General features: G+C 41.7%; 8 protein-coding genes and 1 long non-coding RNA gene across 39 annotated transcripts; 6 read left to right on the top strand and 3 right to left on the bottom strand.

The window, feature by feature from the left end:
• Positions 1-24,631: 24,631 nt before the first annotated feature.
• LOC125709441 (uncharacterized) lies at positions 24,632-38,580 on the top strand. The gene is made up of 3 exons (XR_007382696.1): positions 24,632-24,981; positions 36,460-36,688; positions 37,198-38,580. It is a non-coding gene; the product is annotated as an uncharacterized LOC125709441 (long non-coding RNA).
• On the bottom strand, positions 33,341-52,066 carry LOC125709402 (calpastatin-like). Of its 9 annotated transcripts, none has more exons than XM_048977831.1 (7): positions 51,737-52,049; positions 49,803-49,865; positions 47,976-48,056; positions 35,354-35,473; positions 34,591-34,680; positions 34,091-34,210; positions 33,341-33,834 (listed from the first exon to the last, which is right to left on the bottom strand). In XM_048977831.1, the coding sequence occupies exons 1-7, from the start codon at positions 51,764-51,766 to the stop codon at positions 33,781-33,783; spliced, it is 558 nt and encodes a 185-aa protein (XP_048833788.1). In that variant the 5' UTR covers positions 51,767-52,049; the 3' UTR covers positions 33,341-33,780. The 9 variants fall into 9 exon arrangements, with proteins under 9 accessions (XP_048833788.1, XP_048833733.1, XP_048833740.1 ...); XM_048977776.1 differs by lacking the exons at positions 47,976-48,056; positions 49,803-49,865; positions 51,737-52,049 and adding exons at positions 35,720-35,779; positions 36,710-37,081; positions 40,553-40,707; XM_048977783.1 differs by lacking the exons at positions 47,976-48,056; positions 49,803-49,865; positions 51,737-52,049 and adding exons at positions 35,720-35,779; positions 36,710-37,081; positions 38,847-38,937.
• A 5,689-nt stretch (positions 52,067-57,755) lies between these two features.
• Positions 57,756-59,784, bottom strand: LOC125709432 (Rieske domain-containing protein-like). Its single transcript, XM_048977880.1, has 4 exons — positions 59,472-59,784; positions 59,000-59,195; positions 58,731-58,765; positions 57,756-58,634 (listed from the first exon to the last, which is right to left on the bottom strand). Exons 2-4 carry the CDS (start codon positions 59,166-59,168, stop codon positions 58,359-58,361), a joined length of 480 nt encoding a protein of 159 aa, XP_048833837.1. The 5' UTR covers positions 59,169-59,195; positions 59,472-59,784; the 3' UTR covers positions 57,756-58,358.
• Positions 59,785-61,990: 2,206 nt separating this feature from the next.
• LOC125709423 (ubiquitin-conjugating enzyme E2 R2-like) lies at positions 61,991-78,788 on the bottom strand. The gene is made up of 5 exons (XM_048977868.1): positions 77,320-78,788; positions 67,328-67,414; positions 66,307-66,404; positions 66,084-66,218; positions 61,991-65,680 (listed from the first exon to the last, which is right to left on the bottom strand). The coding sequence occupies exons 1-5, from the start codon at positions 77,494-77,496 to the stop codon at positions 65,419-65,421; spliced, it is 759 nt and encodes a 252-aa protein (XP_048833825.1). The 5' UTR covers positions 77,497-78,788; the 3' UTR covers positions 61,991-65,418.
• A 3,642-nt stretch (positions 78,789-82,430) lies between these two features.
• On the top strand, positions 82,431-90,600 carry LOC125709394 (DDB1- and CUL4-associated factor 12-like). The gene is made up of 9 exons (XM_048977764.1): positions 82,431-82,836; positions 85,974-86,270; positions 86,374-86,616; positions 87,327-87,387; positions 87,516-87,706; positions 87,800-87,865; positions 88,198-88,360; positions 88,843-89,021; positions 89,198-90,600. Exons 1-9 carry the CDS (start codon positions 82,780-82,782, stop codon positions 89,354-89,356), a joined length of 1,416 nt encoding a protein of 471 aa, XP_048833721.1. The 5' UTR covers positions 82,431-82,779; the 3' UTR covers positions 89,357-90,600.
• A 1,707-nt stretch (positions 90,601-92,307) lies between these two features.
• Positions 92,308-105,064, top strand: LOC125709362 (ubiquitin-associated protein 2-like). Of its 5 annotated transcripts, none has more exons than XM_048977729.1 (27): positions 92,308-92,438; positions 93,705-93,830; positions 93,994-94,071; positions 94,212-94,322; positions 94,495-94,657; positions 94,885-94,962; positions 95,359-95,422; positions 95,570-95,673; positions 96,063-96,115; positions 96,306-96,376; positions 98,322-98,484; positions 98,817-99,066; positions 99,535-99,818; positions 100,531-100,733; positions 100,861-101,086; positions 101,261-101,300; positions 101,393-101,516; positions 101,696-101,750; positions 101,957-102,152; positions 102,304-102,395; positions 102,498-102,545; positions 102,638-102,719; positions 102,804-103,151; positions 103,497-103,604; positions 103,741-103,808; positions 103,926-104,117; positions 104,418-105,064. In XM_048977729.1, the coding sequence occupies exons 2-27, from the start codon at positions 93,747-93,749 to the stop codon at positions 104,511-104,513; spliced, it is 3,381 nt and encodes a 1,126-aa protein (XP_048833686.1). In that variant the 5' UTR covers positions 92,308-92,438; positions 93,705-93,746; the 3' UTR covers positions 104,514-105,064. The 5 variants fall into 5 exon arrangements, with proteins under 5 accessions (XP_048833686.1, XP_048833646.1, XP_048833653.1 ...); XM_048977689.1 differs by having other exon boundaries at positions 102,495-102,545; XM_048977696.1 differs by having other exon boundaries at positions 92,423-92,498; positions 102,495-102,545.
• Positions 105,065-105,213: 149 nt separating this feature from the next.
• si:ch211-214j8.12 (uncharacterized protein LOC100000539 homolog) lies at positions 105,214-111,623 on the top strand. 3 transcript variants are annotated; one of them, XM_048977759.1, is made up of 6 exons: positions 105,214-106,868; positions 107,220-107,460; positions 107,578-107,744; positions 109,015-109,039; positions 109,118-110,189; positions 110,478-111,623. In XM_048977759.1, exons 2-6 carry the CDS (start codon positions 107,232-107,234, stop codon positions 110,866-110,868), a joined length of 1,884 nt encoding a protein of 627 aa, XP_048833716.1. In that variant the 5' UTR covers positions 105,214-106,868; positions 107,220-107,231; the 3' UTR covers positions 110,869-111,623. The 3 variants fall into 3 exon arrangements, with proteins under 3 accessions (XP_048833716.1, XP_048833713.1, XP_048833702.1); XM_048977756.1 differs by having other exon boundaries at positions 105,214-106,812; positions 109,015-110,189; XM_048977745.1 differs by having other exon boundaries at positions 109,015-110,189.
• Positions 111,624-112,632: 1,009 nt separating this feature from the next.
• On the top strand, positions 112,633-130,766 carry LOC125723464 (uncharacterized). 17 transcript variants are annotated; one of them, XM_049000178.1, is made up of 19 exons: positions 112,633-113,243; positions 114,399-114,447; positions 114,881-114,981; positions 115,325-115,425; positions 115,639-115,770; positions 115,965-116,138; positions 116,815-116,957; positions 117,176-117,317; positions 117,740-117,783; positions 118,108-118,228; positions 118,325-119,029; positions 120,154-120,381; positions 124,062-124,165; positions 126,236-126,323; positions 126,610-126,706; positions 126,788-127,382; positions 127,701-127,841; positions 128,356-128,479; positions 128,995-130,766. In XM_049000178.1, exons 1-19 carry the CDS (start codon positions 113,236-113,238, stop codon positions 129,132-129,134), a joined length of 3,237 nt encoding a protein of 1,078 aa, XP_048856135.1. In that variant the 5' UTR covers positions 112,633-113,235; the 3' UTR covers positions 129,135-130,766. The 17 variants fall into 17 exon arrangements, with proteins under 17 accessions (XP_048856135.1, XP_048856145.1, XP_048856110.1 ...); XM_049000188.1 differs by lacking the exon at positions 120,154-120,381 and adding an exon at positions 123,185-123,412 and having other exon boundaries at positions 112,986-113,243; XM_049000153.1 differs by lacking the exon at positions 124,062-124,165 and adding an exon at positions 121,031-121,134 and having other exon boundaries at positions 112,987-113,243; positions 118,325-120,013; positions 120,154-120,243.
• A 2,694-nt stretch (positions 130,767-133,460) lies between these two features.
• On the top strand, positions 133,461-141,853 carry LOC125726506 (beta-1,3-galactosyl-O-glycosyl-glycoprotein beta-1,6-N-acetylglucosaminyltransferase 4-like). The gene is made up of 2 exons (XM_049002895.1): positions 133,461-133,605; positions 137,211-141,853. Exon 2 carries the CDS (start codon positions 137,212-137,214, stop codon positions 138,529-138,531), a length of 1,320 nt encoding a protein of 439 aa, XP_048858852.1. The 5' UTR covers positions 133,461-133,605; position 137,211; the 3' UTR covers positions 138,532-141,853.
• Positions 141,854-142,537: the final 684 nt, after the last annotated feature.

The following is a 142,537-nucleotide window of genomic DNA, read 5'->3' as shown; positions in this document are numbered from 1 at the left end:
AGAGTCACAAGACATACAATGTTAATCTTGTATCTTTGTGCTGATTTGTGCTCTGTTAGGCGACTTTTTGTGCCAGTTTGCTTGCTGGTGACATAATCGGTAGACTCCAGTGTTAAAATAAAGTTGGGTAATGCAAAGTCTCAAAGTTGGAATAGTCCATTACAGCCGGCAGGGGGCAACTTTGTCTATCCTAAAAACAGGTGCTACAAATGAAAATAACAGACATGTTGCTATAATGTTATATCCTTAAATGTAACCTCTGGAAATTATATCTTCATGGGCCCCTAGTTTTGCTTTATGGTTAGTCTGCCTCAGGTTACAGGATTCAAAATCAACATTATGCATTTTCGTGCTTGTTATAAATGGCAAGTACAACTTAATCTTGTGTAATCTCCTGACATAGTGTCCAAATACCATTAGATTTAGATTCAGAAGTAGGCTTATTAGCTAAATTAATTGTAATATACACATTCCCTTGCCTAATCTCAGTGGAAAGAGAGCAGGATTTTAACTACTGTGTGTTTAGTACCATGAATTATTAATGAAAGTGCCCTGCAAATTCATAATAGTTTTTGTTTTGGACTGAGGACCCCTACTGGACATATTCCAAACAATAGCTGGGTAATCAGTGGACCTGAGAATTAGACAAAAATAAATTAAAACACTACATGACTGCAAACTCTGGTCAGCATGGAAAGCAGATGTGTGACACGGGGAAGGGTGCACCCAAGCAGAACTTAATTGGGTCTTGGTGTTTAACAAACTGAGGAAGTGAAACTGAAAGAGGAATAAACAACAGCTGATTCGGGGCACCAGCCAGGGAGGCGAAAATTTGCATCTAATTTAAAAGTATGGTCAAAGGGTCGGATATGTCAGTACTAGAGGGGAAGAGAGGTCTGTTTTCTATTATTGTAAATGAAGGGACAGACTTCAGGTTCAGTGTGACTCTGTAGTGGTTAAGAAGCTATAGATGGATGGATGGATGGATGGATGGATGGATGGATGGATGGATGGATGGATGGATGGATGGATGGATGATGGATGGATGGATGGGCTTCTCACTTGATTTTGCCTACTCAGACCATTCAGTACCTATTAAATTGTTTGCTATTAGTATTGAATACAATATCATACTAATCTTGTCTATCATCTCGGTTGAAATGGTTCCAGGGATGGACCAGAGCTAAACCATTAGGGCTTCTTTCGGGATCTGCAGATGCCACGTTTCAGTTATATACCACGTCTCATATGCAGAGGAAATTCAAGATGCCTTAAAGAGAAAAATAAAATAAAATAATAGAGACAAATATAGTAATAAAAGGGAAAAGGCACAAGAAAGGTAATATGAAAATACATATATTTATATATAGTAAAAGGAAGTGCAAAGCAGTTTTCAGTCAGAGGGAACACAACAAAAGCTATCTAATGATTCCATTACAGCAATGCCTTGTCAACACACATATCCATACAATTTGCATCACACTAATTGCCTGGTAAGCATATCCATACTGGGTTCCCTCTTCAGAGGATGGAGTGAGGAGGATCCAGGAGATTAGACATCACGGTATCTCTGAGACACTATCTTCCATTAAACCCTGTCTGGTAAAAAGCATCATGGCAGAAAAAAATCCATTAAGATCTGATGTCTTGAGGCTGATGTTCGTATTGCTCTGGTGGCTGACATCCTGGTGCAATCACAGAACGTGATGCTTTCTCCTCTCCAGTGCCCAGACAGCCTCTTCTCGTTGCCTTACCTGCTCTGCTTCTGATGCATGCTGGCATGAAATATGCCTCTGCTTGCAAGGATCAACATATGCAGCAGTGACAAAAATGTAAAAAAAAAAAATCGAGGAACATTTCTACTAACATAAGCAGTGGCTATATCGGTAAACCCAGGTAAGCTAAAGGCTACACTGGTGACCACTTTGTCCATCTGCGGTTAAGACCACTTCTTCAATACCCTGTCTGTCTACTGGTGTTTGTTCACCTGGTAAATAATTCTTGCAGCCCACATTCCTACCTCCCACTTATCTCATCATCCCATGACTTTTCCTTGCACTCGACAGTATTGAAGCAAATTTCTGACACAAGGCCAACGTGTCTGTCGTGGCTTTCGACGGGGAAGCAGCAGTCAGAGCTGAGGAATCAGGTGGACTAGGGATTTATTTAGCAAACAACACGAAACAAGAGGCAAAGCAAAAGACGGACGTCAATGACCGGGCTGCGGAAACATACCTTAACGCGGACTTAAATACACTGGACTAATCAGCAACGAGAAGCAGCTGGTAAGACGGGGATTCCACACGAGGTAGATGAGGGGGCGTGGCACACGGGAGGATCAGACGAGTGGGGCATGACAGTGTCAAAGAAAAACGACAACCTCCAGGAAGATGCATTTCTTTCTGTATAGAGATGAAGTGACTGAGAAGCTAAATAAGTCACAGATACATCATGGCAACATCACGGCAATTTAACCCTCTGCTATGTACCCTCCTGACTTACACTCCTCTGACTTTAACATGTTCCAGAATACTGGCTTGTTAGGTGATGTCTCATAAGTCAGAGACATAATTACTATTAATTTCAAAGGGAAAATTTCAAAGCACTAGATCAATTTAGACAAGATCGCAAGTTGGCACAAGAGAATCACTGAGCGTACTCAAGCTTGAAACGAAGGTGGAGACAAGAATAGGTGACAGTTTCCCTCGCAAACTAGATGTAGTTGCCAACACAAACTCTGAAAATTCATCCACAGTCAGCTCTTAGTATTCACAAGTGAAAAGAAAATTCAGCCTTATATTTGGTCATGACTCATTAAAATAACTTCAGTTGCATTTGTAAAAACTTTCAAATCTCGAGGGGGTACCTTAAAAAATGCTTTTTTTTTTCTTTTCTTTTTACATTCGCTGTTAATCCCCTTTAACAGAATATCAGTTTGACAGAACTCTCCTGGGCTTTTCAGCTCTCTTCGAACTACATACATTTTGATATCAAGGGCAAAGTTGAGTTAACATAACGTCATGTTAAATAAGGTGGTTGGTAGCCTCAAAGGAACAGTGGTTGACAATCCCCAAACTCCCCCAGGTTTATCCGCAAAGTGACTTTTATGGCTGTCAGCTATTTATCAAGCCGAAGACAAGAACAGGGAGCCCAGTGCTCCGTGATATGCTGAGACGTAAGATGAGGCGAGAGCTCGAGGGTGTTAACAATGACTGAAATGTGGAACAGTGTGAATAGACCCTCAATGCACGAAGGATTAAATTTACCCAGCATGGGAGAGATGCTTTTTGTTTCAACCATCATCCAAAAATGCTAAAACATTAACGGGTGAGCAGCTATGACAACTAAGAGTATACAGTAGACTAAAGACAGCCAGTCCAAAGTAACAGAAAAGGAGAATTAGGATTGTCTAGGCTGCTAATACTTACCAATAAAAAAACACATCTTCTGTTAATGTCCCTGAATAATCTTAACACTGATTTAATGGCAATTCACGTAAATGTACTGAAGGGGGGACAAGTTTTTCAATTTTCCACTCTGACAGGACTTGTTAAATACAGACGCTCCTCTACTTACGAACTTTCAACTTACGAATTTTCAGACATATGAACGAAGAGGACTGTAAGTCCAAATTGTGCTCATTGGGATCCCGTTTCCTGTCCGCAACATCAATTTATTTTTCTGCGCGCCAATTCCAGATAGTACGACCTCTGGCCGCTACTCCCACCACGCAGCAGCGTACCATGCATACTCCCAGCATCCTAGTTCTTTGTACTTGCATATACCCTTAAAATGATGTTGAATAACGACTTACGAACATTTCAAGTTACGAACGGCTGTTCGGAACGTATCTCATTCGTAAGTAGAGGAGCATCTGTAATAGTTCTCTGTGCTTTCCTTGATGAAGTGCACTATGCTGGCGTATTTGTGCCTTGAGAACAATGGTCAGGGTCTTTTCTGCATGGTCTTAGTCATAAATGAACCTCAGAAATATGATTTTTATCAAGTTCGATCTACCGGCAGCATTGTCAAATCTTCCCAGCAGATTAACCTGAAGACATATTTGTATGTGCAGCAAACTGGTATTAGAAACTAGCATGTGAGAGCCAATCTCTGATGACAATAAACCTTCTCTTATGTATAATTTATGAAGCAAGTTCCGTGGCACAGAGCTGATCGACAAGATGATTCTCTCTGTTCAGCGTGCACCTAGTATATTCATATTTATATTACTCTGAGTAAATGTTTAACAGTTGATTGAGCTCAAGTTTGCCTCAAGCTTTTGTTCAGCCTTGACAAAGGCCTCAAAAGCCACCACCACAATGTTTAAAAATAAATCTACCTGCAATTAAACTTTTTAATATTTGGAAATTAAAATTTCCTCTGGCACAATGAATGTTAATTTGCAGTTTCCGTTGTGAGGGGAAGTAAACATACTTGGAGGTGGACCTGAGTCCACACTGGAGTTAAAGATGGTGTTACAGTAGATAAATGTTAGATTACTTTTGCAAATAAATATGATGTAACTTATTGGATTTGGTTGGTATGATGTCGACATGCATCAGTTCGATCAAGGCGTAAGATGGAGAGGGGCTGCAAGCGATACATTTAGAGTGAAAGTTTTTGACGGCACTTGAGTGTAATGCGTAGTGATCCTTCCATCTTGCTGGATGGATGAATAGGTTTCATTCATATCTCCTGCACATTCACTAGTGCAGAATCTATAGCATTTTAACCCATATACTGTACAGTTTAGTACTGACCTTGTGTGTCCTCTTGTTCTTCTGAGGTGAATATTCTGGGAGAACTCAGCCGCTCACCGGCACATATTTAGCTCCACACAACTGCCGAAGAAATCTCTTTCACGGACAAGTCTGGAAATGTTTCGCTAAATTACTCATTCATCAAATATTAATGGAAGTTAATGTAAAAGACCAGTTGTATGAAAACTTGACTGCTCTGCATGTCCTACATGTCTCATTGCCAAACAGCTACTCTCTCTGCTAATATCCATCCCCCTGTCTTTGATAACCACTTATCCAGTGGAAGCAGGAAACACCTTGGCTGGGATGCCAGTCCATTGCAGGGCAGCTCACTTACACACATCATTACACAGTACGGGAAATGTAGACAAACCCTTTCATCCAATTGCATGTTTTTTGACTACAGGTGGAAACAAGAGTTCTCATCCTTACTGGTTGAATTTGATTGATAGTAAAACATACAAATTAAAACAACTTAAACGTTATGACTTTAAGGCACTCGGAGCGCAGACAAAAATGCAGGATGCTAGAAGGCGAGGTAAGTGCAGCCTGACAATACAATGACCGGACTGGGGGAACAAACTGAAACGTGGACTAAATACATTGGATTAATGATGGTGACAGGAAACAGATGATGAACACGTGGAATCCACACGGGAATAACGAGGGGGCGTGGCTCACGGAAGGAGCGGACGATCGGGGCAGGACAATAAATTTCACGTGCTGTGTTGCCTTCTTTATTTGTTACCCCAGTGTCAATAATATTAATATTTTATTTATTCCACGTATTCAGAGAGCTCTACTTAGTCAGTATTACCAGGATGTAATCAATGAATGTCAGTGAAATGACAGGAAGAACAGCAGTCAAGGGCACAGGTGTATAACTGTGAAGGTTAGTTGCTCGCTTCTCAGATGGACCCTTACTACAGTATTCCCCTGCAAGGGACTTCTGATTATATTGTTGTTTCATATGAGTGAATGGGAGATATCCATCCATCCATCCATTTTCCAAACCGCTTATCCTACTGGGTCGCGGGGGGTCCGGAGCCTATCCCCGAAGCAATAAGCATGAGGCAGGGAACAACCCAGGATGGGGGGCCAGCCCATCGCAGGGCACACTCACACACCATTCACTCACACATGCACTCCTATGGGCAATTTAGTAACCCCAATTAGCCTCAGCATGTTTTTGGACTGTGGGGGGAAACCGGAGTACCCGGAGGAAACCCCACGAGGACATGGGGAGAACATGCAAACTCCACACACATGTAACCCAGGCGGAGACTGGAACCCGGGTCCCAGAGGTGTGAGGCAACAGTGCTAACCACTGCACCACCATGCTAACCACTGCACCACCATGCTAACCACTGCACCACCATGCTAACCACTGCACCACCATGGGAGATATCATGTTGAATAATTATGGCAGCTATGTGAAGACACCAGTCCCTGTAAACCAGAGGAACTTTGTGGGTGTTAAGAAGCCCATGTACTGTAAAGGCACAGAGAACATGCAAACCCATTCAAGTCACTGTGGGGAAAACTTGCAAAACACTGAGCGACCATTATCTCTGTTAGCTGCCTATGTGCAATAAATATGAGGACGACGCTTCTGGTATGATGATTAATCTGGTATGCCGGTTATATTTTTACATTTTTATTAAATTCTAATGCCTTTGATGGATTCCTTTAAAATATTCAATCTGAGTGGATACTTTTGACTTTAAAGCTGAACACATACAAAATCTAGTGAACTAAACACAAAGTAAAAGCAAGGAAGTCCCTATCAAACGTCTATGTCATATATATATGTATGTGTGTGTGTGCGCATGTGTGTGTGTGTGTGTGTGTGTGTGTGTGTGTGTGTGTGTCTGTGCACATTTACTTATTTATTTCGAAAACCTTACCATGAAATACTCCCTGATTATAGCAACGGAAGGCTGTCGGACATTAAGGTTGACAACTTTCACGTACTACCCAGGAAAGTCAAACTGGGGCAAAAATGCAAATAGGTTGGTGGTTACAGTTTCAAATGCAAGAAACGTTATTTCTCCTCAAATCCAATAGCTCAATTTCTATAGATTTAGCTAAGATATACAGCATGTCTAAAATCCATCAGAGAAAACAATCTTCTAGATGCAATTGATCAATGTTAATGAGACAGATGGTGAATGACACCTTTCTCTGATCACGATGGCAGGTCACTGTTCAGTCGGGGCCACCTGGGTTTCACGGCGATGGGCAGAGACATCAGGATCTCGACCACCGGCCCTGGCTTGCTGGCACTAGTCTCCCATCAGGCGGCTGCCACACGAGCAGATGCGTGCGATCATCTGACATCTCAGACTGCGGTCTCCTTTCACACCACCTTCTTTTTGTTCCCATGACGAGGAAGGAAGTTAATGGACCTGTGCACTTGTTCTCACAGTCTGATTAATTCCTGCTCAGGGACAGTTCAGTAAAGTGTTCTGTAACGGTTACAATTTCTGTCAGTATAAACTTACTTTCAGTGCAAGAGTTTTACTTGGAGCTGACACAATTCAACCTTTAAAGGGTATGGCTACGAGAGGCATACAGATACCTAAAAGCAGGCTGGGAAAAACAAGATAACCTATATTTGTTTTATTCTGGAAATAACCAAGTCTGTCCATAAATCATTCAAATTAGCGCAGTTCATCATTGTGAAGTTTATCAAAAAGTGCATTAAATGATTTTTTTTTTTTAAGAGACATGAATATGTCAGTAAAACTGACCAAAACAGAATTAATCAATAGATAAGTTACAGAGCAGTGAGTTAGGTGCAATACGGGGGATCCCTGGAATCCTTAAGGACAACAGAACAATAAAAAGATGGAGAGCAGAGGATAAATGCAACCATGGAGAGGACCAGAGACAAATAAACTCCAGAGCAGGTTGTATAATATCCAATCAGGGCAAGAGCAGGTAATGCTGGGATAAGAGCACTAATGTCTTACCTCACCGAAATCCTTGTGGTCAGGAGCCATTTTCTGTTCAGTAACTTTATAAAGAGGCTCTGATGTAGCGTTATACCCTGACCTTAAATACAAAGTGTGTGTTCCAGTCATGGGTGTAAGCAGATGGATTATATTGTTATTAGTCAATATGACACGGCTGTCTTCTGTATAACAAAATAAGCAGCGTAGGGGAGAAGGCTATGAAAACGTAAGACTAAGACAAACTGGTGAGAGTCTATTTAAAACCCGGATGGTATTTTACATTGTACTCTACATTTGCCAGGGAGTCCAAGCGATTTCAGGGCTAGTATGTACTTGTAGATCTTGCTGCTGCATCTTTCACAAGCCGATTACACTTTATGGATGAATTTGCAGAGCCACAAGTTAAAACAGGGTTTTTGAGCATTGACAGACACTTCTCTAAACTTAGCTATGTCTTACAGATTAAGGAAAGACCTTAATATAAGAGTGAGCTCTTTCTCATCAATTCTAATACCACAGTATTTCATGGAGGTTGCTGCTACTTTGACCCGAAAGCCACAGCGATCCGGTATAAAGTCTGAGAATGCAAGAAAGTAAGTAAAATTTATGTATAAAGCACAGACAAAGGTTACAAGGCACTGAACAATATGCAAAGTATGTTTGTAACTTAGCACCTGCCTACTGTGTGTTTGCGTTACGCTACAGTAAATCAATACGAAGAAGGCATCCAGTCCATGACAGTATTGTGTTATATAGTCCTTCAGACTTACAGTATAAGTTGAGATGTTTCACTTCAGTTTGACAGAAATGGGGACACGTGTATAATCTGTGTGTTGTCAGTAATTAACATCATTCTTACGTATGATAGCCTCGAGGTGCAGCATGCAATGGGCAAAGAGTAGTTAGCCCAAAGCAGAGTCCTGCGGATTCAGTATCTGTTTAATTAATGAGTACTTCAACAGCTCAGAGAAAAGACACAGACCAGAAAATCCCCATTTACTGACGCCAATGAAATTCTCCAGTCTGCACAAGAGAATATGATGATCTCTGGTGTGAAAGTGGCACTTAAATCCAGGCACAAGAGCAAAGGTATTAGAGTAGGGGAGTAGCATGACATTTATTATGTTGATGAGTCCTGTTTCAGTGCGCTTAGCGTGGCCCTTACTATCACCAATTATATTAGAAAAGGATGTTGACCTAGTGTCACGATCCGGAAATAATGGAGACGGCGATCGTGCGGGAAACAGGCAAGGGAAACCAGGTACGGGGAATAACGGGGTTTTATTATAGTAACGGGGACTAGGGAGCATCGGACAGGGACTAACAAACATCCACAATGACGGACAAGGGTAACAGGCAAGACCAGGACTTAAAACAGGACAAGACTAAGCAAAGTAATCAGACAAGGCTGGAGACAATCAGGGACGCACACGCGGGTAATCAGGGGGCGTGGCACACACGAGGAGCCGACGAGCCGGGTCATGACAGAACCCCCCCCCAAAGGCGCGCTTCACCGGGCGCGCCAGGGAGGAGGCGACGAACGGGACACAGGAACCGGGACCGAGAAAAGAACAAAACTAACGAGAGACCGGAAACAGGACAGAGGCACAAAACATAGCGAGAGACAGAACGTAAGACACGACTCGACACAGGACCGGGAAAGCGGAGAGACAGACCAGGAAGGGAGAGATAGGAGGGACAGGCGGGACACTAGGAGCGGGAGTGCAAGGAGGGAACATCGGGAAACGAGGAGCAGGAAAGGGCGGAACAGACGGGCGAGGAACAAAAGCAGACGGGGCAAAGACATGAGGTACGAAGGCAGAGGCATAGGGCGAGAAGGAGGGGGTACCAAGGGGAGCCCGAGGGAGCCCCAGCGGGCGACGGGAGGCAGCCGGAGGGGCCGCAGGCGGCCGGGAGGCCGGAGCCGGAGGGGACCCCGGAGGGGCCGAGGAGACAGGGCGAGGGACCCGCGGAGGGGCCAGGGAGGGAGCAGGAGGGAGCACCAGGGAAGGGGACGAGGGAGTAGGAAGGGGCCAGGGCGAAGGCCCGGAGGAGGGGGGAGCCGCAGCAGGCGGCGACGTCTGGGAAAGGGCCGGAGGTAAGGGCCCCGCAGGCGACCGAGGAGCCGCCGTCGGGGAACCCCCAGGCGACCGACCAGGACCCAGAGAGGGGAGCGAGGCAGGGCGACGAGGCACCGGAGAGGGACCTGCAGGCGACAGCCGACGCGGAGGGCCAGGACCCGCAGGCGCCAACCGAGCCCCAGCGCAGGCGAGGGAGGGCGAGCCAGGGGGCAGGGCGGGCGGGACCCCAGCCCTGCGTCTGTGTCCCCTTCCCCTGCGGGACACAGACAAGCCGACCCTGGTTCGGGGTCGATCTCGCCGGGGCGAGGGACTAGGGGTTACGAGTTCTGTCCCCGAGGGGTCCCATTCCAGCTCCTCCACCTCCGAAGAGGGAGGAGCCAAGATGGAGTTGTCCAGGACCACCTCGGGGACTAGGACAGGGACTGGAGCTGCTGCAGGCGGAGGGGGCGCCTCTGGAGCTGCTGCAGGCGGAGGGGGCGCCTCTGGAGCTGCTGCAGGCGGAGGGGGCGCCTCTGGAGCTGCTGCAGGCGGAGGGGGCGCCTCTGGAGCTGCTGCAGGCGGAGGGGGCGCCTCTGGAGCTGCTGCAGGCGGAGGGGGCGCCTCTGGAGCTGCTGCAGGCGGCTGCAGAGGGGGTGCCTCTGCAGGAACTGGAGCGCGGTCAGGAACTGGAGCGCGGTCAGGAACTGGAGCGCGGTCAGGAACTGGAGGTGGCTGCAGTGGGGGCGCCGGCCCGGGAGCTGCAGCAGGCGGCTGCAGAGGGGGCGCCTGCCCTGGAGCTGCAGGTGGCTGCAGTGGGGGCACCTGCCCTGGAGCTGCAGCAGGTGGCTGCAGTGGGGGCACCTGCCCTGGAGCTGCAGCAGGTGGCTGCAGTGGGGGCACCTGCCCTGGAGCTGCAGCAGGTGGCTGCAGTGGGGGCACCTGCCCTGGAGCTGCAGCAGGTGGCTGCAGTGGGGGCACCTGCCCTGGAGCTGCAGCAGGTGGCTGCAGTGGGGGCACCTGCCCTGGAGCTGCAGCAGGTGGCTGCAGTGGGGGCACCTGCCCTGGAGCTGCAGCAGGTGGCTGCAGTGGGGGCACCTGCCCTGGAGCTGCAGCAGGTGGCTGCAGTGGGGGCACCTGCCCTGGAGCTGCAGCAGGTGGCTGCAGTGGGGGCGCCTGCCCGGGAGCTGCAGCAGGCGGCTGCAGAGGGGGTGCCTCTGCAGGAACTGGAGCACGGTCAGGAACTGGAGGCAGTGGGGGCGCCTGCCCTGGAGCTGCAGGCTGCTGCAGTGGGGGCGCCTGCCCTGGAGCTGCAGGCGGAGGGGGCGCTTCCGGAGCTCTCCGGAGCTTGATCAGCCTCCGGAGGTCTTCAGCCATCCTCTCCAGATCTGAATACGGGGATTCTGGAGTGAAAGAGGCGAAATCCTGCCCTAGTTGCACTGCGAGCTTTTCCCCCTCCGGAGGGCCCTGTGGGGCCGGTTCTCCCATCACCCTCCAATACAGTCCTTGGAGGGTGAAGTACCTGTCAGCGAGGATCATGGGTGGCGGCGGCAGCGAAGACGGCTGCGCAGGCGGCGGCGGCCGCACGGGAACGGGGTCCGCCGGCAATGGCGGCCGCACGGAAGCGGTGTCCGCCGGCAATGGAGGCCGCACGGGAGCGGTGTCCGCCGGCAATGGCGGCCGCACGGGAGCGGTGTCCGCCGGCAATGGCGGCCGCACGGGAGCGGGGTCCGCCGGCAATGACGGAGGGAGGTCCTCCGTACGGGCGATCGCCGTTCTCCTCCGTCTCCCTCGCAGGCGCCTGGCGGTTGCGGGAGGCGGCGCGATGTCCGTAAAAACGGACGGTGGAAAAAAGGCTTCTGGCTCCGGGTAGTGGAAGGGCTCCTCGTCCTCGTCCTCACTTGAGAGCCAGTACTTCCACGCAGGATCGGGGACGCGTGTGGTCGGCCCCCGGGCTGGAGGTAGGGCAGGTACCTCCCTCTCGTCCTCCGCCGGAAGCCAAAGCCTGGAGAGCGAGCAGGCGCCGAGAGAGATCGGCTCTTGAGGGAGCCTCTTCCTTTCTCTCTGCTTCTTCTTTGGGTCCGTCATTCTGTCACGATCCGGAAATAATGGAGACGGCGATCGTGCGGGAAACAGGCAAGGGAAACCAGGTACGGGGAATAACGGGGTTTTATTATAGTAACGGGGACTAGGGAGCATCGGACAGGGACTAACAAACATCCACAATGACGGACAAGGGTAACAGGCAAGACCAGGACTTAAAACAGGACAAGACTAAGCAAAGTAATCAGACAAGGCTGGAGACAATCAGGGACGCACACGCGGGTAATCAGGGGGCGTGGCACACACGAGGAGCCGACGAGCCGGGTCATGACACCTAGCTGTAGTGATTACTTTTATAGTTTACTTGGCTGTCTTTCCCAAGAAAGATAAAATATCACTAATTTCACAGAGTGCAACTTGTGTTTTAATCACTGAAAAAGATACATAAATGTCTGACTACAGTTTGCATTCCATCTGCATTTTTTTTTATTCTTTTTTATGAGTAGCAGAATATTTATTGTAGAGGTCAGAGTGGAAGAAAATTTATCAGTAAGTTCCGCTGTTATACTCTTTAATTATATCAGCAAGGACAAGATTTAGGGTTTCATTATGATGATGAGTAGGTCCTGCATTACATTTTAAAAAATTAATTCCAAGATATTTGCCATTGATTTAAGATTAACACTTACATTTTTCATATAAATGTTGGAATCCACTATATTTAAATTGTAATTGTTTCAGTCAGATACAATTGATGCGACAATATCAATGCTTGCGAATTTAACTAACACTGGTCATTCTCTCCGCTTGGATGGAGTTGATTATGGTCTAATTATACTAATCTTGTGTTTTAAATATAACATATAATGAACTTTAAAGGCTCATTGACAGGTTTGTTGTTAAATAAATTGGTTTGAAATGTGGAGTGTAGAACTGGCTGGACACTGGCTGAGACTTACATTCAATAAATCACTTCACATTCATCTTATCATTTTACTGGGGCTACACTAGAGGAATGTATATTTGGTAGCTCAGCTCAGTAATACTCTAAGCATAATGTTAATGCTGCCTAATATTTGGTATACAGCCCAGATGAGTCCTTATAACAGAATTATCCTCTTGGCCAAAATAGAATAAAATAACACAGGCAAGGTAATGTCTTATGCACCACCTAGCAGTCACTTGAAGAATTGCAGGCAGCCTGGAGAATAGAGTACTGTAGTAGGCTCTGTGCAAAAGAGCACATTTCAGGATTAGAAACGGCATTCCGGAATCTACAGGTGGAAGGCAGGGAGCAACCCAGGATGGGGCTCCAGCCAATCGCAGGGCACAGACAATAATAATAATAATAACAACAATAACGGTAAAAATAATAATAATAATAATAATAATAATAATAATGGGGCGGCATGGTGGTGCAGTGGTTAGCACTGTTGCCTCACACCTCTGGGACCCGGGTTCGAGTCTCCGCCTGGGTCACATGTGTGTGGAGTTTGCATGTTTTCCCCATGTCGTCGTGGGGTTTCCTCCGGGTACTCCGGTTTCCCCCCACAGTCCAAAAACATGCTGAGGCTAATTGGAGTTGCTAAATTGCCCGTAGGTGTGCATGTGTGAGTGAATGGTGTGTCAGTGTGCCCTGCGATGGGCTGGCCCCCCATCCTGGGTTGTTCCCTGCCTTGTGCCCATTGCTTCCGGGACAGGCTCCGGAACCCCCGCGACCCAGTAGGATAAGCGGTATGGAAAATGGATGGATGGATAATAATAATAAAGGTAATAATGATAATACATTTATGTGTAACATGCATTTATCATGCCTTGTAGCTCCTGTATCTCCACAATTAGAGCTTTGTGCAACTCAAAGGTCTTGGGTTCAAGAGAAATAATTGAGTCGTGAGTTTTTCTTAAACACTTCGAGGCTGCGTGCAGTTTTTATATCATTGTATATCATTCATTCTTATATCAATGTCATTCCTTAATCTCTAAGACATAGCTACGTTTAGAGAAGTGTCTGTCAATGCTCAAAAACCCTGTTTTAACTTGTGGCTCCGCAAATTCATCCATAAAGTGTAAACGGCTTGTGAAAGATGCAGCAGCAAGATCTGCAAGTACATACTAGCCCTGAAATCGCTTGGACTCCCTGGCAAATGTGGAGTAGAATGTAAAATACCAACCGGGTTGTAAATAGACTCTCACCAGTTTGTCTTAGTCTTGCGTTTCTCATAGCCTGCTCCCCTACGCTGCTTATTTTGTTATACAGAAGACAGCCGTGTCATATTGACTAATAACAATGATATACTGGCAGGATGTCCCGCCAAATAGGAGCTCGACAGCAAAACGCATGGGCTCCCATGTGTTTCAGTTTGCCACATAGTTGTTGAAGCACATGATATTAACCAAATTAAAAGTCCCTATTATATTTGCATGTTATTTTTCTATATAGTTAAAAACAAACAATATTAAAAGTATACATTATATACTATATAAAGCTAATGGCTTTGAGAATCACATTCTGCATGAATGTTACCTTAGTTTGAACAACACAGAATGATTGATCTGTTGTCATGTAAACTAGTCCAGTGCTGCAAGAACTGCAGTTACTCAGAAATCGGGAAGATAATGAAGCTGTTCATTGTAAGACAATAAACCTTTGTTAAGTAACAAGTAGCAACTCACCCAGTGAGAGTGTTTATGTCTTTGAACTTTGTACCTTTGTCATTAATATACGCCAAAGCCATCAAGCTCATTGGTAAAGATTGTCTTCGTTAATATATCAGTAATAAGCACAAAACAGGGGTTCTATAATTAAACTAAAATCCCATTGTAAGGTATAGAGCACAATATTGCACGAACATGCAGACGATCCCTGAAAGATCCAAAGCTGCCTCATCCTGTGACTGGACCAGAGGGAAAACCCGGAAGCTTTAGTAAGCTAAGAAAATACCAAACACAGGTCTTTATGTTGCACGTGTTGCAGTTAGAGAGTATGATTATGCAGTACAGAGAGAGAATTCTGTGTTTGATGGTAGGTGAAACGTCAGAATGACGTTTTCATTTCTTGTCACTCCGTAACATTATTGGTTGCCCTGCTGTGTTTGATGAGCTCTTTGAAACAAAGTACGACGGACAGATTCTGTGTCAGCTGCATTTGTTTATTTATGCATTTATCTATCAGTGTCACAGTGCTTTTGGGGGTTTTGCTGGTTACATAATGTAAATTACTTTGTTTTATATGTCCAGTTGGGACTTTCTTTTTAATAAAAACACTGGGAAATGAATGGCAGGCCAGATGATTTCTTAAATGAAAAGCCTGCAGTGCGTTACAGCTCCCAGACTGTTTCCAGTCTTATGCCAGCCAGTGACATTATCTTCTGAACTGGATCTCTGAACCAGAGAGCTGATTTGCGGGGAGAATGAATTAGCGTACCAGATAGCTTACTGGCTGCTATTACTAAACCGACTACAGAATAACGTAGAAACTCAGTGCCAAATCTTACTAACCATTGTGATAATATGACACAATTTATTCCCTTGCAAAACTGATTTGTTTCAAATTTCTTTCATTCATTAATCTGAATGGTACCTGCGACTACAAAGCATATAGATAGAATCATAAAAATGTCTTTTTTTTTTCAGAATAATAAATTGATGCAAAATAAATAGTAGATATAATGTGGGATATTATTGATTGGCTAATTCCATCTAGAAAATATCTTTACTTTTCAAACAATTAAAGTCATACTAAGGTTATTCTGCATGAAAAAAAATTCAAAGCAAAATATATCAGCAGGTTTTCTGATGATATCTGTAAATATAAAGATGCTGCTATTTCAATTAAACCAAATGCAGCGACGTGTTATTTGACAAGAACACAAAAAACTGGTCAAGGTAATGGGATTCTGCAAATATCACCTGGAATTCCTAGATTCATAGAGTGGGGTGCTTGTGGGATAGTTTTCATTGACTGACCAGGTCATTAGTTTGTGTTTTCTTTTACCACCTGATGTGTTTTTCAGGTTATTATCATACCGAAGAATAAATTATTTCTAATTAGACATAATCCGATGGGACTGGCATGCATTTGAAGCAAATGAGAGCAGAGGTGGAAATTTCAGGTCCAGAAAGTAAAAATCCAGACCAACATTTTGTTCCAACCAGCCAGTTTAGTCCTCTGTGACTGTCACTCTTTATGCTCAGCTGGTTGGTTGAAACAAAATCTTGGTCTGGATTTTTACTTTCTAGACCTGAACTTTCCACTTATGTATGAGAACAACGATGGTTGAGACTGGCAGTCTCCTAAGACCATGACTTCCTTCATGCTTTATAGCGGGACCTACATATACAGAATTCTTTAAACATACAGCAAATGGAAACAAGTATTTCCAACTTTGACTCTTAAGTGCATGAGTCTATATAACTTCTACTCCTCTTAATAGACTTGTCCAAGAAGGACTGTTTCCCCATCTTCAGACCACTCTGGTCTTACAAGGAACTCAACTTTGAAGCTTGATTATCTGCTTTCCACACATCTTATATAACCCTCTTTGATCCCAGACTTGTAGGAAATGAATTCTCTTGGTCAACATGGAATAAAACCAGGTAATTTTCCAAAGATTCACATGGCTTCCTACAAGCATCTGAGAGTATGTTGCTTTTAAATGGTAATGAGAAAAATATGATATATTTTGTATTTTGATGTATGTATTAATGTGCAGATGCTCCCCGGGTTACGATGGGGGTTACGTTCCGATAAACCTATTGGAAAGCGAAAATATAGTAAAGACAAAATGCATTTTTATGCAGTACACCTAACCCAACAAACATCATAGCCTAGCCTAGCCTACCTTAGACATGCTTAGAACACTTACATTAGCCTACAGCTTGGCAAAATCAAGGTGTTGATCATCTTCTGTAATTTTTGAATAATGTACAGAAAGTGAAAAACAGAATGGAACTGGAATACCCATCATGAAGTCGAAATATAGACCACTGTAACCCGGGGAGTGTCTGTATACATGCTACATATATTTCAGACAAATCTATATCACTGAAAGTTCACTAATTTATTTCTTTCCAATGCTTCATTAGTCACACAAATTATACAAACTTCCAACCACACACACCCCTCCAGGGGTGCTGGACAAATGGATACACTCTGACCCTAATCTTTGATCTCACCTGTCTGTACATACAGGGATGTGTGTCTGTGCATGTCTAATAGGAGGGCGAGATAGGATATGTGATGGCTGAATTTCATTAAAGTATCTGGGTAGGGTTAGGACTCTGTGCCTGTAATCAGAAGGTCGCTGGTTCAAATTTTGTGGCTGTCAGAGTGAAGTCATAGTTGAGCCCTTAACCCTAATTGCACCAGAGACTCTGATTCTTAGTTGTATATTGCTTTGGACAAAAGTGGCTGCTGAATAAATGTGATGAGATCTAGAACACTTCTCTCAAGATGACAAAGTAACTTGTTCCAGCTCTGCCAATAAGGCCATTCAATGTCAGAAAACTGTGCACTTTAGTGGCAATAAATACATATAATGGAATGCAGAGACTAAATGGTTGAAGTGCTTGAAGAGGGCATGATGCAAGTTGCATTCATGCGGTTGCCCACAAGACACCAAATGCATGTATTTCACAGTGGCCCAGTAGTAGAGAGAGACACATTAGACATTTACGTACTAAGGGCAGTTGGCACAGTTATCATTTTTAGTGCATAATGCTTTATTTCTCGATGATAGCTTTGAAAAAGATTGTCCACGTCACAATGATCTCCCCACAGAGCCTTCCCTTCCAGTCGCAGCACTTAAATCATTTTCAGCAGGTTGGAAGAAGCAGGGAGGCCTTATTGATGCATGTGCTTGCATTAAATAGAATTTATTTACATTATTAATTTTAAGAAAGAGTAAGGTCTTGATTTAAAATTCCTTGCAAGTAGAGCCATGCATTTCCTGCAAACAGAATTAGTGAGGTGGAGCTTATGGACTGCAAAGGGGCCTTTTTCAACCCCTACTTTCTCCCAGATGTAAGACAAGCCACTTGCACAGAAGGGAAGGCAACACATTAAAGGATTTTGTCATTTGTGCTCTGGGTCACTGGCTCCAACCTGAATAGCCCAGATGGCTAAAGGGTTTGGGTCCGGGACTGAACTGAGAGCCAGTGCTGCCTTCGTACTTCAGAGCGGTAATTGGCACTTCAGCCCGGTCGTTCATGGCAGATATTCAGGGAGCAGTGTGAGGGGGCCACCTCTCAAAAATGAAAGGTCTCTGAGGAGGGAAAAGATCTCACTCTCCATCACAGTAGAAAATGGAGGAATTCTTCTGAAACATCCCCAACTGAAAGTCATCTACCAAGAGTGGCCTGATTATACACTAAAAGACTGGAGTTCAAACTAGGTGATTTCCAGTTCTGGGTCAGGATTCTAGAGGCTTAGGAACAGTAGACAGTATCTCCTGCAGCCAGTACTGAGTCCCTGTGGAAGGTCATGTTACTGTAGATGTTGCACATTTGTAATTGGAAGTGTCACAGGTTAATTTAACTTTATATTATTTGAATATATTTATCTTTAGCGAATGTTTTTGATTGAGACAGGAAGTTTCTTTCCTACTGCTGTGTGACTAAACTAACACTTCAAGGATGGGCTACGTCTTCATAGCACTGCTACGGACCTTCTGAACCAGGACTTCAGTCCCAAAATGGATTCCCTGCAACAACTTCTACTAGTGGACATGGCAGAACCAAGCGACCAAGACACTCACCCCCCACAAAATCTCCTCATGGTCGCTAGAAATCATGCAAGGCAGAGACCACTAGAGGGCACCAGTGAGCAGCCAAAAGCAGTAATTTTTGCAGCTCTGCACTCATCCCCATGAGCAGACCTGCTGATTATTACATCACGAGGTCGGTATTTGAGTCTGTTGGGCCTATTTAATGGTGCTGAGTCATCAAAGTCAATCTTTGGAGTGCTTGAAATTTACTCTTTTGTCAGTTTTTCTTTCTATTGGACCCTGGACCTCAGAGGTCCTGTTGAATTGTTTGTCTTTTAGAGAAGGAAACTCGTTTTAGTTGAAGACTCTTGGGGACAATTTGTTTGTACTCATCTTGCAGTTTTTTTTCTATTTCGTTTGGAATTATCGATATTACGAAGTGCGTGTGAGTTCATTTTGTTGTTTTGTGGTTTTCTGTGGATGCGCTTGATCAGCTTGACTGAAACTGAAGACATTTTGTGTAGCGCTGACTTACCAGGAAGCCAATTGATGTGATTAGCGGAGCCAACTTTGGCAATTTAATGAGTCAGTGGTTCAATTTACTGTGGCCCTTCAGGGCCAATAGGCCCGCATACCCACAGTATGGACCCCTGACCCTGTTCTTTATCCATCTTAATGGTCAGGATCAGGAAGGTCACTTCAGTACTTGAGTGAAACTCCCATGACATAAGTTTGAGCTGCAGCCAGATCATTTCCTGACTGAATGGTCAAAGGCAGCCTGCATCATCCCATACCCTGGAGTGGGCAGTTGCCATATTAGAGCAAGTGTCCAGTTTGCCTGGACAGAACTCAGTATGGTAGACTATTCAGGAACTCTTTGATCCTCCATCCAGGGCCTAGTTGGTGACCAGACACCTGATTCCCTTCCAGAGAGGGAAGACACTCAGCGGCCAAGTACACAATTGAGTGTAGAGGCATAGTGGCTGAAAGTATCTCAGCTTTAGAGCCAGCTTAGCTTCAACATAGATCACTCTAGTACTGAGATGCTGCTGAAGGGCCTGATTATATGTATCTTGCGTGTTAAGTAAGGGCTGCGCTTAAGCTGTGCAGAGTGGCAGGTCTCCAGGAGCAGGGTTGGGTAGCCCAGCTCCAGTGGAACTAGAGATATACTACACTCACAACTTTGTCTAGAAACTCAGGGGAACCTATGCAGTTATGCTCATCCCAGCTTAATCAAGAGGAGAGAGCATGATGAATGGGGCGTGAATGATGAATATGAGGAACGTTATTGTCCATTGTTTTGTATTGCGCCACATATTTGCAATGAAATGCCCTGACGTCTCTAACAAGGGCTGATCTTCCTGGTTAATTTATTGCACTTGGTTTTCGAAGTTCAGCACAGCTGAGCCGGTACTGAGTGAAGCACAGAATAAAGGAATGGACGTCCCTGGTGCAATTTTGACAGCACTCAGAAAGCCTGGAGAACTGCCTGTTTGCTTTTGGAGGAGAGCTGAAAAAGCACCCATGTGTGCAATTTGTGTGAGTCAATCAGCTGGGCGGTTTGTCATAAACGTCGATGAATAGGGCGATGTGAGGTTGCCTAATAGGCTGATGCAGTCATGGAGCTTAAAACTGCTTAACTCCTTCGGTGTGTTCAACGGACTTCCAACCATTCATCCTGGACAGTCATGAAGGGAATCTTAGTATCACAAGGTCGGCGTAACCCCTAAACAGGGTGCCAGTCCATCACAGCTCACACACTCACATGCACACAGTGTACGAATGTGACTTTAAGATATCAGATATAAAATTCACCACCAGCTAAAGCTGATTTTATTCAAGTTTACCTTTGTCTTTTTCTAATTGTATTCACTCTCATCTTTGTGTAAAATAACAGTTTCTAATGCTTGCATTTAGCCATGGTCGTACCTACAACTAATTATCTTTGGTAATTGACTCATATTATGAATAAGAAAAAAACTGGTTTTCTGACAGATATGCTCTGAAATCGGTTGGACACGTTCACACATTCTTAAATTACAGAGAAAATCGACACCAGTTGCGAAATCACTTTCTGACACGTACATGTTTGAGTTCTGCTTCGACTGAAGCCTCAAGTTTGTGATTTGGTGGGGATGGCTGGAGTGGTTAGAAGATAAATTTTCAATATTACCCGTTTCATTTCTGCATTTATTAGCCTCTTAGTGCTAGATGACATGGCATGAGCATTATGGAGGTGTTGACAGCAAACTGAAATGAGTGAGTCTTAACAGACCATATCTGTCGGACAGTACTGAACCAAAATGGATATGGGGCCTGTATGAGTACAACAAATCATGCTCCTGCATACAAATGTACAAGATTTCTCAAAATGACAAACGCACCTCATCGTGAAGCCCTTCGAGAGAGTCCTTCCACAGAAGTTTCCACTAAAGGCAATGTTTTATTTAAAGAGCTCCTCATGCTTCAATCCATTTTATGGAAAGGGGAGCAATGTCGATGAGTTCAGGTGATCTCCAGGATAACTGATGAGTCTGTGCCTGCAAACATTGGTTAATGAAACAGTGCTTTGACTGGCCAGTGTTGTGAATTTTGCTTGTTTTGGAATGTACTCTGGTCATGCTTCCTTGGTTTAACCTGGCTGTCCAGTTCCTATGTCCTGTCAATCTAATAGACCTCAAAACCTATTAAACCATGTTAACCATCTATACAACCAACCCATACAAACTTACAGGAAGGCTGCATGCAAATATGATGCCAAACATATTTTGTAAAAAGTTTAGGTTTCACAAGCCAGAGCAGAGAGATGGTGATGTTCTCAGATGATGAAGATCGATTTCCCACACCGATGCTCCGATCAATTTCTTCTCCTCGCCAGCATTAATAAGACAATTTGGCTACAATGTTTTTTCATTTCATTTTTATTGTGTTGATGTTTGACTATAAATGTCTGACCAAGAAGCCTGAAAACCAGCCCATGCATACTCTGGGTTCCAAAGTCCCTTTAACTCTGCAGTGATCATTCTCACATTACCCTTGAGTCATGTGGAATCTTTAAGTGCATTGACTTGATTATCACCAGTCCCACAAGATTTTAGGCTGAACGGGTGATTTATCAGCTGATTTAATGAAGAAATGTCACAACAGTATTCTGTGATTTGGTCTCTTTCGTAAGTGGTGTGCATTGAAAATAGTGAGCTTGACTTAATCACATTAAGGTAGATATAGTATACAAGTATACAAGTCTGTGGTAAGAAATGCAAAAATTTTGTGTGTGCGTGTGTGTGTGGGGTGGGGTTGCATAGATCATATTTGAGGACCCTCAAATGTCCCCTGAGTGTGGTAAAAACTAAAACTTCCTTACTTTTGGGGACATTTCTCAGGTTCCCATATGGATAACTTCAGTTTTATAAAAAATCTGGGGATGCTATAATAAATGAAAAATGCCAAAAGCCTTGTTTGGTTACTTTTGGACTTTTGGTTAAGGTTATGGCTGGTTGGGGGTTAAGGGTGTCATGGTATGTGTGCTTGCTTGCGTATGTGCGTGCATGCGTGCATGCGTATAGAGACCTGGGTTTGAGTTGCCAGCTGGTCTCTACATGTGTGGAGTTTGCATGTTCTCCCCATGTCATTCTGCTGCGTTCTCCACTTTCCCCACACAGCCCAAACACATGCATGCTAAGGAGAACTGGAGTTTCCACATTGTCCATAGATGTGAATGTGTGTGTATTCTGCAGTAGGTTAGTGCCGTATCCTGGGTTATTCTCTGCCTTGTACCTGTTGCTTCTGGGATAGGCTACAGACCCCTGTGACTCTGCATAGGACAAATTGCTAGGGGAAATAGATGATGATGATTATTATTATTGTCATTACTATTGGTACAGTTATTCTCTGAGAGTCATCTTGAATCAGTTTTTCTGAATTGCAGGTTTTGCATAGCCAGAACTGGAGTCGTAGCCCTGACACTTCTTCACTTGTTCATCCACAATTTCCTCCAAACAGGAGGTCAAGATCCCACAAACCTCATCATGTGATATCTTGTCAGTCTCTCAGCCCAAAGGAATGTGAAATGATGAATTAACATAACACTCCGACATCCTGTTTCTTGCCTCAACATCTCAAGGCTGTCGCCTCCTGCCCGCCACGTCCGCCTGATCCTCCTGCCTCCTCCCTCACGCAGCCTTCATGGGCCACACCTGATGCTTGTTGTCCCGTAGTAATCTATGTATGAAGGTACCTATTTGTCCTGTCTTGGTTAGTCCGGTCATTGACGTCATTCTTCCCCTTGCCTGTGCCCTACCTTTTGCTAGCCTCCTTCATTTGACCCCTTATGGTCCTGTGTTGTTAACCCCAATAGTCCCCCTTTGTTTACTTTACTCCTGCCCCTGAGTCGCTTCTTTCCCCAGTGTGACATACGCCTGTTATGAGTGGGGTTTTTTTTTACCCTCCACAAAAGCCTGAGTTCCTGTAGTCTGACATTTAGTTTTATTAAGTGGGGCAACAGGGAGTGATGAAGATGCTCTGAGTCTTGCTGTGCAAATTCTCATGGCAATTAAAAGAAGGGAGCCAACTTTCTTGTTGGCATTTTTTCCCCAGAATCCTGAATATTAAGGTAGCAGTCAAGCCCTCTACGGTATCGGCCATGGATCTGAAGTCGGTGTTACGTTAAATTACCCCAAGTAGATGACTCCTAGAATCACGATAAAACAGCGTGCTACATGGTTTTTGAGTATTTTTAAAGCATCTATGTACTTATTTATTTATTATTTTAAGCGTTTTTGAACTACCACACAAAAAAAAATATAGTTTTTAGATTGTAAATGTGCTAAAACGGCATACTTTATTTAATATGTTTTTTTATCACCGGGAAATTTACACTTCCGTAGTTCATACCGCAATGGCTTGACTTTTCCTACTGCTTGTAGCTCGTAACACTTACAGGGTGTGTTCTGTGGGTCCCTGAGCATGAAGGGTTACGTTTGATGCTTTTATCCAGTGGTGTAGGAGATAACTGAAATACAGCAATCTATTTTTGGGGGGGGGATGTATGAAGCCAAATTAAATATTTGGGGGACCCCTACATGCCCCCCCCCAAGTTACCATGACAAGTTATGGCTTGCTATTTTTACCCATGCTGAATAATCACACAGTCATTACTTACTAGTTAAATTGTAATGATTATTCCCTTGCCATTACCTTAGTACCCTGATTGCTTATGTTTGATTAAGCAGTATCTGCACCTACATACATTTTATCACCTTTGAATAATGGATCTGCTGCATTGTATTTATGGTTGCTGTCCACCACCTCATGTACTCAGTTTATCATACCTGGCTTGCAAGCTCATCACTTCTCATCAGGCTGTTTAAGACTCCAGCTACAAAGGATGAGGGAATTCCAGTGTTTGTAGTTTCACCCCAAATGTACTAAATCTGCGAACTCCCCAATAAAATCGGAGTAGAGTGCACTTGTCATACTGTGAACACTGTGAGCACTTTTTGCGAGTTTGATATGAGCGCTTCCAAACTGGGTAGCTGTGAAACACATTTCGGTTTGAGGTAATTTTATATAGCATCATTGCCAAGATGGTTTTCCTGATAAATGCATCACAGGCCGAGATTTAAAGCAGCTTTCCGGTCAGACATTATCAAATGTCTGAATGGGAAAAATGCCAGGAGAGAAAGGATTAAGAGAAGAGAGGGGAAAAAACTGGGGGTGAAAAAATTGGGCTATTTTTGGATAGAGCTGGGATTGAGATACGACGTTCTCTGGCTTGGATAGCACAGTAATTAGTATTGCTGCATTATGTCTCCAGCAGTGGATTAATAAAAATTGGTAAGGAGACACATGAAAGTCTTTGGAAGAAGATTGGATATTTTTTTGATCCATTAACCCAGGGCTGTCCAATCCTGCTCCTGGGGAGCTACCACCCTTCAGAGCTTAGGTACAGCCCTCATTTAACACACCTCATACAGATAATCAGTCATTTCAGTTATATCTAAGTATGAGAACCAGCTTAACGTCAACATAGCCGACTCTAATGCTGAGGTGATACTGAAGGACTTGATTATCTGTATCAGGTGAGTTAAATTAGGGCTGTACCTAAGCTCTGCAGGGTGGTATCTCTCCAGGAGCAGGACTGGGCAGCCCTGCATTAACCCAGATTCAGTACAATGTTTTACATGTTTCTTTAAAGAAAGTATAATGTTATCTCCAACCAGAATGGATGTTTACATAACTGATTTTCATATAATTATATATGAAAATGGCACGTTGCAAGGAATGAAGAACTCGAGGGCAGGCATTGTGCAAAACCAAAGGAGGTTGATTGAACTCAAAGAACAGACAATGGAAATAAACTGGATCTTGGGGGATCAAGAAATGGGTGGAGTGAAACCGGGAAGGGCACAGGCTTAACATCAATGACCGAACTGGGGAACAGAGGACTGGGAAGCAGGTAAATATGGGATTAATGAGGGATTACTGGAACCAGGTGCAGCTCATCAGGCCTCGTTAGGGAGGAGACTGAAGCGTCAGACATGCACGAAGTGACAAAAGCACTTTTGTGGGATTAATATAAAATATTTTAAAAGTCTTAGGAAAAGCCAGAATGTGTTTGGTTTAAGTTGTACAATGGCATTAATATAGTGCCATTGTATAAGTTAATGTTAACTCTTAATGTTTCATTTTCAGCTGATTCAGTATTTAATCTTAGAAGATTTTAATTTTGTTTGGAAGGTGTTATGTGGCTCCTGCTCCAGTGCTGCTTACACTTGCACCTTCATTAGAAGCTCAGCTTAGCTGCACTTCCTGACTTCCTGACCGCCACACGTTTGTAATGTGCTGTTTGTCTCACCCGTAAGTCTCCATGGACAAAGGCATCTGCTAACTAAAGTAAATGTTGGCGAAACTGAACTGAAGAAATGCTTCTCACTTAGATTGGTCGAAGTAAATGTTAGAGTGATGCACAAATTCAGCCATCAAAGACCGTCTTTTGGCGCGTGTAGCGATCAAATCCGATTTGCTTGCAAAAATGCTAAAGAGCAGGCCAACTACTATAATAAAAGAAGTAAAAAATGCCAGCATACTCAACATTAGTGCAAATATATATCCATCCATCCATCCATCCATCCATTTTCCAAACCGCTTATCCTATTGGGTCGCGGGGGGTCCGGAGCCTATCCCGGAAGCAATGGGCACGAGGCAGGGAACAACCCAGGATGGGGTTATATATCCAATATATATATCCAATATATCCAAATCAAAATATGATATAATAGAAAGAAAATTATATTTTACCATATAAATTAAAAATATAAACTGTAACCACCCAGAATAAATTAGTGTATTTTTTTCATCCATCCATCCATATGCCAACCGCTTATTCAGTATAGAGAACGTTTTGTGTTTGGTTGAATAGTGTTACTGGCACCAAAGTTATCCAAACACCTGTCTTCCTCCAACCATCTTCCAACTTCTTATCAAATCACAGAGAAGCAGGACACCCTGAATAGAATGCCAGCATAAGTTTCTAAAGGAAAATGAAAGAATCAGGCAACGCAAGTTGCATTCCATCAGCAGTAAAGAAACTCACTGGGTATCCTCACTCCGAAAGTTATGTAACTTAGTCCAATTAAAACTTTTCATTTCTGGGACTGCAGGTGGGTTGCATGAATATCACTGTATTCCAGTGCTGCATGAAAATCACTGTCCTCCAGTGCTGATTGCTAACCTCGCTTGATGAAGCCTGCAAAAAGATGAAGTAAAATGAGAGTGAAACTGGGTTAAAAACAGACTATCCATCGTGATTAATGATAGTAACTGTGGGTAATGTAGAACGATGGGCTGAACACCGAACGACTGGCCTTCGTTTGTCATTGTAGCCTCCAGACCTCAATCAATTCAAACATTTGAGGTTCTGACTCAAGATCGCAGGCCACTGAGAAAGAAGGAAAACCAGCAGGCAGAAGTAGCAAAGAAGCGTGCTTGGTGAGTCACTGCACGAAGCTTCCTTTCTGAGAGTCCAAAGCAATAAGGTGCAAGTTCAAGTGGCTGAATTTAAAGAGGCTTTTAAAAAAAAAGGTTTTATTTATTTTATGTTTCTGGAACTGTACATAAATCTTCTGTTTTACACATGCTTTTGGCTTAAGAGGGAGAATGGCTGCCGTTTTTTGAAGCACTTGCCCTCCACATTCGGCTGCCTTTGTATCTGATTTCGCTTCTCCTTATACATCATAACAGACTTCTACTCATACAGAAGAACAGGTCAGTGGTGGCACAGGATTTGTTAACAAAGCTTAGACAGAAAAAAAGCAAATATTGGGACACAGCTGCGCATCCTGAATCATTTCATAACAACATGGAGACAAATAACATGATGAGATTTACCCAAATGAAAAGGTACGGTCACTATACCGCAAAAAATATGCAGTGTTCTTATGTAGTCAAGCGAAAATGGGAGAGACCGGATAAGGTGGTATACGGCAGTAGTTTGGATACATAGTGGTCATTTCATTCAGCTAATGAACAGTGTGGTTCTTAAAAATACCATTTGGCAAGATAAGATGAGAAGTATGCTAGATGTCATAAACAGGGATTGACATAACCGCTACGCAAGTACACACTAGCAGTATGGAGGGTTAAATGCGCTGTTAATTTCTTGTCGTTGCAGCATAATTGCTTCTTCTCCGAGAGTTTTTTTACAATTATTCCATTGCACTTCTGTGAAGTGTGGGGTCAGTCACGCCCACGCCACACCAGATTGGTTTAGCAAATCAAATCCGATGGGTCAAAGTCCATTTCAATTAACTCTGAGCGAAAAACGGCCCGCGAATTCTCCGCACTACCAGAAGTGAATGTTCTGCTTGTCATGTTGGGCAGCTAGAATGGAACTGAATGAGAGGCAAATATCTTATCGTGCTAGTGTGACCACATCTTCAAGAAGTTTGCAAATGAATGACTGCTGGAAGTTTACAATGTAATTTCTGCTATTTCAGTGGCAAATGTAAATGACAGCAGGTTTTTCACTCTGATTGGCCGAGTTGTCATTATCAGCAACACAGAGTGAGGATATTAAAGAGTCAGGATTGGCCTTTTTTGATGCCACTACCCAATCCTATTACTCTGTTTAGCACATTGATTTCCCCCCTCATCAGCATGTTCAGTTTAAATAGTTTTGAGCCATATTCAGCACGTATATCAGGCACTGACAGTTGTTCACAGCATAGTCAAAGGCGTTTATTCCACAAGTCAGCATTAAAAGCTAACAAAAGGAGCCCTCAGGTATGATGGTGCTTGAGTGTTCAGATGCCAGTTAAAGAATCAGAAGGCCTTTCGAATACTAGCCACTGAATGACTATTCCTTGAGGAGCTGTTTGACACCCAAATACTACTCGATTAAGATATCGAGGATGGAATTAAATGTTGTTTTAGCAAGGTTAAGACTGGGACGGTCTGTAGGATATTAGAAGAACATAATCTGGAGGGAGATGGACACGCTGAGAGGATTTTTTTTTTCTTCATGAATCCATCAGACTGGTGCTAAATGATCTCCTCTAAGCCAGAGATCTTGTGCATTGAGTGATGTGATCAGCTGTGGCAGATTCATTCTTCGATGGCTGCTCTCTTTCTTTTAACATGATACACTTACCATTTTTCCATGCTTTTAGACTGTGGGGTTGTTGCAAATTTTGGTCTGTTTCGCTGTATTAAAAAAGAGTTTTCTGAATATGGCACTCAGGTTATCTTGCTGTTTCGGGATTATATGGCACTGTTGAAGAATTTTACTTATAAAACGTAAATGGCATTTGGCATATGTGAATCATTTCAGTCAGATCAGATGTCAAGTAGAGTCACGTAGCGTATTAAAGTACAGGTTTTGCCTTTTCAATACCAAGATACAAGAACCAGGTCAGTACAATAAAGGCGTGCAACCAAAAAAAATCAAAGCAAGAAACAAGTGTGTTACTTGTGTTACAAGTGAGAATTGCTGTCATGCCACCCATATACCTGTATACAGTGGCACAAAATAACATTCCCCTAGGATGTAACATACTTATAAAGAAAGAGTAGCTTTTAAACTGTTCTGAATACATTGTTATGAAAGGACTGCGGTTGAATGAATCAAGTAATTTGTTCACTTGCAATTCTTCAGAAGTCACTCAACAGTTTGAAAAATCAAATTTTATATATGAAAATAAAAAATGTGGCCTCCATCGAAATTTATTCAGTAAGTGAAATGTAAAATATTCTTATAGGTTTGCTTTCTGCAATACATATTTCAACACTGCCATCAAGCTGTCAAAAGGAAAACAGCAGCCAAAGCTTTTGATATTTCAGAATTACCACAAGCCTACTGAAAAATTTATTACTAGCACTGAATGAATTGCAAATGTAGTTTTACGTACGCGTATAGAAAAATACCTTAAGGAATTTGTGGAATAACTGAACCCGAAATCTAAAAAAGCTAAACAACCGGGGTCCCCATCAAAAATGCAGTTAATTTTCTTTTTCTGAAACATTTTTTTTAAAAGAGTCCTGAGATAAATTACTAATTTTCCTTGGTACCTGTGTTTCATGAAACAATGCAAAAATTGTTTACAATGTTAGTAATAAGTTAGTCTTACTTTCTCTTTTGTTAGTAAATTAATATGTAATATTACATTTGGAAGGAGACCATATGGACAGGGCTAGAACAGGTCATCAAACTCTTATAATTGCTCTAGGTTCCATCTGGAATAAATAGAGAACGTTGGTGCTCCAGGGTGCTGAAGAGCAGCCACTTGCCAATCAGCCAGAGCAGCATGGATAGCAGCCCCAAGGAATCAATGTGACACCTTCCCTTCTTTAGCGATGCTCTTGGCTGAGGAGGGGGTCCAGTCCGAAGTGTGTACAAATGGGATAAACCATAAACACTGATGTGCCCACACCCAAATTGGTGCTGTACCTGAGCAGATGAGGGATTGGCCTGCAGGGAAATGTCGTGATGAGAATTGGTGTCTTTGGTGATATGGGAACTGGGGTCCCCAATGATATGGGAATTGGGGTCCTCGGTGATATGGGAACTGGGGTCCCCAATGATATGGGAATTGGGGTCCTCAGTGATATGGGAACTGGGGTCCCCAATGATATGGGAATTGGTGTCCTCAGTGATATGGGAATTGGGATCCTCAGTGATATGGGAACTGGGGTCCTCGGTGATATGGGAACTGGGGTCCCCAATGATATGGGAATTGGGGTCCTCGGTGATATGGGAACTGGGGTCCCCAATGATATGGGAATTGGGGTCCTCGGTGATATGGGAACTGGGGTCCCCAATGATATGGGAATTGGGGTCCTCTGTGATATTGGAACTGGGGTCCCCAATGATATGGGAATTGGGGTCCTCGGTGATATGGGAACTGGGGTCCCCAATGATATGGGAATTGGGGTCCTCGGTGATATGGGAACTGGGGTCCCCAATGATATGGGAATTGGGGTCCTCGGTGATATGGGAACTGGGGTCCCCAATGATATGGGAATTGGGGTCCTCGGTGATATGGGAACTGGGGTCCCCAATGATATGGGAATTGGTGTCCTCAGTGATATGGGAATTGGGGTCCTCAGTGATATGGGAACTGGGGTCCTCGGTTATATGGGAACTGGGGTCCCCAATGATATGGGAATTGGGGTCCTCGGTGATATGGGAACTGGGGTCCTCAGTGGTATGGGAATTGGGGTCCTCGGTGATATGGGAACTGGGGTCCCCAATGATATGGGAATTGGGGTCCTCGGTGATATGGGAACTGGGGTCCCCAATGATATGGGAATTGGGGTCCTCGGTGATATGGGAACTGGGGTCCCCAATGATATGGGAATTGGGGTTCTCGTGATATGGGAACTGGGGTCCTCAGTGGTATGGGAACTGGGGTCCTCGGTGATATGGGAATTTGGGTCCTCGGTGATATCGGAACTGGGGTCCCCAATGATATGGGAATTGGGGTCCTCGGTGATATGGGAACTGGGGTCCCCAATGATATGGGAATTGGGGTCCTCGGTGATATGGGAACTGGGGTCCCCAATGATATGGGAATTGGGGTTCTCGGTGATATGGGAATTGGGGTCCTCAGTGGTATGGGAACTGGGGTCCTCGGTGATATGGGAATTTGGGTCCTCGGTGATATCGGAACTGGGGTCCCCAATGATATGGGAATTGGGGTCCTCGGTGATATGGGAACTGGGGTCCCCAATGATATGGGAATAGGGGTCCCCAGTAATATGGGAATAGGGGTCCCCGGTAATATGGGAATTGGTGTCCTTGTGTCAAGAAAACTACTTTAGAGTCAAGACACCTTTATTTATGGCAGAGTTAAAACACATCAAGTGTTAACCAAAGTGCTGCACAATAAAATCAGCCAAGGCATTAGAACATTAAAATGAGTAAAACAGAGAAAAAGTAATGAAAGTAACACCAGGCAGGAGAAGCACAACCCAGATTGCAGCTTTGCAGTGTAAAACCCTCACAGGGGCGTTTATTTAGCAGAAACAGGGAAGAGAAGCGTGGACAAGCAACAATGACGAATCTAAGGACTATACCACTACGAGGTACTTAAATACAAAGGAGATGAGCAGAAGACAGGAGACAGCTGAGGGCAATTACTAGGAGGGGCAGGAACCAAGGGTAAGGCAAACCCACCCTTGGCTTAGCTTGTTGCGGCCACGCCAGGGGGGAAACAGGAGGGGAGGGTAAACATAATGGCCATGACAGGCAGCACGTGACAAAAAACGTGAAATTAAAAGTAATGTGTAACTGAAAAGTAATGTGAAACTGAAAGTAATGTGAAACTGAAAGTAATGTGAAACTGAGAATAAACAGAAATACATATAATATAAAGTTAAGAGTTAAAGACAAAGCAAAGACTGGTCACCTTTAAACTTCAAGCGAGAAATAAAACATGTAAAAAGAATCTGGTCAGAGGATCATAGGGATCAAACATTAAAATGGGGAATAATGAGGTCAGAGCCATGTCATGAAGAGCTGTTAAAACAAACAATACAACTTTAAATTCAATTATATATTTCACCAGCAGCCAGTGCAAGGCTGAAAGCACAGGAGTAATGCTCTGTATTGGAGTAATGCTCTGTACTGGAGTAATGCTCTGTACGGGAGTAATGCTCTGTACTGGAGTAATGCTCCGTACGGGAGTAATGCTCTGTACTGGAGTAATGCTCTTTATGGGAGTAATGCTCTGTACGGGAGTAATGCTCTGTACTGGAGTAATGCTCTGTACGGGAGTAATGCTCTGTACTGGAGTAATGCTCCATACGGGAGTAATGCTCTGTACTGGAGTAATGCTCTTTACGGGAGTAATGCTCTGTACGGGAGTGATGATCTATACGGGAATAATGCTTTATACGGGAGTGAAGAGGCAAACTCTAAAGTCTGAATGAAATTTGCCCAAAATATTGTGGACAGCCGGTAGAAGACAACTGAAGAGGCACATGCTCAGTCACCAACATGAGTCATCTTCTGGTCAGGTAATAGTGGAGTTCAATGACAGCCCACTTGACAGCCAGGGCATCCGTCTCCACTGTGACATACCAGCTTTTTGCCACGGTGAGCTTCCCGCCCAGCAAACTCCTGGGCTAATATCATGTCACGTTCAATGTCAAAGACGTCTATCTGCAGAATAAGAGGCTCGGGCTCTCAGGACTGACTCAGTTGTCATCCTCTCAGTCAGGTGTCTGCAGCAGCACGGTTTCAACACACCTCTCTAGAGTCCCCTTCTTCATGAGGTCTGAGAGGGGAACAGCTAGGCAGAGAATGAAAGGATATCCCACAAATCCCAGCAAAGCTCAGACCTAGATATTGCTGCACTTCCTTCCTAACAGCCTTTATATTTACATTTAAGTCCCGAGTCTCCATGGGAAAGGATGGAGAGTGAAAGCACTGACTGTCTGATGATCCTTCTTCTGCTAACGTTTCTCCCATGTTTCCATGATCATCTTAAAGTCCCCCATGGTGGCCAATGTCACAGCAGAAAATAATAGTAGGCTGACATGACAATGGCAATGTTCTGGGTTTAATGAACTAGACTAGTAGGCTAGCAGCCATGATGTCTTGCTTATGTCTGTACTCCCCTGAAAACACTCCATCATGAAACGTTTGGCTTGGTTAGTATTTGGATAGGAGACTAACTGGTAGAGAAAACTGCCCCTTTGAAGTGTAGCGGACACCACTGAAGGATTAGGGCTGGAACCTTCTTTGCTATCCCTTTAAAGGTGTTTCTAAAGAGACAAATCAATCTATTTGTGTACTTAGAAAACTCTTCTGGCTGTAGTACGGACTTGTTGGTGTGTGCAGATCACAGTATTTTGACCTTGCAAAGTTCTGGATGGACACAAGAAGCAGCAATCTGGAGATGACAATGGGTATCGTGCTGCAAAGAAATTATTCCTGTTGATGTCATTCATAAAACAGACACATTAAAAGAAGCCTGCAAGAGGTGGAGTAAGGTTTGCTCACAGGCATGTGCGGTGATCAATCTGTCTGGAATTGAAAAGGAATAAAAAAAAAAGAAAGTTGTGGCACTGGGAAGCAGGACTAAGAATTACACACTTGCCTGAAGCAAGTAATTTAGATAAAGTGTGAGTACAAAACACTGAACACTAGCCCCACAAGCTAGTAAAAAATAATTGCATGTCAGACTGCATTTTTACTGAACTAGCCCAGTTGGCTAGAAGCAAAAATTCTTAAGTTCCAACCCTGCTACTGACCTTTAATCATTTGACAAAATTGCAGCCCATAGATAATAAATAACAAGACTCAACAGACAAAATTATACCCCAATTCATTTATTAGTCTATTAATCTTCATGCCTACAACCAGATTATGTTTATAGTTAGTTACAAGAACAAATTTCTAAAGATAGATATATTGGTATTCCAAAGATGCTTGCATGTGTTTTGGTTAAAAGGGATATTGTATGTATTACTGTATTTGGACCAACTCCTTGATGCTTGGTCCACTGTCAATCATTAGGAAGATAGATGCCATGAGGCTTACAAAGAGAGCTAATATTAGGTTAGTCAATCAATCAATCGCTCAATCAATCACTCAATCAATCAATCAACCCAGTGTTACAATTTGAGGGAGTGATATCAGAAGTAACTGAGGAAGCATAAAGTCTCCAGTCAGTATGTCCAGATTTGTCGCAAAGTCCAGTGAAGGAAGATAGCTGAAAATATTCATGTTCAATTCCACTGTAACCCTCCATACTTAACCACTGCTGTCATACAGATGTGACCTTATATTGTTTCCAGTTGACTTGACCTGCAATACAATGGTCAATGAAAAGAAACCAGTAAAACTTCAACAGGACCAAGCTGTTAAAAATGAAATTTTTAAAACAGGATGGATGAAATGTATAAAATGTAGGAGAAACAAAGTACATTTCATTCCTTATCAGTTATAAGTAGAATCTCTAGGATTCTAGGATAATTCTAGGATTAGAAGTGCAACCAAAAATTTTATCTCTTTTTATACTGAGAGTGAGGCCTTGTTCGTGCAGTAGGAGAGAGCAGAATACCGTGTTTTCCATGAGGACTGGTGCAACAGGTACCGGATCCTTTAGAGTCCTGTAATGTGGAGGCAGGGTGTCGTCCCTCTCACCCAATCGCGGTCTTGTCTCGGCTTTTATGATGCCTTCCTGGACACCAAAAGAAATGTCAACATTTATATCAATAACATAGTCAACTCTAAAATGTCCCTTTGTGTCAATATGTGACTCGTCGCCACGAAATGAGTCTTAAGTCGCACTGGTAGAACTGCACCCATAAGACTCATTTCATTGTGATGGGTCACATATGTCAAAACAATCATACCTGTAAGGATAAAACTGTTTACCTCAGTTAACTCAGTGATAATTTGTAATAATGTTAACATACACTGTATCATACTATATATGCACCACTGCTTTTACTCAGTTGGCAATTTATTATAAGTATTAGTATATGTAATTCAAAATTTATGATTTTCCTCTATCTGTATTTTCATTATAAAGATGTTTGATCACTGTGATTTATGTACCTCAGCAACAGCTGCAGATTGAACCATTGGCACTGGCTTTGAAACATGCAGGGTGTTTGAGAAATCGGCAAACATGGGCTTCGAATGACTCTAGGTACACAAACACGGGATACTTACAAATACAAGTATTTTTTGTCTTAAGTACATTTAGATGCATTCATTCATCAGATGTTTTTGTCCAAAATAACATTCAAGTGAGGATGAGAGAGCAGTCAGTGCCCCTGGAATTATGTGGGTTCAGAGCATTAATAATAATAATCGATACTTTATTGATCCCCGTAGGGAAATTGTCTTTACGCCTCCCACAACTTGCTCTTTTTTTTTTTTTTTTCATAGAGGAAGTTGTCTGCGAAGGGCTGCCACCTGTAGTGGCACCCAGGGAGCTAGGGCTTAAGGGCCTTGCTCAAGGACCCACAGTCTGAGGCTGGATTTGAACCTGCGACCTTCTGATTACAGGCACACAGGCTTAGCCCACAGAGCCACACGCTGCCCCTTACACAGTTACACAAGGTCCCCATGGTAACATGGTCAGATGGTACCATGAGGGTGGAGTGTGGCTCACAGGCCTCTGTGTTTGGGATCGGAAGGGTGTCTGTTTGAGTCCCAAACTCAGTGGAAAGTCACACCTCCCTTAAGTTCATTCATTATCAGTTATAAGTAAAATCTCTAGGATTAGTGATAAATTAGAAGTGCAACCAAAAATTTTATCTCTTTTTATACTGAGAGTGAGGCCTTGTTCGTGCAGTAGGAGAGAGCAGAATACCGTGTTTTCCATGAGAACTGGTGCAACAGGTACCGGCTCCTTTAGAGACCTGTAATGTGGAGGCAGGGTGTCGTCTCTCTCACCCAATCGCGGTCTTGTCTCGGCTTTTATGATGCCTTCCTGGACACCAAAACAACATTTATATCAATAACATGGTCAACTCTAAAATGTCCCTTTGTGTCAACATGTCACAACAATCATGCCAATAACAATAACTGACAATGAATGTCTAAAACAAAGGCATGACTGACGTTACATTCATTATCCTGAAAAGAAATGAAAACATTATCTAGTTTGCAGACTGAATGGTATTTTGGGAATTTGGTCACAGTGAATAAATGCTGGCAAACAGGAGTGGATACTTACAACAAACACAACATCCGCTGGGTACCTTCTGGTGCCACAGCGCGCTGTGTTCTGGGTTTGCTGCAATATACCAACAGAAGGAATTATAAGAGACAGTCTCTTGAATGTAACATGACTGTGACACACACAACACCAGTTATCTTATATTTCTGTACTACATTATAAAACATGGTATAAGGAATGTAGTAATCTGTGTATTCATACTGTGTTACATCTGTGTGACTTGTGACGTTAACAGTGGCTTTGTATCAGATAAACGGAGTCTGTTCGGCATGACAGGATGCTTGTACTTAAAAGCAAAAAAAAGTTTGTATATCTCACAAACAAAGCATTTGTTGTCCTATATTATCTGTCTAAAAATTCTGCAAAGTCATTTCCGCAGACAATTAGCTACATTGCATCTTATTTTTAATTGAATATTGTAATTACATAGTCTGAAACAAGCAGCATGTACTTTGTTCCTGTACTGTACCATCTCAACTCGGACTGACTTTAAAAAGAACAGTATTATATTATAACACGTTACATTAAAATGACTGTAAAACCATCCATTACAGGAATTTATTTTCATTTACTCCACAAAACATTGTTAAGATGGAATACCATAGACTGTTTACTAAATCCACAGAAACAGATAATACATATAACCATAATCATCTTTTGCTTATTATATGAAACTTGCATTGCTGCTTTTCATTTCTGCACTTGCTAATGCTCTGTTCCCCTCTCCCCTCCTACAGTGACCTGGAGTAACCTGCCAGTGCTCCAGTCTACAGCCTCCTTGTGCCACCCTGGCATCTCACCTAAAGAACCTGAAGTCCCAGACCAACGCAGGTCCCTGAGTCCCGGACCCGTCGGCTGTCCTGCCGGCCCCTTTGCTTCTGGCTGTTCCTCTGACCTACTGCCTCCTGGCTGTTCCTCCGCACCCTGTCTAGGGCCCACTGTCGTTTCGCCTCCCCCACCCGCCCGGTAAGTATGTTTTCTACTGACCTTTTTCACCATAGAAGCCGAGGATGTCCACAGTCCCCTCTCCTGGCCCCTCGCTGGCGCCCAGCTCATCCCCTGGCCCCTCGCCGGCTCCCAGCTCGTCCCCTGGCCCCTCGCCGGCTCCCAGCTCGTCCCCTGGCCCCTGGCCGGCTCCCAGCTCCTCCTCTGGCCCCTCGCCGGCTCCCAGCTCGTCCCCTGGCCCCTCGCCGGGTCCCAGCTCGTCCCCTGGCCCCTCGCCGGCTCCCTGCTCATCCCCTGGCCCCTCGCCGGTGCCCAGCTCATCCTCTGGCCCCTCGCCGGCGCCCAGCTCGTCCCCTCACCCCTGTTCGGCGCCCAGCTCGTCCCCTGGCTCTCTGTCGGCACCTGTCTCGTATCCTGGCAACCCAATGAAGGGACAGTAAACAATACTATATAAGAGACAGTAAACAATACACTATAGTCCGTTATTTAAATCCTTGTTTTAGAACGTATTTTGTATTTTTCCATTGCAGGTTCACAGGGGTCTGGAGCCTATCTTGGAATATACATACATAACCCAGGCAGGGAATAACCCAGGATGGGGACCAACCCATCACAAGACACACACACAAAGTTACACCTATGGACAAATTTGACAACTCCAATTCAATTCACCTCAGCACGTTTTTGGACTGTAGGGAGAAACAGGAGAACCTGGAAAAAAAACCCACAACAACATGGGGAGAACTTCATGCATGTGGATTCAGGGTGGAGACCACCACACCGCCCCTGACTTCAGTGGATGTTATATTTATTTAGAGCTATTTAGAGTTTTCCTTGCAGTTGTCACCATCAACTTACTCTCTAGGCCAACTTGAGAGTTGAATGGAAATTTCCTGTGGTTGACCAACATAATAAACTAAACTAGAACATTCTGCCAGTGTTATAAATCAATAGAAAGACCAAAATACAGAGAAAATTCTTTCCTGGCATAAAAAATATCATGATGTAATCCTCTCCTTATGGGGACACAATGTCCCCATAAAGTGATAAATATTCGTTTTTTTTTTCCTTTATGGGGACCGGTTTCCTGGTTTCCTATAAAAATCAGTGACTGCTATGAAAAATTAAAAAATGCAAAATCTCTTGCATTTTGCTTGGTTACTTATGGTTATGGTTAGGGCAGGGTGGGGGTTAAGGTTGTCATAGTTAGCGTTAGCATTTTTCCCATAGAAGTGAATGAGCGGGCCCCATAAGGATAGCTATATCCTACATGTGTGTGTGTGTGTGTGTGTGTGTGTGTGTGTGTATGTGAGAGAGAGAGAGAGAGAGAGAGAGAGAGAGAGAGAGAGAGAGAGAATCTGTACTATTGAGTTAGTGATTCATGCTCTCAAATTAATCAACAATAGGAGAGCACGAGTTAAAAACTTGAACACACGGATTAGTAACTCAAGAGCATGAATTATTAACTCAAGCGTGCAGATTAATAATTCGAGAGCACGAAATATTAACTCGAGCGCACTTGTCATGCCCGGCTCGTCCGATCCTCTCCCCCTGATTATCCACGCGTGCTTCCCCGATGTTGCCCAGCTGTGTCCTATTTTCGCCCAGTCCTGTCTATTTGAGTCCACGTCTTGCCCTGGTTTTCGTCCGTCATTGTTGTATAACTTTATGCTATGTTTCCTTGTCGCTGTTTCCCCGGTCTCCCCAATAAATCCCCAGTTTCCCCCGTCCTTTGCCTGCCTGCTTCGTCCTTCCCTACCTCCTGCCTGCCAACCTGCCCGCCTTCAACCGTGGTACATAACAGCACTAAGTAGTAACTTTGTTAACTCGAGAGCTTTTGCCATTGGGAAACAGATACAGAACGATGAAAATCAGGACAAACTGCCTAAAAAACAGTTTGCACCCGAAAGCAATCATGGCCTTAAACTCTGAACAGAACTGTTCATTTTTATATTTTATAAGTGCAATTTATATATCCGTGCAATATGTATAGTAAGTGCAATTTGTATATTTTTAATATATCCTTTCATTACTCATGCCTCACATTAAGTCTCAATTTCGTTGTCAAGTGACAATAACAATAAAGATTATCTTATCGCTTTTTATCTTAATTAGTAACTCGAGCGCATGAATTACCAATTTGTGAGCACAGATTACTACGAGAAAAAAAAAAATTTACCATGACACCGAAGGGGCTCCACAGAAGACCCAGACAGAAGACAAGACGTTCTGGAGAAGGACAGCCTAAATACAGTACATTGCTGTTCAGATTTTACATTGCTGTGTAATCCACCAGTTAATGGACAACCTATATGTTTTACCTTTGAGCTGATAACTTCACCCGTGGTTGCATAACAGCACTAAGTAGTAACTTTATTAACTCGAGAGCTTTTGCCATTGGGAAATGTACTATTTTATGTACTATTTTATCCATCCATCCATCCATTTTCCAAACCGCTTATCCTACTGGGTCGCGGGGGGTCCGGAGCCTATCCCGGAAGCAATGGGCACGAGGCAGAAAACAACCCAGAATGGGGGGCCAGCCCATCGCAGGGCACACTCACACACCATTCACTCTCACACGCACTCCTACGGGCAATTTAGCAACTCCAATTAGCCTCAGCATGTCTTTGGACTGTGGGGGGAAACCGGAGTACCCGGAGGAAATTCCACGACGACATGGGGAGAACATGCAAACTCCACACACATGTGACTCGAACCCGGGTCCCAGAGGTGTGAGGCAACAGTGCTAACCACTGCCATGATAAAAACCATGCCGCCCCCGTACTATTTTATGATTATATGAAAACGGTCAAAACTACCACCCCTCCCCCCCTGGCCCCCAGTGTTGTAGTCGGGGTGCCATGTTCTTTATTAAATATAAAACAGTTCAGTTGTGCTTAAGTGTTACTTTGCAATTTTATAACAAATTAAAATCTGACACAGTCTGGCAAGTCATAATTTTCAGTCCTATTCCCCCTGCCTTACTTACCTCAAAAAAGTAGTTATTCATGCCAACTTTTCACACATACACCATATTCGTTCGATATCAAGTATTAAGTTCATTACGCTATATACTCCTAAGGTATATTAGCTGCATTGCACATTAAACAAAAACACCAGACATTATTGTAAAAGAACCAATGACCCACTCCAGCCCTCTAGTCACAGTGGAAACAAACTCTCTTGGCTCTTCGGTAGAATAACTTTTAGACAGTAAGCACTATAAGAAAATACTCTGACACGTGAAAAAACATTAGTTTTCTTCATTACTAGATGATGAGTCTAATATCCAAAGATATCTGTATTAATGAATCCCCCCATGCCTTTTTGTATATAAAACTTGCTTGTTTTCTCCCTGTATTCATGTATTTCATCCCGCAACCCGAAATGTGGAGCACTGGCACCTCTAAAATGCGCGCGCGTGACCAATGCATGGCTCCAGCTGTAACACTGCAATGGACCATTACGGATCATTTCGTTACGGAAAGGGAAGGATGTTGAAAGAAAGAAATGTTAGCGAAACTCCTAATTTAAAACAATCAGCGTCCCAAACATATCGACCTAATGCAACATCAGAAAAAATGTTCAATTCATTATTAATGAACTATTCTGTCAAAAACACCATATTTATCATTACAATCCTAATATTATAGCTAAGAACTTCAAACACTATTTTTGCGCTTTATCTTGATGACATTATATATATATATATATATATATATATATATATATATATATATATATATATATATATATATATATATATATATATATATATATATATATATATATATATATAAGTACTTAATAAGCCAGCTGGCTTTCGAGGACCTTATTTCAAGGACTCAACTAATTCCATTTTTAATTTCCGTCAGTACTCACAAAGGACATCCAGTATTTTGCGTAGGCCATCGCAGCAGCACTCACGGACTGTGTTTGGTATTAAGATGACAATCGAAATCCGCCAGTCCGGTAACCTACGAAATGACTGGAGGAAATCCAGTCATTTCATCATTAGCGCGAAATTAAGAGGACAGTTTTTTTAGGATTGTAGCCAAACTTGATGGGCGTAAATCGAGCGGTGATGCGACGGTGATGTCAGAAATTATTTGTATTTAGCCACTCCTGATAAACCTTCTTTACTTTCACTTAAGCTGTTTATAGTAAAATTACTTCGGAAAATGGTATTATCATATCACACTCGCTGCAGTGTGAAACTTTAACTTTAAAAACTATCAAATCTAATTAATAAATTGCCTAATGTACTATTATATACAATTCAATTTACTGCCTAAAGCCGTGATCAGTGGCAGATCGTGGGCTAGGGACAGCATCCCGGAGCGGGCGACGTCTCGACCGACAACTTTTTCCTCAGACCAACAAGAAGCAGGTAAGGGTCACTGACACCAAATCAACAGGAATATATCAGGATGTCGTAGTATCCCACCCAGGGCATACCCCTACCTGCTTCTGATAGGCTGCACAGTCCTACCACCCAGACCAGTAAGTAAATAGTTGGAAGATGGAGAGTAACATACTATTTGCATTCTAGCCTTGAATAACCCTGCCTCAAGTCTAAGTTTGGTACTTATATCAGGGTTGAAAATCTCATTTAAGTCGTGACTATACTTGTAGTTCAACAAGAAGATCTTGATATTACTCTTTCTAAATATTTTGAATGAGGTGACCATGGAAATGTTAGGGGTGGCTGAACGATTGTTCAGGAAGCATGGCATGAAGACACTGAGGGTGCCTTCAAAAAGAGTGAAAGGGGAAAAAGATTGGTTTTCTTAAGTGGTAATCTGCACAGGAGGACGATCTCTATCAACATACTACAGATTCTCTAGATGGTTGACTGCAAGTGAATCCTAGAATTGATCTTTTGAGAGGGCATTTTTGATAGTGCCCCCTGGTCACTGAGTCACAGAAGCTTGGCCCACTGAGTCACACAAAGTACTCTGCAAAAAAACCTTCATAACCCCAGTAATTAGTAAATTAAATGTTGGGAGTTGGGGGGGGGGGGGGGGGCATCTATCACAGGAAACAGATGACATTCCCAAATTCACAGTTCTTCTCCGTTTATTAACTGGGCGAATTATTGTTGCTTTGGAAGTCAGTAAATCATGGCAACTCACTGAAAGGACAGTACAGACCACAAACACACTACAGTCTGTGACTCGGTATAGTTATCATCTCATTTAATGCATCCATCCACCTTCTACACTCATTGCAAGATCACGGGGGTCTGGAGCCTATCCTGGAAAGTTCAGGTGCAATATAAGGAATAACCCAGGATGGGGCACCAACCCGGGGGCGGCATGGTGGTGCAGTGGTTAGCACTGTTGCCTCACACCTCCGGGTTCGAGTCTCCGCCTGGGTTACATGTGTGTGGAGTTTGCATGTTCTCCCCATGTCGTCGTGGAGTTTCCTCCGGGTACTTCGGTTTCCCCCCACAGTCCAAAGACATGCTGAGGCTAATTGGAGTTGCTAAATTGCCCGTAGGAGTGCATGTGTGAGTGGATGGTGTGTGAGTGTGCCCTGCGATGGGCTGGCCCCCCATCCTGGGTTGTTCCCTGCCTCGTGCCCATTGCTTCCGGGATAGGCTCCGGCCCCCCCGCGACCCAGTAGGATAAGCAGTTTGGAAAATGGATGGATGGATGGGGCACCATCCCATCGCAGGACACAGTCACAACTAAGGCTGGACACTGCAGAAGTGTGTCACGTACTGGATTACACTGATTTTTATACACTTTTATTTCTTATCAAGATATTTATCACAGGGAATCTTCCAGGCATCTTTCTGGACCAGTTACTCTCGTGCTTCCCCTTGATACAAACCCCTATGTGATAAGTTTGTCAATCATTTCTTATACCGTTTGGTCCCTCAGTTAAACATAATTGTGGCGCGGCTATCTGTGCTAGATTTTTTTTTACCCAACAGTGAACTCGGTGGTTCCCTTCTCTACAGTAGCAAATCTTGGCAGCTTCAGCTGACTACATGTTGCTAAGCAACAGAGTTAATAATACAGTGGAAATAGCTTATAGTGATCCTATGAGTCTGGGATGAATATAAAAAGATCTCAAGAATGTTTGCATATTCAGCCCAAGAGCAGATCACGAGATGTTGAGAGATGTCTCCAAAAATCCTAAAATGTCATTACGGGTCATACAGGAAGCTCTTGCAACAGTTGATGTCAAAGTACATGCCACTACCACCAGAAAGTGACTGCACAAGTTTGATTTACATTGGAGCTGTGCTAGGAGGAAAGCCTCGCTGTCATCAAAACATATGGGCAACATTGAAGTTTGACAGAGACCCACCTAGAGAAAGACCTGGACTTTGGAACAACATTCTTTGGACAGATGAATCTGAAATTGAGTTATTTGGGCACAGTAACGAAGGGCGTGTTTGGCGTAAATCAAAGACAGATTTTGAGCAAAAGAGCCTCATACCAGCTGTGAAGCATGAGGGTGGAAATGTCATGGTTTGGGGCTGCTTTGTTGCAGCAGAACCTGGCCAGCTTCCCATCATAGAATCCACTAGGAATTCTTCATGATATCAGAGGGTGCTTGAGATCAATGTGAAAACATCTGTCCAGAAATTGAAGCTGAAGTGGGGGTGGACCATACAAATGACAATGACCCAAATCATTCCAGTAAATCTACCAAGGAATGGCTTACAAGAAAGACATGGAGAGTTCTGGAATGGTCAAATCAAAGCCCGGATCTGAATCCTATTGAGATGCTGTGGGGGTGATTTGAAGTGGAAACACATGGAAGACACCCTTCAAACATCACACTGCTTAAGGAATTCTGCATTGGAGAGTAGGGAAAACCTTCTGCCAGATGAAGTCGGAGATTGATAGATGGTTATAGAAAACGTCTCATTGAGGTAGGAATTGGCATCTTAGTTAATTTCCTTTGTTAGATAAGTGAATTTGTTTCTTGTTTTTGCATAGGTGATGCAATTACATCACCTATATCTACAGATATAATTTGAAAGAAGATTTAATATTGATATTTTGATATTTCTTGATAAAGGATGAAATATTTAATGTGGTGTCCTAATTTTTTCACGTGATTGTAATTCTGAGCACATATTGTTATGGTTTGTCCTTCCCTGCCAGTCAGAAGTCAGGAGCCACATCGTGCAGATATTCAGATTCTGCCTTTATTTCAACAACAAAGTTACAAGCAAGACTGGACACCTTGCAAGAGAGTCTGTCCTATGCTGGGTTACACTGATTTTTATACATTTTCTTATCTTTTTACAATGACTCATCACTTAAATATAATCCTTCCCTCAACCCTTCACTATCATTGTTTCTTCCCTTGATCCACATCCATAGGTGATAAAGTTGTTAGTCATTTCTTTTACTTTTTTGGTCCCTCAACTGAACACAATTGCGGCACAACCATCTCTACTGGATTGCTTTAAATACTCACCTTTAAGTACTTTAAACTACTTTAAATACTCTTGGCAAACTCAGGCAATTCCCTTCTCTTCAGTACCAAATCTTGGCAGCTTCAGCTGGCTACACATTACTTAGCTACAGAATTGATAATATGCTTGATCTTCAACATAGTGGTGTAGGGAGCCCCCCACTGGTCAAACAATGAAATACAAATGGACAGTCGAAGGTTTTGAAGGCATGTCGGTCATTCTGAGTGCACCTAAAAGTTACCTTACCCTTTAAAGCAACGTAAAACCTTATCTGACTCCAATTTAACTAAAGTCTTATTTAGAGTCATGACATTTCTGTTATTCAGGTTACTTCTGGGCTTTCCTTGTTATTGCTGAACTCCCATTTATCCTGGATGGTGGAGTACATCAGATTCCCCTTGGCGGACAGTGTGATCTGTGGATCTGCTACGTAGTGCTCAGTTCATAGGTTGAGGAATCGCTACACATTGTCGCTTAGATGACCATTCAGGGCCGGCGATTCATATAACTCCTCAGGATCTCAGCCGGCATTTCCCGTATATGAGCTTACGTGCGCCTCAGAGGCTGAGCTGGTATTCACCGTAATTCAGCTTGGGCAGTCGCATCAGGTCCCAGGGAAATGGAGACAATTCAGAGGCTGCAAGATGTATATGTAGCGATTTCAACTTATTCGAGTAAAATGACAGCTTCACTCTGACCAGAGAAATGAGCCCCATCTATTGGAAACATACTGAAGTCAGCAAAGTCAGATCACTTTGTTAAAACAAGATTTATTCACAATTAACACAAGAAAACATACATTTTACTAGACAGAAACTCATTATATGTTATATATGTTTAACAATTACATATCTTAGCTGAATGTACACAGAGTAACTTTGGGAAGTATCTGATTACAGATGGAAATTCACGCAGCACGATGTAGGAGCTCTGATGACAGAATGCCTCCCCCACCCCTGGTTACTAAAGGACTTCCGTCTTCAACTTGATGGAAACGATACATTATGATGTCGTGGTCGTCACTAAAAATGTTCTGGGAAATTCGTTGTTGGTGAAAATCACAATATGAAAGTTTGTATTTGTAGTAAATTAACCAGAATGAAAGAGTGAAATGCAAATTTAATGGCGTTGTATTTGAAGTTCTTCCTTAGGTATTGAAGATCAAGTGATGGAATGTCTTTGAAGATCAAATTTTCTGACCAAATGTTGTGATTGATTATTTTTAGGGGTTGATCTTTTGTGTGTGGCTTGCTAAATTGCTGATCTATCACTTCTCAGGCCCCCAGACCAAACATGGGTATATGTGTCCCTAGTGGTAATCTGAGGTGGTGCTTCCTGTACTTGGGTATAGTATGTGTATCTGTCTTCAGGCAGCCTGGCATTCCAACGGCAATCTGGCTATGGGGTTCTGGCCACCCAGTGTGGGTTAAGGTGTATGCATTGATATGGTGATCTGGTTGTTTGGGCCCAGTCTTGTTGAAGCCACCTTTGCCTGGGGTGGAACAGTGCAGGCTTGTCAGAGTTCAGGTTTGCAGGGTCCGGTAAGCTGCAAAGCTAATTAAGGTGGATATTCATATAACCAGGGCTAAAATAAAATAGCCAACAGAAGCTTTGAGGCTAACATAAGGTGCAGATACATAATTCATTACATTGTAATCATTACATCATGAGTATTTAGCCTGCTTTTTGGTAATATGCTACGAATTACATTCTGTAACTGTCGTACAATGTTAAATAATATTCCATAATATAAAAACAACACTACAGTATTTACTATACTAATGAAAGCTAATGCATTAAATGTTAAAAAAAATCTGTTATTTTATCAATGACGCTTAAAGCGCTAGATAAGCAATGTAAATGTGCTTGATTCAATGCCGTGAATGTCAGCGTTTGGAACTATTCACTGTCCCCGTGACCCGGATTGTTGACCGGAAATTTCTGCTCCATTTTTTACACTGGGTCTCTATGTGAGTCTCGCCACTTGGTTTTTTCTAGAGCCCTGATATGAAGCCTAACTCTCACTTCCACCTGCCTAACATTTCCATTCAGTTTTCTAAATCGGCGGAAAGGCAGGCAGGTTCCCAAAAGACACCAAGCAATGCCCATTGGTGGCGTTCATGAAGCACAGGCACTACAAGAAGCCTATGAGTAATGTTTGCTCACAGGCATGTGTGGTGATCAATCTGTCTGAAATTGAAAAGGAATAAAAAAAAGAAGGCTGTGGCTCTGGGAAGCAGGACTAAGAATTACACACTTGCCTGAAGCAAGTAATTTAGACAAAGTGTGAGTACAAAACACTGAACACTGGCCCCACTAGCTAGTTAAAAATAATTCCATGTCAGACTGCATTTTTACTGAACTAGCCCAGTTGGCTAGAAGAAAAAATTCTTAAGTTCCAACCCTGCTACCTTTAATCGTTTGACAAAATTGCAGCCCATAGCTTATAAATAACAAGACTCAACAGACAAAATTATACCACAATTCATTTATTAGCATATTAATCCTCATGCCTACAACCAGATTATGTTTATAGTTTGTTACAAGAATTTCTGAAGATTGATATATTGGTATTCCAAAGATGCTTGCATGTGTTTTGGTTAAAAAGGATATTGTATGTATTACTGTACTTGGAAAACTCCTTGGTGTTTGTTCCACTGTCAATCATTACGAACATGGATGCCATGAGGCCTACAAACGCAGTATATTTGACTGGACAAATATTACAGCAGTCAATCAATCAATGGCCCATAAAACTACAATCTTCCAGACATGCTCATTGTCTGTATATTTCAGTTTTCATCTTGTGTTTGCTGTCGGTTGCCCAGATAATGAGACAATGTTAAAAACAAGCTTTCAGAAAAGGACTGTCACTGGAGGTACCATCATTAGTGATTCCTACAGATGTCTGTGTACACAGGAGTTCTGGAGAGCAATCTTGAGTGATCGAATCAATGTTTTTGATTTGCGGAGCATGCCAAGTCGAATATCATACTGAGATCCTGTTGATGCCACAGCAGTACAAATGCAGCCAGGAACAAGGTGCTGCGGAACTGATCTCAGCGGTAACTAAGGAAGGATAAAGTCTCCAGTCAGTATGTCCAGAGCCGTCTCAGAGTCCATCGAAGGCTGAAAGGGAAAAACATTCATGTTCAATTCCACTCATACCTCCATACTTAACCTCTGCTGTCATCCAGATGTGACCTTAAATTATTTCCAGCTTACTGGATATTCAATACAATGGTCCATGAAAAGAAAAACGAACAAGTAAAATTTCAAAAAGGCCAAGCAAATTTTTCACTAATTTTTACAATAAGAGGAATACAATTAATTAAATGCACAGAGAAAACAAAGTACAGTTCATTCCTTATCAGTTATAAGTAAAATCTCTAGGATTAGTCATAAATTGGAAGTGTGACCAAAGATTTGATCTCTATTTCAGCTGAGAATTATGGTTTGTCTGGAGAGTAAAATACCGTGTTTTCCACAGGAACTGGTGCAACAGGTACTGACTCCTTTGGAGTCCTGTAATGTGGAGGCAGAGTGTCGTCCCTCTCACCCAATCGCGACCTTGTCTCGGCTTTTATGATGCCTTCCTGCGCACCAAAACAACATTTATATCAATAACACAGTCAACTCTATAGTGTCCCAATTTGTCACAAAAATCACACCTGTACAACAGTTTATCTCTGTTCACTCAGTAATAATTAGTAATAATTTTAACATACACTGTATCGTACTATACATGTACCACTGATTTTACTCACTTGGCAATTTATTATAATTATTAATATATGTAATTCAAATTCTGTGTATCTGTATTTTCATTATAAAGATGTTTGATCACTGTAATTTATTTACCTCAATAATAGTTGGCACTGGCTTTGAAGAAGGCAGGGTGTTTGAGAAATTACTGCAGGCAGACACGGACTTCGAATGACTCTAGGTACACAAACACAGGATACTTACAAATACAAGTATTTTTTGTCTTGAGTACATTTAGATGCATTCATTCAGCAGACGTTTTTGTCCAAAATAACATTCAAGTGAGGGTGAGAGAGCAGTCAGTGCCCCTGGAATTATATGGGTTCAGAGCATTACACAAAGTGACCATGGTAACATGGTCAGATGGTACCATGAGCGTGGAGTGTGGCTCACAGGTCTCTGTGTTTGGGATCGGAAGGGTGTCTGTTTGAGTCCCAACCTCAGTGGAAAAGTCACACCTCCCCTAACCACTGCAATCCTCCAAGCAATCAATCAATGCCTCTACTCAATGCATTATAGCTTGATAATACTAGAAACAGTATTACTATTATTCTGACTATATCTATAGATAAATAATGTAAGGGATGTGGCAATCTCCTACTTCTTCTTCTGAAATTACAAATACAAGCAGACCATAGAGGTTATGAATGAGATCTGTTCCCTAGGTCTGTCTTTATGTCAAATTTGTAGCCATCGGAAAAATAATAATGCAGCACATTGTTACTACGATAACAATTACACAGTAATGATTAAATTAATTAAATATGGTACTGTACTGTACCTTGAGCCAACGAATCACTGAAGCCACGCAACGCTTTCTTGAACATCGCAAAGTAGTGCGTGCGTTTGTTATTGTGAATCATTGTAACTCTTACATTGTAACCATAACAGGCATTATGGTAGTCTGTTCGTAAGTAAGAGTTGTCTGTGAGTTGGACATTCTTAACCCAGGGAAAGTCCGTCTGTAAAATCCATCAATCCATCCATCCATTTTCCAAACCGCTTATCCTACTGGGTCGTGGGGAGTCCGGAGCCTATCCCGGAAGCAATGGGCACGAGGCAGGGAACAACCCAGGATGGGGGGCCAGCCCATCGCAGGGCACACTCACACACCATTCACTCACACATGCACACCTATGGGCAATTTAGTAACTCCAATTAGCCTCAGCATATTTTTGGACTGTGGGGGGAAACCGGAGTACCCGGAGGAAACCCCACGACAACATGGGGAGAACATGCAAACTCTGTAAAATCCTCAGGTCTGTAATCCTCAGGTCTGGAATATATCATGGATGATGAAAAGCACTGAGCTGTCAAAGTATCTACAGACACGTCATTGTGTGTAATTATCTCACCACAGTTACAGAGGGACATTTCCTTGGTACTTCGTCAAGAACTAACTTGCTCTCTACTTTCTCATCTTGTGAGTGACACAGATCCATATCTACCATCCAGGATGATACAGTAACCGCTGAAGGTGTAGTAGAAGTTCAGCCGATTTACTTGAAAGCCAATGAAAATTGTATGAGTCATATTTTGTAATGTTCCAGAAAAGGGAGCGTCAAATATATTTAATTATAGAAGAATTTCTGCATCAACACATTCATCGTACATTTCAATCCTGTTGCCCCATTTCTCTGTTTTCCCCTGAATCAAATAAAAAAGCATTTTCTGTTTTTCTTGCCACACCTGGGTGTCTTAAACCGAACACCTAGGTGAAACACCGAAGATATGAGGTTGCTCCCTGCCTGCCACAATGTGAAAATTACACACAAAATTAAGTGTAAAACAAAGACCTGACTGGCGTTACATTTATGATCCTGAACACGAATGACAAAATAAGTGAACGTTGTCTAGTTTTTTTGTCTATTCTGGGCGTGAGTCACAGTGAATACAGTCTGGCAAACAGGGGTGGATACTTACCACAGACACAACATCCACTGGATGTCGGCTTTTGCTGTCATAGGGCGCTGTGTTCTGGGTTTGCTGCAGTATAGAAACAGAAGGAAATATAAGGGACCGTGTCTTGAATGTAACATGACTGTGACACACAGCACCATCAAGCTAGACTATATTTCTGTACTATATTACAAAACAAGGTATGAAGAACCACTCAGAGGTTCAGATACAAGGAAGTAACCTCTCCGTGCCCAACCTTACCTGCGTTTCTGCCTGCCTGCCACCTCCCTGTCCCACCCTGTCATCTGACCTAAACAACCTACCCACGGTGCCATCCCACCACCTGCCTGAATTTGCCCCGTTCTAAAAGGCTATAAACTTGTCCTGCCCTTTGCCAATCAGAGGGGGAGGGGCTTCCCCCTCTAACATTGCTTCCTGCCGAAGTTTCTTCTGCCCTCTGGGGGAGATTTGTCTTGCCATTGTTACCTTCAACTTACTCCCTGGGCCAATCGCATTGAGCTGAAATACATTACCCATGATTCACCGACACAAGTAAAGCCAGAAACTGAAGTAAATGCCTAAAAAACCATCAATGTTCTGATCCAACTACAGAGCAAATCCTTTACTGGCACAAAAAAATATCATGATGTAATCCACAAGCATCAGCAATTAGTTAATTATGTGTGCGTGGGTGTGTGTGTGTGTATATATATATATATGCTGTGTGTGTATATATATATATATATATAATAAATCCACCACCTTCTACAACATTGTCCACAGCATATTTTTATGATAATGTTTTCAAACAGCTTCAAAAATAATACCATTACATAATCTGCGGCAAGCTAAACTAATGACTACAGCCTCAACAAGATAAACCTGTTTTCTGGGTGTGGATGCACGCCCTGAAAGTGCATTGCTACATCCACCATCCAAACACCAAAAATGGAAACTTTGGTACAATGAGTGCACTAATCACAATGTCTGTAATTTAGACAGATGGTTATGATAGAGAGTACGGAACTGGATTTTAAACACTTACATTTACTCAACCCCTATCAGTTGAATGAAATTTAGTTGCCATTTTTACACTATAATTATTTGCTTGAATCTTTCTGTACTAGTGTAATTTTCTGTTGTAAGCCAGTGAAAATGTGTTTCAAGTTATTTCTGGTACACTAGTGACCAAAATTGTGGAAACATCTAGCATTTTGGAGTTACGGTTTAAAAATTACTACACAAATACTGGCAGTAATGTTTATAAGCAATCAAAGAATGGTCACAATTGTCATACATTGGATGATTAAATAAGCAACTGGGGTAACTGGAATAAATTTCTGCAATCTCTAAAAAGTGGAAATGTTTCCACAATTTTGTCCAGCATCATATTTATCGTAAAATATCATCAATTACTGTATTTATATTGTCCCGCGTTCATTGTCTTGCTTTCCTGCAGCTTTTGGTCCGCAACCCGAAATGTGGAGCACTGACGCCTCTAAAATGCGCGCACGTGACCACTGGCTTCAGCTGTAACACTGCAATGGACCATTACGGATCATTTTGTTATAGAAAGAGAAGGATGTCAGACAATGATTACTGAAAGGCGCTACTCTACATCACCAGGACACATATTCTTCAATTTTGAATATAAACAATGTGAAAAGAAAGAAATGTTAGTGAAACTCTTAATTTAAAACAATCAGCGTCCCAAACATAGTGTAACATAATTTACCTTCAGAAAAAAAGGATCAATTCATTATTAATGAACTATTCGGTCAAAACCACTGTTTTCATCATGACAATCTTACCATTCTAGGTAATAACTTGAAACACTTTTATAACATAAATACTTAAACGATGAAATATATACCAGCTGGCTTTCGATGGACTTATTTCAAGGATCATATTTTTATTCCGTAACTGTAATTCCATTTTTAATTTCCGTCAGTACTCACAAGCCACATCCAGTATTTTGCGTAGGCCATCGCAGCAGCAGTACAGTATTTAGGCGAGATCAAAATCCGTAAAACGGGTAACCTACGAAATGGCTGCGGGACACCGACCTCCTTGGTTGTAAATGAGAACTTTCAGCGGACACTTTCTTAGGATTGTTGCGAAACGTGATGGGCGTAAATCGGGAGGTGATGCGTCGGTGATGTCAGAATTTTTTTTGCATTTAACCACTCCTGATAAACCTTCTTTACTTTAAGTTAAATTGCTCATGCTGAAATTACTGTCGTGATCAGTGGCAGATCCTGGCGAGGGCGTGGGACAGTATCCTGGCAACTCTGCCCGCCCCCTCCGACCGACAACTTTTACCGTCAGCCCCACCCCACCCCGTACAGTAAACCCTGCTTTGGGTTTTTTTAATTTTGTTAATAACCTAAAATATTGTACTTTTGTTATATAATATTTAGCTTTATTGTGAACACAATGAATTTAGTATTCAGTGAAGGTGTTATATTTCGAGTTATTAGCCTGAAGTGTCATAATATCACGTATACACCCATTTCATTTTAAAATAATTATACAAGTGATCATAACACGTGATATACTAGGCTGTAGTACAATTTAGTAAATGTCCTAGGACAGTCAAGAGGCATGGGCAAGGACAATCCACAGTGTGGCTTATAAACAAATAGGAACTTTATTCGAACTGAACTCAGACAAAATTTTAGAAAACAGGCAACTGCTGGCCAGTACAATCCATATAGCTTCTGACCACTTATTAAGAACGAAGTCACTGGATTTTCTCTTAAATTATATACAAAATGGATAGTTTGGCAAAGCATATAACTTAGTATAGTCATAGTCATAAGGATCTAGATTAAGCTTCTTGACTTGGGGGTTTATTACAGCCCCCTCAAGAGGACGTGTCTGTGTTGGCTGAGAACTAGTAAGTCTGTATAAGGCTAACAGGTAATAAAGAGTATAGAACATTAACCTGTAAAATGCAAAGACTAGCATTGTCCATATACATCACAGACCTGCTATTTGCTGAAAGAATCTCAGTGTATATATCTCAGTACATATACCAGACATATCAAATTCTGATATCAATATAAATATATATCAATTTAATTTCATATAAACTTTATGCAGTTCATATCTGCCATACAGAGTATTTGTGGGATACCCATTTAGTTCGTAACATGTCTTAAAGAGAAGTCAAATTAGCTTTTATTGTCAGTTTCAGATGTGATACGTGGAGTCATGCGCTAAAATATGACAGTGGTTTGTCATAATGCAAATGTACAGAGCCTCTGAAGGGACCTGTGCAAAAAATTAAAATGACCTTACTTTCACGTGCGTACAAGATCATTTAAATAGTTTAAGTAGATGCGTGTGTATGTGAGTGCAGACTTGTCCCGAACTGGATATCTCACGCCAGCCAGCTGACCAAAGTTAGCTACCCTGTAAGCTGCCAGTCGCACTGGCTTCAAGTGCTGGAGAAAGTGGGTTTGCTGGGGCCTTCTTGGTCCAGGATGATACATGCCGGCTCCTGGAGAGACGCTCAGTGAGGTGCACACTTATAAATGTACTGCTCTGAGCCTCTGATATGCCTCTGCTGTCAGCAAAACTCAACGCTCTATAGATTTATATGGTTGTACTTTTTTGCCATCATGTAGAATACAACAGAATGCCTTTATTGTCATTGCGCACAAAAGATACAACAAAATGCAATAAGCAACTCCGAGTAATACTGCCAACAAAAAGAAGGAAGGTGACTAAATGAGGCAATAAGTACGATATTAATTGCATGAATGTTTGAAGTTATATATAAATATATACCACACAGATACAGATGTACGTAATGTGAAGATGGCTGTGGTATAAAGTGACATGTGCCTTTAGTTATGAAGATATTCAAGACCAACTGTAAATATGAAACATAACAGTTGGTTAAGTAATCACAAACATTCCGATGTTTAGAAGCTCTTACCCGCTGTGTATGCACTGTATAGTTGCAGATCCTTTGCAAATGTTCAAACTACGTGAAAGGCTGATAAATCAGTAAGTATAAATGACAAAAGCAGCGTCCTTTTGGGAGCGCCACCGTCTTAGACTGATGTGATTAAACTGGAGAAGTAAGTTCATCTAGCCCAGCATATCTCAATCGGGAACCCGCAGATAGACGATGTGCTGAGAAGGAGCAAAAATGTGGACTGTCTGGCAGGGAGCTGAGTGAGAGCAGAAATGTGGAACATCTAGGGGTCCCCTCAAGGACCAGGTTGAGAAAAACTGATCTAGACAAAGACGTTTTTATCACTCACTTGTCAGTATTTACTTGTCAAGCTAGATGCAATGCCTTTAATATATTAGCATGTCCCAGTATCCCACCCAGGGCATACTCCTACCTTACTCCATGTTTGTGATTGGCTGAAGGTCCCCCAAACCCAGACCAGTAAGTAGTTGGAAGATGGATAGTAATACATTATTTGCATTCTAGCCTTGAATAACTTTGCCTCAAGACTAAGTGTGGTAATTGTATCAGGGTTGAAAACCTTATTTTAGCAGTTACTACACTAGTAGGTCAACAAGAAAATCTTGATAATACTCTTCTAAATATTTTGAACGAGGTAACCATGGAAATGTTAGGGGTGGGTGAAAAATCCTGGCATGAAAGCATTAGGTATGTCTTTAAAAACAGTAGAAGTGAAAAAAACTGCTTTTCTTAGGTGATAAAAATCTGTCCAGGATGATGACCTCTATCAACATACTACAGATTCTCTAGATGTTTTGACTGGAAAATGTTTAGAGAATCCTAGCATTGGTCTTTTGAGAGGGCGTTGTTGACAGTGCCTCTTGGAGGTTTCAACGGTTCAAAAGGGAAATAACATCATCCATCCATTTTCCAAACCACTTATCCCTCTGGGGTTATGGGGGGGTCTGGAGTCTACCCTGGAAGCTATGGGCACGAGGCAGGGAACAACCTGATATGCATTAATAGATGTTTATTCCATCCATCCATCCATTTTCTAAACCGCTTGTCCTACTGGGTCGTGGGGGGTCCGGAGCCTATCCCGGAAGCAATGGGCACGAGGCAGGGAACAACCCAGGATGGGGGGCAGCCCATCGCAGTAGATGTTTATTATTCAGTTTAAATAAATGTAACTTTTTAGGTAACTTTTAAATAAATAAATAAACTTTATAAGCAAAATGTTTTTAAAACATCTAGAAATGATGTGTTATGCAATTCACAGCCTTGGGGAAAAAAAATAACTGGAAAAAAGCAATTTACCAAGAGGCTGTTTCTCCTGGCTGAAATTTTAGTGAAGTTTTCTTATTAGTTGGTATGTAACCCAGTATGTTTTTACAGTTCAATAAAGATGCAGTAGTGAAGCCGTATCAATGTGCAACTTACGTTTATGAAGTTGAGCTATTGTGATGCTACACCCAGCATAATCATGCTTCAGCAACACATCAGTGAAGTACAGGAACTACTTTCTATGCCAGTAGATGTCTTCACCTTTATCCCATCTTGATCTACAGGAATTTTCAGTTTTTGATGAATTATGACAGATTGTTCCAGCTGGTAGGTTATATACAAAAACTCATGGTCCACAGCTATGTGAATATTCTGCCCAGACTCAAACTGGCAACTTCCCAATCACAGGCACAGAGGCTTAGCCCACTGAGCCACACAAAATAACTAGAGAATTAAACGTTGGCGGGTGGAGGGACATCTATCATAGGAATTAGATGACATTCCCAAATTCACAGTTCTTCGTTCGTTAACTTAGTCAAATTATTTCTGCTTTGGAAGTCAGTAAATCATGGCAACTCACTGAAAGGACAGTACAGAACACAAACACACTATAGTCTGTGACTCGGTATAGTTATCATCTCATTTAATGCATCCATCCACCTTCTACACTCGTTTGCAAGGTCACGGGGGTCTGGAGCCTATCCTGGAAAGTACAGGTGCAATATAAGGAATAACCCAGGATGGGGCACCAACCAATCGCAGGACACACACACAGTCACACCTTCAGACAGTCTGGCAACTCCAATTCACCTTTACATGGTTTTGGACTGTAGGGAGAAACCAAGGAACCCAGAGGAAACCCCACGACAACACGGGAAGAACATGCAAACTCATGCTTTAGATCCAGGGTGGAGACCACCACACCATCCTGACTTGATGTTATATTTATTTACAGTTTTTGTATGCAAACATAGAGTGTCTTTTAACACTGCTTGTTAGGTTGAAGAAACTGTTATTAATCATTTGTTATCATTTCTGTATAATCAGCAATGAGTGTAAATATGTATATACATTATTTTGTTTTCCTCTAGCCTCATACTTTAGATTCAAAACCAGAACTTTCTCTTCTTGCTCTCACCTCCCTATTTTGCGAGACCCCTGCGCCTCCCACTGACTATAAATAAAGGAGCCAAGGGGAACCACCCTTGGTAGCACAATCTGGTGAGAGTGTGGGTACCCTTGCGCAAGTAAAACTTTAAAGTGTGTTGTCTCGTAATTCAAAGTGTGTGCAGAGTTGGGGTGGAAACGCCGGGCGCTTTCTCCAACACTGCTTATAAAAGCAATTATGGAAAATTAAAATAAATAAAATGTGAATTTAAATCGAACTCCTTTTCAACATACTATAAAAAATACAAGTGAAGGGATTTGCTGCCTCCAGATTACATGATATTGATCATACCATGACACACTGTAGAATTCTCTTAATGGCCCCCAAGCCCCCCCGCACCAATCCTTCTCACACGGAAATTCAAGATGGCGTTTCCTGAAATCTTCTAAAATATTAAACAGGCAGTTGCAGGGTAAGTTTTATATATTTTTTTGCCTATAATTATTTAGCAGGAAAGACCTTTTTTTCTCCATAAGTTATCATTTTCAACACTATGGTGCTAGATATCACACCCACAGATCACTGTCATTCTAAACTAACGTTTCCATTTGACAATGCTGAACTCCTATGAAATACTACAGCGCATTTAAGCCTGGCGTATACATGTTCTCCCTGTGTTGTGTGGGTTTTGTCCTGCAGTGGAAGAGCACTGGTGATTTAGTGTCTCGAAACTGCCTGCTGAAAGTGTGTGAGTGTGGATTGGCATTTCCATCCAGGGCGGTGCCACCCTTAATCACTGTGCTTATCGTGAACCTGTCCTGGATGAAACAATTACAAAAAATTGGTTTCGAAAATTTACAATACTGCAGATGTACGTAAACTTGTACAGAATAGGTGGTTACTGTGGCTATCAGCATCTCTTTGAAATTATTCTGACCACTGAACATCTTTCAGATATTTATACATTCAGAAATAAGAATATATAATAATGTAAATTTCAAAATTTGTGTTTGAAATTGTTTTTGTTTGGGGGGGGGGGGGGGCAAGCACCGCTGTGTGTTGGGACTCCGAAGGTTGCCAGTTCAAATCCCGTGCTCGACAGACTGATCCCACCATTGGGCCCTGAAGCCCAATTGCCCCCAGGACTGCCTAACCCTATTCTCCTCTATGGCAGTTTCATGAGGTGGCCCCCAGGGAAGCTTTTCCAGCTGTCCTGAAGGAGGTCCCACAAACAGCTGTGGAAAAAAAAAATCAAGAGACCACTCCATATATTTAAACAAACTTGCATTTTTAAATCCTGGTTTAACCGTGGTTCTGCTGGCAGGCGGCTACGCTGAGCAGCAGGTTGCTTCCAGGTTCAAAAGACACCGTGAACGACCAGAAATCAGCCAGGTAAAGGGTGGAAGCAACTACCTAATGCCAGAGATGGTCATTAACTGATCCGACAACTTCTCAGGAACCACAGGATGACATCAAGTGACCTTCAAAAGGGGTGGGAAACATTAATTGCAGGTGTGAAGTGCACTGCTAGGACAATTCGGATCAGGCTCCTAGATTCAAGGAAAAAGCCCTTCATTAATGAGAAACAGAGAAGATCGAGGCTGCAGTGTTCTATAAAAATATTTCTCAAACTATATATATATATATATATATATATATAAAAATATATTATTTATTCACAGACGCACACCCATAAAGAGAGAAATGAGTAAAACAAAAAACTGCGATGTGACACAATCACTTTCCATTGCAGGTGCTTTGGCGTGTCCAAACTTTTGACTGGCACTGTACTTGCCAAGTCAATGCAAATTTTGACCACTTATTCAGGTTAGGGACAAGGGGGCATGGACTCCATCTCAGGCAGCACAGAAGACAAGAAGGCAGGAGTCCAACATAGGGCACCTACACACATGTAAACATACACTACGGTCAATTCAGAGATGCTAATTAGCTTAGCTGTCCTCTCAGACGTCATCTCGTCTATGTACCTGTACAGTATATAGCAGAGGTGACAATAAAGTTTACTTTGACTGTACATCTCTGGTTCCATTCCCACAGTCCGTAGCGTGCAGAGGCAGCCCACAAGACATGGAGAGATCATGCAAACTCTACACATCGAGGCCTCTACACATCGAAGCCATCAACCATGGTGGTGAGAAGCAACCATGCCCCCCACTGAACCACTGCTGTATAGTTTAAAGCATGTAGCTGTGCTTAGCGATTACTTTAGGTCCTATTTAATAGAGAGAAAAAAAAAAACTCACATTTTATTCTCAGCTTTGTTAAAAATGGCCCTGTATTGTTCTGACTGGTAATAATCAGAGTCAAGAGAACCAGGAAAGTCATTCAGTGTAACAAAAACGTCTCCATTTACTTCCTTTACCAGATGAACCCGCTGCTTTATTCCTTTGGAGGCCCATTTGGGTTTGAGGACCTTCTGACTTGGATCCACAGCTTGATATAATCCTTCGCCTTCCAAAAGTGTGATTTTATACTTGTGCCACGGACATACGATGCAAAGTTTGCCACTGAATTCCTGTACTTAGAGGAGACAAAGAAACAGGTCAGCTGATGATATCTTTACATCTAAAGTGGATTTAAGTAAGCATATGTGATGAAACTGATGACCTGCCTCGATATCTCCATTTTGTAGTGGTCCCCCAGAATCTGTGAAGAAGTCCGTGAAGATCGGGAATGTTACAATTTCATACCGTTATCTGGCAACATTTTTTCCTCAATAAGCACAAACTGGTTTAAAATACAACCTAACAATATAAAACTGGCTAGCAATATATATATATCCTTAAAAAGTGTGAGTGCAAATTAAATCTTGTAAACTGTTAAACTACTAAAATAGACGCGGCACGAACGCTCAGATAGTAACTTGCGGCGTGTACTTACGATAGCAGCGCGTGTCCATAGCATGGAAAGTGCCATTGTGATAGAGAACCAATACATCCCTTCCATTTATAAATTTGGTCACCCTTTTGACCTTCATTAAGTCTTCTCTTTTCCCTATGAAATGGGAGGAAGGTGGCGATGGGTCTTCATTCTTCTCCTCGGCAGACATGAGGACCAGGTCAGCAGCAAGGGCAGGCTGCATGAAAACGAAATGTTACTAAAATCGGAAGAATAATGGACAATCAAACGGAATCATATCATGTAGTTCACAAACACGCCAAATGTCCCAGGAAAAAAACGACGTTTTCTTGCCCGAAACAAACTGGGTAACTTAACTCAGTTACTACTCAAGTACAGATCATTAACACATGCAATACCTGCATGAAATACACGAACAGTTAAGAGTGTACTGTTACATTATCTGTGCCCCCTCAAGTAAAGTGTTACCACACACTGTAACAAAAAGACATACCTCACTGACTCAAGTTAGAAAAAAGGCGAAGTCATTTTTTAAATAAAAAAAAGCCAGTCCTTACAGCGGACAAGATATTAAGTCATATTTAGAATACCGTCGCAGAGCTGCATAAGTGTTAGAGCATGCCGTGAACGAGTAACAAAGTGAATAGTTAAATAGAAATCGTAAAGAGGTTTAGGAACATCGTAATCTATAAAAAAACATGAAGTCAAAAACCAATACTCAAATCAAAGGGAAAGTAGCAACATAAAAAACGCGAAAAGAACCTGCATCGAAAGCCGACTTATGTATGTTTAAAAGATGTACAGGAAGTAAGTGAACCGGAAGCAGCAAGTGAGGCGGAAAAACCGGATGGGATTCGGAGCGGGACTCAAGTAGAAAGCGGACTGCCTGGGATGGAGTGAAGAACGGAGACATACAGCTCAGGAAAAAGAGACCACACCATATATATTTCTAAATCTACATTGTAAGATCCTGGTTTAATTCTTGTTTTGCTGGCAAAAGCCTATACTGAGAGTTTCTAAGACAGCAGTACACAAGAATAAGGTGAAGTAGGAGACATTGGGAATGACAAAAAACTAGCCAAGTAGAGAGCAGAAGCAACCTTCTAATGCCAGAGATGACTGTCAACCTATCCAGCAGTGCTTCATTAATTGAAGGATGACATCGAGTGGTGTGAGGTGCACTGCTAGGACAGTTCATATCAGGACCGAAGACCAATAAAGCCAGGAAGAAGCCCTTCATTATTAAGAAACAGAGAAGAAGCAGGTTGTAGTTTACAAAAAGTGTGTATTTTACACAGAAGCACAGCCATAAATTGAGAAATAAGTGAAACTAAACATTTTGTGGTCTCTTAATTTTTTCCAGAGCCGTATATCCACAAAACCAGAGGTTGATAGCTCAGGCCCAGAAAGTAAATATCCAGAATTAAGATTTTGTTTCAACCATCCAGTTGAGTTCTGTATGACTGTGACTCTTTATACTCAACTGGTTGGTTGAAACAAAATCTTCATCTGGATTATTACGTTATGGACCTAAACTATCCATCTTTGCACAAAAAACAAAACAGACACGTAACACACGAAACACAAGATGAACATGCAAATCCCACAAACAAAGAATAGGGGTGGAACCCCGAACCCAGCAGGTGAGAGGTAACAGTGCCACCTGCAGGTAATTGTGTGACTTTCCTTCTGCAGACCAAAGCACGAAGTGCAAATTACCTGGTGCCTTTAAATAACCGATTGTATGTGGTTGTGTGGCAGTGTGTATGCTAAAAAACCAAAAAGAGCAAAAAAATTATGGGAGTGAAAGCAGACATGGAGAAAGGGGTCAGGCATTTGAGATTGGAGATTGAGCAAGAGTTTAAAAAATGTTGAAAATGTTACAGGTTATTCAAATTTGTATCCAGGCCAAAGGCATATTTAAGTTTGAAAAACTATGTAAACTTCTGTGCTTTGGATCAACAGAATCCGCAGCCAGCAGCAAGACGAGCAACTGTCTTCATCTTGTAACTTGAGATGTCACAATTAAAGGTGGTGGTACCTCCAAGCCAACCTTCGGACCTTTTTTGCAACGTAATACCATCTCATATACTTGCGTATGAAGAAGAATAAAAGACTCCTTGTTATGGGATCCAAGGATAAGCTTATCTATTACGAGATAGGTAACTGAGGCTGGCCTTGAATCTTAGGCTGCTGCCAGTATACTATTGGGAGACTGCGTAATGAAACACTCAGTGAAAGAGGCTGTTACTTCCTGTTCTTCCGTTGTCTTGTCAAAAGGCATGGCTGATGAAGGAATTGTATACCAGTTGCATTGCATGTTATTATTTGTTTTCAGTCGTAACATATTGCGCCAAATCACAAAGTCAATGCCAGCCTCGTGGCATATTTCAAATATACAAAATCTCAATTCACAACACATTTAGTGTCCCATACAAAACCAGAAAGCTGCACTGTTAACAGACCAGTGATTTAAGCTCACACGTTTTCTTTGAACATCCCTATGTGAATAGCAGTTGTTTTCCAGTAGAATTCATCATGCATTCAATTCTTTGTTATTTTGTTTGTTACTTACTTATTTTTTTGCTTATGTAAATCGTGGCTCTGAGGCTAGGGATCTGCACCAGCAATAGGAATGTTGCTGGTTCGAATCCCATGAATGCCTGGAGCGATTCTATTCCATTGGGCCCTTGAGCAACGCCTTTAACCTGTAACTGCGTCATCCTAGGTATGACGTTAATTTACATGTAGCCCTGCAAGCAGGTCCTCCTACTTAGAGGGAAATTCCGGGGTTGGTGGCAGGAGTAGCACTCCAGCCAGCAGAAGAAAACGTCACATTGTTCCATTCCATTCAAACTAGTGTGGTGCTGAGGTATCACCTGCGGCACGGCTGCAATCGGGTTCTCATCCCTGAGGTGGTTTGCTGTGTGGCGTGCGCTCCTAATCTCTTACTGTCACTCGGTCGTTTTACGCTACAGTTTGAGGATGGAAGGAAAGATAACACACTTCATGTTATATCAATCACACAGCACACTTTATTTCACATTAATATTTGTCATTAAATCGATGCAAAGAGACAAATCTACAGTGTGAGACAAAGAAAGACGGAAAGAAATTAAGGAATTAAAGAAATGCAGATTGCCCAGAGAAGATAAAATCAAAACTAAAAATGACCTAAGCAGTGTACAACATAAGAAAGTCATCATGAATATCATTTAGGATGAAGACAGATGAATATAAACTTCCTACATTTAAACTTGTAGCTCTTTCGTGTGCCCCTTCTAATCCGCATTTCATGACAAATACCATCTGTTCACTTATTTAACAAAAATAAAATCGGCTTGGAGTGTTACAGAGTGCGGACACAGAAGTCACATGACCTGCACACTAAACAGGGCGTGCTCTTCTTAGACACACAAAACCAACTACAGCGCTTCTCAAAAAGGAAGGCTGAAATATGAGGAAGTTCCTTCGACAGCAGTAAAAATCTTAAAGTACTCTACTATCATTTGCTGCATTTGGGTCACTGACGTGAATACGGATGCAATGGCGATTTCCCAGAGAATGGTGCACATATACATAGTTATCTATACTCCAACCATATGGTTACACATTGTGCCTGTAACTGAGGAGCAGTTGTGGGGTTTTACATAGGAAATAATTCTGTATTTGCACTCTAGAGCTACACACGTGACCAATGGGGGGTAAAACAGCTTGTGTTTTTTTCCATAATCATGCTTTACAAGACAGAAAGCACTGGCTTATGGGAACTTTAGCAGAGCGAAATAGATTTAAATTGCATTTATGCCATCGGTTTTAGTTATCCTCATTAATTTATTAGACCAAAACCAAAATAAAATCCACAAATATGACGATTTCTATACAAACATTCATTTTGCTGAGTAAATAAGAGGGGTCTGCTAAACAATGTGCTGTGTTACAAGGTGATTTTGTGAAATCATTTCACCATCTGTGTAAGTCCAGAGTTTTTCCAGTACCACTGAACAAGCATTTCTTACTTATCACCGTTTCCTGTATTATTTGCCGCGATTCCGCCAGTATCTTCGGCTGTACTAGTGATTCACAAGCATAATGACAAACACCTCCAAACCTAGTTTGGTCCACATCAGTACCTGTTATACTACAGTGAAAAATTGCCACAGGTGAGAGGATGGACACACCTACATGACTGACTGTGCAATGCCCATTCTATATCTGGGGCAACCACACTGAATTATTCTAGTTTGCTACAATGCTTTTATCTTCAGATCAGCAATCCAATAGTACATTGGATAGGTTCTAGCTACACCACGGACAAGTTATTGCTTTCCTGTAGATTTTAAAGGAGAGACCATCTCACCAGCAGGCTCGATTAAATAAATTAAGTAACTCAAGTGCAATCTTCTACACTTTTGTTTCATGACATGTTGAAAGTATTCCATTATTGCAGCAAGTTATTTTCATCAATTGTCTCATTCCTCACAAAACAACAGGTAATGATGATGGAAAAACTACACAATATTTTGGTATCAATTGCGTATAACCCCCTAGCATCACTTAAATATTATTTAATGGTTTAATAGTGCGTACGGTTTTCTTATCTGTTATCAGAAGCGGGAGAGCAGATTAAACATATCGACCTGTTCTGATTTTGATACAACAATTCATGACTGTAAAATGCTGTTGGGAAACTCCATGAAGCTGCTCCTTAAGCAGTACACGCTGCTCCAGAACCTATATACCAAGGAAGCTTCTTTGCTCACATGTACACTGTGTTCTGAAACCTGCCTCTCCAAAGGCCATAACTCTCCACACTCATGGTCCAGCAGTTGTCTGATTACTTCCTCACACGTCTTTCATGCACCTCAATATTAATCACATTCACAACAGCTAGATTTTTGAAGGTCACAATTTAAAGACACAAAAGCAATGAACTGCCGTTTCCCAGACCCATATCATATTAGTTGCCGCTCTTGATGTAGAAAAATGTGACCCAGACACATGTGATGGAACAGGTAGAGAACTGGCACGTGGAATCCAATACTTGCATCAAGCCGCCTTCAGAACCGAAAGAGGCTGTGCTACCTGTTTACCCTATGCTGGGTTTGTAAAAAATACAATTTGCAGTTGTGTATATGGAGCTTTTGGAAGGTTGCGGCTACTAAAAAAATGTTATGTTAATTCGCAAGCAGGTACGCAGTTGCACTGTGATGCTGCACTCTCGCCCCCTGCTTGACCCTGAGAGGTCAGGCGTTCTGTGCGTCCACTGAGCAGGCAGTGATCACTAGCAGGTCGTTTCCGCACGTCCACATCCCTGACAGGGAATCCTGCTCTGTCGTCCCAAAGCTGAGGGAAGATGAGTCCTCTCTTCCCGCGCCATCAACGGCAGGCTGTGAAACATTCCTCTTGTAGAGAGGAGAGGAACATATTTGCGAGGAGGCTGGGCACATGGCGCAAGCACAGATAACATGAGCAAGTATCTGAGCAAGTATTTAAAAATTTAAAAAAAGGGAAACAAAAAAATAGCTGATATCCATTTATACATCCAGTCAAGCAGTACTCTGAAATATGCATGCAAAGCCCTTACTTTCTCCAAAGAAAAACACATATGTTCATCACAAAGGAACATTTTGTTCAAGCTTCAAAAATCAGTGTACAGAAAATAAAAAAGTAATGAGCTGCAGGATATATCTGAAGAATTCTTAGACCCTGATTCTGTTCTGCATCCTGACAGTCAGTGACACGGTAAATCAAGTTCACACCTGCAGACAGGACTTCAAGTGTAAGGATCTTTTCGTGGGGCAAGATGGCCGTTAACGGTCTGGCAGATAGTGCTGCTGCCTTTATGTAGAGCAAAGTTCAGTGTGGGATGGTTCGATATGATAAGTACAGAAATCATGGGCAAATAATTCATTTCAGAAATTGTGAGCAAATGATTTGTTTCAGAAATCCTGAGCAAATGATTCCTTTCAGAAATCATGAGCAAATGATTCATTTTAGAAAGAAAGGTCATATTGTAGTACTACAGGACAAGCCCATCTCACCAACCGAAAGCAGAAGATTGTCTATTAGAAACGTTCTGTCAATGCTGGGTTTAGGTCTGACATTACTGATTTGGTGTGATTTAGCAGGGACATCTGGGAATGCTCTTGTTGCGCGTTCTTGATACTTCGCGATAATGCTACACTCGTCTGCAAATGGTGCTTTTGGGAGGAAGGTTCTGAAATGATGTGGTTCTGAAAGTGCATGGATTCTTTTATGCAACAAAAAAAAAGCACTGACTGACACGAGGAAGAGTGTGAACAAGGAAGGAGGAGACATACAGGGACACACATGCTTTTGTGCAAAGACATATTCATGGAGAGGGCATCTGAACAGGAACATTAATGCGAGGAGGAGGTATTGAGGGGATGAAGAAGCCAAGGGGGGGGGGTGGGGGGTCAGGACTCCTCGTTGCCAAAGTCCTCATCGTCATTGTAACAGTCAGCACCCTCTCCACTGTTCTCTCCACCAGTCCCTCCTGCCTCCCCATCATCGTCGTCATCCTCTTCCTCAATGTCATCGTCATGCAGGTCATCATAGAGCAAGTCAGAGCTGCTGTCGTGGGAAGGCACTTTGGTCTGGATGCAGTACTCAGCCAGCGTGGTGGGAACCTTGACTCCATCCCGCTCGGCGTCTGTTTTAGTGGACAGAACTTGCTTCCTAAGCCCAGAGAATCAGAGAGTGAAAGTGTTACTATCATTTCTAACATTCTTTTACTATTCACTACATACAGTTAGTTTCAAATACTTACATTGTTTCAAAAGTTACACAACATTCTGTTCCGCTTTGTCTTGTACTATGTTACATACTATACTATACTATGCTATACTATATTATGAGATGCTATGCCACACCTGTATTTCCTATACTATACTACACACTATATACTAATACACTACACTACACTACACTACTATACTATACTATACTATACTATATATAAATATCCTAAAGTTTATTACAAGCTTTTCTATAGTAACGACAGTTCTGTTAAACAGGTACCATATTAAGGGGAAGGTTATTACATTATTATCATTATTATTGTTCTGGGACGTTTTCCAACCTGATTATTTCAGCATACTCCTTATCCTTGCCCTTGCTGTCCCTCCATTTGCGGAACATCACGGAGGCATCTACGTTGGCCGGTGAGAAAGTGTTGGGCTCATTCAGCAGTGAGATTACACTCAGAAGAATAGTCCTAAACATGTAGAAAAGTATGTGTGTAACTGTACTTGGTCATATATACCAGTGATGTTATTTGTTATACCAACACATGCCAGTGATACCTGACGTTCTGGGTAGGGTTCCACCTCTCTGATGGCAGCTCCCCACTCTGGGGATCATCCACAGGTGGGTGCAGGATTGAAATACATACATCGCCATTCTGCAAAAAAAAACAACCGTTGATTAGGCATACAGTAAAATAAGCACACACACAAAGCAAGTTCTGATTCATTCTCATTTGATGCACAGATGTACACGCCCCACAGAACCTACCAGAGGTGGAAAGTTCAGGTTCAAAAAGTACAAATCCAGACCAAGATTTTGTTGCAACCAACCAGTGGCTCTACTGTATGAATGTGTCTCTTTATCCTCAACTGGTTGGCTGAAACAAAACCCTGGTCTAGATTTATACTTTCTGAACCTGAACTTTCCACCTCTGGTAGGTTCGGTGGTCCTCGTATCTCTTTCTGTTGATGTAACAGATTGTGCCATCTACAAAAATTCTCTGATGAGTCCATCATTGTTGGGGTCATTGATGATGGAGAATGGAAATATAGGAGACCCCTACAGGACTGTCTTATATGGTGCAGTGGGAATTATAAGACCAATCAGTGTTTAGGAAGTGGAGGCACTGTATACACAGAAGGCCTTGGATGTCCACCTAAACAAGAGTAAACAGAGTAGCCCTGTACAAGCAAGACCAAAGCAGGCTAGTCTTTTTGAGAAGAAGCAAGCTCCTGGTAATGTTCTACCAGCCCATAACAGTCAGTGTAATTTAATATGCTGTGGTCTGCTGGGGGAGCAATATCATGACGCAACTTGGGAGCAACAAATTGGACTGCAGGGCACACATTGTAAACATATTGGAGGCCGTTGCCAAAAGATGGATGACAACAAAGCTATCAGTCATCAAGGCGACTGATTCCCATCCCCTTCACAATGCTACTAATGGTAGGTAATTAATTAATGGTACTAACATCCATTATTGTGTTTTATTTGTTTCTATCTACATGTATGTTTCTCAGCTGTACATATTATCTTTGCAGTCTTGTGTTAATTTGTGTGTAAAGAAAGATGCCATACCTCATAGATATTAGGGTGCCACATCTTAGTAAGAAACCTGAAGGTTGGGGGGGAGTAGGGGTAATCTATAGGGAACTTGATGTGAGCCTATGGACGAATACAAAGCAAAAAAGACAACAGGTTTGGTGAGAAAATTGTCAAGTCTGCAAAAAATAATAGCAATTTCCTTGAAGGCCTTTGGTTATGTTGTCTTACACCAGTTCAGTACGTTAACAAGCCTGTAAATGATGTAAACCAGTGTTTCCCAACCCAGTCTTAGGGAACACCCAGAAGGTCCATGTTTTTGCTCCACCACAGCAAAAATGTGGACAGTATGGCAGGGAGCCAGGAAGGAGCAAAAACATGGACTGTCTGGGAGTCCCCTCAGATCGGGTTGGGAAAAACTGAAGTAAATCATCAAGTACTAGATACAAGTTTTAATGACTCTTAGTGGGTATTTACCCTTTGAACCAGTTTTTTTTCCTTTGGGTGAGGACAAACGACCACAAATGTCATGCCACCTTGCCCCATTCCTCTGCTTTTCTTTCTGACATATGAGTGATGGCTCATAAATAATTCTCCAATAGCATTCTGCTATTGTGCCGAGGGAGATGGATCCAATATGTGCTGCGTATGCAACCAGTGTCTCTACCGAGAGCAGCCCTCAGGCTGGAGAAAGAGAGGCAAGCCCAAGGAGACTTGGAGGAGGACAGTGGAGAAAGAAATGAAGGATTGGGGCCTTGGGGCTACCTGGAGAGATATGCCTCACAGAGACCACGTTGGCTTTGGTGGAGGCCTTATGCACTACCCAGTGTGAAGAGGACTAAGTAAATAAGTACTGGTGTTACTTTAAGTTACTCTGAGGAGTAATATGGTACAATCAGCCAATGTCGTGTAGGAATAAGTGTCTCCTTCACTGTAGTAAATATTCAGATATACAAATGTCTAAGAATTAGAATACCTTTCAGAAAAACTGAGCATGTAAATTTATTATACATAAGTATGTCCTACTCATGGTTAGACATCTGGCTGAATTCTGATGATTAGCAAATCTTGAACAGCAGACTTACCATTTTTAATGGAATTAAATCACAATTAGTTTAATACTAAATAAAAAAGTCGTTATCCATGACCACATATCTATTTTCCCCATATCTCAGAGAATTTTGCTTAAATACTCACAGAATCATTTTGAATAAAACTGTCTTGGTAACATTTTTTTTTTAGAGAAAACAAGATATCCTGTATCTGAGGTCTGTAGCTTCAGCAGTCCCAGTCATGCTGACTCACAGTGAGAGTTTAAACGAGATGCGGTGTTGTGCCATGCTACATAATATAATTCCAACCCCAGAGCAAGTCAGACAGGCAGGGTTATGGTGGGAGCAATCTGGAGGGGTTGGGGGGGCACTGGGGGGGGGGGGGGGGAGTCTGGTCTCTCTCTGTGCTAAATGTATCAGGGCCTTTATTGGAGGGATCCACATTTAGGACAGAGTTGTCAGATAGGCAAACAAATCAATCCACAGTCTTGTTAAACCACAAGCTATCTTTAATAAATCATGGTCCCTCGGCATTCCACACGTTATCTAAGCTGCAGAAATACACTTTTGCACAGTCAACTGCTTATTCAAACGAACTATAAAACATTCACTCATCATAATTAATTATTCCACTCTTGATCAATCAAATATTTTCCACTTAGTCACACTCTCGATAAAACCTACTCCAGTTCTATCACAGTCAACTCCGAACAGACCTGACCATTAATCAGACCTATAAGGTACTTTCTATTTTACTTACTCATATAAATTCTCTCATGGTCACACGCATGTACTTTTTTTGATTCAAAACACATTCTGACCTTCCGAAAAACTAATCTGAAGTTCATCTCATTTACTAAAATCCAAAAGAACATGTTTGTTTAAAAATTACAGAACATATTGCAGGATATCTGTGATAGGTTGGCACCCAGTCCTGGGTTATTCCCTGCCTTGTGCCTGGATGGATGGATGGATGGATGGATGGATGGATGGATGGATGGATGGATGGATGGATGGATGGATGGATGGATGGATGGATGATAGAATATAGTTTCTTTTGCTTGTGAGACTCTAATAAATCAAAATCAATTTTCAAACATATGAAATGCCTTTGGGGGGCAAAAATGTTTTTGAAAACTAATAATGATATCAGACCATCATAATTTGCAGAATACAAACCAGCCTCGTTATAGTTGTATATCAAGAACAGTATTATACAAATGAAAGCACATCAACAAGCCTCAAAGCGATAAAGTGTGGTGAAACGTCTTAAATGTCACCAGACATTGAGTACTGCACATTGAATTCAGTCAGCTGGAAACACATACAATGAAAACAAATTTACAATCTCAATAAAAAAAATTCCACCTTTCTTCCAGGACAGGACACAAGGCAAAAGCAGACTACAGATAGGATGCTGGTCTTTCGCAGGGCACAGACTCACTACGGGCGATTCAGAGATGCCACTTAACCTAACCGCAAGTCTTTGGACTGCAGGAGGAAACCCAAGCACTTGGCAGAAACCCGTGTGACACAAGAATGTGCCACCTGCACACACTTAGCAGGGCCTTTAACAAAAAAAAACTAGACAAAATATATATAAGCGAGGGAACACTGCTATAGCATAAGAATGAATGTAAAAGACAAGATAAAATATTAATCAATATTATATCAATGCTGGTGTGGATTCTCCTGTTAAAATAATAGACAAATGCTGTCTATCCCAAGCTAAACCACAGTTCAGACAAGGTCATGTATAAAGCATAAGATATATACATATGCACCACAGACTTATACTGGATGAGTGTTCCGGCAGACAGATGGACAGATACATACATAATATAGCATATGTACTGTTTTCTTGGCATTATGCTACTTTCAGGGGAATGTTCCATGTATTATATGTTTCTGGGTGTTACTGCAGACAGTAATCTGATGCTGAAATACCCAAAGGGCCATTTGAGAACTAAGGAGCATTAAGTCAATCCAGTTCACTCTTTGGGCAACTTATTAAAAGTATTAGATAAGAGAACAGGATGAAGAGGAACAGAAAACGGGCATGACAGCCCCTGGAATTACACAGAAACACAAAAAAAGACTAAAAGCAGAATAACAGACACCTGGGAGGATGACATCACACCTTTCCCAGTTCAGCAATTCCCTTACAAAACTCGCAAGAGGGTGTTCTCCCTTTCAGAATACAATCCACTGTGCCGCTTATAATTGTACTTAACGACCAAATTCCAGTTTGGCAAGAGGCAGGGAGCCTAATTCTCTGGCCTCATTTTATATAAGCAGGCTGAGAAGAGAAGAAAGCCGGCACAGTATTTAAACAGCTCTGGGTGATACTTTCAAGGATTTGCTAAAATTGATATGATTGACAAAAAGTTAATCATCTCTCATTCAAACAGTAAACATTTGGATGAAAATTAAATGTGTTTTGTCAAAACAAGTAGTTACAAGAGGTGATTTGCCGCCTATCTCGTTTTGCCTGTATGAAATCATGCACAAAAACCTCAACTTGTAAGCTATTTTTAATAGCTGAGCATGATGAGGAAAGAGCAAGATTTATGGAAGTAGATGTTTTATCAAGAGAGCTGTGGTTCACTTATGGGTAGAAGAAAGACTTCGGACAGATGACTTCGGACACATGACTTCAGACAGATGACTTCGGACAGATGACTTCGGACACATGACTTCGGACACATGACTTCGGACACATGACTTTGGACACATGACTTCGGACACATGACTTTGGACACATGACTTCGGACAGATGACTTCAGACACATGACTTTGGACACATGACTTCGGACAGATGACTTCGGACAGATGACTTTGGACACATGACTTCGGACACATGACTTCGCTCTCTTTCCTAAAACATGATACTGTATTATGTTTTCCATCCTTTTACTATTTTCTATTCAGTGATTATGTCAGGTCAAGGTTGACCCCTGGTGACCATAAAGATGGTATTCCTCTAGAACATTCTGCCTTCCGTCTTGGTCTGCAGGCTTCCTAATGTCCTGCTCAGTGCTCGAATGACTGAATCCACCCATCTTGTTGCTGGTTGTCTTTTTCATACACTGGACATTTTCATAATAGGTCCATATTAATTCAGCTTCAAACTGGTCAATTGCGCTTCAAGTGCTTTTAATGTACCTTTTAATATAACACAAAATGTTTGTTCTGCACATATACATTTTCTTAACTATTAGGCCAACTACACGGTAATCCTCTTCTCAGTTTCTAATAAATTATCTCCCTTTGGGTTGAAATCATATGGAGAAGTTTGCTCATTCAAGTTAAATTGCACATTAAACGCATTTTCTCACTTGTTGTCTAGCATTGCTCTTCTTCATTCCCCATCTACTCCTCCTAGATGGTGATTTGCTTCAGATTACTTCATACTCATACTATTTCAAACTGAATCCAAGAACTTCTATCTGTAACAGACAGGGTGCATCAGTTAAAGCACCTTCAGGCATGAAAACAAGCTTTTTCTATGGAGCTTGTTTTCCTGTGGGAGTTATTCTTCGTTCTTGAGCAAGATGGAATGAAGCCACAGACTGTCCTCCAGCTCGGAAAGTACATCCAGTATATTCTTATAGTTAGACAGAAAGATTTAAGGGTCTCCCAGCTTTGGGTTAGGTTGTGTAGGTGCATTAGTGTTTACAGCTTGTGTTCTGTGTGCTATGCTTTAATGTCTGATAGCTTTTTCGTGTTTGTTTTGACAAACAAAAGAAGATTCCACAAGCTTACCACAACAATGTGTGGTACGACAGAGGATGATGAGTTTATCTCAAAGGGTTTGTGTTGGTGTACCGGCTAGAACAATGTGTGCTCTGCATCTATCTGGCATGGGATATAAACCTTTCCAAACCAGGGCTGGGTATCACCACTGATTTCCCAAAGAGATTCTATTCTGATTCACAAGGTCCTAAATCAATTTGATTTCTGATTAGGGATATTTCACTTACAATACCAATTTAGCTCGGATAGGAAAGAGATTCTCAGTGAACTTACATTGTGACTTGTACAAGAAACCCTCTCACCTGGTGCATTATTAAAAAATATTAATATGCACATTAAGAATTGACTCCAAAACATCTGCATAAATGAACCTTGACAATAAGTCTCAGATTGGACGTCCTTGCAGCTTGGTGATGTCTCATTAAATGGTTTCGGAGATGTGTGGTATTTCCACAGTATTTCACCGCCATTTTGCACATCTTACGTACAATTTTGCTTTCGTCCAGCTCTTCGTCATCTTCATATTTCTGAAATCTGAAATACATGCAGACTTCTGCCTTCAGGCTTGACGGTACGTTTGGTGGAGCACCTCCTGCCATGCTTATCTGCTTGTGTCCAACAGATCTCGTTGCACAAAAGCTTGTCACACCAAAATAACAGAATTTAAAGCTTCACACATCCACAGGAAAAGGCCACAGACTGTAAAAAAAGCATTTATTATACATACAAGAGTTTATTCAATCAAATGCTAAGAATTTTCATTATTTTTAAATAGCTATTAGACTTGTCGGACATATGTAGACTCATTAATGTTTATTTTGCAGAAACAAATACCTCTGAACATTTTTATATTTCCCAGGTGTCTTCTCCGAAGTTTCATGTGTTCTTTCATTTAAAAATCAATGTCACGTCCCTTTATGAGTCAGATACCCTAAGCATAATGATATGACACCACAGCATTTTCTCCCACCATACGAGTTACGGTCCAGGGTTTCATTTATGTCAGCAGTTCTAATCCAGATACAAACAGTTTGTCTGAGAAAAAAAAAATTAAACAAACCGGAAAGGCTGTTACACCTACTAAACATGTACTCTTTGCTACCTAGATTCAACCCAGGCTACATTTCTGTACGTTCAAAATACAGCTGTATGCAAAAACAGTGCATTAAAAACAACATATTGGCGAATGTTAATGCAGTTACCTTTTTAATCCATGAATGTCAAAATATAGAAAAAAATAAAACTATAATTGTGGCGTGTGCAAAAGTTTTGACCCCATTTGTCCAGGGATTAAGAATTAGGTCTTAGTAGCCATTAGGAGTTGTCACCATTTGACAATTGCAGAGCTTGATAAATTTTGTGCCACTACAAACACTGATCTGTCACTCCACAAGCATGGCGTAAGGATCTGAAAATAAAGCTATCTGACGTCTACGAAGCAGAGGAAGGCTATAAAAAGATTGCTTCCAGTATGCAATTTCTACTGTCCGTAATGTAATCAATAAATCGCAGTTAAGGGGAAACTGTGGAAGCCAAGGCAAGATCTGGAAGACCAAGGAAACCTAGAGAAGGGACTGCAGGTATCCTGGCCAGAAAGGTAAAGGCAAAGCCTGATATGACTCGGGGAGCTATGGCAAGGTTTGGCTGACAGAGCAGTAGTGGTGCACTGTTCCACACTGCAGATTAGCTAACACAAACTCATCAGGAAGAAGCCTTACCTGCGACCTCATCACAAAACTCAATATCTGAGGTATGCAAAACAGCATCTAGAAAAGCCAGAGGCCTTCTGGAATCAACTGCACCAGACTGATGAAGTTAAGTCTGAACTATGTGGCCATAGTCACCAAAGGTATATTTGGAGAAAAGAAGGAACAGCACAATAGAAAAAAAAAACATCTTACCAGTTGTAAAATATGGGGGGGTGCATTATGCTTTGGGGTTGTGTGACAACCAGTGGTACAGGAAACATTGTACGGGAAGAGGGAAGAATGAATTCCACCACATATTAGCAAATGGCAACGTTAAACAGTCATCCAAGAAGCCGATGATGAAAAACGGCATGACTTCAAGAAGGCAAAGGTTCTAAACATACCTCAAAATACACCATGAGCCATTTGAAGGAAAGGAAGTTGAAGGAAGTTTGAAATGGCCGTTACGGTCCACCAATTTACACATTGCTGAAAATCTCTCGGTAGATCTTGAACATTTTGTGCATGCAGGACGGCCAAAGAATACGTCACAATTAGCAGCGATCCACAAGGCAGAGCGGGAAAAAATCCCTACAAGAACTGAGAGCCTCTTAGCTGGATACAAACAGTGTTTATAAGCTGCAATACCTACCTACGGGGTCTCACTAAATACCTACTGAGGTGTCTAAATTTTTGCACCTGCCACAATTACTATTTTATGTATCCCTATGTTTTGATGTTCATGGAATAAAAAGCAATAGGTCGTCTTTAACACACTGCTCCCTGTAGGGCATGTTTACTACTTTTCACTTATATAACTGACAAAATATGTAATTTGGCCAGGGGTATCCAAACTCTTGCATACCAGTATGTATGTTAAGTTCAGCTTTAAATCATCACAACCAGGCTACCGTGAGCCTTCGTTTGAGAGCCCGACACCTGAGCCACAACTCCAGGCCGCAGGCTGAATCACCACTGATCTAGTATTAGTGATGGACAGAATTACTGATCAGCAAAGGAAACAGGAAGGATCCAGGACCACTGGCATTTTCCTCCATCTCCTTCTCAGTTTCAGATCCTGTCCTTGGAGATGCCATTAATATCCTGGAGAAGCTATATGTGGGAGATTTAAATCTGATCGGCTGAGAGAAAAAATAAACAGCCACTAGCAATGTAAGGTTGGGCAGAAGTGACACAAGGGGCTGAGCATGAAAAGGTCGTGATCATTAGTGATGACATCAGTTCGGTTCATTAGTACACTTACATTCACACATACCCACATCACACTAAACACCTTGACTGACACACTTGCAAATCGACTCTGCTTTCTCAATCTGCAATTTCTGCATTCGCTCCTAACTTTATCCCATCTCCACCCTCAACACAAACGATAATTTCAAATTTCATACTAAAAGAAGCCTATTTTTAATAAGCCTATATATTAACAGGGAGAAAAGGAAGACGTCATTTTAAAATCACTTAACCATTTTTACGTAATATTACTTCCTTTCTTGCCTTTGTAAGAAGGAGTAGTGTAAAAATAAACAGATTTATTTTTCCCATAAGATCATTTCCTATAGCCGTGCAGATCATTTTATGTGCTTGGTTTACAGTCATATGGTAATATGTAAAGAATACTAACATGTATATAAAAGGCATAATACTGGGGGGGAAAGACTCCAAGAACACATCACATGCTGAAAGCTACTTTAATTCAAACTGGTTGTCAGGAAGGTTTGGTGAATGTGTTTGATTTTAACATGGGAAGCCTTTCAGCAAATACTGAAGGAAATGCTGTAGACAGACAGAGAGACAAACAGAGAGACAGACAGAGAGACAGACAGAGAGACAGACAGAGAGACAGACAGCTAAAATTAACAGTTATTTTGCTGCTAGAAAAGCATTGTGGGTGGCTTACTGGGAAGCACACAGAGCATTCACGTTGTCCATGTGAATACATGGATTTTCTCCCACATCTCTAAGTTACCTGTAGCATATGTACTATATGTCCATAGGATAGGATCCAGGCCCCCTCATGATCCTGACCACGATAAGTGGGTGGATGGAAATACATCTCACATTTTTACATTTGTGAATACAGACACTGTCGACAGCCAGCTGAATATTAAACTTGTAAAAATTTGCTTTATCATTCTTCTTTCACACTTTCATGATGCTAGTCTGACGTATGGACAATCCAAACAGACAGGAGTGGTCTACAGCGTTATCAACATGAAACACTGTTCACTGGTCTGTGTTTTTGTAAGATTTCAATTGTATAAGTGAATAGGTGTCACAATTCACCCAGAATAATCTAAATTCTATAAGCAAAACATGAACACTCCCCTGCAGCAGAACGAGGAAGATATTCACATGTCTATTATTGCATCTTAATGGAATAATGGAATATTCAGGCTTATGTATTGCTTTTGGCTCAATTACGACAAGAGAATGCAGACAGAAGTCTAAATGACTGTAGTACAAGAGGAAGCATTTTGAATAATGTCTTTTTGCCCAAGAACCTAATCAATAATATACTTAGGTTTGCTAATGTATATTCATTAATTGTTAATGTGAACAGTTATGTTTCAAATCAAGTTGGTAACCAGCATATGGACGAATATAACAACAGAATAATTCAGGTTAGATATTTGTAATCCAGTCCATTTTCATCAGATATGCATTTTGAATGATTTACCATACAGTGCATGACTGAAAAAAGTACCTAGTTTGTTACCACCTCACAGGACGTTGTTTGGTAGTACAGCAAATGTGAGATGTCAAGCCATATAGCAATGGGTAATAAATTTACCTAAGAGCTTGAATAAGATCTGAATCACTAATATAAGACAACAGGGTAATGCACAAGTAGATCTAATTTTAAACTTAAAATCCACATTCATTCATTTGGTTTCTTATGTTATGCCATTCCTCCCCAAGTTAACTGTGTGAAATGCAAGTTAAAAATCTATAATCTACAATCTAAAAATCTAGGTTACTTCATTAATTTTGAAGGAATGTTACACAAAAAGGGTAGTTTGATGCAAATGACAGAAACACACTCGCCAGTGTGTAGCTACGTGCGTTAGGGATCTGGGCCTGCGTCCAGAAAGTCGTGGGTTCGAAACATATGGGCAGAAGAGTATCTAGATCACCACTGCACCCTTAACCCCACCTGCTCCAAAGGCACTGCAAGCTGGCAGACCCTGTGCTGACTCCAAAACCAGGGCTCTCATTACAAAACAAGAAGAGAAGAAGAGGTACGTAAAATATGACGAATTCCTATGCACCTTGTAGAAATGGAAAATAAATGAAATACCTTATCTAGAAAACAAGATAAAAGGTTTTCTTCATGCGTGGTCTTTCAAATTTCACCCGACAGAGGAGTGTTTTGCAGCTACATAAGATGAGAGCACAGAAATAAGAGCCTGAACAGTTAAACACAGAAAAAGAAAAACTTATTTCTGCCTTTGTATCTAGCAACTATGTTGGCACCCTTTTCCCTGAGACTGCCGAGTGATCCAAAGCTTACCTTGAAATAGCCCCCTTCATAGAGTGTGTTAGGTGGTCCAAAGATTGCCACCTCCCAGTTGTACAGGTCTGACTCTTCTACTAATGTGATGCGAAATCCCTCAACTGGCTCCTCCTGCAAAGACTTCAGCTCCAACATGAGAGCTTTCTGAGAACTTGGCATCTGCTGTTGCGCCATTGAGATCCTGCTCCACAGAGTCAAGTCAAGATGGTGCAGAGAAAAATATTTGCGCGGACGAACGAGAATATGTAGGGATACGGTATCCGAACTCGTCTGATTATCCGTCAATGGTAGGAGCACGAGTCACTCTTTCTTGTGTTTTGCTGAAAAAGTCCTTCTCCAGCTGCTCGGTTAACCAGATGTGGGACATGCAGAAAATCCAGGCGTCATAAACTGTAAAATTCTTGATCAGATTAATCAGTTTTAATTCAAATTAATAGTGATGACTCAGATAACAACTAGCTGAAATACTGCAGGTGAATAAAAATCTGGAGCTGCAAGACGTAAGACAAAGCAGTCATTTACTCTCATTAGAGACCACATAAGCATTCAAATAAATGTCGGTTTTAAGAAACAATGTTCCAGATGGTATTCATTACTGCTATTCAACACATATTTATAAAAATAAATTTGTAAAATTTAGGAATCAAAGGACAGAACAGGTGGACAACAAAGCTTCATACTGTAGGCTAATTTGCAAGCAAAATATTAGTTTATGCACACAGATTTACTAAGCTACCTCAGATAGCGACAATACTCAACATAATAATAGATTATAACATTGTTCTTTACTCAAGTTGATTTAAGTTAAAAATGCGTAACACTAAAATGCAAGGCATTAGACTAGATGACAGAAAGATAGCACGAATGCAGTAAAGACTCCCCTAAAGGTCTAGAAGAGCATGAGATGATAAACGACGGGCGCATGTGAGCAGGGAGGTTAGTTCAACCCTTTCCTACACCATGCATAGAAAGCGCCGCGGCCGGGTAACTTAAACACCAGCTGATATAACCTGAGCTGCTGGCAAAGCAGTTTTTTTTTCTCAGGGGGGCGAGAAGGGACGAATGGGCCAGCGTATGGTGTATCCTCCAAATTCACGTTATCTGATAAACAGTTGGCTCCTTCTCCGTTCAAGTCCTTAAGTCCAAATGGAAAAAAGATAGCAGTTCCCAGTTTCTTGCTATGCACCGTGCGCGTCCTGCAGCCTATGCAATGGTGGTCTGTATTTATGTGTGCACAGCTGTATGCTCCTCTGTTTACATGTGCGCAGCGATCTTCTACCAATAAGACGCCTTAATGGCGTATTCTGTCTCTGGCTCCCGCTTCGATCCACACCCGCACTCCTCCAAAGCGGCGAATACGGGTCGCGGATTTGACTTTCGCAATGCAGACATACACAGACTCCACACAAGGGTGTAAAACTGGTTTCTGTCAGGATGCCTGAGCTGTCTTCCTGTTTTCCTCGTAGCTTCCGGCACGCAGCGTGCATCAGGAGCGACCGGGCGCGCGCCTATGCGCGAGCGCCGCCGTCACCCCGCGTTATGTTTAAAAGCTGAAAGTGTCTGGTGTTGCAGACTGCGCTTAGGACCACATGCATCCGTAAATGCGCTCATATATTTAACCTAATAAAATGCTGCGTGACCACTAACTGTGTCATACCTACTGACAAGAAGCAGTAACCGTGTTTCACGCAAGCTACAGCACATTTTTCTGGAAAAGCTCATGATCTGATTTATTAGTATGAGCATTTTTAATAGGAAGTCAATATCACATATTTCCAGTCACAGATGCACCTCCATGCTGGAGGATTTTTCCATATTTGAAAGCTTAGCCAATGCTGTTTCATCTGCTTATAAAAACGACAACCACAGTGAACCACAACTCAACGGCAAACCTAATGAAATTCATCTGGTTTTGGAATACTAAACAAGGAAATATGAAATGTAAACCTTGTCATATTTATGATACAGTTTTTACCTCATAAATTTGGATGTTGGAAGCTTGAGGGTGGGGGGGGGAGCATTGCACTATAGGGGCCCCTGAATACATCCATCCATCCATTTTCCAAACTGCTTATCCTACTGGGTCGCGGGGGGTCCGGAGCCTATCCCGGAAGCAATGGGAACGAGGCAGGGAACAACCCAGGATGGGGGGCCAGCCCATCGCAGGGCACACTCACACACCAGTCACTCTCACCTGCACACCTATGGGCAATTTAGTAACTCCAATTAGCCTCAGCATGTTTTTGGACTGTGGGGGGAAACCAGAGTACCCCGAGGAAACCCCATGACGACATGGGGAGAACATGCAAACACCACACACATGTGACCCAGGCGGAGACTCGAACCCGGGTCCCAGAGGTGTGAGGTAGCAGTGCCCCAGCAACTGCACCACCATGCCGCCCCCCGAATACATGCTAAGTTCACCCATGGCCGGCCCATCCCCTGCTTGACAAATTGTACTGTGGGGGGTTCATGTTAATTCAGATTGGAAGTAGCAAACCGAAAAGGGGCCCCAACCTGGCATTTGCCAGATGGCTCCAGCATTTAATTCTAGCCATACCCCTGCTCATATATCTATGTTTTAAGCAAATGCACCAATTAAAAAACATGTAGTAAAAAAGCATTCTTGAAATATCAGAATGTGTCTTTGCCACTCTGCATTGTGAAATCTGTCCCCCATTCCCCTGTAGCAATATGAAGCATGACAGCCAGAAAACTACAAGCCCGTTTCCAAAAAAGCTGAGCTGCTGTGTAAAATGTAAATAAAAACAGAATGCAGTGATCCACAAATCATAGAAACCTATATTTAATTGAAAATAGAACAAAGACAACATATCAAATGTTGAAATTGAGAAACTGTATTGTTTTATGACAAACATATGCTCGGTGTTTCAAAAAAGTTGAGACAGGGGTTACAAAAGACCAGAAAAGTTGTGTAATGCTAAAACAAACAACCTGGTTCAATGTCTCACAATTAATTAGGTTAATCAGCAACAGGTCAGGAACATCATTGGTTATAAAAACAGATTCCCAGAGAAGCAGAATGTCTGTGCAGTGAAGATGGGTAGAGAGATTCACCACTCTGTGAAAGATGGTGTGTGCAAATAGTGCAACAATTTAAGAATTTTATTCCTCGATGTTTTACACACCGTTCCAACTTTTTTGGAAATGGGGTTGCAAACAAGCTTTCCCGTGTGCTCTCTGCTTCTCCAAAAATAGAGGGATAAAGAGAGAGGCATTGCTCTTCCTCTTTCAAATGAGATGTTTAAAACCAGTTACCAGTCACAATTCACCTCCAGTTGGGGACTACGGCTTGATTCATGATCTCCTGTCATGTATAGTGTCTATGTATCTGGCCTTTATTTTTGAATCTGACCCAAGTTCTCTTGAACGTGTGGCACTAAAACTACAACAGTGTGATATAATGGATCCATTTTAAATTAAACGATATTGGGACATTTTTTTTTGTTAAGCTTTGTACCTGTGACAGTGTTTGCTCTTGTGAATGTCTTTACCTACAGTAACAAAGATACAGACAGTGGAACATTGGTGAATTTGTAGTGGGTACCTGGCTCTGTGTGTGTGGAGTTTGCATGTTCTGCCCATTTCTACACAGTTGTCCTTCCACAGTGAGTAGTGAGTGACTGTGCTCAGTGTGGACTGACAACCCCATAAGACACACTGCTGATACGCCATCAGGCACGTAAAATGGGGTACCTGAGCACCTGCCCGTTTTGCCAGAACTATTTAATATAAACTTGTGCATGTGCTGAGTGTACCTTTTACCCAGTCACCATCTGCTCACCATAACCCTGTACTATATATGTGGATGGATGGAAATTGGTGAGACAACCCTCTTGTGATTGACACAGCCGAGTCTCACAGAACTGGACATTTATGGCTGACACTTTGCATGAGGTTGTTTATAATCACAAATGCCAATTTTCAACAAAATACAATTTCTCACTTTCTCAGTTACTGCTTGTCAGGATCAGCAGTGGGGCACAAACAGAGAGACAGACATAGAGCCATTTCTAACAAAATTTCCAACTTTCCAATGTTACACCAAGGCAATCATCTCATAAATATCTGACTGTCATATATAAACAAAAACACAGCTATTTATAGCATTTAAAAGTCTGAATATATTAAGTATAGATTACTACAGAAGGCAGTTCTAGTCTGCTGGAAACTCCTGAGTAGTTTAATTTTTTCCAGTTGATCTCTCTTTGTAGTCATGTATTTTTCCTGCGAGTACTCAGACTGCATCCCGTGGGTCAAATAAGTTAATTAATTAATAACTTAATTAAAAACAGGCAATGTAGGTGTCTCTGCATTGCCCTTAGTGAGTGATTTGGGGTCCGGCAGCCTATACAGGGAGTTCCCTAGCTTCTTACTGGGATAGGCTCCATGTCACTGCAAGCCTGTACTGGACAGCAGAAGGAAATCTCAGAGAGATAGTTTGGCATCCTACAGAAATGGGTAACAGAAGCATGCCGAGTGTAACTTTACTGCCATGCCATCATGGAACTGGTTTGTCTGTTGGAATCACTTTGGTATTCAGTGTGGCTGCTCATGTCCATGACTCATTCATCTTCCAACTGCTTATCTATTAGTGTGACAGGGAATCTGGAGCCTGTCCTATTTGGTAAGAAAGAAAAAATATCTCAAAGCTTTTAAGTCAGATGAATGTTATCATGATTATATTACTCTCTCAACAAGTCACTGATTATTCAAATCACAGATGTGTTACTTTTTACTGTAGTAATTTAGCAGTGCTAGGACTAGAACGGGCCCCTACGTCGCCTTGTGCCCCCTGCTGTCCTTGCTTCCTCCATGTAAGTTTTGAATTGATTTCTCTTATCCCCGATGTTCCTTTTGCTGCGGACTCGAATGCCCAGGAAAGCGACACTAGCTGCATAACATGGTGCTGGTGGCTTAAAAGGGGGAAATAGGAGGCTCGGTCTTAAGTTATTTTAACTAGCAATCTGAAAGTGAAGGATACAGTAATTCAGTGCTAAAGTCGCTAATGAAGCAAGAACGTCCGGCCTCCTGGTTTGTCGACGATTAGTCGCGTTTAGTGCGCATGCGCAGGGCCCGTAGTTGCTGTTTGTGACGCACGTTCAGACGGTTTTAGGTCGCTGCTGGAGCGCTTCGCTAAGCAGGCCGGAGGGCTATTATGAAGCCCTTGGTAGATTCTGTAGGGAAATTTGCATAGACATTTAATTAGGAGGTGTTTCGTTGCTTATTTGAGGGAGGGGAAACCGACGCTATTAGGGCCACGTTTTATCCGTTGTGTTTTAAAGTAGTTAGCCGTAGTGCTAACGAGCGACACGGTTGCCCTTAGGTCATCTGCTTCGTATCGAGCGAAAAAAACCACGGAGTGCCGTTATATGATCCAGTACCCGGCGCCAGTGCTGTCCTCCATGTGGGTCAGGGACCTGTGTGTGTCGGACTATGGCGAGAAAAACAGTTAGCAGGAAAAGGAAGGCGGCAGAGCCCAAGGAACAACAGGTAGGCTGGATCGGACGGGGTCGGGCTGTCCTCGGTCTTGACCCAGTTCGCCGCGGCCCACAAAACCGGGCTTCTGAGCTACGGCGTTATATGTTAATCACCTGTCGAGAAGCCCAATATAAATCTGAGCTAAAGCTGCGATTTCACTCGGGAAAAGGTGCCGAGTTGGCCTTGGTAAAATACGCTACTTTTGTAGTCTTTCGAAAATCGAATTCAGGCCAGATTCGTGTATCCCATAATGCATTTTTATTTATCTAACGGCCATACTGACCTAATATAAAATATAGTCTATTACAGTAAATTAATTGCTTGTTTTGAATTGCACAATGGCCTTAGTGTATAGTCTGCAGTGTTACACCGGTATTATCTGTTTTGCGCACAACCCGGGATGGCAGTATATTTACTAGGAATGACAATCTGCACCCATACCTTACGTATTGTTTGTGTGTTTAGCTGTTTTTATGTAGTGTGGTGCTGAGATTTTGTCAAAAGTACTTGTTCATTTTTGGGAATTATTTGCCTTCCTGTAGTGCAAACCGAAGCAGCTGTACAAGTTTCATGCATCTAAATGGATATCTGAATTATTTTGCTTAACGTTATTGATATTATTAATATTATTCGTTATTGGATAACAGATTCATATCGAAGGGTCAACTTTTTAATAAATCATTGATAGAAAAATGTTACTTGCTTTTCTAATGTGAAATCAAATGCTGCTTTTTAGATAACAACAATATAGATTTGCCAATCCCCACCCTATTATTGTCCTTTACATTTACGGAAAATGGAGTGAATTTTGTATGAATGTGTTCCTTTTAACCTGTGAAGTGTTGGGTGGCGTGTGTGTGTGTGTGTGTGTGTGTGTGTGTGTGTGTGTGTGTGTGTGTGTGTGTGTGTGTGTGTGTGTGTGTGTGTGTGTGTGTGTGTGTGTGTGTGTGTGGGGTGGGGGGGGGGGGGGGGGTGGTTAAGAATGCAGTTTCAATCATGATCAGATACAAACAGCCAGTGGTAGATTGGAGGTGGCCATTCATTGACAAGTGCATGCTGCTTAGTGTCTCACTTTCTGTTAAATGAAATGCTACAGCAGTTCTCACTTTACAGGTGACTTAAGCTCATTGCTGGGTTTTGATTGTGGGATAAAACAAATATGTGCATCAACAAAATGTTTGCAAATGTTTTTGAAAAGGTGTGTTTTTTATTAATTATAGTACATCATTTACATTTAGCTCGATAGTGTAACCAACCTTTTTTTTTATAAATAAGATTGCTAATATGTATTCAGATAGATAACATGTTTTACTACTGTACATTTAGTTTTGTGACTACATGTTTGCTTAATTCGCATGATCGTAATTATTGCCATGAGAAATCGATAATGTTAGGGATTTTTCTTTACTGATATGCGTTTAATTGCAGAACTAGTTATATCGCATGTAATCCAAATTTTCAGGCACAGAGTGAATTGACTTTAAATACCTCAATGCTGAACAGTTGTATATGGAGAATCGTTGTGTTAAAAACTTTAAAACTGTCAGTGTGAAGGGTACGCAGAGTTAACAGGGATCTCCTCTCAACACACTCTGCAGGACAATCCACAGCACTTCAAGCAGCGAACAATATAATGTAATTTTCTGGCTATTGAAGCATTACGGCTGTTTCAGCTATGCTTCAGTATGATGGTATATGAACGATTCATACCATACAGGAAATTAAAACTGGAGTACTCGATGAACCAGTGTCATATTATGATTTTTTTATTTTTTTTTTATCTCAAATTCATTTGAGGATCTGCTAGTGTCTTACATTTAGGGCTGGGTGATAAAGCTATAGCGATATTTATCACGGTTTTCCTCTATCAACATAACAAATGCTTGACGGAAGTTCAGTGTAATTTTGCATTCAGCGTCCCGGTGACCTGTTTTGCATTGCGATGAAATGATGTCACTTTTTCTCAGTGACTGCTTGTCAAGATCGACAATGGGGCTCAAGCGCAGACACAGCCATCAAGACACAAACAAGGGGACAAGAGGGCTGCATAATATCACATCGCAACATAATCACAGTTTATATGGTATATGCACTATAATCACCAGGGCGAATCTTTCTTCATTAAATTTGGTTAGTGGAGCATGCTCCATACTGCTTTGCTAGTATACAGTTCAATCGATAAGCTCTGTAGTGGCATTGAAGAAAGGGACCGCTCAACTAAGGATGGTTCATTAGATCGACCATCGATCATTCAAACCATTTTGATCGGCGCTGTCTATAAAGGCCGATCAGATGACACAATTTATGCAAGACATCTCATTGCGCGGGAAAATAAATTTTCCTAAAAGTGCGCCACCAGTCTGGCAGTTCAACAAGGTGTCCAAAGACAATAAAATCACTATTTGCAATGTGTGCGATGGCAGATCTGGGGGAGACGCTTTTCCACTGAAACGGATACAGCCCATGCTTTCTGGCTGGACAATAAAAGGCGCTGCTTCGCCCTCGTGGGAGCTGCATGAGCATACTATTGTGTGCATTGTGCGCAAGTGTAGATAGCGAGCAATTTTGCAGCACCCGCTTGTCCTATTAATAGTTGCCGGCCTGTGTGTCATTTATTTACTCATTTTCTTGCAGTGAAGAGAATTTAGAACTAAAGAAGGTGGATTTTTGATCTTGTTTGATATAATTGCAGGAAATTGTCAAATGAGACACCAGATTCAGGCAAACGAACACTGCCCAAACTAAGCCATAATAATCATCATCACTACCTTCATCATCACCATCATCTATACATGTGGTTTTGCGTAATTGTGGGCAGCATAAACCTCTTAAGAGAGATTCAAAATGGCTTTCTGGAAAAGTGGTAGCATGACGGGCCATGTACTTTTACATGTTAAGCTTTGAAATACTTGCGGGTTAAGGAACAATGTCAAACGTATCAAATGCATGTCGTAGTTCAGCAGCATCTAAATTGAGAGGGCCACACGGTTATGCTGGAAATAATGTCCAATAATACCTAAGCTTTATAATCTTCTGATATAACTTGGTAAATAAGGCACACGCTCTGTCTTACTGAATGAGGCTGACTGACACTGGATCATATGTCAGCATACATTTAACTAACTCCTTCCGAATACCTCGTTTGACAGCTGGGCTGGTGCCATTCGACTTACAAGCGTCTGCGCTCTTCCGACACCTCTTCATCGCGGCAGCCGCGGCGATCATGGCGCCAGCAGCGCTCTGTGGTGTGCGCCCTCCAAGGCCGGGAATTTCAGCCACGGCAGCAGCATGAACGGCATCTCCAGCGCAGTCTGCGGGGATTTGCTGCTGCCCGACTGCCTGCCATGCTGAGAGAGAGGGAGTTCTCCCTAGGATGCCTCAACAAGGTGTTCGCGTCCCAGTGGCTCAACCATCGGCAGGTGGTGTGTGGAACCAAGTGCAACACGGTCAGTGGAAGAAGAAAGTGTCTGTCTGTCTGTAAGGGCTGTCTGTCTGGTGTTCATAGGTGAATTTAAAAAATTATTAAATGCGCTTGTCATTTTCCTGCAGCTCTTTGTCGTGGATGTTCTGACTGGACAGATCACCAAAATACCCATGCTTAAGGACAGGGAGGTCCATGATGGGGGGCTAGGGTTTGGGGTTTCTTCAGTGTCTGGAATAGATCAGCAGGGTTGTGGAATCCATGCCATCGAGATAAATGCTTCAGGGACCTTCCTGGCCACCGGTGGAGACAATCCAAACAGTCTGGCTATCTACAGTTTGCCAACGCTAGACCCTGTTTGTGTAGGAGATGTAAGTGCTACGTATAGGATACATAATTTTTGTATATTCATTTTCATTTGCTCACCCACTGATCTTATTTACACATATTTCAAAATGTATTTAAAGCTGTGTGGAATGGTGCGTTTGATTATCTCTTGGAACTCGGAAATTCCGAGTTGAGTGACATCACGTTCGACAATCTCCCGTCGAGCTACCACATCTCGGCATAAACATGGCTGCCTCCATGAACACGCTGCTGTGTGTTGTTGCTTTATATTTTAGCAGTTTTGGAGTAAGATTATTTTTTCCAAGAGACAAACAAGAAACACGAACTAGTCAAACCACATTAAAAGCTTTATAAAATATTTTAGTACATTGATAGCGATATTCTTTTTTCGAGAGGCAAACAAGCTACGAACCAAAAACACTAACAAGTCTGGTAAAAATCTGATATTGCATGCTAGAATACTGTTTACGCTCATGATGTGATATTCTCTAAATTGAACACGTGCAATTACGTTTATAATTATTAGTACGTTTAACAAAATAAACATTTTTAAAGATTTATAAAATAGAATTACTGTTGCGTGTGTAAGCTCGATATTCGAAATAATACTGAAAATAATCAAACGCACCAGAAAAGATGTTAGATGTGCCTAAGGTAGGTATGTCATTGAAGGGCGTTGGGATAACAATGGTCTCGATCCGTTACCTTCTGTCCGTTTGCTCCATCCTCTTAGGATGGACACAATGACTGGATCTTCTCCATTGCGTGGATTAGTGATACGATGGCTGTGTCTGGTAAGTGCAGTAAAATAGGTTGACAAATGAATAAAGGACATATGAAGTCATGTCCCATGTTACATATTTGAATTTGGTTCTCTCTGCATCTTTTTGCTCCAATTGTCCATCCCTCTGAAAATATCTAGGGTCACGGGATGGCTCCATGGGGCTGTGGGAGGTGTCAGAGGAGGTGCTTAGTCTAAGGAATGGTTGCCAGGATGATGGAGTCCCCAGTTACTCTCACATCTCCCACCGTGCCCTGGAAGACCTCCCTAAGGAGTACACTAACCCCTACAACTGCAAAGTGCGTGCACTTGCCTTCAACAACAACAACAAGGTAGCTGGTGTTCTGATTTTGGGTGGCATATATCAGTACTTTTTTTATTTACTTTGTTATTTATTGTTGCTTTAATCAACCATTCCCTTTTAGGAACTGGGGGCTGTGTCCCTGGATGGCTATTTCCACCTGTGGGAAGCAGAGCATAGTCTGTGCAAGGTGAGTGCTGCTTTATCAAGATGTCTGTCTTTGGGCCTTGTGTATCTCTGGCTGACTTGTGCTTCTTTAACCCTTGGCTTAGGAGAAATGACAATTATGATCCTATCACGATGAGAATTATGGTGTGTACTTGGTTGCTGATTGGCCCTTTAACTGATTTCTCACTTGATAAAACATTGCAGTATTAGCTGCTCTGTGTTTCCATTCATTACTTGGTTAAATGATCAGTGTTTAGGTTTGCAGGAGGTCTGAATTAGCAGTGCTTATTTTACTATAGTTCTCACAGTCTGTGAACAGAACTTTGTAATGGGCTACTTCCTCTGATTCTGCAGCTGCTCTCGACTAAGCTACCACACTGCAAAGAGAACGTGTGCCTGGCTTACGGGGAGGAATGGTCCGTTTATGCCGTCGGGTCTCAGGCACATGTGTCCTTTCTGGATCCTCGCCAACCTCTTCACAACATCAAGTCTGTGGACTCTCAGGAACAGGGCAGTGGTAAGTACACTTTCTGATTTATACAAGGTATGTTCATTTTGGGTTGAGCAGAGAAAATACTTTTACAATACAAGCATTTTCTGTTCGGTAACTTGCTTTTGAAATTCCTTAGTGATCTAGTGCAGGTAACTGCAGGAGGCAGATTTTGCATAGAAATGGGAAATGTGGGTATTGCTTTAAATGGGGTTTAAGTAGCTGCTCTGTAGTCAATTTCTTGATGGCAAAGGGTCCCAACGATCACATGTTTACATTTTAATTTGCTGAAATAGGACAAGTATACTTATGCATGCATTGAAGCTGCTAGTATTCAGTAATTATAGATGGGTTTTAATGTCTTTAAAATGAATTTAGGGAGAAAAAAAATTCTCTGTCAGTCCGTTGGCTTACAAGTCCATTTGATATTACCGTCACCCTTCATACATATTCAGTCATTTGAAATGGGAATTAATCAATGATGAGCATGATGAACGATTTGTGTTCAGGCATCCGGTCTGTGAGTTTCTACGAACACGTTGTGACGGTGGGCACAGGCGAAGGGTCCCTACTATTCTACGACATCCGCGCCCAGCGCTTCATAGGAGAGACGTCCATCTCCAACTGCGGATGCTGGTCTCGCACAGGAGAGGGGATCCTTAAGCTAACCACCGGAAAGGGCTGGCTGGTCAGTCTCTCTTTGCTTCCACTGAACTGTTGTTTCATGTCTAACTCTAGAACTATGTGTATTTTGCTGTGTCTTCGTCTGTAACAAAACATTGTCTTTGTGGTTTATGTAGTAGCAGCTATAGTCTGGTCATGAGGAGCAGTATGTTCATTGGGTGTCTCTCACCTGTTTCTCAGAACCACGACGAGACATGGAGGAGTTACTTCTCAGACAACAGCTTCTTTCCCAATGCTGTGTATACGCATTGCTACGACGCCTCCGGAACAAAGCTCTTTGTGGCTGGTGGCCCCCTTTGCTCTGGTCTTCATGGGAATTATGCCGGGTTGTGGAACTAGCGCATAAGTGTATAATCATCATGCCTTTATACAGCATTTCCATCAGCCCTTTTTTCTGTTTCCCCCTTCACTGTTCTGTCATTGAAAATGACATTCTCATGCCACAAAAATCTGTTTCCAGTGATGCTTTCTTTATGCATTGTTCTCCCTCAGAAACCGCATTAGATATTTTCTTTTGATTTATGAAGTTTGGTTATGTATTTAAATGATATACTAATCTGTTTGCCTAGTGGAAGGTCTTTGCTTACCTCATATGGCTTTATGTTTAGACAGAGAAGGGGGGGGGGGGGCGCTTCGGACACAACTCACCGAATTTTTTTCTTCTTCTAAATGGGGAGGAAAGCATCAGGAAAAATGAATAAGCTTCTTGCCAGATTCTTGAAGATTTTAATATATTTATATTTTGGCTTAAAGAAAATGTGTGGTTTTTCCCTCTCTTTTATTGTGTTCAGTGCTTTTAGCAGAATCTATTTAGTTAATTCCTAAGGGAGACTTAAGGATGATTGCAGGTCTTGGAAAGGTGGAATATAAAGAAAGGAACATCAGAATAATGAGATGATTTAATCAGGCACCTCTGACCTTCTGCACTGTCTGTGTTTTGAGGTCCCTGTTCTCCTACAGTCTTTCAATCCTGCAGTGATTTTATTTGCTATTTTAGAGTGGGACCATGAGATGGAGGGAAACGTTTTTTTTTTTTTTTTTTTTTGGACTTTGTAAGATTTTGGACTTGAGTCCCCCACCAAATTTTTACTATGATTCATTTTTCATAATCATTGTTTATTTTTATTGTTCTTAATTGTCAGTTATTTATTATAGCCTCCCCTTTTCTGACAGGTGTCTCCACTATAATCACCCAGTATAATCTTGTGGTGTGTGTGTGTGTGTGTCTGTCTGTGTGTCTGTCTGTGTTCTCATGGAGCTCCCTTTTCCCATCAAGCTGTTCTGTCCTCCATTACTTAGTAGGCCTCAGTCTTTCTGTGAAAGACTAACCCTGGCTGACATTTGTCTTTTATGAAGTTATTTGTATAATAAACACACACTATTACAGCCACATGTCAAATAACCATCACTTTTATAAAACTTTTAAATTGTGTGCAAATATTACACATGCATACAGTTAAGATTTTGTTATGCCTGGTTTTCTGTATCCACAACCATGTTTTTACAAATGAAGTGAAGAAATTACGTCGAGCAAAACAAAGTATTTAAAATAAAAGACTACTGATGTACCTTTTTCTATTGAAGTGGTTGTTGACTCTTGAATGTTTTGTTCAAAGCCTATAAATCTAACAACAAATGCAAACAGTCATTCCAAACACACTTTAGGTAGAACGTTATGTCAGCTATATTGTTCAGTGAAGTTTGCTCTTAACATTATAACAAAGAGGAGCGGCATGGTGGTGCAGTAGTTAGCACTGTTGCCTCACACCTCTGGCACTCTCCACCTGGGTCACATGTGTGCGGAGTTTGCATGTTCTCCCCATGTCGTTGTGGAGTTCTCTCCGGGTACTCCGGTTTCCCCCCACAGTCCAAAAACATGCTGAGGCTAATTGGAGTTACTAAATTGCCCATAGGTGTGCATGTGTGAGTGGATGGTGTGTGAGTGTGCCCTGCGATGGGCTGGCCCCCCATCCTGGGTTGTTCCCTGCCTCGTGCCCATTGCTTCCGGGATAGGCTCCGGATCCCCCGCGACCCAATAGGATTAGCGGTTTGGAAAATGGATGGATTATAACAAAGACGCTTGTGTTTGGTTAAGAAAAGATCACTGGAGGACGTGTATTTTAAGGAAGTGACTTCTCATTGTTTAAACTTGTGGTAAATTCCAAATGGCTGGAAAGAACATGCAAGGTAATCTGTTTCATTATGTGAAGCAATATTACTTCTTGCATCACCATTTTTCTAAGTAACATGGGTTGCACATTCTAACTTGTTACATATGTACGCATGAAACATTGGAAGCATTAGGATAAATCATTTTGGAAAGGATGTTTATTGTGGTACATTTTGATTTGCAGGGAGCCTATCCAACATTTTAACGAACATTTTAAAGAAATGTGACTGTCGACCCAGGATTAGAAGGAAAGATGTCTTGATTGTAACTGAAAAACAAGCTATGAATATTGTTAGCTTATGATAGTCCAGTGCTATGACTATGGTATGCACTGACTGAATAACAGACACAATGCACAGCAAATTACACAATTATAGTACAGATCGGGATTTGGCCGATGGCATAAGGAATAAATGCAAAGTATCTCTTTATTAACTGGGAGAGTATGCTAGAGGTACCATGTGGGGGGAAATAGCATGTACTTCTTCCTAATATGAGATACATTAGAGGGTACACTTTGTTAATAAAAAAGTAAAATGTATGTTGAAGGCCAATTAAGGAGTGATGAGACTGTTCGATGTATTAGGAAGACCTAATATAGATTGCTGCAATTGTGAGAACCATTAGAAAAATCCACATTGTTAGAGGACAGCCAAGGACATCATATAAAATCTCTTCAACCGCACTAAACGGGTAATGGACGGGAATACTTAATACTACATTTTGAGAATAGGCCCGACGCAGACCTGATGACTACTTTAGTTAAGCACCGACTCAATAACAAAGGCAAAGGAACATCCGGTCAAGTGCAACTAAAGAAAACATTTCTTTACACATTGTAGTGTAGTTCAAGCGCAGAACTGAATGGTTTAAGGAAAAGGAATACACATTTTACAAGATGGTACTTCATTGACCTCCCAAAGGGAAATTACGATTATGATTGTTTTTCAAAGTCCGTGCAGCTCCAGTGGCAGATAAGACAGATAACCTATTGTAAAATAAGTAGTTAATAAACTAACGGCCACGGCAAATACCAGAAAGTATTGGTGGGGAAGTTTAAACGGAAGGTGGCGGAATCACGAACCGATAGCAGCACATCACACGCTCTTACTTAGACTACGCTGTGTAGTTTTATTCAGGACTGAAAGGCAACACATGAGCGCCGTAGCGACGTAACGTAGCGTGACGTAGCGTGATTTGACGTAACGTGACGTGCGCCGTCTACCCCGGCTAAGAGAAGCGTGTTAGCAGGTAAACGAAATAAGCCTTTTGTGAAATAAAGTAATACACTGCATTTCATACTACGTGCAGGTATTTAAAATGTCTCCTACTGTTACTAGGTGAAATTATAATTATAAAAGGTAGGAAAGTCATTAGCTGGAGTATCTGGAAGTAATTCGATGTTCTCAGTAGAACAAGCGAGCAATGCCAGCGGTGTTTGTCGGTTTCGTTCGTTACTGAGCGGTCTGGCTAGGCTAACAGTGGTTCCGCCTTATGGCCGCCTTAATATCGTTATAAACGTTAGGCGCCGGCACACCAGGGCGTGTCCGAAAAACCCTGGGTTTTCCTCTGAATGGTCGAAAGGGTAACGGGTATTTGGGGGCTGATAAGCAGCGTTGTTACTGACCACCGGTGCCCGGCTGCTCGGAGTCGCCGACACAAAGGGGCCTCGAACCTGGGCTGGTTTTACTGTAGGCCTCGAAGAGAGGTGGTTTATTGGGACTGAAATACGAAGTCGTTAGACGGCTAGTCAGATGGTTTAATGCATTATGGAGGATGAGACGTGGTCGACGGCTACGGCGAAATAAGCCGCTGTTACTTGAACAATGGGGAGGCGGTGCGGCGGTCTAATTCCCGGATCCCAATAACCCCTGCGCCTCTTGTACATGAGGTTAAACTAGGTTATAACACAGCATTTTAATTAAAATTGGTTATACGGAATCAGTTTAAGTAACTAATATTACGATGAATCGGCCTCTCCCGAATGTTGTTTTACAACGTACTGTTTACTAATTGTAACTAATTCATGTGTGTGTGTTTATTGATAGTGACTGCTTATGAATTTTGAATATGGCGCAGCGGTGTCCTGTTTACTTTGGGATTCTTGTTACGCTGTTAGATAAATCTAAATTATTCCAGCAGAGCTGCTTTTTGCTCACTGAGTTACATGTACAAAATGAGACAAGTTCCGACAGAGAGCGCAAATGGTGAAGTGTAATGGGATACCGGGGCTGTCCTTTCGCGAGAGGCTAAATTTAAGTCAAAGCAGTCATATGTTAGGTTGTGTTCCTCCGGTGTGTGGGAGGCCGCATGTGAGATCACGCTTTGTTCCGCAATCCTGATTCAGTCCCTTGTATCTTTAAGTACTACACAGTTGTTGTACTTGGTAAAAATCTACCGTGTAAGCCCAGCTTGTACTGCACAGATGTTGTTCAGGTGTAGCAGGAAATCTACAAGCGAACTGTGAAGGATGAGTACCAGAAACAAACGTTTGAATCATCCAACTCTCTCTTCCAGATTTTTCTATTTTGTACATACATTGTTTTGTATATACTGTATATGATGACTTCGTTAGTCACCGACCGACCCCGGGGCACTCGGGAGAAAGTGCTACCTGCAGCACCACAAGCAGCACAGATACAGGTGAGTAGCAGAAAGCCTGCCAAAGCTGGGAGTTTTGTGTGTGTGTGTGTGTGTATAAGGTCCTGTTGTGACACATTGATTTTTATGAATTAGCGTTTATGAGGATGTATGGAAAAACTACTCATTTCTTTGGAGCTTTATAAACGGAGGTTCTGTCTTTCAGGCTACAGCAGAACAGATTCGCCTTGCCCAAGTGATCTATGATGGCAACGATACAGTCTTTGAGGATAAAGTCAAACAGGTGAGAGAGGCGAATTGTAGTGTCGTGTGAGTGATTGCGACATGGTTGCTGAGCAAGTGTGTGTCTATGGTGGCTGTATTAGAAGTAATGTTTCAAATGACATTGTGTATTCAAAATCGACTGAACTGTGTTTGAATTAGCTGATGGAAGTAACAGGGAAGAATCAGGATGAGTGCATGGTTGCTCTCCATGACTGCAATGAGGATGCCAACAGAGCCATCAACTTTCTCCTTGAGGGCAGCTCAGATACGGTAGGAGGAAGGAAGACGGTTGGGGATACTGAGGTTCACACATGATGTGTGAAAATACGAAGACGTAAATAAATTTATCCTGTCACCCCAGGCTCAAACTCACTGGGATGGCAGTAACATATAGCTGTTCAGTTTATTTGATTTGCGTGTGCTGATCCGAACCCAATTTCAGAACTCTTGGGAGACCGTGGGGAAAAAACGAGGTTTGCCGAAGGAAGGATCTTCATCAGACAAGGAGAACAAAGACGGCAGGGAAAAGCGAGGAGAAAGAGATGCTGGTCGGGGTCGTGGGGGGCCAAGCAGGAGGGGTCGTGGAGCTGTCCGCAGTCGGGAGGGTAAGCTGATGGAGGATCTGTTGGTGAAAGAGCTCAAAGGAAGCTTTCGTTCTTAACCTTAACCTTAACCTTAACATTACAGTGCAGAGCGTGTTTCTGTGTTTTACATTTGTCATTTTTGAAATATTTAAGAATGTTTTAAATATGCAAAATTCAGTTTCTAATTTGCCGACTGAACAGATGCCGATTTGGCAAATGGCCTCTTTGTGTGTGTTTGCGCTTTGCAGTGTGCTTGGAGGAGAACGGTGTGGACCTGTATCAGGGGGAAAGGGGGGCGGACAGGGGCCGGCGGGGGCGAGGCAGAGGTGAGCTGCTCTTTGTGTGTTTTCTTTTAACTGTGCACTTTTATTTTTCAGCGTAAATCGTGAATCGGGAAAAGTGTGGCTTACTGAGGGAGAGATGAACAATTTTCCTGGTTCTCTTTCTATTTATATCACGTGGTTGTCACTGTAAGCCATGTGCAACGTGGTGTATGGAGGTTGTCACACAGCTGCTGTCAAGCAAGGCTTTAGGATAGGAGTGAAAAGAATAAGACTGAGGTGGTTAATGGGAGGGAATCCGGCTGCCTCGATGAGCCAATTTCAGTTTCCGTCCTGCATCCTGAAGCGAATCAGTGGAACATACAAACTGTGTGCTGCACTTTTGGGACACTGCCCAGTTTGGAACCCAAAGACCTGGTGGTGATGTGGCTGTATGTTCAGCTTCAGGTGGCCGAGGAAGGGGCCGTGCAGCTGGTGGCAGCAAGTTTTCATCACAGGGAATGGGGTGAGTATCGCACGTAGCCGACGTGCTCAAACCTGTCGGTCGTCACGTGGCTCATCATTGATTTGCTACATTTTAATCTATGTTAATGTCATATTTTGGCAGATGTTTGCTTAAAATGCACCATTTTTTTCTCTCTCCTCTCTTCAGGACCTTTCATCCAGCCGAATACACAACAGACTCGAGCACAGCGGCCGGAGGCTCTCGCTCTGACGACTGGGAGACAGCAGTGACAGACGCGGTGGATGGAAGAGGTATGGAATCTATGGCCGCGACAAATATTTGATGATTTATGTAAATTTAGAGATTCAGTCTTTCAGATTTGATGATGCGTTTTGCTTTGGTGTCGCATCACTTTTCAGCGAGGCTGCCCTGAAATGTAGGGTTTCCCCTTCAACATTAAAAATTCTAAAAGAACCACAGCGATTTCTTGGGGGGGGGTGCTAATGGGGGGCTGTGGCTATCAAGCCCCTGCCTGGTGTCACCCCTGATTTTAATAATCTGTACTTGGACATCTCCATTATTGGAAGAATTACAGAAATGTTCCCGTTTTCAACTTTTATGAATGAGCTGCGATTAGTAGTTCCCTGTGAGATGTTGCTGAAAAGTTAAATGTTTTGCACTTGTGTGTGTTTGCTGACAGGGGCTTGGACGGTTCCACAAGACGATTGGGCCACAGACGATTGGGCAGAAGATGTAAGTGTGGTTACTGGGTGTTTTAAGTATGTTAGTGGGCATCCGGTAGAATGATCGCAAATGCCGATCGACGATAAATCTGCAAATATTTGTAGAAATTGGCATAAAAATAGAATGTTTAATTGTATGAGTCAGCTGCTCGAACAAGCTTCAGTAGTTAATAGGAGCTTCGTGTTACTTCTGTCTGCAGCTTTCGGAGACCAAAGTTTTTACTGCCTCTTCTGTACCTACTGCTGAGAACCACATCCCATCTGGAGACAGGTAGACATGCTCTTAAAATGGCGCCTTTCTCAAATAAACGGCAGTTATGGATTCCTCAGTAGTGGGCTTTACTGTTGAGGTGGCTAATTATTCATATGGTTGGTGAGGTAACTTCTTGCAGTTATCCGATCAATTTCATCTAGATAGTTTTAAAGTTACGAAATCCAGCAGGGTGGAAATGCATAAAATTTTTAAATACTTTTGTGTCCCCAGCTTTGCAGAGTAATATGTTTGATAGATATGGCTGATTGTGTGTATGATCTCTTCCCCCCCCCCCCCCACAATTTTGAAACTTGGAAATGCAGCAAAAGCATCAGAAAGGCGCCCAACTCCATTTTCTTCATAGGCGATGTGATGACATCCAGAGCCTTGGTAGTTGTGGTTGCTTGATGTGCAGTGATCTCCAGTCAGTGTTTCTATAACAGCTATTCCGCATTGCACATCTTTTTGACGTAGGGCTGGGCAATTAACCGAAAATAAATAGAAACTGGCATTTAGAACCTCTCACCAGCTTAATCTTGCTCATGTCAGATAATTCAGTTAATACTTTCCTCACTGCATACATTAATGAACTGTCCCCTTAAAGTCAGCGTGCTCAGTCACATGCCTTTGGCCTGACCCGCTAGCGTTAGTCTGTGTTCACTCAAAGCGAGGCTGGCAGCATGGCTGACACTAGCACAAACACCGAGCTAGCTAACTGACCGAGCAGCTTATACCTAAAAAGAATGCTGTGTCTTTCCTTTGGACACATTTTAGCTCATATGACGACAACACCAAACAAAAAAACAGTGAAATATTAATTTGTTGCATCGTTTGGACCACAGTCACAATACCAAATGCTTTTACTGTAAAATGTGAGCTTTTTCACAAGGTGTTTTCTTATCAAGCCATGTGTGCTTTGATTTCAACTGTTCAAAATGTTCAATCAATAACCATAAACTTACATTTTTTTAACTAATTTAAAAATTACAAAGAGATGCACTCCTTCATTAGGAAAGAAATAGATTGCACTAGTATGTTGTGTGTTAAACGCATAAAGTGAAGCACGCTAATTTTGCCACCCTTAGTACATATGATATGACAACCTTTAAGTATCATTCTTTCTGACACTAATATCTAGCTTTCAGGCTGTCAAATTCAGTGACTGACTATATGAGTGATTCAGTTTTCCTGTATTCTCACTTTGTCTTCCTGTACCTGGTTATAGGTTCATGGGAATCTATTGCACATAATACCATTAAACTGTCCCGGCTCTTGGAAGTTAACCTACCAGTTTTGTGCGTCTTAAAAGGTCCAGACGGCTTTAAACTTAAGTAGCTTGATGTAAATAAATGGGATAATAGCCAGGAATTCCTTCCCTATAAAAATATCAGGAATGGTCTTTCTCAAGTGGATATTTGCTATATGCAGTGGTAAAGAATTGCGGTATGGCAGATAAACTACTTGGCTATAATTAAGAGCTACAATACATCAGACACAACAAAAAAACAAAGCATTATAGCCTAACTCAATTTTGCTGAAGTCCACCTTTTATTTTCAATAATATTACTGCAACGGTGTCCTGTGTACAGGTGAGACTCGCAAATACAGGTGTGAATAAGCAAGTGGTACAAATTGAAGAAATTCTGTTTTGGAAGTCAGCCCCGTCTGACGCTGAAATGCTGTGGTGTGATCTGAAGCAGGTTATTCCAGTGAGACATTCAAGAAAATCTATTAATGGACTGGACAAAAGCTTTGCATGGACAGCCGAGTTAAAATACTCTGAACAGAAGATACAGAAAGTGTTGGTTTTAGGTTAAACTCCAGTGAAGGAGCTTTAAATAAACAGTTGAATAATAGCTTCTCGCTTAAGTCCAGAGAATTCACTCCCCCCCCCCCCCACTCGACTGCAAGTCTAAGTGTATCTGTTTTGCAGTAATGATTTTGGCATTTTGTGTGCATGCAGTGTGGATATGGAGGGTCTTCTGCTGAAACCTGTGGATGGAAGAGAGTCTGAGGATATGGGATGTGTGGAGCCGTCCTCCTCCCAAAACCTTGCCCATAGCCTGGTGTTCACCAATTCCCACCACCCTCACACCAACCCAACCAGCTATGCACATGCCACCCTGGTGAGTCTTGGAAAGGAACATCTACAGTAAATGATGCATTAATATACTAGCCTAACATGGTCAATTATGCACACGCAGGTTTTACTATATGCTGAGTGTTTGGGTTATGTGATGTTTTCATGGACTCGTATGGTAAAACACAATTTGTATTCTTAAACTTGTAGGTTCTTATTGGAGCAGTTCTGTAAAGTTTGTTTTTGCTTGTTTGTTAGTCTCGAAGTCCTTGAAGCACCTCTGAGTTTGTAGTGTGAGTTAGTAACTTTTTGTTTATATAGCTGCAATTTAGAAACTTTTTTTCCGAATATTTACTGATCTTTCCCACCTACGCACAGTCCTCAGTCCTCGGTTCAGGCTTTGGAAACTTGGGCAGCTCCAAGCTGCCGCTGTCAGCCCAAATGCTGGAGCAGCAAAAGGGCCCAGGGATCGGACCGCTGTCTGCAGAACAGGCCGTCTCTGGGGGCAGCAGTGGATCTGTGGGAGTGTCTGGGGCGTTAGAGGTTGAGAACCCTGTCCCCACTTCATCTTGGGAGGCCAAGCCACCGGTTTCACAGAACACCACTGTGCTGTCTTCACCTTTTGGTAGTGAGTAAATGCCTTTTATGGTCCAAGGGCTAATTCAGCTTCACATTTTGTTCTGAAAGACAGTGCTTGCTCTATGTGCCCATGTAATAAAAGACACATTCATCAGAGCCAGATCACTGACCACAGATAAACCAGCATAGATGACAGATGATCTTTGTAAAGCGAATCATCAAAACAATCCCAAAAATAAGTGTAAGATTTCAATTTTTAGTCCACAATGTATACTTACTATAGAATTCAGCCAAATGCACTATATGAATTCATATAAGAATTAGTTTTATGTATTTGTCTTTTTATAGAGCAAAACGTTTCTGTGAAAAGTTTTGCGGACCTCTTGTGTCTCTGTTGCTTATTTGGAAGTGTCAGGTTTTCTGTGAAACAGTATGTTATTCAGAGTGTTTGGTGAATTTGGTTGTGCTGAATGATTCTGTGGCTAATGGGTCTGTCTGAATGTGTTACTTCTCCTAGGGGATTATAAGGTACAGCCAGAGCCATCTCGGGTTCTGAGCCAGCTGGCCCAAAGGCAGCCGAACTCTCTGCCCCAGGTTCAACCAGCTGCCCCCCCCACAGCTCCTGCTACCTCAGCTTCAAGCTTCGAGTCCTTTTCCAAACCTCAGGATGCCTCTTCAACCCACAACGGACCCTCGCCAGTTGCCAAACTGTCTCTCCCGGCCGGCTTGCCCCCTCCCCAGGAAGCCATCATGCAGCACAAACTTAAAACCCAGAAACGCAAAATACCTCCAACTTCAAAGGTAATGTTGCAGTCAGACAGGTGTGTTGGTGTCTTCAGGATATGCGTTGGCCATCGAGTTGCATTTGTATGCATTTTCTTTAAGGGCTTTGGTTTGTTCAGCTGCACACGGCCATAGCCTTGTTGCATATTACATCTAGAACAACTGGGCTAATCTTGTATTTGAGAACTAGAATTTTACACATACAACAGTAGGTGGCGTGAATTATCTGCCTCCTAGCTAGACTAACTGGAAGGAAAGATAGAGAAAGCCGGTTCAGGTTAAATAAATCATTTATTATTGGAATGCTTGTTGCTTAATACGCTTGTAATGCAGTTGTTTGTGTTTGTGGGGGGGAGGGGGGGTCATCTTATTCAGGGTCATGTAATATTCGGGTAAAACAGTAAATGTTACAAGGCTTTGGCGTATCTGTCAAAGATCACTTAAAGCTGGTGTGAAGCTTTAACCCTCTGGGGTCTAGAGGTAGGGAACACACTTTCACTGACTGGTATGATCACACATTTCTGCTGAACACAAATTTTCTCAACGTAACAAATGTCTTGTAAGTAGGTGGATCAGCAGGTTGGGTCAGACTCGTTTCGAACTGCTGTATGTAACATCCTTGAATGACTGGCGTAGGTTCAAGAGCTTAGGTTCTGCAGTTATGTCAATTTGTTTCTGGGCTTTGTGGATTTTAAACTGGAAATGTGGCTTCCTCTTGTTTTTCTTTCAGATTCCTTTGTCAGCAGTAGAGATGCCTGGTTCTGCTGATGTCTCTGGGTTAAATGTGCAGTTTGGGGCTCTGGATTTCGGGCCAGAACCATCCTTGCCTGATTTCAGCCATCCAGACAACGGGAGCAGTGGCATTACTTCAAGCAACAGGGATCCAGTGCCAGTATCTCAGCCTTTAAACAGCCACTATTCCAAGTCTCCCAGGTCAGGTGCAGTTCGGTTAGCATTTAGATGCTTTAGCGTTCCTGGTGTTCATCTCTCAGTAAGTTAAATGCCATTTGACTGAAAGATTCTGCTTTGTTTCAATTGTGCTCTTCTGACCTCCACACAGTGAACCTCTTGGAAGCCCTCAGTCTCTACCAATGTCAACATCTGACTCCAGTTACTCCTCGCCCTCTGCCTCTTTGTCCACGTTGCCCTCCTCCCTGCCCCTGTCGCAGACCATTTCTGCAGCATCCCATTCTTCTTCGTCAGGCAGTACTTTTGATACAAATGGGCCCCCCCATCCACACCTTACCTTCTCGCAGGGCAAGGAACCCACAACTTCCTCTGTCACTGTAAGTCTCTGCTATCATTTGTTGATCTAACACGTTGAGCTTATCCTCCTCTCATGTCACAGTCTGACAGCCTTGTTAATAAACTCCTGTATTATATCTGTGCTTGTTTTGAAATGTGTGTATTTCATTGTGTTCATCTTAAGTGTATCAACTTTTTTTTTTTTTTGGTTACAGAATAGCTTTGACTGTGTCAGGACTTCAACTGCACTTGAAAGTAGGTTGAAAAAAATTAACCATCCAGGCCTACAGAAAAGATTCTTTGCTTTTTGCCGATACCCTTTAAAATGACCTTTTTCGGCACTGTAGCTGCAGTTGCTTCCCCTGCAAAGCCGGACTGTCCTCAGAGCAGTGTGAGCAGTTCGGCTCGGCCTCCTGTCCTGCTCTCCTCATCCGCACCAAGCCTTAGCTCTGAGCTTCCCACACTGAGCAGGTGAGCGTCGCTTTATAATGAGCTGTTCATGCGTACATCATCAGTCGATGTGCCTGCCTGGATGGCGCTTGGTGATGACCCCCTTTGCTGGTGATCATGGATTGACTGAAGTGTTACTGGATATGGCTGTATAGTCATACCATCATTCATTCTCATCTGTCATCTTCCCTGTCTTGCAGTCAGGTGACTAACCTGCTCTCCAATTGTACCCTCACATCCAGTCCCTCTTTCACGGTGAGCATGTCTGACCTCTTCTTGGATATCCTCCTTTTTCATCTGTATATTGATGTATTGGTATAGGTAACTTTGCTGGGAATCTTCGTTCATTTTAAATAAGAACTGGTGTTGAGTTTTAATGCATTTAATTGCTTGTGATTCACTGCAGCTTCTGGTCTCCCCGTAGACCTTCACAGGAGAAACCCTGATTCTTTGTCTTTCAGAATACCAGTGTGAACGCCCACAGCGCCTCGGTCTGCGTCCTGTCCTCAGCGCCAGCTCCGCCCGGCGCCAGTGCGGTCAGTGTGACCAGTGCCGTGCATGGGACCGCAGTGACGGGCAGCGCGCTGGGGATGAGTAGCAATGGGGCAGCTACCCTTCCTGGTTGCCGCAGCACGCCCCTGTTGCAGTCATCCTCTGGTGAGATGTACGCTTGTGTGCAGACTTCTCTGCGGTGAATGTATCTGTAGGTTTGTGCGGAAACCAAAACAGCTTTTGCTTTAAAAGGTTCTCTCATATCCCTCATTCTCCAGTAAATACTGACACCCCCCCCCCATCTCTTGTCCCACAGGCAAAGCTCCGCCCAATCTTGCCCAGGGTGTGCCTCCTTTACTGCCAAGCCAGTACATCATGGGGCCAGGGGGTCTTCTTCCTGCATACCCGGTAACCCACCCGTCCTCTCTGTCCCTGTGCCGGGAACCTGCATCCTGAGTGTAGTACAGTTCGGTTAGTACTTTAGTGACACTGTTTTGTGTACCAAAGCAGATCTATGGGTATGAAGACCTGCAGATGCTGCAGTCCCGACTGCCCATGGTGAGAGGAGATCGACTGTTTCCCCTCGTTGGTTGTTTCTCTGAAAGCATACATTGCTGTTCCTTATCCTCTTTGTGCTGCTCTCTCTACAGGATTACTATGGGGTCACATTCCCAGGCCCTGCAGCATCACTCACTGGCAGAGACGGGAGTCTGTCCAACAGCCCTTACTCAGGTAAGGGCTGTGCCACCTCCTGGCCTTGTAGCACAGCATTCCCTAACTGCTCCCGTTAAACTCCTCCTTTCTTCTGCCTCGCAGGTGAAATGACAAAGTTCGGCAGGGGTGATTCTGCCTCCCCCGCCCCTTCTACCAGCCTGTCCGCACCTCCGCCTCCACAAGCCCAGCAGCCCCTGCAGAGCCAAGCGCAGCAGCAGCCGCCAGGCCACCATGGCGGCCAGCAGGCCTTCCTGAACCCCGCCTTACCGCCGGGCTACAGCTACACGGGTCTGCCCTACTATCCCGGGTTGCCGGGGATGCCCAGCGCGTTCCAGTACGGACCCATGTTCGTGTCGCCTGCCTCCGCCAAGCAGCACGGCGTTGGCCTCAACACTCCTTCCAACCAGTTCCAGCAGGCCAGCGCTTATGGGCAGCATGCCTATGGTTCAGGTTTGCCTTGCTCTGCCGTTCTTGTTAATTATCTGCTTGACAGACAATTTAATCAGTTCATGGAGGGCGATGGCAAACTTGATCCTGGAGCGCTGGTTTCCAGCAAGTTTTCCATCTTACCTCCTCTCTGATGAGCCACATCTGATCTCAGTCAGATAACGAATCAGGTGGGATAGAAAACATGCAGGATACCAGCACTCCAGGATCAGGATTGCCTATCCCTGATTTATGGAATTCCTTAACTCCACCTGCATTTCGAGTCAGTAGTCTTTTTGGAAAACACAAATTCTTAAAGAGCTCATACATCAAATTAGTGTGTGATTTTCCATGCCTTTTTTTTTGTAGGGTTTGATGATCTGACACAAGGCCCAGCAGGTGGAGAATATGGCAAAGGGGCCTATGGCAGCTCCACCCAAACACAGGCCAAATCAGCTGCTACTGGACCTGGGAAAGGTGACAGTCTGTAGAGCTATGTCAGCCTTTGGAATCCAACACATAATTGAAGTGGATTTTGTCCCAGCATGCAGAAACACAATTAAAAACAAATTGTTTTTTGGGGAACTGACATGAGGTATTCTGTTTTTAACAGGTATATCGGTCTCATCTAGCAATGCAGTAGGGCCAGACCTGAGTGCCACAGTTTACAATAAAGCCCAGGTGAGATGCATCATTTCAAAAGCAGCCTTCTGGAAGCTGCTAGCATGTGCAAACTACTGAGAAAACAACCTGTGACTGAAAATGTCTCTGCTCATTTGCCATCCCCCTACCTTGTAGTCCTTCGACAAGCAAGGTTTTCACACTGGGACACCCCCACCTTTCAACCTGCCCTCGGCACTAGGGGGAGCGGGCCCCTTAAATCCAGGGAGTGGCCCTGGTTATGCCCCCGCCCCTTTCCTTCATATCCTACCGGCACATCAGCAGCCCCACTCCCAATTGCTGCATCACCACCACGCGCAGGACAGTCAGGTGAGTGGCAGTGCTGCATTGGTAGGGCAGTGCCTGTTATGCTAGTGTGTTCAATACGAACAAAAAAGTAAGTTACACACTCCACTCCTCCACTCCGCCCGCTGAACTAGACTTGTTCACCCAAATGTTGGAACAGTTAATGCTAAAAATGATTAATGCTAAATGTAGATCACATTGTATGGCTTATTAATAAATGCGAGTGTGGGAGATGAGCTTGAATCAGCAGATCATGTTCTTTTATATTTGCTAATACTTTGTGCAGAAGTTCTTGTCTTATTTGTATGTGGGCTCCCCCTACAGGGCAGCTCTAGCCAACGCAGTCAGTCGAGCAGCATACAGCAGAAGAACCCAGCCAACAAGTCAACCTACGGCAGCTCTGCTTACTGGGGCAACTAATCGAGGGGTGCAAAGAGCTTCCCTCCCCATGCTCTCACCCTACCTCTCGTGTGCCGACCCTCTTCCGGGGAGCACCGTCTGACTGGCGTGAAGCTAAACAGATACACACACACACACAAGCGCACCCCCACACACACACTACCAATTTGCTTCCCCCAGTTCTCCTTTTACTTTTTCTTTTTTCTCAATCTCCTGGTTGTTATACGTGTAAGATATTTATGTATTTATATACTGTATATGTAATAGTAGAAATGTGATTTCTGCATTTGAAGGATTTTTGTTTACAAGTTGTAGGAAGACGATGCATTATAGAAAAGAAAAAAGAAAACTTAAGAGAGAACTTTAATTGGGGGGCATTTTAAATTGTCCTTAAGTTAATTCTAATGTGAAATTTTTAGAAGAATTTTTGTATTTTCATTTAATATTTCCGGGTTGGTTCACAGTTCTTGACCAACACCATGATATTCTTGATTGACCCACACAAGTACCATCCCAACTGTTACTTCATTTTAGTTCATATTATACACCAAATAAAAGTTCTGAAGTCAGTGTGTAAGTTGTCATAAGCAATGTGTAACCTTGTATTTAAGAATATTCTAATTTTCAAAATATTAATCAGGCATATTTATACCGAATTTGAAGAAAGGATATTATTTCTACACAAAATATCCATTTGAAAAATATTTCATACCTTTATACATACAAAGTGTCCTTACGGCTTTTAGTTTATTCATAGAGAACCCCTAACTAATGACTTTTCCGTCTTTGCCTGCCGTGTTTCTTCCGAATCCTCGGCTGTTTCACGCATGTTCCTTTTTATCCCTGACTGGCGATGTTCCACACAGTGTCTTCCTAATGATTTCAGTCCTTATTTATATGGGCTCTTCACCCTTTATTTGGAAACGGGAGTTTCAGCTTTTTGTTCTCTGCTCCTTTCTTCAGTTCTTTCTTTGGATTAGTCATTTTTGTCAGGTTATTTCTTATGGGTATATCTAAGTGTTTTAAATGCAACACAAGTCCCTTTTTCAATGTTCTGTTAATCAACTGTACTGTACCTTACTGTAGTCCAGGTATTTTACCAGTAAGCGAGATGTTCAAAACCACAACTATGACCCAATATTTAAATACTTTTGACTGACTGGATGACTCAACATCATATTTGTACCGGCAACCATATAAAAAAACTGTTGCTATTCACAGTAAGGAGACAGTGATACTCTGGCATCCTGTGCAGTGCAGTGTTTTAGCATTGATGTATGTTTACCACTTTAAAAGATCATCTAGTTTATGGTGCAAGGTAGGTCCTCCTCAACCATGCATTCCTAGTGGTTTTGTATTTCACACCAAAAGACATCTTGAAAGTCAGAAGTGTACATCGCCACATAGTCAAATATTTAATTTGCAATCAGATTTTACAGGTGGTGTAATGGTTAATGCACTTCCAGGATTTGGGGTTTCAATCCCAAATTTTGTATTTTCTGGAGATTGTATGAAATTATATACCTTTAAAACGCTATTTTCGTTTGTTATTTTGATTCCCCTTTTACACTTTTTAAAGGGTGCCAAATATTCTATCAGCCAACAAAAGGCTTGAGAAAAAAAATCTTTTTTCTTTTTTACTAAGATGTGGTTCTTCACCAGATATCCCATAAATCGCGCTTATATCGCGAGAGTGAAATGCTTCCGCCAAGCTTATATCGAACTATCCCAGAAGTTTAACGCTTTAAGCGACATTAAATTTAATACTCTATCCATTTAGTCTACACACAGACGTGCCATATGAAAATAATCATAATCATATTATTTAGCCTTATTTTCATCCAGCAATAAAGCAGGAACAATACTTTCAAGTTGCTGTGCTTAAAAAAGCCGCGACGTGGGGGGATGGATGCATGTTTTTCTGCTGGTTTTTAATTGTATTTATCTAGCTCTAAAATAGGATTAAATGTCAACTGTTGTCTCCCCGATTAAAATGACTCTTAAATTTGCAAATTACTCTTAAACTAAGATCACGTTGATTTAGGAAGTTAAAACAGGCAACTATTTCTCTAATTTACACATAACTCAAACATTTAACTTTCTCTGTAAAATGAAGGATATGGTATATAAAAACGCAGACGAGTCTTGCCACGGACACTTTGTCCATGTACGGACCAGGTGACGATCCCTTTTTGTGACGAGCACATAATCTATACTCCTTTTCCGGCTGGTCCTCCAAAGCAGGCGGAAGACGGCAGTGAATAACCTCAGTGTGGAAATTCACCTGGAGCGTCTTTTTAAAAAATAACCAACAAATTTGGTAATTACGTGCTTTAATACCCACATATTTTGGGGACGGATAACGAGGACTGGAAGGTAATGTTTGCAAATCTAATTCCCGTTCCAAAAGAAAGACAGTAAAGTACTTAGAAATATTTCACGATCAGTGCCGCCCCTGAGCAAATCAACAAGCGGGCTCCCGATTTTCACTGGGGGCGAGGGGGACCCGCAAATCCCTCCCTCAGCAGTAGTTCTATGACGCGGTCCCTGTTTACGATGACGTAATCGTAAGAAAACTTACAGATGAATGGTTTTGTTTTATAAGAGTTTATAGTCAGGCGATTATACTGACAAAAGAAATAGTCCCGCCCCCGGCAGCCCTTTACCAGGGTAAAAGGTAAGAAAATGTACGGATAATTGAGTTTGGGTTTTGTTTTATTCTAACAGCAGGAGATTGAGATGCCTCTTTTCAGAAGATCTGAGGATTCCTTTGTTAAAAAGGGGACAAAGAAGAAGAGGAAAAGTCGACAAGGCGATAGAGAAAATGAAGGAGACTGCAGCTCTCTCATTCGATTGTGTCTTTGGAGTCTGGTTGAAAACATGAAAGATGTCTGGACCAAAGACTATACCGAGAAGTACATGGACCAGTACTCCTTCCGTTACATCATAGGTCCATTCGACATGCTGCGTTGAGTATTTCTGGTTTAATATCATACCTTTGGTGAACAGAGTGCGAAAGGTTGCATTCAAAATGAGTACATTTGTTGCCTGATGTTTTTTGATCCCTTGCATTCTGTCCCAACAGCAAGGCACCTTGTAGAGGAGCTACTCTTTCTACTTTCTTCCCATCGTTTGATGACACGTCCTGCCCTGCACCTCCTACTACTGCCACAAGTGAACTCGCTCTCACTGTCTGCCTGTTCTAGCCTGGTTACCCCAAACATCTGCCAGCTAATTGGAATTCGCTGTCAGGTCAGTGTCCAGTATGTCAATAAAATTCTACATGCAAGCCTTCGTCTTTCTCTCTCGGGCAGTGTTGGTGATTATTGTGTCAAATGTCCAAAAGGGAATACAGCCTCATTGTAACCTGTTTGTAACCTTCTCGTATGTTATTGCTTAAGTAATGATGCATTTATGATTGTTGAACAGTTTTTTCCCCAAAAGCCATTACCACACTAAACTCACACATGCACTGACTGCACAGTCTAACCAAACCCCCCCCCACCCTAACCCCAACCCCTGGACTTCCCTCTATCCATCAACTGTGCAATATCCGATATCTAAATGGTATTGGTAATAACTGTGCAATATCTGTATACTGTACAATATCATCACTCCAACATCCACTACTCACTGCACATGATAATCATCCATCCATCCATCCATTTTCCAAACCGCTTATCCTATTGGGTCGCGGGGGGTCCGGAGCCTATCCCGGAAGCAATGGGCACGAGGCTGGGAACAACCCAGGATGGGGGGCCAGCCCATCGCAGGGCACACTCACACACCATTCACTCTCACATGCATTCCTACGGGCAATTTAGCAAGTCCAATTAGCCTCAACATGTTTTTGGACTGTGGGGGGAAACCGGAGTACCCGGAGGAAACCCCACGACGACATGGGGAGAACATGCAAACTCCACACACATGTGACCCAGGCGGAGATTCGAACCCGGGTCCCAGAGGTGTGAGGCAACAGTGCTAGCCACTGCACCACCATGCCGCCCTTCACATGATAATCACTACTGTGTAATATTTAAATCATGCGCAATAATCTACACAGTTATTTATTCCTTCCGTATGTATATAGCTCCGCAGAACTTTCTGCACTATTTGCACTGTTTGTTTATTGTTTGTTGTGTGTTCGACATACACGTTAGCACTGGAGGAGCTGCTTTTAATCTCATTGTACATGTGTATAGCGACAATAAAAAGGCATTCATTGCATTCATTCATGATGGGCCGTGGGGGCTTAATGGTTAGGGAAGCGCACTTCTAATTGAAAAATTGCAGGTTCGAATCCCCGACCAGCAAGGTACCTCCCCCAAGCACTGCTCCATGGGTGCTGAATTGGCTCCCCCCTGCTATGTCACATTGTCACATATGGGTCAAATGCAGAGGACACATTTTGTCGTTGTGTGCTGTGATGTGTCAACAATGACCACTATTCACCAAATTCGAAAATTCTAAATGATGTGTTACAGTATGTGATTCGCATGTTTGATCTCTCTCTCTCTCTCAGGCTTTACTCTCACTGGATCTGTCAGGTACTCGACATCTCCCTGCCCTGGTCCTGAGTGAGCTGCTGGGGCATCTAACCAGGCTTCATTCTCTCTGCCTGGCAGGAACTCAGTGTGACGGTTCTGTGTTGCAGAGTGTGGGTACCGGCTGCAGAGAACTGCGGCACCTGGATGTATCGGGCTGCTGCCAGCTCACCCCCATCAGCTTGTTGTCTTTGGTGCACCCACATGCTCCTCACACTCGCTTGCCCCTACGGAGCCTTGTGGCTTCAGACATAGGCTTTGCAAAGGGGGGTGATGAACGAGTGGCTGTGGCAGTGTTTCTCCTGCTTGCATTGCCCTGCTTGCTAAAAACTGCTCTAGATGGCCTGGGCGATGCCTTAGATGTAATAGAAAGCCAGGATTTTGCGGATTTGGAAGCTTTCTGTTCCCATAATGGAATGCCTAGCCTTAAAGAATTATGGGATGGACGAATACAAACACAAGGAAAGTTAACGGAAGAGAAAGAAAAAAAAATTGAAGGATTGTTAGACGATCAAGGAATGGAAAGATGGCTGTCCGAAAGTGAGGATCCTGATGGTGGTGATGAGAGTGAAAATGGATCAGAGCACAAAGAGGCTGACGGTGCAAAGGTGAAGGTACAAGAGAAGATTTCGCTTCACTGTGAGCATAAGCAAGTAGAAGTGAAGGACATAGGCAGGACTGAAGGACAAACCAGGTATGCAAAGAGTGTCTTACAAGACCACTTGACCCTTCCTTTGAGGGAAGCTCACGGAATATCCTGCAGGAATATGAGGGCATTGAGGAAACTTTGTCCAGATTTGTGTGCTCTCTCCCTGGACTGTGACGATAGTGAACTCGGACATTTACTAGTTGCATTGGAACGATGGACACATGAGTTGCTCAGCCTTAGTCTGCATTTTGCAGGGATTTTGACTGAAATTCTACCTGCCGTACAAACTGTGGGTGCCACATTACACCATCTGCATTTAGAAGGTGTCAAAATCAGTGATGATGCTTCTTTCCTACAACTACTCTGCTTGTGCACCAAGCTGAAGACACTGGCAATACAAACAGAGTCTCCCATTCTAAATGAGGAGGAAGAAGAGGAAGAAGATGAAGAGCAAGGTATTCAGGGACTTCCCTGCCTGTCCCAACTCCGTTTTCTGTCAGTCAAGTGAGTATACATTCGCCGCATGGCTGTTGGAGTAGTATATCTATTTTTACTTATATATAAAATATTTATACATTTTATTTATTTTAATGTTATACAGAAAGTATATAAACTAGTTTGTATATGTGGACATGTGATGTAAAACAAGATTGACCCAGAATGGGAACGGAAAAGAATTAAAAAGAGAGAAGCAACATTAGAAATGTCAAATCTTTGACTAATACTTCAGGCCACCCATAATGGGAATAAATTGAATTGATCTTTATACTGATTGTTCTCTTTGATTCATAGGTTCTTCATTGATCATAGTAAAAAGAAGCCTTTGATGTGTTGGAGGTCCCTGAAATGGCTACTGCTGGGCCTGCTAAGAGGATCTCCTCTTCTTGAAAAAGTGACGCTGGTTGCCATTCCATGCTCTATAAATTCTGTTTTCCAAATGCTTCTGGAAACTCATCATTTACCTCCAGCGGCTGACAGAGTCCCACCACTGTGTCAGTTGCGATATTTGAGTCTGGCTTATTGTGATGTTTCCATGGAAACCGTAACCCGACTAGTGACCTTGGACGGCTGCTTGTCCACACTCGATCTAAGTGGTTGCTGGACTGTGAGTGCTGACAATATTGAGCAGTTACAGGGGAATACCAGCAGGAGGAAACATTCACTCAAAATTGTCTGGACTTAGACTATTTCATATTGTATCGGTTGTACTGACACATTTAAATAAATAATAATTAGTCCGTAATTTTTTTTTTTTTAAAAAAAAAAAGAGAAATCACATTGTTATTGATTAATCCTTAATTTTTCTCCTTGCACTTATTATTATAAGCACTGACGTATTTGCACCATTACTGATACTTTGCATAGAAAAGGTCATCATTGTTGCTACTAGTAATCAGGTAAATTTTGAGGCTTGTGTACTTCATGCACAGCCCAGGCTCAGTGTCTATGACGTTTACGTGCTCTGTCTGTATTTGTGGGTGTTTTTGATTTGTAATTTTTATGACCACCACCTTGTAACGATGTCTTAACTAGGAAAAAACAATCACTTAAGTTAATCTTATAGAACGTCTTTCCCAATATAGCTTCTCCAGACTATCTGCATATACATGTATGCTACAGAATCATCTGTGAATGCAGACAGAGGACAACAGAGGAGGAAGAAGAAAAAACCTTTGGGATAGCATGGGATACTGTCAGTGCACCCGTCCAGGGCATGTCACCCATACATGTAATACATGTTCCCTATAGTGGAAGCACATGCAAAGGGAGTCTTTATACTAAGTCCCGTAGAACTCAAAATTTAACTATTGATGTGAATGAGTCACAGTTGTCAGAATTTTGGACATACTGCACATAGTTTTTAGATAAGAGATAAACAATTGTATTATTATCATTGTGTTTTTCCTTTGGGATTAATAAAGTATCTATCTCTCTATCCATCCATCCATCTCATTTCAGCCCAAATCCATAAAGCCTTACAAAAGGCTGGAGACTTTTATGCACAATTGTACAGTCAATTGTATCAAAGGCTACCATTAGGTCTAGCAATATACAATATTTGTTATATTTCCTTCAACACAGACTGTTATCTCATTTACTTACCCAGTTAACACAGAGCCTGTCTGGGTATGTTTTTAGTTGTGATCATTTGTTCTGGGACTTATGTTTATTTTTGTTAGTAGTCTGATTACAGCCACTTCAAAGTATCTTAGAACAGCATTTATGAAGGTAAGACTCAAGAGAGCAAAGATTCCTTAATTTTAGTTTTATGGGAATAGGATTCATAAGGCAGGTAGTGCATTTTCATAATTTATGACTTTAGCTTTTTTCATTAAAGAAACAAAAGTTGCAAAGGCAGTGCTTGGGAAAGGTGGGTTGATTAACAATAATTTATATGTATTGCCTGAAATCTTGCATCTTTGATTCTATTATTGAATTTAATAGGTCATTACTACAGGTGGTAAGTGGAACTACTCTTTATGAAACCGATTTCTTGTTTGTGGATCAAGTTATAATTTGAAAAGAAAGTGAGAGTTATTTTTAATTTTGTTTAGCCTAGAATAAGAGGCAGAACAGGTGATGTATAAGGCGTTTTATAAAATGACACTAGTTAACCAAGCCGACCTGAGGACGTGTAATTTGATGGTCTGTGGCATTTTCATTTGAAGGGTCGCATGGAGTCACTTAACCATGGGGAGTATCAGGTTATTACTGGCCTGTTTGACAGTTGTCTTGCAGTCATCCAAATTGAATTAAATTTAACATTACGTTAATGTTACTAAATTTATTCCTCTTTAATGTTGTCCATGTCCATAAGACGTACAGCCAGTTCTACTCATCATCTCTCTTCATCATGGTGCCTGATTGCCCCAACATCTTACGCTTTAAAATGGAAATGGGGTAATAAATGTTATTTTTAGAGAACATCCCCCAGGACAAGGTGCATCTTGCAAGAGATCCATCCCTGCTGCGTGCTAGTACCTTTCCATGGATCTTCAGTGTTTTTTTTTTCCATCATTGAACAAGGAGCCAAAATTAACTTTCGAAAACGCGTTTAATAAAAATAGATTTGTCAAAAATAGAAATATATATCTAGAAAAAAGAACACTTTGGAGCTGCATCTCTCGAGTCCACATTATTAAGCTAACTTAAGGAATATAAAGGAAAGTAAAATACATAGGATACACTGACTTACATAAAATGCACAGTTTTGCATCAAAAATTTCATAAACAAGGAAAACGCTTAAGAAGTTTAAGCCTGCAGGGAGAGGGTTTTTATAGGCAAAAAGGAACCAATCAGAAATCAGCTCGAGGAGCTCGCGAGCTTTTCGCGCCGCTGGCGTAGTCCGCTTGTGGTTTGTGCGATTTTTATTAATCAGTTAAGCGAAGAAAGCGGTGATGCATAGGATGTTAAAGCACTAGATTAATCAAAACTATAGTTGAAAGCTTATTTCTTTAAGTGACGGAGAGTGGGAATTTTTCAGACTCCGAAGGAAGGTCTGTAGTGTGAGATTTGGATCCAGAAAACTAAGCCAATGAAAATCTGTACATGGACAGGTGAGTAGCCCTAGTTATTTTTTATAAATATTTTAATTCAGATATTTATTTATATTACACCTGAAGATATGAATAAGAATCTGTACGTAGGCAAGCAAGAGACTGCTGTAATAGGAACTTAACCATTAAAACCGGTGAAAGTTATTTATACTATCGGTCATAACCACGACTTCCCAAGTCACATGTACGCGCACCCATATAAGTGCGCGGCAGAGCGGTCAATAACAGGGTTATTGCGAAAAACATTCTACTATTACTACTGCAGACAGTTAATACAGTCAGTGACATTTCATACGGGCACAATAATAATATAAGAATCTCGCAAGACGTTTAAGAGCCTAATCAGAGCAAACAAAAAAAATCACAGAGCAGAGGGACACAGGTAACATCTTTGTGCTTCTCATACACACCCCTTCAAGAACAACAGATCACATAAACAAAAAAGCTGAGCCCCGAAATACTGAATAAAACGCCCTTTCTTAACATCCATTCCATTCAAATGCCACGCCCACTCAATGATCAGGTTCAGGTGGATACATAAATGTCGTAATTCGAGTGCAGCGCCGCCACGTATGGAAGGCCACAGCCGGAATCGACAGAATTGCCGTCAGATATGTAATTAACATTACATGTAATTTAACAGACAGAGAAGAATGTTTTCGAGACATCGTAGCTCTCCCGGCACTTTCGGGAGTCTATTGGGATACGGGGGTCTCCCTCAATGTTTGCAGTTCAGATTTCAGACTTACCAGTCCCATTTTCTCTTGTTTTAATTGATTACTGACTGCCTATCACAGTGCAGGAACGGTAACAGTTTCTGGCAGAACGGAGTCATATAACGCGTTTGCAATAGTGAAGAGCGTCAACGTAAGTTTTTATGAGCAGGGACGTGCATGGGGTGTGCTGGACCCCTTTTGTACAAACGATTGCCTCCGTTCTAAGTCCCAAGTGTCCCTGTTTATATAGCAGGCTCGGGATTTCGCTTCTAATCTTCGGTTACCTCATGACTTTTGGGCATAGTTTTGTTTTCTTCAAAGAAAACAATCTTTGAGTTAGTAGAGGTCACATTATACATCTTTGTAAATATTATGTTGTTTAATAGCTTTAAGCACAGAGTTTTCGGGTTGTTTTATTTAGTTTCATTGGAAATTGCAGACTTGAAGGCTCAGAGGGAAATGAAAAAGCAGTACCACAGAAAACAGAGGTAGGTCCACAGGTCAGAAACAGGAACTGGCAACCAGAGCATCTTACACAGTGTTTTGTGCACCATTTTAATTTAAGATGTTATATGAATATGAATTAACAAAACGATGGATGGATGATAAATTTTTGAAGCTGTCCTAATAATGCAACTCAATGCAAAAGTTGAAAAGACTTTACTTGAGGGGGCATAAGTAACTTAGTAACTCAGTTACTACTCAAGTATAAATCATGAACTAATATAATAACTGCATGAAATATGTGAACCATTATGACTTATTAATGATATACATGGGATCAGTACTTAACTAACACTTTCTGGGTTATTAATACATCAAACTAAAGGGAGAGGGCCCTACTACATTACCACTCAAGTAAAGTGTTACCCACAAGGCTAATGCATGGTGCAACAGTAAAGTATAAATTCCACTTCCCAGGAAGATTACAGTGTGGGTATGTTGAGTCATGATGGTGCTTTAGCCCCAGTGGTGGTGCGACGTAGTACAAGGCTGAGCAACAGGGAGGCATCGGGGGAGAGGTATGCAAAAATGTGTGCACAAAATGCATTGCAGACCACATAGTTTACAATCCACTGATTAAACTTTCTTTTTATATATAGTAGTGATAGCAGAGGCCAAATTGTCGTCGGGGAACAGATATCTCATTTTAAGGTCCTTGTTATAAATTAAAAAATCTGCCATCACATAATAAAACTTTCTGAAAAAGGTAACTTGTTGCACAGAGGTATTGTTTTGATTCATTTGTTGTAGACATACTGTGACTTTGTTGGTGACAGACCAGAACAGAATGGTTTCTGTAATTCTTGTGTTTGCCCAGCAGCATAGAGTCATTGTCATCTCTAAATGTTTTCTGCCTCCCAGGAGCATGTCACAACAATGCACTGCGTGCAGTGAAAGACCGAAAACCGTGAACCAAGGCAGGCATGCTGTACAGTCAGAAAACTCCAGTATCAACACTCCATGTATGCTGAACTGAAAGAGATTTGAGTGATGATTTTATCGGAGTATTTTTGTCCATATTCTAGTAGTTACTGAAAAAGAATTGTCAGGATTATTACACATCTGCTGTTTCTATATCAGTTTGTCTGTTTTGTATTTAGCAAGTTTGATTTACTTAATCATGGTACCGTATATGTTAAGAAAATACAAGGTTAATGGCCCAATTGTTCTGAAAGGTTATTTTCCAGGCAACACAACAAGGAAGGCTTTGTCTGAGATCATCGGCATTAAAAAATGCTGCACAGTGAATGAACTGGATCAAGCTACACAGTTTTTGGGGGGCAAATCTGATCTTGACAGAGGTATTTGTAAGTGTAGCAGTATGATTCAGACTTTAGCTAAATGAAGCTTGGGAGGCCAAGATTGCTCCTTGCAGACTCTTTCGTGGTGCTTTCTTGTGATTATTGTTATTTATGCAACAATTTCTTATAGGAATTCTGTTGGCCTTCCAGGATGCATTCATAAAAAGGCACATTTGTTTTTAACTTCCTTGGTTTTTAAGGTACAACTATGGCGTTAAGGTCAAAGATGCCGAAGAACCTGTCCCTCAGCAGAGTTAACAGACGAAACAGGTTTGGAGAAACCCTGCTCCATCTAGCTGTGATGGATGAAGATATACATTTGGTGAGAGAGATATTAAAAATCGGTGCCTGCCCAAGCGAAGCTGACTATGCAGGTGATGTATTAAGGGCGACCTGTCTTGCTCTACATGTTTCCAGTGAATATGGGTAGCCAGTGTGTGCGGCGTTTGCATGTTCTCCCCATGTCGTCATGGGGTTTCCTCCGGGTACTCCGGTTTCCCCCCACAGTCCAAAAACATGCTGAGGCTAATTGGAGTTGCTAAATTGCCCGTAGGTGTGCATGTGTGAGTGAATGGTGTGTGAGTGTGCCCTGTGATGGGCTGGCCCCCCATCCTGGGTTGTTCCCTGCCTCGTGCCCATTACTTCCGGGATAGGCTCCGGACCCCCCCGCGACCCAGTAGGACAAGCGGTTTGGAAAATGGATGGATGGATTGGTACCCAGTTGAGTAAATAAGGCAGCCCAAAACGAATTCGTTTAACGTTAAAATGTTATCACCTATAAGCCATAATAAAGACATTAGTTCAGGGTAAATATGGTAGTATTTTGTGAAAATGAAAGATGCATAGAACAGTATAGAAAGTGTGTGGGAAAGTGTGGGAAGTAGCAAGACAAACTGTTATCACATAAGTAGCATTTGAATAAGTAAGCTTATTTCTGCAATTAAGCATGGCTTTATTGTACATGCAAAACTGGCACAGATGCAAAAAAAATCTCTATTTTGAGAAAAGGCTGAATTGCTTCAGTGTAATACTTGAACTGCCTGTTATCAGGCTGGACTCCACTACATGTGGCAGCAGCTGCAAGTCATTACGACATTGTGGTGACCCTGCTTGAGGCGGGGGCTGTGGTTAACTTCTCCGGAGACAAGGGTGTCACTCCACTTCATGATGCCATAGAGTCTGGAAATTATAAGGTAAGACAAGCACAGAAATTCAAGTCGATATTGCAGCGGATGTAGACTACTACATAGAATTAATATAACCAAAAAATTGCTAAATATATTTAGTTACATATCTCTGTAGTGACGTGTAGATTTTTAGTTGTAGATGTACTCATAATTACTTAATGTACCCTTAAGCAGAACTGACATGGTAATTGAATGCTTAATCACAGACTGCTATATACTTCTAGATTGTAGAGCTACTTTTGAGCAGTGGGGCAGATCCATTGCAGAGAACGGATGACGGAAGATCAGCCTTAGACATGACTATGGATGCTACCTTGAGGAAACTGATAGAAAGATACCAGCCCAAAGCCAATCAATCATCCCCAGGTCTGAAAATGTGTTAAATGACTATATATTTATTTATTTTTTTTCATTCTGTTTGCATTTATTGTATGTCCGTTGTATGATAAGGTTTACAAAAGTAAGTTTTTATTTGAACAAGATGGAAGGTTCAGGAAGTGTCCTGAATTTGAAGAAATCAGAAGTAAGCACTCAAAGACCAAAACATGGTAAAGGTTGCTTTCGGGGGTCATGTGTGTATGAAACTGAAATAATTTCTTCTGAGGTGTTGGCAAAGGATTAGATGTTTCCGATATTGGATATTGTTAGGAAATGGTAGGCAAGGAAACACACGTGCTTTAAAAATGTATTCAAACTTGTATGGTGATTAGGGGAAAATCAGTTAACTTATTAGTGGAAAGGCATTAAAATATTGTTGAATGAATAATTTTCTGTTTGTTTTTGATAAGGACAATGTGAGCTTTGGAAATGGTGTTGCCAAGATGGATCTAAGGTTGGTCAAATCATTGAACGTCACTATTAAAATGGTAGAATGGAGCAGTAAAAGTAAAAGGCTTGCTGTCTGCAGTACGTCTGCTTGTTTGTCATATTTCATTAATTGAATAGTATTTCGCCAGATACTGACTGACTGCCGTTTAATCCAGATTTTCGCCCTGTTTGTTTCTAGCATAAATTACAATTTCAGTGACATAACTAACGATGACAGTAGCAATATAAGAACTACAGGTTGCACACCGCATGGCTTGTAATTAGACTGACTTCAAGATGTCGTCAATAAATGTTCTGAGAAATAAATTGGAAAACTCTTGGGTTTCAGGTAGCAAAATCTGCACTCAACAGTGATGCCAGAGCAAGTTCCTGTTCGGGAGGTTTTTCTCCAAAAAAGATTGCATGCAATAAAAACCAAGAATCGTTTGGTGTGGAAGCGCTGTTAAAATGTGAGAGGAAAAAAGGTTATTTAATTGTCTAATTTTCCAAGAAATTTCAGTAAAAAACTGAAACTGAAATTTACAAAAAATGGAATTTACTTGTAGGTAGAGATTCAATGACTGCTGGAGACAAGGATGCTGTTTTATCAAAACCTGCCATTGTGTTCAACAAAGCTAGAAATGGACAAGTTATTGCAGAAGGAACTGAAGAGGATGGTCAGGATTCAGATTCCACACCAGCCATAACAGCAGACAATGAAAAAGAACAGTCAGAATTGTCTCTGTCACAAAACAATGAGAGCATAATAATGTGCACTGAAGATTTGTTGGGGAATCTCAGAAACTCAGATGGTAACCTTGTGGCTGATGGTGGAGAACAGTTTATTCATCAGATCTCGGAAGACAAAGCTCAAGAGTGTCCTGAATCTTTCACAGCCTATTTAGAAGAAGCTGCAGCTTGCTGTAGAGGCAGAAGTCAAATGAAAGAGCAAAATGATTTACAGACAAATGTTGACTTGGAGCAACACAAAGATGGTAAAAATGAAACTGTGAGATGTGATTTGAACATAAAGCAGAACTTTGGCTGCCAAACTGCTAAGCCTATGAGAAATCCCAAAATTGACCCTGAAGATGATGCGAATGAAAATATGGATGAGTGCAGCATATCATTGCTATGTCCTTATGCAAGGGATTCAGATCTTCCTTGCGCTCCAAAGGCTTGGCATGGACTGAATGCTTGTGAAGGCGAAAGGTTGTCTACAGCAAGCAATTCAACACCATCGATCAAAGGATCATCTAGCTTCTCGGACGGTAGCACACCATCACTACTTTTAGAACAAAGCAGAAGTTATGATGGAATATCAGCTTCTGATTCATGTAAAACTAGTACTGCGGAATTGCCTGTTTTACAGCATGAAGTTTCAAGTTTTGGTGAAAAATATGATATTGCCCTGTCTGGGAGAAATTCAGAGTCTTTTGAGATTAAAAAACAGTCAGTTGAGCCATTAATTGCCCGTGAAAACAAAAAAAACAGCACTGAAGTGAACCAAACGTTGTTGGAACAACAAGATAATAACCGATGTGAACCCACAGAGTGCATGGAACATATTGAAATGGCAGAAATGATTCGTTTGCTGTCAGACAGTGAACTTTCCAACTTATCTAATCCTGAGACTCCATACCCTGAGAAGGATGCATTAATCTGTGTCCCTGTAAATGTAGAAAATTTTTGCAACTCACTGGAAGATGATTGTGGTGCCCTTTTAGCTTTGAGGGGCTCTGGAAGTTGCGGCTCCAGAGCATTATCACAAGAAAAAGGATGTGACATAACTAAGTGGTTGCTTGACTCTAACACCCAGGTGGGATCACCGAAAGCTATAGAGTGTGTAGATCTTATCTGTCAGACAATAGAGGATATTTCACAAGGAGCAATTGAAAAGGCAGGTTTACAGTGTGGCCAGGAGCTTCTCAACCAACAAGCATTTTCATGTCAATCTGAGTTCCATATAAGCGGACAAGTTTCCGAGAATGTAGTGTATGACAATTCTGGCTCTGTATCCAAAAAAGGACTGTTAGAATCGGAAAACAACTTAAGTCCTCATGTAGTGATGTCTGCGTCTGAAAATCTCCTGCACGATTTCTCCTGCAGTTCAAGTAAATCACAGCCCGTGTGTCATGACACACAAAATGATGATGAAAACTGTTCATTTGATTCTGATTGTACTTACGTTTCAGAATCTTACTTTTTGAAAGGTACTAAAACTGAGAACTTGAACAATGACAGCCTAAATTCAGGTAAAATTATTTTTAGGAAAGAAAATGGATTATAACTGCAGATTTAAAAGTTCCATTTTGGGCAATTAATGATTCTGGGGTGATTATTATTTTTTTTATTCTTTCTGAGGCAAAGAACAAAAGTGTATTTCTTGCTGTAGGTACCAGCCAGGATTCAAGCAATAAGAACTTCAAGAGGCATAGTAAGAAGCATCACGATAAATTTGGCAAAGGGTCTGACCAGCAAAAGGGTAAATTATTGCAAGACAATGTTTCCAACGTGGATTCAATCTACATTCGAGAAGATTGTGACCCAACTAACCAATCTGCCAATATCCTAAAAAGCTTGCCAAGTGGAAGTGATTCCATTAACCCAGTTCCTTGCTCAGGTATTTAAACAAATGGTGTATAAATATTCTCCCCGGAGTTCAGCAGGACTTTCTGATATACAGTTTATTAGAGTTTCAAATAAGATCGTGTGCTGTTAGCTCAACATTAATGCAAACATAGCAGATAACTCTCATTATGCTGAAGGTGAGTTCCTTTGCTTTTTTTTGTCATCCATCCATTGTCCACCACTCATCCAGGTATGGGTCGCAGGGGCAGCAGTCTGAGCAGAGATGCCCAGGCTTCCTCTCCCCAGCCAGCTCCTCTGGGGGAGGGATACCAATGTGTTCGTAGGCCAGTTGGGAGAGAGAATCTGTCCAGCTCTGTTCTGCCTCTGCTACTGTTTGTTCTTTATCCTAATGTTAAAAAGGAATAATACTGTACAAGGCAAGCTCTAAGTGACACCTATTGCAAAAAAAGAAAGTAATTATGATCTGACCACTTCTTAATCTGTCCTTTCTAATCATTCAATATTTTTGGTCTATTATAATGAGTATGAATATATTTATACTGGAGTGCTAGACTTCAGGCCCCTCTGCAACTTTGACTAAGGTAAGCTGTTAGAAGATGGATGGATACTGAGTGGATCATTGTAAACTCTCTTGAGAGCTTCACTGATGCCATACAGTATAGTGTCTGTGCCTATTTTAGGACATCAAGTCCAGTTGAGAAGGAAATCGGCTTCCCAGAGGACTTGCTGCATGGACCATTTGACTGAAGTTCTACCCAGCAAAAAGCGCAGAAGTAGCAAAAAAGTAGGAATTTCTTGGTGTTCTGCACTGACTTCAAAATATAGTGCAGTACTGTTGCTTTGGGTCTGTTTCTGAGTGTTGGAAACAGATACAAACATAATAAAAGAAATGGCACACAATCCTGGTGACAATGCAAAAGCAACCACGTCGTCACGTGATTGTCACATTTGATAATGACCATGCAGAAAGGTTACGGGTGTATGTTTAGTATGCTGCGCTGCGACTTTGTGAGCTGCATGCAAGTAGACTTTACATGGCTGCCATAAACACAACACGCGCATTTCTTTTCTTCTGGTTTTCTTTTGATTCTTGACCAATGGGAGTAGAGTGGCAGGAACTGGAGACAGAAACACACGAACAGACCTATATACACGCGAAAAAAAACAACATGACAGCCCAAGCCCCCGGAGGGCATTTAATGGCTTTACAGTGGATATTTCACGGGGGACCTTTTAAACACTGGCCCAAATCTACTTTCCCCTTTTCTTTACTGCGCTGGCACTGGTCCCATTCCTTGCCTTTTCCCTTTTTAGGTCTGCCACCGTCACTTTCTCTTGGGTCCTGGCAGGTACCTCCATAGGTCTTGGGAGAATCCGTGGCTCCTGTACACACACTCCACCTTTCTCTCTTTCTGTTCATAGGCATAGCAGCTGCCTCGTCAGCTCCATCCTCGCTCCTGTTACCACTCCGTTGTGCCCAGCAGCTTTACTCCTCTCTCTCTCTTTTGCGCTTTGTGACTGCTGCACATTCTGTTGTCTGTACATCTTTGCCTGTGGTTCCATTTACATCCCTCCTGGTTCCATGTGGCCCAGGAGATCTTCCTTGCGCTCCAAAGGCTTGGCATGGACTGAATGCTTGTGAAGGCGAAAGGTTGTCTACAGCAAGCAATTCAACACCATCGATCAAAGGATCATCTAGCTTCTCGGACGGTAGCACACCATCACTACTTTTAGAACAAAGCAGAAGTTATGATGGAATATCAGCTTCTGATTCATGTAAAACTAGTACTGCGGAATTGCCTGTTTTACAGCATGAAGTTTCAAGTTTTGGTGAAAAATATGATATTGCCCTGTCTGGGAGAAATTCAGAGTCTTTTGAGATTAAAAAACAGTCAGTTGAGCCATTAATTGCCCGTGAAAACAAAAAAAACAGCACTGAAGTGAACCAAACGTTGTTGGAACAACAAGATAATAACCGATGTGAACCCACAGAGTGCATGGAACATATTGAAATGGCAGAAATGATTCGTTTGCTGTCAGACAGTGAACTTTCCAACTTATCTAATCCTGAGACTCCATACCCTGAGAAGGATGCATTAATCTGTGTCCCTGTAAATGTAGAAAATTTTTGCAACTCACTGGAAGATGATTGTGGTGCCCTTTTAGCTTTGAGGGGCTCTGGAAGTTGCGGCTCCAGAGCATTATCACAAGAAAAAGGATGTGACATAACTAAGTGGTTGCTTGACTCTAACACCCAGGTGGGATCACCGAAAGCTATAGAGTGTGTAGATCTTATCTGTCAGACAATAGAGGATATTTCACAAGGAGCAATTGAAAAGGCAGGTTTACAGTGTGGCCAGGAGCTTCTCAACCAACAAGCATTTTCATGTCAATCTGAGTTCCATATAAGCGGACAAGTTTCCGAGAATGTAGTGTATGACAATTCTGGCTCTGTATCCAAAAAAGGACTGTTAGAATCGGAAAACAACTTAAGTCCTCATGTAGTGATGTCTGCGTCTGAAAATCTCCTGCACGATTTCTCCTGCAGTTCAAGTAAATCACAGCCCGTGTGTCATGACACACAAAATGATGATGAAAACTGTTCATTTGATTCTGATTGTACTTACGTTTCAGAATCTTACTTTTTGAAAGGTACTAAAACTGAGAACTTGAACAATGACAGCCTAAATTCAGGTAAAATTATTTTTAGGAAAGAAAATGGATTATAACTGCAGATTTAAAAGTTCCATTTTGGGCAATTAATGATTCTGGGGTGATTATTATTTTTTTTATTCTTTCTGAGGCAAAGAACAAAAGTGTATTTCTTGCTGTAGGTACCAGCCAGGATTCAAGCAATAAGAACTTCAAGAGGCATAGTAAGAAGCATCACGATAAATTTGGCAAAGGGTCTGACCAGCAAAAGGGTAAATTATTGCAAGACAATGTTTCCAACGTGGATTCAATCTACATTCGAGAAGATTGTGACCCAACTAACCAATCTGCCAATATCCTAAAAAGCTTGCCAAGTGGAAGTGATTCCATTAACCCAGTTCCTTGCTCAGGTATTTAAACAAATGGTGTATAAATATTCTCCCCGGAGTTCAGCAGGACTTTCTGATATACAGTTTATTAGAGTTTCAAATAAGATCGTGTGCTGTTAGCTCAACATTAATGCAAACATAGCAGATAACTCTCATTATGCTGAAGGTGAGTTCCTTTGCTTTTTTTTGTCATCCATCCATTGTCCACCACTCATCCAGGTATGGGTCGCAGGGGCAGCAGTCTGAGCAGAGATGCCCAGGCTTCCTCTCCCCAGCCAGCTCCTCTGGGGGAGGGATACCAATGTGTTCGTAGGCCAGTTGGGAGAGAGAATCTGTCCAGCTCTGTTCTGCCTCTGCTACTGTTTGTTCTTTATCCTAATGTTAAAAAGGAATAATACTGTACAAGGCAAGCTCTAAGTGACACCTATTGCAAAAAAAGAAAGTAATTATGATCTGACCACTTCTTAATCTGTCCTTTCTAATCATTCAATATTTTTGGTCTATTATAATGAGTATGAATATATTTATACTGGAGTGCTAGACTTCAGGCCCCTCTGCAACTTTGACTAAGGTAAGCTGTTAGAAGATGGATGGATACTGAGTGGATCATTGTAAACTCTCTTGAGAGCTTCACTGATGCCATACAGTATAGTGTCTGTGCCTATTTTAGGACATCAAGTCCAGTTGAGAAGGAAATCGGCTTCCCAGAGGACTTGCTGCATGGACCATTTGACTGAAGTTCTACCCAGCAAAAAGCGCAGAAGTAGCAAAAAAGTAGGAATTTCTTGGTGTTCTGCACTGACTTCAAAATATAGTGCAGTACTGTTGCTTTGGGTCTGTTTCTGAGTGTTGGAAACAGATACAAACATAATAAAAGAAATGGCACACAATCCTGGTGACAATGCAAAAGCAACCACGTCGTCACGTGATTGTCACATTTGATAATGACCATGCAGAAAGGTTACGGGTGTATGTTTAGTATGCTGCGCTGCGACTTTGTGAGCTGCATGCAAGTAGACTTTACATGGCTGCCATAAACACAACACGCGCATTTCTTTTCTTCTGGTTTTCTTTTGATTCTTGACCAATGGGAGTAGAGTGGCAGGAACTGGAGACAGAAACACACGAACAGACCTATATACACGCGAAAAAAAACAACATGACAGCCCAAGCCCCCGGAGGGCATTTAATGGCTTTACAGTGGATATTTCACGGGGGACCTTTTAAACACTGGCCCAAATCTACTTTCCCCTTTTCTTTACTGCGCTGGCACTGGTCCCATTCCTTGCCTTTTCCCTTTTTAGGTCTGCCACCGTCACTTTCTCTTGGGTCCTGGCAGGTACCTCCATAGGTCTTGGGAGAATCCGTGGCTCCTGTACACACACTCCACCTTTCTCTCTTTCTGTTCATAGGCATAGCAGCTGCCTCGTCAGCTCCATCCTCGCTCCTGTTACCACTCCGTTGTGCCCAGCAGCTTTACTCCTCTCTCTCTCTTTTGCGCTTTGTGACTGCTGCACATTCTGTTGTCTGTACATCTTTGCCTGTGGTTCCATTTACATCCCTCCTGGTTCCATGTGGCCCCTCAGCTGGCTCCTTGTCCTCTGTTCTGTTTTTTCAAGCATCTGTCTACCCTTTGGGGAGGGGTGAGGTTTAATTTTCCACATGCTGCACATTTCCCAGTAAAATGCGTGGCCAGAATGTCTCACTGGAACTTGTGCCCAGTTAGGGAGCGGCTCTAGGTTCCCACATGATGTCATGTGCTATATTTCCACATGTGCCAACCGTATTATATGCACTTTGGACAAGATTAATTTTATTTACACATTCTAGATCATGTAGAAATTGCCCTGATTCCTTCACCGTTGAGTGTTATTTTTATAATAATAATAATAATTATTATTATTATTATTATTATTAAGAAGTGGATAGTTCAAGTCCAGAAAGTAAAAATCCAGACCAAGATTTCACTTCAACCAACCAGTTGAATTGAGTTTGTTACTGTGACCCTTTAAACACAACCGGTTGGTTGAAATCTTGGTTTGGATTTTTACTTCCTGGGCCTTGACTATCAGCTTCTGAGGATGATGATGAAGATGATAATAATAATATTACATATATCTTATGTGTAAATATTTTTCTGTACTGAACCCTGGGATAGACTGGAGTTACAGTAATTGACCTTTTAAATATACACACGATTGTACACCAAAATATAGAGATGGTGTTCCCCTAATCCTGCGACTGTCTTTGGATTGTGGGAGGGAACCTGTGAGATGGAGAGAACACAATTCCACCTACACCACGGAGATGGGGTCTGAACCCCTAACCCAAGTGGAATCAACATGAGATTCACTGTTTCTCGCTATTCAAACATAAACGTTTGGTGGCAGTGACAGTTTTTTAATGCAATTTATACACTTAGTAAACCAGTGGTTTAAAGATTTTTTTTTTTTTATTCAAGATATCTGCATTAATCCCATTGTGAAAATGTTTGCTCGTAAAATCCATAGTGTAAGAAGAAAACAGTTTAACCTGGTAACAGTGTTTGTACAATCTGCTCTAACAAATGTTTACCTTGTATACTGATTTCATTACAAATATAGATTTAAGACATGTATGTATGAACATAAATAATGGAAGTTTTTCCCTGAAATGAGTAGTTGAAATGAGTATTCCGAATGAATACTATATAAATACTGGCCTATCAAGCAGTATAGTAGATATCTTGATTTATAATTAAAAGGTTCCATTCCATATGCTGTAATGTGCAGTTTCACTGAGTATTTATTTTTGTCATCAGCCAAGTACTCAAGGATTTGTTTCCCATGAACTTTTATACTTCAGTTTCAATCCACTTCATCCACATTAGACAAAGTGAGAAAGAAGCAGGACGAAATGCTGGCCATGGATCTGACGGACCCGGAGGATACAGGTCATTTTTGTGTTGTACTCTCCCTGAAAAGTGTCATGTATAAAAAAAAAAATCTAGAGCAACACGGCATAATTCCATAACGCTGATTTACTGATTTTAATACCTTCATCAGTTTGTTAGACATTCAGTGTTCTGAGTTTACAGTGTATTTTTTTTCTCTATTTGGCTATACTGTTTGCAAAATAAATCTAGTGTGGTCCTGCATTTTCAGGATGTATTCTATTCATGAGCACATACCGTAGAAACACATGTAGTGCTGAATGACAAATTTTACCGCTTCTATTAGGCAAATTTACTGAGGCATTTGCCCAGATCCAGACATTGCTCAGTGATGTGCTGAACAAACACAAGGCAGAAAATGAAAATCTGACCAGAAAGTACAGGTAAATTCTCCTTTGTACCTGGCACATACAAACACACATATCTGTCTGTCTAACAACCATTTAATGAGTTGTTTTTTCCAGGATTGCCTCTGATTCTTTCAAGCATGGCACTCTCAGGGAACAACTATCATCGCTTTCTTCAAGGCAAAAACACCTGCTGGACATACTCCAAAGACAGAACAATCTCAGAGTTAGATTTCAGATGTTCCACAGCAGGTCTTTTGAGGGTCAAACCACCGCAGAAGCTCCTTGGACAAGTATGAACGTATGTGATGCTGAAACAGTTCACAAAACCCAATGGAGAGACTGTCGCACTGGTACTCTGGAGCAACTTTCAGAAGACGACTGTTCAGGTTTCAGCTCAGCTTTGAGCCTCTGCAGTGAAGCTGTTTCACGAAACTGCAGTGACCAAACCCAAGTTACTCTGGGTATCAGTCATGCAGGACCCCAGTTTTCAGTTAACGAGCTACGCACAGATTCGTGCACGTTTTTTGACAGCTTTGTGAATGTTGATAACCAAGCAGGCGTGCCACCCAGTTTCACAGTGCAGGCTAGCCCGGTTGCAGTTCACACTGAAAACATTCAGTCACAGATTAAGGTACCATCTGAGCTGGCTTATCTTATTAAACAAGGCACCATCAAACCTGGGGAGAATGTATTCAGGCTGAAGTTGAAGGTAATTTCATTTTTATTATTTGTTAAAAATTATTCAAAAACTACAATAATCCTAAAGGCATAAATGTATAAAGACACAGCTTATGTAGTTAAAGCTAGATGGCCTAAAATCAGTGTAATATTTATATATAATCATAAATGTAATGCTTAATATTAAAATGCTAATTTCTGCAAGAGAACATGTTTATTCAAGTCATTCATATTGTTTCAGTATATGAAAGCTGAGCCTCTGGATGCCATTCCCCTTTCTTAACCAGCAGTGTGATTTCATAGGTATCAATGGCTTGAACAGTTTTACTTTTTATATTTTGCTACTTAGGGTAATTGTCACACAGCTTCCCTCCAGGAAAATGGATCCATAAAGGACACAGGAGGTCAAGTCTACATTTCTCCAGAGCAGTGGATTGGATCTGTTTTGGGGCCCAGTGTTCCTATGAGCCCAACATATGCATGGAAAAAGGTAGAAAGAAAGGATTCAGTTGAGGGGAAACGCATCTCTATTACTTGTTTACCTAGGGTTGGTTATGGAAAATGGATATTTATATTAGTGTAGGACACCCTTCCCAAAATAGATGCTTTTACATAAACAGCAAAAAAGTGAAGGACAGCAAATGAGAAGAACAAATGTCTTTGGTTGGACTAATGACTCTGGGGGATCTCAGGTCAACTGTGTTGTCATCTATCGAAGGTCATTTATGATTTAATTTCAGTAAAAACTTGTGCCTTAGAATATACAACTGGTGCCTGGGGAGTCTAAGTGCTCTAAGACCCCAGTTATATTGAGATCCTTGAACTGTACGGTGTCTTTAGACGCGGAGTCACCGGGAGTGTAATCTGAAACCAAAGCACATAACCACTGTCCAAAGGCATACTTACAGGAACTTTGCTTTTCTCGATTTGCTGTGCTGCTTGTGCTAAATTTTTAATAATGAATCCAAAATTATTGCTGTGAATAATGTTTGTTTCTATTTTAGGTGACGTACAGGTCCAAGCCACTCTTAGGATATGTGAGGAAGGCTGGCCCAGTGGCCGGCGACTCCACAGCATCACTGCAAAACTGTCCATCCAAAGCCACACCTCCAGGAGATCTCCTTAAAGGTTGAGTAAGAGTTGGGGAAAAATGTTCAGAACACATTGGGGAAAATGTACTCCTTTGCTTTTTTACATACAGAGCGTCCAGTCGAGTTCTTTAAGGGAAAGTCTTGAGCTGTACCTTCTGATTGTTTGCTGTATAATAACCGTTTGATTAGATCAAGGTGGATACACTCACTGCAGGATCCAAAGCACTTTGGCTGTGTGATGCTTTTTTTGTTTGCAGATTGTGCACCTCAGGCTTCATAGTATAAGTCTTTGCTTTTCTACATATTTACTAATTCTTTCTCCAGACAAATATAGAAAGTATCTCACTCGTGTGTTGGGAGAGAGAATGGCGAAAAAATACTACCTGTGCCCTCGTTTTCGAGTGTGTGAAAGTTGTGTTTAAAATTCATGAAAAAAAAAACACTTATAGGCTTTTTGAAATGGTTTTATAGATACATTCTCTCTTTTTTATAGATCTAACTTATGATAATATAACATGTTCTAATTTGTTCATTTTAATGTTGCTTGTACAGAGGTGTGTACCGAGTCCCCCATCGGTGATTTAATGAAAATACAGACCATTCTTCTAGTAAGTGACAGTGAGTTCATAAACAACTATGAACTGGACCAACACTGGAATAGGCTGTTAGAGTCTGACGACTGGACCATTTGAGGAGACCTTTCCATGTGTACATGCATGCGATGTGTACAATTGTTTAGATTAAATAGACTCTGTTATAATTATTTTGACCTATTGATCAAATTTGTATATTTGTCTATTCATAAAATTTTAGTTATGTTCTTAAAATGTTCCTGTTTATGTAACATGAGCATTAAGCATTAAGTAGTGCAATTCTTGTTGAGCACTCAAAACTTAAAACAGCTTTTGATTAGGTCATAATTTTTTTCTTAGTTAACTTTGACTGCTTTCTAGGTAGTTCAAGAAAACGTAATTATACGTAACACAATGTGACAACAGAAAATCAAAAATGAATGAAATTTGAACATTCAATATTAACATGTCATTTTGAATTCCACAAAACACATTTTTAATTCCCCAGCTCAACATAAAAGCATCCAGTTCACTGATTAGTTTGTAGTAGACATTGCCATTTGACAGAATTATTAGTCAGATTTTGCCAGTCATTATTCTAACAATATTGCATTGCTCCTGCCCTCACCCCACCCCCACCACACACAGAGAGAACCATGTATGGAGTGTAGATCAAAATATTTCTTGCTTTCCATACATACTGAGATATTACTAATTTCTCCAAAAGGATAACGTAAATCCTTAAACTCAAGAACACTCTACTTACCACCATTGCGTTTGTGATTGAAAAATCAGCTTTTTTTGTACCAGGAAAACCTAAAGTCCGTAAAATATTCTGCATAAGTTTGATGTTAAAATGTCAGGAAGATTTTTTTCGAGTGGATAATGAAACTGAGTTTCATGGGTGTTAAGTGATGGTCTGCAAAGACAACAGAAAGAGCGGTGCTATGTGTAAGTCTGATGGCTTTTGTTTATATATATACATACAAGATCAGTCCTGCCTGCACATAACATATTTCCTGATGCCTTCACCTATGTGTATTGTCTGATGCCAAGAAGCCAAACCGGATTTAGAAACGTCAGACAGCTCTAGGTGAATATAGTTGCAATTCCTCTCTGGTCCCGTCTACATTAAAGTCCACGGTTTCAGTTCCCCTGCTATAATAAAGTGCTGCTTGCTGCCCTGTTTTTCTCAGGCCCCCCATGAACTGTTAAAAAGGCTACACATTCAGCACGCTAATTTAGTGCGTAGACTTTAGCTACACAAAACCTCTCTTCTAATCACACCGTAAGTCCTCCCCCATTCACCATTTCCTCTGAGAATAATAAACGGGAAGCAAAATTCTCAGTGGAAAAATAAACATTTTGAAAAACAGCATCCTAAACCCCGATCTACCTCATTCTTCTCATCCCTGTGTGTTTCCTAAGGACACCAAAGCATCTTTGAAATGGCACTTCAAAAGGCAGATGACTCCTGTCTGTCCCTCTCACCATTTATTCTGAGGGATACAAAATTAGTAAACTGTGTGAAGCGCTAAATAGGAAAACGGTAAAATAGATGGATGGACTGACAGAAATACATTTGTATTATTAACTACACCTCCTCATATTTTGTGACCCTTTTATTTTATTGATTTTTTTTTTAAGAATATAACATGTTTCTGTAACCTGTGTCGCCTTTTCTGGTTTAGAACATTAGTGCCAACTTGTTTTCTTAATGTGGTTTCAGATTTAATAAATTTCTCAACATCAGGGAAGTGGTCTGTAAAGGTTATTTCTTTTCCCAAATGTGTTATCTAAAAAGTCATTAATTTCTTGCAGTGTATACAGATCGTGGTTTTGGGAAACAGAATCGGTGACAGACGTGCGTCCAGAATCGGTTTCACAATCATGACCATTTTCATCTCAAGTTTCGCTTTCCGCAGCCTTTTGTACCACACAGCCCGATTCGTTCAGTGTCAATGAATAATGGCTTTAGCCACATCATGCACCACAGGTACATCCGTGAGATATCCCACACACAGGGCTGCTGTACTTGGCCGTGGGGTTTAACATTCTGCCTGCTGGTGTCTCCCCCCTGGTTATCTCTAGCCTCTTCATACCACAGGGTGCCTCGCCCTTTATCCGAGTCAGCGGGCTGTGTGGAGATGATATTTGATATTTGCTTACCCAGGGCAGGGGAAGTTCTTAGAAAATTGTTGCAAATTTGTTGTCAAAATCGACAGGTGAGGCTTGAGCTCTCGGATAACTTTTGCCAAAGTTTCAGAGCTGAATTAGCTCATTAGAGCTATGGATTGTTCAGTCTTTGTTAGGTAATGATGCAAAATTCAAAGCTGTATAAATACTCTAACTCTTTAAACTTTGTTCAACAATGAGAGCCATGGACTCTGCTAAGCAGATCTCTTGGACAATTATTAAAAATATGATGAATGGATTATCTGATGCCCACAAAGCAGAAGGCTATAAGAAGATAGCAAAGCTTTTCCAGGTAGCTGTTTCCTCAATCTATAATGCAATTAAGGAATGGCAGTTAATAGGAATGGTGGAGGTAAAATTGAGCTCTGGAAGCCCAAGAGAACTTTTTGAGAGAACTTCTCGTAGAATTGCTGGAAAGGCAGATCAAAACCCCTGTTTGACTGTAGACCTTCAAGTCGATTTAGCAGACTCCAGAGTGGTGGTGCATAGGTTTACTGTGCAGCAACACCTACACAAACATGACCTTCAAAGAAAAGCCATCAGAAGAATACCTTTCTGGCGTCCTCACCACAAAAGTTAACAACAGAAGATTGCAAATTAACATCTAAATACTGTAAGCCTGAAGCAGTCATGTAAACTGATTAAGTTAAAATAGAACTTTTTGGCCACAATGAGCAGAAGTATTTTGGTAGAAAGAAGGGCACAGAATTTCATGAACATCTCTCCAACCATTAAGCACGAAGGTGGGTTGATCATGCTTTGGACTTGCGCTGCAGCCAGTGTCGCAGTTAACATTTCGTTGGTAGAGGGAAGAATGGATTCAATTAAATACCAGCAAATTCTGGAAGCAAACACACTGTCTTTTAAAAAAAAAAACAATATGAAAAGAGAGTGCCTTCTACAGCAGGACAACAATCTAAAACACACCTTAAAATCCACAATGAACTTCCTCAAGGGGCCCAGACCGAAGGTTTTGTCATGGCCCTCAACATCCTCTAACCTAAACATCATGGAAGGTCTAGCTAGACCTCAAAAAAGCAGCACGTGCTCAAGAATCTCAGACCTCAAAGCCTTTTACAAGGAAGAATTGGCAAAGAAAGACTATTAGCTATGCTACTTGCCAAAGGGGGTATTATTACTAAGGACTGATGATGCAAGATGCCTAAACTTCAGCCTTTTCCTTTTTTGTTATTGTGGAACTGTGAACAATGGAAGTAAAAAGTAATTTTGCTAAATAATATCACAGAAATGTGTCATCTTGCTTATCCGATATTTTGACTAGAGGTGACCAAACTTCTGCATGCCACTGATGGACAGATGGACAGACTGACTGAGACTGGCCAAACTCATGTGGACACCCCTATTAATTAGAGGAATTGGTAACCCAGACCCATTGCTGGCTCGGCTGTGTAATTAGGCACACAGTCATGCAATCTCTTGCAAAAACCATAAGCAATAGAATGGGTAGTTTTACAGAAGTGGTTAGTGCCTTTTCACTTGGCACCATCATAAGACACCATATTTCCAACAAGTCAGTTTGCCACATTTCTGCCCTGTTAGAGCTGTCCTGTTCAACTGCAGGTGAAGTGATTGTGAAGGTCACAACATCGCTGAACGACTTCAGGTGTGAAGTGGTTAGCCACACAAGCTCAGAGAATGGGATCTAATCAGCCGACATCAATACCCAAACCAAGTGGCAGTGAATCACACTATTAATGTTCCAACATCTAATAGAAAGACTTCCCAGAAGAGTAGAGGCAATAATAGTAACAAAGGCTGGACCAACTTCATATTAATACCCTTGGTTTTGGAATGAGGTATTGGATAAGACGGTGTCCACATACAGTGCCCTCCTACGCTGAGTTTCCTTTGCAGGGTGCCTGGGCTCGCTGCTCCTCCACATCAAAAGGAGCCAGTACTGGTGGTTCGGCCATCTATCTAGGATGCCTCCTGGGTACCTCCCTGGGGAGATGCTTCAGGCATATCCAAATGGAAGGAAGCCCAATGGCAGACCCAGGCCATGCTGGAGAGATCTCTTGTCTTTAGAAAAATATCAATAAGTAATAACAATATCTTAACTAAATCATTAAGTATTAAAATATTTTATTTAAGATGAAGAAAATGTATGAATTTCTAAGCTCTTTCTGTACTGCAGTATCTTCTTACTGGGAGTCTGTATTTATAAATGACAGGTTCCCTCAGGGTCCTTTTCCCCCCCACTGTCCTCCTGACTCCTCCCACTTCCCTCATGACTCCTCCCTTTCTGCCCCCTGCCCCTCTTACCCTCCTACCTCCATACCTTCTTACCCCTCTCCTCTTCGGTCCACAGCAAGTCATGAAGCTTAATTATCAATCAGACCTGTCAGACGTGGATAGTCATTTGGGTATCATGAAAGTAAGTAACCCTGCGCTTCATTCATATGTTTTTATTAAAGTAATATTTAAGTAAATGACAATTTGGTGAGAACATATTCGAATTGAATTCTGCAAACGGTCGTTTCGTTAAGCGGAGTATTAATGGCAGTAAGCTGTTTAGTTGGCTCTTTTAGCCTACAAGTGAAAATATGCATCACTCGCTTATTCCAGAATAATGAAAGATGTATTCAGTTTGAAAACTGTTTGTAAATACAGCTACTTTTAAAGTAGACGTATTAAGTAAGTGATTTAGCTGTTATTAATATGTAATATGTAAACCTGCTAGTGGTTTGTTCACAGTGTATCCAAAACAGTAAACGGGGAAAACATTACCCGCAGCGAACTTAGTGTAGTCCCGTTACTGTCACTCAGCGTTACAGAAACTAAATATATGGCAGTCCGCTTTTTCCGTATCATAATTTATTTTATCTTTGTGAATTTATTTATTTGTGATTGTTATGTGTGTTTCTGTTAGTGTTTCTGTTAGTGTACGGCTATGTTTAACAGCGCGTAAACCAAATTCCGAAAATAATTTGCGTGAGACTGCCGTCAGGAGTTTTGCTATCAATGGGGATTTACATATTGGACGGCACGGTGCGACACTGCTCGGTTCTCATGCGTCTTTGGGGCTTCTCTCCTGGTTCTATGTATGTGGATGGCTGAACGAAATATCTTTTCATGAATTACCTTTTTTTTAGTTAACAAAGCTACTACAAACACATAGGGACGGCAGGGCGGCGCACTAGGACTTGTTGCCGAACACCTCTGGGACCAGAGTTGGAGTTCGAGAATTCTGGCTGCGCGTGCGTAGAATGCGCATGTCCTCCCCGTGCCGGGTTCCCCGGGTCCCCCGGGTTCCCCCACATTCCAAAAGCATGTTAGGGTGAATTATCCCCGTGTGTGATTCGGCGTGGGGTGGTGGGCACCCAACTTAATTATTTAAGCAAAAAGGTCTATTTATAGGGGGTAAATGAAGCGAAATTAAATATTGCGGGGAACACGTCCTTCCAGGTTCCAATAGCCCATGTGTTTTGTGCCTTGCTTTCGCTTGGCCCCTTGAACGGGTCATAAGAACATAAGAAATTTACAAACGAGGGGAGGCCATGCGGCCCATCAAGTTCGTTTGGGGAGAACTCAACTAGAAACTCAGACCTGTTTAAATCTTATCTAGCTCTGATTTAAGGTAATCCAGAGTTTTAGTTTGCGGTCAAAGCAGTATATTGAAATGACAGCAACATGAATGAATGAATGAATGAATGAATGACAGTGATAGATTTGTTAATCATAAATACTCATTACGTTGTTCGCTCTTAATTAGTTAAGCTAGATTTGTATATAAGAAAAGAACATGGACGGATGGATATGTATAGTATATTTCAGAATTAAATGCACAGAACAGGGTACGCAAGGTGTAAAAACCAAAACTGGAGGAATAAGTGTGCATTTTCACGGTAATATACCAGACCACAGACTTACATTTTAATTAAAAATAATGAATGTAAATGTAAGCACACTCTTATTGAAACAATACCTATGTTTGTAGATTTTTTTGTCTTGATTATACTGTTTTGAGTTAAGGAAGAACACACCATTTAAAGTGACAAGGCATCGGCGGAGTTTAAGCATTACTAGCAAAATATTTCCTTGAGTGAAGGGGATCATTAAAGAACGTCATTCGAATATAATCTGTATTGAGTTGTTAGAATATTAAAAAAATAATCTATCAACTTGTTCAACAACACGTCGTCAGAAACAAGTTAATTTTAACTAAGAACAGCATCACAGACAGATGTAGCAGTAGTTAATCTTATACAGTTTGAAGATTCAGTGCAGAAAAAGCACCTGGGCGGTATTTACGGTACATCGGCGCATATTAAAATAGGCCAGCGCTAGGGACTGGCTCATATTTTACATTTAAATAAAGCTGAGGGGCTTCTTGTTGTGAATCAAGAGTGGAGACGGACTGTGTTCGGACGTAATATTTTTGGAATGATTTATGCGATTGATGTTTTCATGTCCGAATATTTAAACAGACTCGTTATACAAGTGATGTGTAGCGAGGGAAAATAATAATTTTAGTAATTAGTAATAATTTCACAAACGTTTTTATTTCAGACGTTCTTTTTAAAGTGAGTAGTGGTGGCTTGATGGTTAGGGAAGCGCACTTGTATATTGAAAGATTACAGGTTCGAATCCCTGACCAGCAAGGCACCACTAAGGTATCCTCAGCAAGGTACTGCTCCCTGGGTGTTGAATTACCTGATCCCCTGCTATGTCACGAACGTCACACATGGGTTAAATATATCTCATGCTGTTACATTAAACTATCATAAATACTATAAATGGCGAAGCATCCCAAAACACATGGAACTCTAAGTGTAAGTTAATTATGTAAATACATTTGTTTATATAGTTCATCTAAGAGAACTAAACATTTTTGCTTGATAACATCAAGCTCTAAAACACGTTATGTACAGAAAAGTCTTAGACAGTCAAAGAAAATTATGTTTAAATGATCTTCATGTTGGAGTCATGTCTGTCAAAGTGTGTCAGCTTCGCCATATCAAAACATCTCTTAAAATCGCCCCAGTATTTGCAGCAGTTATCCAACATGCCAGTATGACTTGATCACTACCGCAGCTCGTATGGCTAATCAGTATCTCATTGAATTAACTAATTAAGTTAATTAATTAAGTGAGCTGGTGGTGAACTTTAACGATACATGGAATGGCTGAGGTGCCCCTGAGGGGAGGTTTGGGAACTGAAGCGATGTTCATCTAGCCATCCAACATGATATCAGTAACTTTCTAGAGAACGGAAGAAGTTCTTGTTTACTTTGTTCTTAATTTGCATATGTTCTAATGTTAAATAGTTAATTTTTTTCTGAGCAAATACACACTTACTACCCAGATAAAGCTATAAACGTCTCCTTTGAGTGCCTAAGACTTTTGCACAGTACTGAGTATTTAATAAAATATGTCAGGTATCTGAAGTTCTGATAAAACGAACCTGAAAAGTCAGGTCAATTCTTGTGAATTAAAATGAAATGTTAGTGATTGCGCTAATCTGTGACACACAGGAAAACTGTTTATTCAGATTCTTAGCATAAGTACCGATGCGACTGTTTCCTCTTTCTTGGCAGTTATTTGCTATGATAGGTGTATGTTATCCTCACAGTTACCTATTCATTCAGTTGGCTTTATTAAGGGTAATTTAGTCTAGTAATAATTACTTTGTTATTAAGATAATTCTGCTACATGGGAATATTTCTGTGCTATCAATTTGAGCCTTTTCTCTGTAGAATAAATTTAATTTCTAGGGAAAAGTGTATGATTTATCTTTAGAGTGGTTGCCATTTGTAAAGCAGCCAGTAGCAATGGTATTTATGAACTAATATGGCTTGAAACCATGTTTTCAGTGATATGAGACCACGCAGACACACACACAGACACTGAGCATAGCATGTCTACTGAGTGTCAAGATGTATGTTACAAGATAAGTCTTATATAGTGTCATTATTTGAAAATAGTATGTATATTATATACAAAGTGCTGCAAATATAACTTTTTTTTTTATCCATTACAGAATGAACATACAATGTTTCATCTTGCGTCAGCTGAAATTCAAGTGCCTTCTTCTTTCACTGGCCATCGTGTGTCTTTTCAAGTTTCTTGTCGTCCACAAAAAATACTCTGCTAAAGACGGCTTACTCGTAGGACCACATGGAAACACAGAAAACACGTCCAGAATCCAGCTAAAGAAATATGACATTGATTGTTCTGCAATCTATAACCTGGAACCAATGGAAGTTGGAAAATCCTTAGAAATCAGGCATAAAAACATTATCGATTTGGAAGATGACGATATTGTCAGTTTGACTTCAGACTGTGAGAGTTACAAAGAGTTGAGAGAACACATGCATAAACCATTATCAGACGAGGAGAAGGATTTTCCCTTGGCTTACTCTTTGGTTCTGCATAAGCATGCTTCCATGGTAGAAAGGATGTTGTGGGCCATCTACATGCCTCATAATATTTACTGCCTTCACTATGACCAAAAATCTTCAAAGACGTTTATTGCTGCTATGGAGAACCTAGCTAAGTGCTTCCCCAACGTTTTTATCGCCTCTAGATTGGAATCAGTAGATTATGCCCACATAACAAGGCTTAAAGCTGACCTCAACTGTCTGTCTGACCTTCTTGGGTCTGTAGTCCCATGGAGATATGTCATCAACTTGTGCGGCCAAGACTTCCCACTCAGGTCCAACTTTGAGCTGGTGGCAGAGTTGAAGAAACTGCAGGGGGCCAACGTGCTCGAGTCAACCCGTCCCAGTCAACTAAAGAAACAGCGCTTTGAATTTCAGCACGTACTGAAGGACATCGAATTTGATTACAAAAGAATTCCTGTTAAGACAGCACTGACCAAAGCACCTCCGCCACACAGCATCGAGGTCTTTGTGGGAAGTGCCTACTTCATCTTGTCACACGAGTTTGTGAAATACATCTATGACAGTCAGCTGATGCATGACTTCTTGTCCTGGTCTGCAGATACCTACTCACCAGACGAACACTTCTGGGCCACGCTGGTGCGAGTCCCAGGGGTACCTGGTGAAATCCCAAGGTCCCAACCCGATGTCACGGATCTGATGAGTAAAACACGCTTAGTAAAATGGGTATACCTGGAGGGGTCACTGTATCCCCCCTGCACTGGCAGTCACATGCGTGCTGTGTGCATCTATGGGGCTGCAGAGTTCCGCTGGCTCCTTACTTATGGGCACTGGTTTGCCAATAAGTTTGACTCTAAAGTTGATCCTGTTATTGTTCAGTGCTTGGAAGAAAAACTGGAGGAAACTCAGCGACACTGGGTCAGCTTGGCATCAGAAGAAACATTTTGGAGGAATATCTGAAGTCTGTATACAATAGTTGTACTGGAAACAAATACAGTTATTTTTTTGTTTTCAGAAAGGGTGATTTACTTCTTTTGGTTAGTCTATTTTTTTAAATGACAGAGTCCCTCTGGGTCCTCCTTTTCACTTCCACATCCCTTCTGACCCCTCCCACTTCCCTCTGACTCCTCCCATCTCCCCTGGCCCCTCCCAGTTACACAGACCCCTCCTATTTTTATATTGACCCCTCCCACTTCCCTATCTAGTTTTCTTCTCAACTAAATCAATATTTATTCCCTGAAAGTTATGTTGATTAATGCAGATTTATAAAATACAACATCACAGTCACCCCTGCAAAATCACAAGGGTTAGGGGCAGAAGAACCCTTGTGAATGAAAAAATCCAAGAAGAATACTTGGGCACCTCTAACCTCAAATCAATCTGCAAGCCTGAATGATAAAATAAAAAGCCTATTTTTACCCAATTTATAAGCGAATACTACAGTTCTGCACACCTGGCATGTCGAATTGTTGTCATTTCCTATCTATCGTTTTTTATATGGCACACAGACCATGTAAATTATGCTACTTCATGTACAAAGTTATACTGTAGGCCCTGAGGGCCAGAGTCAGCCCATCCTATAGGAGGCAACAGCAAAAATGGGACCCATTTGATTAGGGGGCGTTAAAGAGCGAGTGAAAAAAATCAGAAGAAATACCTCAGGTTGCATTCCCCAATATTACAGTTATTTACACTAGTTTTAATATTTCACTGCTTTTCTTGTGAAATAGACACGAGCACCCAGATTCAATGTGCTACGGAAATGTTCCTAATACCAATGAACTGACAAAATTGGCTTTGTACTGCTTGGGGAGTTGAGGGTAGGGGGTGCTCAGCAGAATCTTGCGTAGGCTGGCCCTGTTAGGAGCATTAGAAAAAAGTACGAAATTTGTTGCAGGGAAGCAGATTTCAGTCACAAAGACTAATAACACGTGAATGTGGCTGGTTGCTGAGACAAACAAGCACGGACTTGTTTGTCAAGCCAAGACTTTTAATATTAAAGTTACAGGATGTACTTACACTAAGAAATATTCATATTTAGGCCTATATACGGTTTTATGTGATCCGAATAATTTTCAGTATTGTTTTTGTCTTACGCATCATCTGTGAGTTCCCGCAATCTTTCTGCAAGCTTCAAACACATTTGCAATGATTTTTTTCATGAGTAAACCATGGATGCGCAAATCTGGAGGGGTGACTGTAATTGACTCCTGATGTAAAGACCCATCAGGGAATAGAATTTGCATCTATCCGTTACTGTAACCGCTTAATCCCCACAGGGGTAGTGGGGAGCCTGGAGCCTTTCCCTGGAACAATGGGCGCAGGCAGCAAACAGAACTTGAAAGTAATAGTTATAATCAGCTGTGTAACAGTACACTAAATTTATAGTTCGATAGGTACCTCGGTTTTGAAGTCACGGTTTGGTACGTTTTCGGTACAGTGGCGGTAAACGAAACAAAAACATAAATTGCTTCTTTTTTTTTTTATTAAACAGTTTACTGGACAAAGTATGACTGTCTTTCTTAAAAAGTCTTAAAGTCTTTTATTTACTGCTACAACATACTAATGAAAAACTACAATTTACTTAAGTAAATCAAAATAAATATTCTCTCATGTAAATAAAAATAAATATCAATTAAGGTGTGTCAGGGTCGCGGGTAAGCGGACGGGCAGGCGGGCAGGAAGGATCAGACACGCAGGCAGGCAGGCGAAAGTCGGGGAAAACGGGGATTTATTGCGGGGAAGATAAGATAAGATAAGATAGGACTTTATTGATCCCACAGTGGGGAAATTTGTGTGTTATCACAGCTCCAGACAGATAGCAAGAAAGAGTTACAAGAGTAGAGAATATAAAAAATACAAGAATAAGAATACAAAAATAAAAATAATATAAAATAAGATAAAACACTAATACAATAGTAGTGCCTATGTACACCCATACACAGTATGAAATATGGATAGTGGGTTGTGGAAAAGTGCAAGTAATAATAAATATCAACTATTTAACTACTATAGCTACAATTTACTATTCAGGTATTGCTGGGTTTTGGCATGTACATATATACACCCGTGCAATGCACATACATCCATACATACATACATCCAAACATTTTAAACAGATATGCCTCTACATATACGTAAACTGTAGATGCAGAACCATATACATGCACATGGAAGGCCAGGGAAACAGCGAGGAAACATCGGACATCAACTAACATCAATGACGGACAACAGGCAAGGCAAGACGTGGACTCAAATAGACAAGACTGGGCGAAAATAATTGGACACAGCTGGGCAAGATCGGGGAAGCACGCGTGGATAATCAGGGGGCGAGGATCGGACGAGCTGGGCATGACAAGGTGCACATTTATAAAATGAACTGTACCTGTTCTGTACTGCATTCACAAAATACAAAGCGTAACAAAATAAATATCCATTATGGTGCAGCATTTAAAGAAATACCTGCACCTGTATTCGCATTACCATCTTCCAGCTTCACTTTAGGACGTACATGGGCATGCGTAGTGGCGCGGCTTCATCCGCCACTTCCGGAATGTTGCTCGAAGGAACACACTGAAGTTCTGCGTTTGCTGCATTCGTTTGGTACATTTGCGTACCGAACCGAAAGACCTGTACCGAAAAATTTCGTTACGAATATGTGTACCGTTACACTCCTAATAGCAGTTTTAATTACCAGAGTTAATGTGCACATATTATGGCTCATTATTGTAAAGCGTTTACAGGTTTGAAATAGTATCGGGGTATCAGTGGGGGGCCCTGTTAGCTCACACCTCCAGGGGTTGGGGTAACTGTCCCACCTATGTTCTGTGCAGGTGTGGATTTAGCAGTCATCCCCATGCAGTTAGGCTAATATCTATGATGAATATTAAAGTATGTTCAGCTATAAAAATAAAATATAAATCATATAATAACCCAAAAGTTGCCTGTAACATGCATATCATAGTGTATAATGGGTGTAACTGGTAATCTTACCCTCAGAATGGAACTTAACTAAGAAATCGCTCATTTCTTGCCAAGGACAATGGTATTGTGCCTGAAATACATGAAATATTGTTTAAAAGGAATATGTTTAAAAGGAATGTATTGTTTGTACATTGACATTGGTTTTATGTATTAAGTTATTGGTTTAGACTGTTTTTTTCACTTATTTTCAATAAATGAACTTAGTCATTAACTTTGTGTTTTGTATGTAATCCTGAATTGTTTTTGTAAAATCCATACACCTATATACTTTGTATCTAATTTGGTTTTGTGGTTTTTTTCTCTATGCCTGCTTCTTGTTTTCATTGGTTATGCTGTTCAGTTTTAGCTCAGGAATTCCAGCATGAGGTACAAAAAGTTCACAGAAATTAAATCAACAAGCTGCTAAACTAACTGAATTAAAATAGAAATAAAAAATTGTGGTTTAAGTTCTGTGTTTGAGTGTAAAAGGCTGCTTATAGACTGCCAGCCTATGTTAGCCTACCTCTCTTAGTTAATCAATGACGAATGCAAATGTGAAAGCAGAGTGTGAAGCTATTTTGAGTACAATGCAAGCTTTACTAATAGCAAGGCTGTTGTGGGTCTAAGCAGTCCAGTTCTAAGCAGTCCAGTTCTAAGCAGTCCAGTTCTGAGCAGTCCAGTTCTAAGCAGTCCAGTTTGTGGCACACTATTTATAGGAGAGCTCCTAGTTAATTTAATTACACTTTAAGTTGGTACGACAAACTTGTTTATAAAGAGGCTGAGGTCTGTGGCACCGTGAAGGAAAATGGGCGTGAAATATGAGGTAGTATTAAAACTAAAGATATCCTGTCTCTCCCAGAATTTCCATGAGTCTCCGGCAGATTGACAGCAGCTCCCCGACATCCGTGAATGATGAATAATGTCCTGGAAATCGGCTGTTCTGCTATTCAGTGGCGGTACAATTAGTCAGCAAGACATTGTAGTGCTGCAGATCAATAAAGTA

The sequence above is a fragment of the Brienomyrus brachyistius genome, chromosome 2, assembly GCF_023856365.1.
Source record: "Brienomyrus brachyistius isolate T26 chromosome 2, BBRACH_0.4, whole genome shotgun sequence".
In the NCBI taxonomy this organism is placed as follows: Eukaryota; Metazoa; Chordata; class Actinopteri; order Osteoglossiformes; family Mormyridae; genus Brienomyrus; species Brienomyrus brachyistius.
Note: the sequence above shows the minus strand (reverse complement) of the source record. Positions and strands in the feature narration are given on the sequence as shown.

What these genes read in the sequence shown, in the direction of transcription:
- LOC125709402 (XM_048977776.1), bottom strand. Translation starts at nt 40,582, where the DNA reads ATGGCCTACGCAAAATACTGGATGTCCTTT. An exon ending in CAGTTCTCATGGAAAACACG is followed by an intron (nt 34,681 to 35,353) that starts GTATTCTGCTCT and finishes TTGTGTACCTAG; the next exon opens with AGTCATTCGAAGCCCATGTT. An exon ending in AATCTGCAGCTGTTGCTGAG is followed by an intron (nt 34,211 to 34,590) that starts GTACATAAATCA and finishes TTTGGTGTCCAG; the next exon opens with GAAGGCATCATAAAAGCCGA.
- si:ch211-214j8.12 (XM_048977756.1), top strand. Translation starts at nt 107,232, where the DNA reads ATGCCTCTTTTCAGAAGATCTGAGGATTCCTTTGTTAAAAAGGGGACA. An exon ending in AGGTCCATTCGACATGCTGC is followed by an intron (nt 107,461 to 107,577) that starts GTTGAGTATTTC and finishes CTGTCCCAACAG; the next exon opens with CAAGGCACCTTGTAGAGGAG. An exon ending in TAATTGGAATTCGCTGTCAG is followed by an intron (nt 107,745 to 109,014) that starts GTCAGTGTCCAG and finishes TCTCTCTCTCAG; the next exon opens with GCTTTACTCTCACTGGATCT.
- LOC125709362 (XM_048977689.1), top strand. Translation starts at nt 93,747, where the DNA reads ATGATGACTTCGTTAGTCACCGACCGACCCCGGGGCACTCGGGAGAAA. An exon ending in CACAAGCAGCACAGATACAG is followed by an intron (nt 93,831 to 93,993) that starts GTGAGTAGCAGA and finishes TCTGTCTTTCAG; the next exon opens with GCTACAGCAGAACAGATTCG. An exon ending in GAGCTTCCCACACTGAGCAG is followed by an intron (nt 101,517 to 101,695) that starts GTGAGCGTCGCT and finishes CCTGTCTTGCAG; the next exon opens with TCAGGTGACTAACCTGCTCT.
- LOC125709432 (XM_048977880.1), bottom strand. Translation starts at nt 59,168, where the DNA reads ATGTCTGCCGAGGAGAAGAATGAAGACCCATCGCCACCTTCCTCCCAT. An exon ending in TATGGACACGCGCTGCTATC is followed by an intron (nt 58,766 to 58,999) that starts GTAAGTACACGC and finishes ACTTCTTCACAG; the next exon opens with ATTCTGGGGGACCACTACAA. An exon ending in TACAAAATGGAGATATCGAG is followed by an intron (nt 58,635 to 58,730) that starts GCAGGTCATCAG and finishes CTCTAAGTACAG; the next exon opens with GAATTCAGTGGCAAACTTTG.
- LOC125709394 (XM_048977764.1), top strand. Translation starts at nt 82,780, where the DNA reads ATGGCGAGAAAAACAGTTAGCAGGAAAAGGAAGGCGGCAGAGCCCAAG. An exon ending in CCTTCAACAACAACAACAAG is followed by an intron (nt 87,707 to 87,799) that starts GTAGCTGGTGTT and finishes ATTCCCTTTTAG; the next exon opens with GAACTGGGGGCTGTGTCCCT. An exon ending in CTCTCAGGAACAGGGCAGTG is followed by an intron (nt 88,361 to 88,842) that starts GTAAGTACACTT and finishes ATTTGTGTTCAG; the next exon opens with GCATCCGGTCTGTGAGTTTC.
- LOC125726506 (XM_049002895.1), top strand. Translation starts at nt 137,212, where the DNA reads ATGAACATACAATGTTTCATCTTGCGTCAGCTGAAATTCAAGTGCCTT.
- LOC125709423 (XM_048977868.1), bottom strand. Translation starts at nt 77,496, where the DNA reads ATGGCGCAACAGCAGATGCCAAGTTCTCAGAAAGCTCTCATGTTGGAG. An exon ending in AACCCTACCCAGAACGTCAG is followed by an intron (nt 66,219 to 66,306) that starts GTATCACTGGCA and finishes CTACATGTTTAG; the next exon opens with GACTATTCTTCTGAGTGTAA. An exon ending in GAGTATGCTGAAATAATCAG is followed by an intron (nt 65,681 to 66,083) that starts GTTGGAAAACGT and finishes CTCTGGGCTTAG; the next exon opens with GAAGCAAGTTCTGTCCACTA.
- LOC125723464 (XM_049000074.1), top strand. An exon ending in CTCCAGTATCAACACTCCAT is followed by an intron (nt 115,426 to 115,638) that starts GTATGCTGAACT and finishes TTGTTCTGAAAG; the next exon opens with GTTATTTTCCAGGCAACACA. An exon ending in AATCTGACCAGAAAGTACAG is followed by an intron (nt 126,707 to 126,787) that starts GTAAATTCTCCT and finishes TGTTTTTTCCAG; the next exon opens with GATTGCCTCTGATTCTTTCA.